The 139,911-nt window shown below is 44.2% G+C and overlaps 12 protein-coding genes and 2 non-coding genes across 21 annotated transcripts in view; 7 read left to right on the plus strand and 7 right to left on the minus strand.

The window, feature by feature from the left end:
• Positions 1–991: 991 nt before the first annotated feature.
• On the plus strand, positions 992–5,758 carry nol12 (nucleolar protein 12). Its single transcript, XM_061224185.1, has 6 exons — positions 992–1,193; positions 1,513–1,618; positions 1,769–1,817; positions 2,082–2,224; positions 2,346–2,437; positions 3,457–5,758. The coding sequence occupies exons 1-6, from the start codon at positions 1,099–1,101 to the stop codon at positions 3,665–3,667; spliced, it is 696 nt and encodes a 231-aa protein (XP_061080169.1). The 5' UTR covers positions 992–1,098; the 3' UTR covers positions 3,668–5,758.
• Positions 5,759–15,629: 9,871 nt separating this feature from the next.
• Positions 15,630–27,961, plus strand: triobpb (TRIO and F-actin binding protein b). Its single transcript, XM_061224511.1, has 13 exons — positions 15,630–16,031; positions 18,704–18,760; positions 19,545–19,613; positions 19,871–19,960; positions 20,423–20,532; positions 20,819–21,242; positions 22,187–22,418; positions 22,675–22,786; positions 23,845–24,004; positions 24,436–24,549; positions 25,468–25,554; positions 25,893–26,063; positions 26,798–27,961. The coding sequence occupies exons 1-12, from the start codon at positions 16,026–16,028 to the stop codon at positions 26,052–26,054; spliced, it is 1,623 nt and encodes a 540-aa protein (XP_061080495.1). The 5' UTR covers positions 15,630–16,025; the 3' UTR covers positions 26,055–26,063; positions 26,798–27,961.
• Positions 27,962–29,561: 1,600 nt separating this feature from the next.
• ndufa6 (NADH:ubiquinone oxidoreductase subunit A6) lies at positions 29,562–31,033 on the plus strand. The gene is made up of 3 exons (XM_061224512.1): positions 29,562–29,772; positions 30,503–30,618; positions 30,818–31,033. Exons 1-3 carry the CDS (start codon positions 29,634–29,636, stop codon positions 30,947–30,949), a joined length of 387 nt encoding a protein of 128 aa, XP_061080496.1. The 5' UTR covers positions 29,562–29,633; the 3' UTR covers positions 30,950–31,033.
• A 3,801-nt stretch (positions 31,034–34,834) lies between these two features.
• Positions 34,835–44,285, minus strand: fam234b (family with sequence similarity 234 member B). Of its 2 annotated transcripts, none has more exons than XM_061224280.1 (13): positions 44,164–44,285; positions 43,034–43,567; positions 42,634–42,756; positions 40,392–40,631; positions 39,880–39,995; positions 38,698–38,857; positions 38,028–38,166; positions 37,613–37,804; positions 37,405–37,486; positions 37,080–37,244; positions 36,742–36,874; positions 36,407–36,624; positions 34,835–35,684 (listed from the first exon to the last, which is right to left on the minus strand). In XM_061224280.1, exons 1-13 carry the CDS (start codon positions 44,198–44,200, stop codon positions 35,682–35,684), a joined length of 2,142 nt encoding a protein of 713 aa, XP_061080264.1. In that variant the 5' UTR covers positions 44,201–44,285; the 3' UTR covers positions 34,835–35,681. The 2 variants fall into 2 exon arrangements, with proteins under 2 accessions (XP_061080264.1, XP_061080263.1); XM_061224279.1 differs by having other exon boundaries at positions 37,613–37,807.
• Positions 44,286–46,180: 1,895 nt separating this feature from the next.
• LOC133115197 (putative RNA-binding protein Luc7-like 2) lies at positions 46,181–52,922 on the plus strand. Its single transcript, XM_061224985.1, has 10 exons — positions 46,181–46,797; positions 47,584–47,678; positions 48,551–48,649; positions 48,850–48,960; positions 49,512–49,655; positions 50,102–50,278; positions 50,624–50,814; positions 50,970–50,999; positions 51,562–51,714; positions 51,949–52,922. Exons 1-10 carry the CDS (start codon positions 46,737–46,739, stop codon positions 52,184–52,186), a joined length of 1,299 nt encoding a protein of 432 aa, XP_061080969.1. The 5' UTR covers positions 46,181–46,736; the 3' UTR covers positions 52,187–52,922.
• Positions 52,923–53,590: 668 nt separating this feature from the next.
• Positions 53,591–53,742, minus strand: LOC133115592 (U12 minor spliceosomal RNA). Its single transcript, XR_009705769.1, has one exon. It is a non-coding gene; the product is annotated as a U12 minor spliceosomal RNA (small nuclear RNA).
• Positions 53,743–54,323: 581 nt separating this feature from the next.
• LOC133115581 (U12 minor spliceosomal RNA) lies at positions 54,324–54,477 on the minus strand. The gene has a single exon (XR_009705758.1). It is a non-coding gene; the product is annotated as a U12 minor spliceosomal RNA (small nuclear RNA).
• Positions 54,478–55,020: 543 nt separating this feature from the next.
• On the plus strand, positions 55,021–64,388 carry poldip3 (polymerase (DNA-directed), delta interacting protein 3). Of its 2 annotated transcripts, XM_061225260.1 has the most exons (11): positions 55,021–55,120; positions 56,545–56,642; positions 56,935–57,116; positions 57,231–57,350; positions 57,692–57,751; positions 58,235–58,315; positions 59,724–59,951; positions 60,256–60,333; positions 60,574–60,703; positions 61,589–61,655; positions 62,867–64,388. In XM_061225260.1, the coding sequence occupies exons 1-11, from the start codon at positions 55,053–55,055 to the stop codon at positions 63,081–63,083; spliced, it is 1,329 nt and encodes a 442-aa protein (XP_061081244.1). In that variant the 5' UTR covers positions 55,021–55,052; the 3' UTR covers positions 63,084–64,388. The 2 variants fall into 2 exon arrangements, with proteins under 2 accessions (XP_061081244.1, XP_061081243.1); XM_061225259.1 differs by having other exon boundaries at positions 56,935–57,350.
• Positions 64,389–64,655: 267 nt separating this feature from the next.
• On the plus strand, positions 64,656–69,864 carry pane1 (proliferation associated nuclear element). Its single transcript, XM_061224754.1, has 6 exons — positions 64,656–65,004; positions 65,201–65,280; positions 66,276–66,374; positions 68,220–68,299; positions 68,392–68,483; positions 69,177–69,864. The coding sequence occupies exons 1-6, from the start codon at positions 64,951–64,953 to the stop codon at positions 69,345–69,347; spliced, it is 576 nt and encodes a 191-aa protein (XP_061080738.1). The 5' UTR covers positions 64,656–64,950; the 3' UTR covers positions 69,348–69,864.
• Positions 69,865–71,495: 1,631 nt separating this feature from the next.
• LOC133113945 (zona pellucida sperm-binding protein 1-like) lies at positions 71,496–77,670 on the minus strand. Of its 3 annotated transcripts, none has more exons than XM_061223107.1 (12): positions 77,245–77,670; positions 76,751–76,844; positions 76,472–76,580; positions 76,227–76,361; positions 75,458–75,630; positions 75,109–75,191; positions 74,504–74,631; positions 74,013–74,196; positions 73,243–73,381; positions 72,385–72,454; positions 71,815–71,958; positions 71,496–71,724 (listed from the first exon to the last, which is right to left on the minus strand). In XM_061223107.1, the coding sequence occupies exons 2-12, from the start codon at positions 76,802–76,804 to the stop codon at positions 71,555–71,557; spliced, it is 1,389 nt and encodes a 462-aa protein (XP_061079091.1). In that variant the 5' UTR covers positions 76,805–76,844; positions 77,245–77,670; the 3' UTR covers positions 71,496–71,554. The 3 variants fall into 3 exon arrangements, with proteins under 3 accessions (XP_061079091.1, XP_061079089.1, XP_061079090.1); XM_061223105.1 differs by having other exon boundaries at positions 76,723–76,844; positions 77,245–77,669; XM_061223106.1 differs by lacking the exon at positions 77,245–77,670 and adding an exon at positions 76,992–77,189 and having other exon boundaries at positions 76,723–76,844.
• A 1,102-nt stretch (positions 77,671–78,772) lies between these two features.
• Positions 78,773–89,110, minus strand: LOC133113944 (uncharacterized). Its single transcript, XM_061223104.1, has 15 exons — positions 88,445–89,110; positions 88,169–88,339; positions 87,393–87,508; positions 86,617–86,776; positions 85,820–85,938; positions 84,097–85,408; positions 83,671–83,798; positions 83,006–83,201; positions 82,636–82,757; positions 81,920–82,016; positions 81,725–81,835; positions 80,922–81,014; positions 80,630–80,807; positions 80,077–80,191; positions 78,773–79,422 (listed from the first exon to the last, which is right to left on the minus strand). The coding sequence occupies exons 1-15, from the start codon at positions 89,058–89,060 to the stop codon at positions 79,351–79,353; spliced, it is 3,606 nt and encodes a 1,201-aa protein (XP_061079088.1). The 5' UTR covers positions 89,061–89,110; the 3' UTR covers positions 78,773–79,350.
• A 5,580-nt stretch (positions 89,111–94,690) lies between these two features.
• On the plus strand, positions 94,691–101,617 carry LOC133115241 (epithelial membrane protein 2-like). 3 transcript variants are annotated; one of them, XM_061225050.1, is made up of 6 exons: positions 94,694–94,849; positions 95,072–95,116; positions 97,464–97,546; positions 97,938–98,040; positions 98,248–98,388; positions 99,337–101,617. In XM_061225050.1, the coding sequence occupies exons 3-6, from the start codon at positions 97,469–97,471 to the stop codon at positions 99,501–99,503; spliced, it is 489 nt and encodes a 162-aa protein (XP_061081034.1). In that variant the 5' UTR covers positions 94,694–94,849; positions 95,072–95,116; positions 97,464–97,468; the 3' UTR covers positions 99,504–101,617. The 3 variants fall into 3 exon arrangements, with proteins under 3 accessions (XP_061081035.1, XP_061081034.1, XP_061081033.1); XM_061225051.1 differs by lacking the exon at positions 95,072–95,116 and having other exon boundaries at positions 94,691–94,849; XM_061225049.1 differs by having other exon boundaries at positions 94,696–95,116.
• A 64-nt stretch (positions 101,618–101,681) lies between these two features.
• Positions 101,682–109,143, minus strand: LOC133115307 (germ cell-specific gene 1-like protein). The gene is made up of 6 exons (XM_061225150.1): positions 109,010–109,143; positions 106,427–106,737; positions 104,942–104,989; positions 103,830–103,982; positions 103,330–103,441; positions 101,682–102,401 (listed from the first exon to the last, which is right to left on the minus strand). The coding sequence occupies exons 2-6, from the start codon at positions 106,719–106,721 to the stop codon at positions 102,053–102,055; spliced, it is 957 nt and encodes a 318-aa protein (XP_061081134.1). The 5' UTR covers positions 106,722–106,737; positions 109,010–109,143; the 3' UTR covers positions 101,682–102,052.
• An 8,596-nt stretch (positions 109,144–117,739) lies between these two features.
• Positions 117,740–139,911, minus strand: part of tcf20 (transcription factor 20) — a 23,161-nt gene continuing 989 nt past the window's right edge. The window contains exons 2-6 of one of the 2 annotated variants that reach the window (XM_061224116.1): positions 119,292–128,229; positions 119,038–119,131; positions 118,700–118,749; positions 118,122–118,217; positions 117,740–117,876 (exon numbers count right to left, since the gene is read on the minus strand). In XM_061224116.1, the coding sequence (XP_061080100.1) occupies positions 118,158–118,217; positions 118,700–118,749; positions 119,038–119,131; positions 119,292–126,947 (7,860 nt within the window). In that variant the 5' untranslated portion in view covers positions 126,948–128,229 and the 3' untranslated portion in view covers positions 117,740–117,876; positions 118,122–118,157. Of the gene's footprint in view, positions 117,877–118,118; positions 118,218–118,699; positions 118,750–119,037; positions 119,155–119,291; positions 128,230–139,911 lie in introns of those variants that run through there. The other variant, XM_061224117.1, reaches the window with a different exon arrangement.

Genomic DNA, 139,911 nt, shown 5'->3' on the forward strand with positions numbered 1-139,911 from the left:
CGAAAGGTGATATGTTCTAAGTTGTTTAACAAATCTAGATAACCAATACCAAGAAATAATGTACATCTTTTGACCTTAAACTCAATTGCTTCTTGCTGTTCCAATACTTTTGGAGGGGCCTGTATATTGAAATGCATACAAGTATGCAATGTGAAATAGGCTATGTGTAATACATGGGAACTACATGTATTGTTTAATGTATCTCCATATCTTTTTTCCGTATGGGAATGACATAGATGCAAGTACAATAAAATGTGGTAGATTGTTCGTCCCCTGGTCTTTCTTATTCTGCTGAAGACATGTAGACATGCAAGAATGACATGGAAGCTGTACGTTATACGTCATGTTTGGTGTACGCGGTGTCTCAAAGATGTTTGAGAAGGGGCGACATGGCTCAGGCAGTAAGAGCAGTCGGAGGGTTGCCGGTTTGATTCCCCGCCCAGGCTGTGTCGAGGTGTCCCTGAGCAAGACACCTGACCCCCAAATGCTCCTGACGGGCTGGTAGGCGCTTTGCATGGCAGCCAATCGCCGTCGGTGTGTGAGTGTGAGTGTGTGTATGAATGGGTGAATGAATCGCCATCGGTGTGTGAGTGTGTGTATGAATGTTAAAAAATAAAATAAAAATAAAAAGATGTTTGACCACAACGCCAAAGGTTCAAAAGACCGCTGCGTTGACCGGTGAGATGCAGAATGCAGAAACGCAGTGTTGATGGCGCTGACCGCCACAGACCGCCACAGATCTCACTACTTCTCTAACTTTTTAAACTGACATTTTCTACAGGGAACGCCCTAGTCCAGCGCAAATGAAACACTGGTGAGCAACGTTAGCCTGTCATAGCGCTGACAAAAATTGTTTCGGACCTGGATCCCGGCAAGTCATATGTCTAAAACTGTTTTTTAATTTACCCTATTATTACTGTAATTCCTAGCCGACGTCATTAAAGTTTTAGAGCGGAACTGAACTTCTGGCGCTCAAAACATGTTTCCTAATCGGCCCACCATATGTGGTACATAGCTACACACAGGAAGTGAAGAGCCAGTATCTCGATGGTTTATTTGCACGTGTGTGTATACTAGTTGGTGCTACAACTGTACTCAATGGCAAAGAAGTCCAAATTAAAGCCAGGAGGCAAAAATATAAAAAGAAATAAGGCAACTAAGTGTATCGTCACATTTAATGAAACGGATCGACAGTAAGTGGATCCACCGGCCGTGTTAGAAATGTCTTGATTTTCGAGCTGGTAGTAGTGTTTATCTATGCTTGTGAATGCTGCTAGCTAAATTTAGCTAGCTAGCTAACGAACAGTTGCTCGTGTGTGCTGTGTGGATAGTTAGGATAGGTTTTCTATAAGGTTAGCGGACATGCGAGGTTTAAATGTGTAAAAAACATTTTAGATAAATGTCGTATTCAGAGATTGCTGGACACTGATCAATTGGAGAGACTGACGTACAGTATTTGCACACGGTGGTACAGCATGTACATAAGAATGAATGATTTTCGCCTCTTCGCAGAGAATACCTCACTGGCTTCCACAAGAGAAAGATAGAGAGGCGGAAAGCGGCAGTGGAGGAAATTAAGAACAAACTGAAGGAGGAGCAGAAGAGAGTGCGAGAAGAGGTGAGGGTGAAAGTGAAATTGGGCGATTGGAAAGAAGGGCATAGTGCGCATGTACAAACCCAGAGACTTGGTTGGTCTAAGCTGCGGTTGACGGGGTGCATTGAGCAGTGCTGGGGAAATGAATGAATGTTGTCATGTTCTGTCTTTCAGAGACACAGGGAGTATGTGAAGATGTTGAAGGAACGAAAGGAGGCTCTGGGTGAGTGGGGAAGAAATGGTGAAACTGAGGTGTAGCCAACGGCTTTGGGAAATGATTAACTGGCTGATTACACTTCCGTAATGCCGGCAGGTGTGAGGCACACAGGTGTCGGCCTTAAACCTGCCAGCTGTGGTTTCTTTGCTGTTGTCGCACTGTTGTCCTGTCTTATGCAAGCACAACTTTTAGTCGTGTCAGCGGCTTTAACCCCCAGCATGATGAACTTGTACTAATCAAACTTCAAACACGTATTTTCTCATGTTGAAGAAGAGGCAGATGAGCTGGAGAATATGATCACCGGCACGTCAGAGTCCCAACAGTATGATCATCCCAACCACACGGTCACCGTGACAACCATCAGTGACTTGGACCTGACTGGAGCTAGTCTCCTGGGACCAGTCACCAAACAGGTATAGCCCTACCCCCTCCAAGGAAAACATTTTTTGTCCCAGTAATGATCTTGCATTTCTGTCAGGTAGCTGGTAGGAGTTGGAAAATGTCTCTGAAGTGACTTTCTGGTGTTTTCTTTAGGCAGCAGAGGACAATGCGGATGAAACTGAGGAACGAGAGGAGAACGTGAGCACGCTTCCAAAGAAAGCTGGACAGCCCATCCTTTCCAAAAAGTATGTGCCTTTCCTTGTTAATTACATTACTGTTAGTCCAACCCAATTGACCTATGTGCAGTCTGCAGTGCATGTTATTCTTGTCGTAAAACATTGATTGTCTTGTTAGTTTGTTAAAAAAGCAATGTGCACTGTGAAATTGCATAGCATAAGAATGAGCAGTGTACATTTCTTGCTGCGCTCAGTAGCAATGTTTTAAAATCATTTGTTATTCACAGGTTATTTTTAACTGCAATCTGGATGTGTTGATCTTAATTACATAGATTGAATTTTAAACTTCACTTAATTTTTTTCATATTAAAATATTCCATAAGTGATGCGTTTTCATGATGGTAGTTTTGTAGCTGTATCGGTTCAATGTGTATGCATTCAGTAATACTTTTAATTCCGTAATAAATTGTTATAATTTTCCGATGGTGTTGTCTGGTGGGTACTCGGATATAAGACGCACACAGGAACTTGCATCCCGTATGTGAAAGAGCAAGCGCCGAAATATAAAAAGTGCCTTGAAAATGAGGTTGGTCAATATTACTGTCAGACAACATTGTTTGTCAAAGTTCACCATCAGATCATCTTCCAAGAAAAAGCAGCACTGAATGTGCTCATAGCTTTGTCTTGAATGGAACTCTGGGATTTGGAGTGTGAAAATGAACTTTTGTGAGCTCCACACCTTTTGTCACCACAGATAATTGCCAGAACCACCAAAACTGGAAAAAATAAGCAGACGCTTTAAGTAGCCTAATAGTACTTGCATTAAATATTTACAAGGCTAAAATTATTTCTGCATCCTGTACTTGCCACTCACAAGGCATGTGGGGCGTGGGGCTGAATCTCCACTGGAGAACTCGTCATCTGGCAGACAAACTTCCAGTTTTCATTATATACACAATAGAACAGCATAACCTTCTCCTCTGTCAGTTCCCAAAAACAAAGCTCTTCTCTTATCGTTGTGTGTCCCCCCCCCCCCCCCCCCCCCCCCCCCCGCCTTCCCCTGCTTGTTTGGCTTGTCTCTGTGCCAGGCTCTGCTCCCTGACGGCCTCCCTGCACGCCCGCACCAAACAGCGCAAGGGGAAAGGGAAGCAGCTCCGGGAGAAGCAGCAGGAAGGTCCGGGACGGGGCCGGCCGTCCGACAGGATGCCAGGTGGTACCGCCAGGAAGTCCAGGCTGGGGAGGACCAGCAAGAAGCAGAGACGCCGACAGACTGGCAGGAACAAACATCCCCGCGACTAGCAGGGGCGGCGGCATCGTGGGCGGGTCGCCCGGACTGTTTCGGCGGATTGGCGGAGGAGTGCCGGCCTGATTCAGAATGGGCCGATTGCTCCTGCGGATGGGGCCATTTACACCAAACTAGGCATTTTGAGGGATACTGGAAGAGTGGCAATCGTACTCTCTCTCTCTTACGCTAACTGCCGTGACCTCCCATACAGTCAGACGGAGCCGCCAGTTAAGTGAACCGCGGATCATATAAGACCGTCCGCTGCTGGGACAATGTCGTCACCATGCCAGTGTCTGGTATCCTGTGATGAGCTGCTGTTTGTGAATGTTTGTCACATAGCATTGTGTTGTGTTGTGTTTTGTAAATGTGTGCAATCTAATTAAAGGAAGTGCTGAATATACTCAAGCTGAATATGCATTCCCAATGAAATAACTTTTTCCTATAAAACTTGATTGTTTTCTATTTTTAAACCAAGTTCTACTCAAATATCAAAACAACCCTGTCATCAACTTAAGGATTTCTTCCTTACTATTTTGTCTGATTACAGGTTCAGAAAGATGACTGCTGTGTCTGAGACAAAAAAAAGTAGTTCTTCAAAAACCTTTTTTTTTCCTCTGATGTTGCCTAAATGATAAAATCCTCAATTACAAAAACACATTATTGCTTTATTTCATTTGCGGCACTCTGTCACATTCAGCTGCCTGAAATTGTCCTGGATCGCCAATTCCGTTATTATAGTCTGACTTATGACTAAGGTCGTGTTTTTCACGCATATACAAACGGAAGCAATCCGGACCCACTGATGAAGTTATTTTTTTCATAATTGATGATAATTGGCTCAAGCCCAGCATTTGTGAAAGAGTGAGTGCACCGACATCAGCTGATAGGACTTGGAGTAATTGGAGTTAAGACTTCATTTATTACCCTGGTTTTTCAAAAAAACATGGCAGTGCTTTTGTTTGTTCTGATTTAAGCATGCGTTTTTGCACTAGAGGGCTTTAATCTCTAAGCAGATGTTAAAGGCAGCTAAAAGGGTGCTATGGTCACCAACAGCCTCTTAACTCAAAGCAGAAAGTCATACCTTTATGCATAGACAAGATTTCTACTTAAATAATTATTGGAATTTAATTATGTGGCTAGTTGGCTAGCAAGCAACTTCAAGCTTCTGACTTCATCAAAGCTTGTAACGGGTAACTCGATAGTTGGCTTGCTAATAATGTCTTTCTTTTACTTTTTGCTGTTATTCAGACACAAGAGAATCACAAGCACTGTTTGCCACCAAGTGGAGTTCATATGGTTGTGTGCAAACTGGGCAAAAGAAAACATTTCAGTTACCAGTTACTGGTTACCAGCGGTCAGAGAATAGTTTGACTTTTGAAATTGTGGAACGTGTTCTTTCATTGGGAATGCACTGAATAAATAGTATGGGTTGTCTTTCTTCTATATGTGTTTAAAAAGTATTTTACAGCAATAGTGATACTGTGATATCATGATTGTTCACACATGTGCTCATGCTTTCCAGCGCTGGTTATTGGTGTTCTTTTGTCAGCATTTGTACACAGACAACTGCTATCGCGTTTCCGTGATGGACTTTGAAGTTGATCACATGCAGACTCCATAATGGGGGACACCCCCCCCCACCCCCCAGGCATCATTGTAGATTTAAGCTCAGGATAACACCACCCACATGGGCAAATATAAAGATAATTATATTGACATATATGTTAATTCCCTCTTACCGTATGTTTACAATATGATGACTTGGCCACAAGAAAGTTTGGTTTTGACGCTATTACAAATGCCTATACCCAGTATAACTTTGACTTGTGTAGTGCTAAATTCACTGATCACAGTGTCAACTTTTTCTTTTTTTATTTGTATTTTTTTATCCCTGGAACTTGATGATCTTGATATTACTGAAATACAGATCAACATTTTTATGGTTTTAGTTCTAAAATACCAAGTGTTTTTATAGAACATACTTAAAGCAAGGGGTGTGTACATTGTTTTCAAGAAACACCTCATGTTCATAGATAGTGTTGGTTTATATTTTTACTGTTCCTGTGCCAATGAACAATAAAATATACTTTGTATTTCAAAGAAAAGTTAGATTTTGCACTTTTGTTTCATTTACAGATAACCTTCTGTTGATAATTTTCATCAGCTGTGTTTATTTATTTAGTATAACTTGAGCTGATGTGTGCCATCTGTTTACTAGCACGAGCACCTCTTTTCCCTTTCTAAAGCAAATGACATTTAATACAGCCCTTGGTGATGGTACTGTCATGCAGCTGACGCCATGTTGGCTCTGGTGAATATAGAGGGACCTATTCTGTAGAATCTCAGATGGAGCCAACATGGCAGTTGCTGGAGCCCTAGTTTCAACCATTGTTCAAAGGACCAATGAGATCCTTGTAAGGTTACGTGGACCCCCCCCCCCCTTCAGGGGGATTTAGTAAGAGTCAAGAAGAGCCATGTCTCAGCTCTGATGGACAGTTTATTTCCTGTGCTCAAGTGACAAATGGAAGATGACGGTGGCTAACTCATATTTGAGGTATTGTTTAATATCTTCTACCTTTACTACCTTAACTTATTTTTGAATATGAGAAAGTTTCCTAATTTCCAAAGAAAAGTATACATCTTTTATACCAGATATATATAGACCTATTCCGTTAGTAGTGTGACTATGACTGGTAATCTATCACTTTTAAATTAGACTTCTTGAACTTTGTTTATTGTGGTTTTTAGTGTTCAGTGCTAGATGGTGTTTTAAAGGTGTCATATTAATACAGTATAGTGTTTCACTATCGTGTTGTGTCATTTAATTTCCCTGAGACAGATGATCTGCACTCTGCAGCCCTGTGCTGTGTTGAGCTGTGTAATTGTGAGCGCTTATGAGCGCATTGCTGTCCAGCTTACTGCGAGGGGCTGGAGTTACGGTACCGTAATCAGGACACAGGAGTAGCCACTGGATTGCTGTTGCTATGATCAATGGTGTTATGTGCAAACACAAGGCAGAGTTTCACAGTGGTGCTGGGAGATGGACTGCGTAGCTTAGCAGCGTCAACCATCGCATCCTGCTGCACTGTGCTGCTTGTGCTCCGTTCTATTGTGTTTCTGTGTTTTATTCATTTATTTTACATTTAAGAGGTTTCATGTGTTTATTACAAGGCAGCGGATTGTGCCTTTTCTCGATGTGTGCTGTGGTTGTTTGATGCAGTCCCTCCGTGAAACTGGACAGTGCTCACAGTGTGATGCGGTTTCACGTTTTTGCCCTTTCCCGCCCAGTGGCTCCAGAGTACGATGAGTGGGGCGTCGCTGCCCCGCCTGAGTAAGCCATGCCCCCCCCCAAAGAGGACCCCTGCTGCCAAAAGTTTCAGCCCAACATCTTCGACCCCTCCCGCTGCTTCTCCTGCCTGAGAACGAGAAAGCAGCACTCTGGTGTATGTGCACAGGTGAGCTGTCGAAAAAGAGCTGCTGAGGAAGTGGGCTGAGGGGCAAGGGGGGGGGGGGGGGGGTTCAACAGGAAGATTTGGCACTAGAGGCTTAATAAGCTGCAATACCCCCGGTAACCACTGGAGTTTGCAAGCTTCTGGGGGAATGTAAATCCCTGGTCCACTCGGGGTGGCCATAGATCAGATGCTTAGAAAGAGAGTGATGTTTAGGCAGAGCTTAACACAGACATTTAGGAGTGGAGGAGAGATGAGTGGACACGGAGGAAGATGACGGGTAAAAGTGTTCTGAAGGTGTTTACCTCAAAATGGGTTGAGGACCAGGAGTGAGGACCCCAGCAGACCCTGTGGCTCTCTAGGGCCAGGAGTGAGGACCACAGCACGCCCTGTGGCTCACGGACCACGAGTGAGGACTACTGGGTTTAGCCATCATGGGATATCAGTAGACTGCTACCAATCAATCAATACTTAACAATCAAAGTTCAAAGTTCATCAACAATCATTGTTTTTTTTTTTGCTGTGGAGAATTTGATTGGTTCAAACAAACCACTGCTCAAGCAACTTACGGTAGATTTAGCCCCACCCGTTCCAAGAGTCGCAGCTCACCTCCCCTCTCAGGAGCAGAAGGTGGATGTGGCAGGGTTCGGTACTGGGACAGTCAGGGAGAATGTGAACACGGTGTGTTAATACTACTCTGTATTTACCGTAAGGAGAGACCGTTGAACTGCGCAGCTCTGGGCAGTATTTATAAAGCAGATACTCGATCAGCACTGAATACAGGCCTTCCCAGCAATTTAGCCTTGTAACGGTTAGTATGATTGTTGCCTGTGTTTGTAATACAGTATGTGAACATCCTTCCTGGCCCTTTAACCCCCGTGGAAATATCAATGAGACTCTTCCCAAGAAAATAAATAATGTTAAATTCATGTAAAACATTTTTTACAGGGAAATAAAAATATGTGGAGAGCAGGGTGCGGAGAGGAGGGGGGAAGGTAGAGCCTGAAGACTTACTCATTACGAATGAATGAAGAGGGATCAGGTGCAGGTCTTTTTTGGTAACAGCCTGTAATGCAATATCAAGGCACAACATGCACCTCAGAAGCCTGAGGTACACTGAAACTCATAAGCACCTGGAAGACTCTACATTTCATCCACACGCTCTCTAACATCATGTCTTCAAACACTGACACTCATGTCTGCTCCCAGTGAGCTGAGCACTTTACTGAACACGCTAATGTTACGTTAAGCTGTGCTAAGAGGCTATGACCTTCTTAAAGCTGTACTAAATAGGCACTATTAGAAATGTGTAGGCTACTCTGAAGTTGGTGCGACTTGCTCACTGCCACAAAACTTTTACGTAGCGAGATTTTGGTCAGACAGGAAACGGGAGAGGTTGGGAAGATGAGGAATTGAGAATTCTTTAAATAAGGCCGGGAAGCGGTGTCATGACGGCCATAAAACAATGGTGAAGCCGATGAAATAATGATGAGGAGAGCCACGGTCCAGGTCGTGTTACGGTAGTGTAACCCTAATCCTGAGAGGCAGATGGAGAAGAGGGGAGGAGGGAGGGAAGGTGAGCGAGGGAGGGAGAGACGAGGTGAAACGGTGTCAGTCTTTCACACAGATCAAAGGATTAACAATGGATTTACAAAGGGGAACCTTGGGCGCTGACTGATGTTAAGTACGTCTGCTTGCAGGTGTATTCATTCACTATGCTGTTTAGTTTAATGTGATGTGTGTATTTATTCATTTGTTTTCCTCCAACTGTCAGTAAATAATTGATTGGATGTCTGGTACTCTTTTAAGTTAATACGCTCTGAAATGCTCTGTGTTTTATTTCGCTGCTTACAGAGGTCAACCTGATTCTCCCTTGTCCATTCTGTAATCATTACTTATCTGTATGTTATTAGCATCTGTGAAGTAAATTGAGACATTTGCTTTATCCCAACAAATCATCAGACAATTTGTTATAAATTGAGAACCAGCAACTTCTTGATCCCTCAGATCTTGCTACATTTTAAAATATAAACTAGCAAAATTTAATTTCAGGTAAAACAAAAACTAAAAACTAAACTTAAACTCTTGGGCCAGTCAGATTTCCTGTACTTGTTGTGATTGGCCGGTCGTTTCACATTCCACTTGTCAGGAGGATTCTGACGGCCTGTCACTGGTGAGTGGCTACTGTGATGTCACCAGGGATCGGCTGGGTTATGAAGACGGATCACTCTGCATCCTGAGCCCTGACTGTGCGCTGTACATTTGTGACGAGGAGGACAGCACCACCAGGTAAAATCAATGACGTGTGTTTGGATAGGGCAGAGTCTCAGCATTAACACTCTAGGGATTTGCGTAGCTTTTCCATTGCTAGTTCAGGTTTGGTGGTTCTTGCCATTTTTATGTTTCTTCTACCTCACTGTGGGGTTTGCCGCAATGCTCCCATGCGGGACTGTATAGTGTTTTTTGTTTTTTTTGTATCCATTTGCAACTTTCTTCCTTTCTTCATTCTTCTTTTGACCGTTCCCTTCCTTTTCCCATCAATCAATCTTTAATTTTTTCTGTAATATGCCCCTCTTCTTGTGGCCCTGTTGTTTGGCCCTGATTTTCAGATTTTTACTTCACTCCCTTGTCTCTCCCTGCTTTACCTGTGCTGCTGTCATCCCTTCTTCATCCTCCCCTACTCACTCATCTGCTCCCTTCCTTGTCTCTCACTGCTTTTCTTTTTCTTTTTTCTCTCTCCCTATCTTTCTGTTATTTTCTTTCTTATTGGCCCTCTCTCTCTCCCACTCCCCCTCACCCTCCCTCTCTCTCCCTCTCTCACACTCCCTCACCCTCTCTGTCTCCCTCTTTCCCACTCCCCTTTTCCCTCCCTCCCGCTCTCTCTCCCTCTCCCCCTCTCACACTGCCTCTCTCTCAGCACTCAGGATCGGAGTGATTACCCAGAGCTCAGTGGCTCCATTACCTCAGAGGAGGATTATCTGCACCTGCAGGACAGGGAGTGCCACCCCACCATGACCCGGCTAGATCCCCCTCCTCACAGACCCAACCCACGAGCCTGGATGGACGAGTCCAGGGGCAGGGAGGGCTTCAGCAGACAGTCTGGTGAGAATCACACCCTTCTTCATGTTCTGACATATAATCACTGATGACGTCTGTGGTTGCTTCTTATCTTGTGATAATCAGTTTGACGGACCTACTCCCAGTAATACGGTCTACTTCTAGATACTGAATGCTTTCTTATGCATGCATTTAGGAAGCAAATGAATACACCTGACTAAACAGAAACAGTTGAGAAGCCAACTGTCCAATTATTTTTGCTCCCCTAAAATGGGGGGTGGGTGACTCCCACAAGGCATGTCCCGCAAGGATCACCCGACGTGGATGTAAATACCCTCAAATCAAGGGTGGAAGTCTGTGCTTTATTTCATATTCATTGTTTCATTTCAAATCCAAAGTGCTAGAGTACAGAGCCAAAGGAACAGAAATTGTGCCAGTGTCCAAATACATATGGACTTCACTGCGAGTAATGAAGTATTTTGCACTTGCTCTGCAAAGTAACAATAATTATCTACTTATTTTGTGAATCTTCCTCAGCCATTCTCTTTGCGTCTCAGTATACTGACTTTTAAAATCACGGACACCCTTGGGCATGAGATCCCTTCGGGACAAGAGCCCGCCGACCCCTTTCCGGCACGCGGAGGCGGGGCGGGCCCTTCCCAGCACGCGCAGCCCGGAGCCCAAGGCTTCCATTCCCTTCCGGAACCCCGACCTCGGCGTTCCGTCTCACAGGCGGACCTCTGAGGAGCAGGGCCCCGACCCGCCTCCGGACGGCTCGCCCCCGTCCGCGCGGTGCCTCAGCCCCACCCCGTTCAAAGTGGCGGAGTCCCTCGGCTCCAGCGACAGAGGCCGCGTGGCCTCTCACTCCCTCTCCCAGCATCAGCGGACGGGACGCTCCGGCTCTCTCCAGAGGGGGGGCGGTCCTTCCCCGTCTCGGTCCTCATCTCCGTCTCGTAGCACCTCTCCGTTCAGACGGACGGAATCCTCAGGTTCCGCTCACAGGCAGACCTTTGATTCCACCACCTTTTCCCAGAGAAGCAGTCAGAGGTCCAGAAGCCCCTCCCAAAACTCCTTTGGACGCGATGTGGATTCCGGAGGCTTGCAGAGAAACCTGAGATCAGCAGTGAGCACCGTTAGCTCCAGAGTGCAGTCCAGCTCCTTTGAACACCTCAAGAACTCCATGAACATAACTGAGGCAAAAACCTTGACCATTAGACGTAAGCGCAGTGCCTCTCCTGTCAGGGAAGGCTATGGGACCCCCAATCAGACTCTTCAATGGAAAACTGAGACAGACACCTTCTCCAATAGTGTTTCCCGAGACAGTCGTAGCTCCTCCCCCTCAAGGAGAGGCTATGACCCACCCAGCCAATCCCTTCTGCGAAAAAATGAGACAAATGCCTCCTCCAGTAATCTTGGTCGTGATAGTCGTAGCTCCTCCCCCTCAAGGAGAGGCTATGACTCACCCAGCCAATCCCTTCTGCGCAAAACTGAGACAATTGGCTCCTCCAATAATCGTGGTTGTGACAGTCGTAGCTCCTCCCCCTCAAGGAGAGGCTGTGACCCACCCAGCCAATCCCTTCTGCGCAAAACTGAGACAAATAGCTCCTCCCATAATCGTGGTTGTGACAGTCGTAGCTCCTCCCCCTCAAGGAGAGGCTATGACTCACCCAGCCAATCCCTTCTGCGTAAAACTGAGACGAATGCCTCCTCGAATAATCGTGGTCGTGATAGTCGTAGCTCCTCCCCCTCAAGGAGAGGCTATGACCCACCCAGCCAATCCCTTCTGCGCAAAACTGAGACAAATGGCTCCTCCCATAATCATGGTCGTGATAGTCGTAGCTCCTCTCCCTCTAGGAGAGGCTATGACCCACCCAGCCAATCCCTTCTGCGTAAAACTGAGACGAATGCCTCCTCGAATAATCGTGGTCATGATAGTCGTAGCTCCTCCCCCTCAAGGAGAGGCTATGACCCACCCAGCCAATCCCTTCTGCGCAAAACTGAGACAAATGGCTCCTCCCATAATCGTGGTTGTGACAGTCATAGCTCCTCCCCCTCAAGGAGAGGCTATGACTCACCCAGCCAATCCCTTCTGCGTAAAACTGAGACGAATGCCTCCTCGAATAATCGTGGTCGTGATAGTCGTAGCTCCTCCCCCTCAAGGAGAGGCTATGACCCACCCAGCCAATCCCTTCTGCGCAAAACTGAGACAAATGGCTCCTCCCATAATCGTGGTCGTGATAGTCCTAGCTCCTCCCCCTCAAGGAGAGGCTACGACTCACCCAGCCAATCCCTTCTGCGCAAAACTGAGACAAATGGCTCCTCCCATAATCATGGTCGTGATAGTCGTAGCTCCTCTCCCTCTAGGAGAGGCTATGACCCACCCAGCCAATCCCTTCTGCGCAAAACTGAGACGAATACCTCCTCCAATAATCGCGGTTGTGATAGTCGTAGCTCTTCCACCTCAAGGAGAACCTTTGATGCACACAGCCAATCCCTTCAGCGCAAAACTGAGATGAACGCCTCCTCCCATAATCGTGGTCGTAACAGTCGTAGTTCCTCTCCCTCAGGGAGAGGCTATGACATCTCTCTTTTGAGGAAAACAACAAATAGTGAGGTCAGGTCAGACTCATCCTACATGAAGAACACCAGCAGTCAGGCTAGAGCTGACCCCAACCCATCGTATATGATTAAAGCCAATCACAAAGACACAAGATCAGATCCAAGCACTTCACCTGGCTCCTGGCGTGGTTCCAGCCTTTCCCTTCGTAGTCCTCCCACCTCCCGAAGCTCCTCCCCAACTAGACGCGACAAGGGGCCAAAAGTCCCCGCCGACTCCATGAAATCCAGCAGTCAGCTGACCAATCGAAGCAGCAGCAGGAGTAGAACCAACAGTAGGCAGGGCCCAGACGCTCGTAGCCCTTCGCCAGAGTGCAGAGGGTCGTCCAGTCGCAACAGGAGCCCCTCCGCTGACAGGAGGCGGCACACATCGTCCCAGAGTTCATTGTCTGAGTCCGAGTCCAGTCACGTCTCTGGAGGGTCTGGGGCTGCAGGGTTCAACAAGGAGGAGTACGCCATGATGGCCGACCTCCCCAGGGTGAAGACAATATTCCAGCGGGAGGGGTCAGGGCAGAGAGGGCAGAACCGCAGCCCAGAGAGGGAGGAGCGCTATAAACCAGCCAGGTAAAAGAAAAGGAACTAGTTTTGGGAGGGGGGGGGGGATTAATGTGTGGCCATTGTAAAATGACAGTGAGGGTAGTCTGTAATTTTCCAAAATGTTTGGCCGTGTCTCCTAATCCGCTCTGAGTTTGCATGCATGCGTGATATTCCTGCTTCTAACAGCCACTCTCGGGAGAAGCACAGCTACTCGGAACGGGATGAGTCCGGGGAGCAAGGGAGACGGAACGACAGAGCGAGAGACCGGCGGGACGGACAGGACGGAGTGGGCGGGCTCTCCCAGAGCCGCTCCCCCACCTCAGTGCACACGCAGGTACTCACTGAAGAGAGCTTGGAAATGTGGGAATGACGTGCGGTTCGGCTTGGGAAATTTGGTGCGCTGAACACAGATGTGCAGGTCAGATTTGGGAATGTGGAGCACTGTGGGGGTGGGGGTGCATCGATGTGGGGGCTCCAGGAACCCCCCCCCCTGCCCTATGTTCTGACCTCACTGGGTGAAGGCCTGCAGTGATGTCCACATTTAAAAATACAGCACACAGATTCTATCCACACTGGGCTGTTGCCAAGCAGCATGTAATGAAGGAGGGCATTATTACAGTATATGATACAGCACAGTACCCTGCAGTTAGACATTAGTGGTCTGACAGGGGAAGATATCATAGCAGGGAAGATATGATATGAACCCATACTGGTCTGTATCAATATACCAGTATCAATTATATGTGTGTGTGTGCGTGTGTGTGTGTGTGTGTGTGTGTTTGGCTGTCTGTCTGTCTGTCCGTCAGTCAGTCAGTCAGTCTGTCTGTTTGACAGACGGAGAGAGAGAGAGAAAGTACATTTTATGTTCTATTACTACCTGACAGTATATGTTGGTATTGTTTGAATACAGAGTTTCCCGGCTGACAGACTGGCTGGTAATTTCTCCAATCTTCAGATAGATGCAGCAGAGGGACTGCGCACGGGAAAGGCATGTAATCCCTGATCTGACATTAACACCAACCAAAACACTTCCAGTAATGAACACACAATGATTATTCCTGTATACACAATGATTATTACAATTATTATTATTATTATTATTATTATTAGAGGCAACTACAGTGTATGCATGCAGACCCTTGTGTTGTAGTAGCCCTGATGCGAGTGTATGTGGTACAGGGACACTAAATTAAAATGAAAATGAACAATATTCAATGTCAATAAATTCAATATTCAATAAATAACAATGTCACCATGTCTTACAGGTGCTCATTTACTGCTTCAGGTAACATTGTCAAGTCTGAGTCAGCTTGTTTTCCAGAGCCTGTGCTAATGCCAGTATAGATGGCTACTTCAGGACAGTACTTTGAGTATACAAAAAGTATTTCATCAAAGTATTAATATAAGGGAACTAACATGACATGGCCATTTTGCCTTCAAAATTATAACAGCATACTATTGGGGGTCGGTGAGATGGTGTACACACCCCCTCATCTGTCAGTCCCTCAGTATGTGTTTTTGTCTCAGAGTTCTTCAGTCTCCATACAGTTGTACTTATCATTAGCAGGGATCTACACTAACATTGTTTCCAAGGGGCCCCTCGTTTGAAAAATGTAGGAGCACATCCCACACAACTGCATCCCAATTAGTTGACATGCTAGAAGGTAGTTCACACCCATCTAATTCTTTGAAGTCCCAACGGCATACATTTCTAGCTATGCTGATGAGTAATATTGCACTCAGGTCTTTCTCTGATACTTTACATACCTAGAGCCTCAACAGGAACAGGTATGAATGGAATGCTGTTGAATGATCACATTCAAAATGCACCCACCGACACAATTGCTGTGTCCTGCTGTGTTCCATCACAACTGGTGTAAACTGTTTGATTTCTGCCAATATTTTCGAAACGTTTGTAAAAAATATATATATATATATATATATATATATATATATATATATATATATATATATATATATATATATAACATTTGGGAGCAGTAAAGAATAATGGAGGTTAAGACATCCTTCCTGAATCATCCGAAAAATTCGCTCTACGGAAAGGTGCAGGTGGGAATTTCGCACCATCAGCATGAAATGTAACGGCGTGAAGGACATTTCATGGCCTACAGTCTATGTTCATGGCACGTAACCGCGTCGGGTCTCAAAAGGGGCTGATCTGAGTGCAAAGTAGCCGTGTGCCTGGCTTTAGGTTGGTGTTAAATTCATTCATTTTATTCTAACTTGAGCCCTTTGATTGGTCAGTTTTAATTGTTTGCTTAAAGGTGATTGGTTGCGGACCCGCCCAGGAAGTAGCAGCTTGTGTAAGGGTGGCTGCTAACTTTTCTGAAGTTGTGGGAAGTCGGAAAAGAGTCAACTTCAGCTATTCTCTTTTTTTTTTTAAATCTGTTTTTGTGTATTCGTCTTAATTCTAAGCTGAGTAAATCAGATCTGTAGCGTTGAGTCCTGCAACATGTGTCTGTTTTAATTTCGACTAGCGGGTGGTTAGTCAGGTAGACATGCCGCGTTGCTATCCTGCCATCCAGTGCTCTCCATGTTAACTGGGGGCTAAAGTTATATTTTGCGTTAACAAGTGAAACCTAATTTACGGAGTTACAGTTGACTAATCTTTATTTGCGAATAAAATAAGGTTATAACTACCTAATAAATCTACGCTTCTCTTTTACAATCTACCTTTTTGGATTCAACAAACATGACGGTAAGTTCAACTTTCTTACGCTTTTTCCAAGTTGGAGAGCTAACGTTAAATTGTGCTGGCTAAGTTAGCTAGTACGCTAAGGAACTGGGTTAGTTTGGTTGGGGAGCGTGGCTAACCAGCTAACGATGATGTTGCATGTAAAGTGTTAACATAAAAAGTAACTAGCTTGAGACTGTTGTCAAACAGTTGTTGAGTTAAGCAGCTGGATATCTGCTATATAAACCAGCTGACGTTAGCTATCGCTTTTTTTTTCGTTTGAATAACGTTAGCTTGCTAGTTGGCTAACTTGGAGACATTAAATGGCTTAGCTGTTACGAAACTTTCCTCGCCGTCGATCTGCGTTTTTTCTAATTTGTCGTCCTCCTAATAAAAGGTTCGTTACATTGTTAACATGTTTTGGAGGTGGGTGTGTGTGCTTACTTTGTTGGTGGTACTGTAAGTGTGATTCATCTTAATGTTGTTCTAATGTTAGCTAGTTAAGACTAATCCTTCTACACTTTTGTTATGTTTAGGCTGGCAAGTAATGTACAACACGTGTAATATAGCTACATATTTACATTAATGGGGGCTGGAACTAGCTAACAGGACGTAAAACCTGTCTGTTTTGGTTTTGTTAAGTTATGTATAGCGTGCTAATGATTTATAATGGGTTTTTTTTTTATCGTCATCGAGCTTTCCATAAATTATGTTCCAAGATTAGCCGTCTGTTTCATTTATCTACCCCGAGCTTGCATATTCTGAAATATATTTACAGAAAGAAGTTTGTATCTTAATTTGCTCATAAGGATAAATTGAAACTGAAATGTGTTTTAGACTTCACTAATGTTGGGCAGGTAAAAAAATAATACATTCGTCCTTCAGTGACATGCACGTCCTTGAAATGAAATAAGTTTGAACTAAACGTGAAGTATCAAACGTTGCATCTGTTTGCTGTATGGGAGTGGGGAGTGGGGCAGCGACACGGCGCTTGTGTGTGCGCGCAGATACCGATCTGCTTTAAAGTGCTGCCGTTTTGATGTTTGCTTGTATTCTGAAAATGTAAAGCACGTACACACGTGACATCAAACTTTGCCGTTTCGTTTTCATCGTATTTCTTTATCCCCCTTTGCCCTTAGTGCCTGCTGGCATCACATTCTTTCATTATCTCCGTTGGAAGAATAGCAGGATTTTCTAACCTGCAGGCATTGGAACACTTTTTTTAAACAATGGCACAGGATGTTCATAAATCACAAAGGAATATCAGAATGAAAAAATATGTATGAAACTACTTTTCTTCAGCCTCATCAAAACATTTCAAATGTGAAAGCTGCTTCATGGCAAGTTTCAAAATATCCATAAATATGAGCAGATGCCCTGCAAGCTTATGTTTCAGACTAACCTGATCTCAACTCTTGCAATCAGTATGTACAGTCCTCTCAGATAGAGGGGGGAATGGTAGAGATCAAGATGAGGAATGTAAATAAGAAAGGTCAGTTGACTTCGACAGCCATCATGTCGACTCTTACATAGCAGTCATGTCGACTCTTAGGCAATAATCATGTTGATTAACAACCAGCTTCCATTTCAATGCCTTTTTCCTCCCCCTCTGCCGTTCCCCTCTATCCTGGTAGCTGTTTCTGTTTTGTAGCAATGATCTGTATTCAAAATTTTACAGCATTCTTGTGTTAGCCTCTCCTATACTGTAATGTCGAACAGGTTTTTTGTTGTCCTGTCTCCTCATTCACTTTGTAGGCCTTCTTGTGTCTCTCTCCTCTCCCTGGTTATCAGTATGTGATCTCCTCTGTGTTCCCCTGACTAACCCCCACAGTGCTTCTCTCTCTCTCTCGCTCTCTCTCTCTCTCTCTCTCTCTCTCTCTCTCTCTCTCTCTCTCTCTCTTTCTCTCTGCCTTTTATGAGGTTTTTGGTGTTTCCTGTTGCTTTTCACACTTCTCGAAATTATTGTCCCACAAGGGCTGTTCTCTCAAATACGTATGCAGTATGTACACACACATACATACATAAATGGTTGGCATTTATATAGCGCCTTTATCCAAAGCACTGTACAATTGATGCTTCTCATTCACACACTCACACACTGACGGCGATTGGCTGCCATGCAAGGCGCCGTCCAGCTCGTCAGGAGCATTTGGGGGTTAGATGTCTTGCTCAGGGACACTTCGACACAGCCCAGGCGGGGGATCGAACCGGCAACCCTCCGACTGCCAGACGACTGCTCTTACTGCCTGAGCCACGTCGCCCCCAATGCATGTATACCTTATACGCACATACATCTGCCATATGCATACACACGTAACCCAAATGCATGCACACACGCCATATGCACACACACACACACAGTCCAGATGCAGACACTGCTCTATTTTCCATGGTGCCCAGTGCTCATTTGGTCTGGCTTGTATTGCGTCAGCAGGGTGATGAATTGTTTTCTGCCGAAGAAAAGGTGTCAACTGTGCAGTATAAAACGCATGACTGTTTTTATATTTCTGCTTTTTTTTTGTTTGAATTCCAACCTGTTGTTTAAACCAGTTGTGGTTCTTTTTCTGCTTTAAGCAACTTGTTTCTGAGTGTGTTGGTTCTCCTTTCTTTACAGTCTCTGTGTTTGACGGGTAGTTCTGTCATTGAATATGGTTTAGAGTCCGTCATTAAAACAGTAATTTTCCCTTCATGAACAGCCTGACCTCCTTAACTTCAAGAAGGGATGGATGTCAAAACTGGACGAGAATGGAGAGGTAATGGAAATATGACTGTGTGTGTGAGTGTTTGTGTGTGAGTGTGTGTGTGTGAGTGTGTGTGTGAGTGTGTGTGTGAGTGTGTGTGTGAGTGTGTGTGTGAGTGTGTGTGTGAGTGTGTGTGTGAGTGAGTGTGTGTGTGTGTGTGAGTGTGTGTGTGAGTGTGTGTGTGAGTGTGTGTGTGAGTGTGTGTGTGAGTGTGTGTGTGAGTGTGTGTGTGAGTGTGTGTGTGAGTGTGTGTGTGAGTGTGAGTGTGAGTGTGAGTGTGAGTGTGAGTGTGAGTGTGAGTGTGAGTGTGAGTGTGAGTGTGAGAGAGTGAAGCGATAGTGTCCAAATGCGTGTATTGAAAGTGATAGATTCAAAGTATCTGTGTTTGTGTGTGTATGCAAAGATTCAAAGTCTGCGTGTGTCCGTGTGTGTATGAAGTGACAGTTTCTATTTCCAGCCTTGTGCACTCCTGAATGACAGTAGAGGTTTAGGGGTTTACCAGGAGGGTGTGTGTGGATGTCAATGTGTGGCTGTGTTTTTCCTTTGGTGTGGTCCATTAAGCGCTTTTTCACAAAACCCAAATAACATCCCTTAATCATAAAATGGTGCAATGACAACCCTGCATTATCTGCTACATTATCCTGCTCAGTGCCCTGTCTCTGAACGGATTGCATGCATGCAGTACATTTGGAAATGTGTGAAAATAGTGTTTGGTAATTATAGGCTGGTTAATAGGCAGTGTTGTGAAACTGGAGTAGGCTGAGTGGCATGTGTGTGCTGTCCTGTGTCTCTGCAGTGGAAAAAGCACTGGTTCGTGCTAACAGACGCTGGGCTGAGATACTACAGAGATTCTGGCGCGGAGGAGGTGAGCTTTTGCATACACACCATGCTGTTCCTGATGCGACACAGTGGTACAAACTGATAATTAGCCTAATGTTTGGATAGTTCCCATGCCAGTGTCAACAGGGCTGCATTATTGAGGAATGCTAAAGGTGAAGGTATTATTGGAATTTGTTGAAGCTTCTAGTCTTCCTTCAGAACTCCTGTAGTGGGTACAAACTAAAACTGTTGCCTTTAGACCCTGACTGTCCCATCACACATCTTTGTCTCTCCTCTTGACAGAAAGATGACCTGGATGGGGAGATCGACTTGAAGTCCTGCGTGAAGGTGTCCGAGTTCGATGTGGAGAAGAACTATGGCTTCCAGATACAGGTGTGTGAATCACAGTGGCTCTGTCTTCGCATGAAGTGGGTGTGGGTTAGTCTATGGCTTTGCGTGGTCAGATTGTTTTAGTTGTGTGTGTGTGTTGGCCTATCTCTTCTTCAGTAGTGTAATGTAGACACCCTCATACCCTGCGTGGCCTAAACTGGTCTTTTTTATTTTATTGTATCAGTAGATATGCCATTACAATAACGGCTTTTTAACATTCTTGTTCAGGCAAGTGGACCTGCAACTTCCAGGAAGTCAAACATTTATTATTCTTTTATTACATACTTTTATTACTTGTCTTGCAACTCTATAAGCACCCTCCCTTCAAGAGCACTTTGTTTTGCTTCTGCTACCACATTTATTTTTGAACGCTCTCCCTTTTCTCTGATTGAGTGTGATGTAGAGTTCTTCGTCAGTGTTTTCCCCGACGGTGGCCTTATTGGTGCGTTGTCTTCTCCCCCTCAGACCCGGGAGGCGGTGTTCACGCTCTCGGCCATGACGGCTGGCATCAGGCGGAACTGGATCGAGGTTCTGAGGAAGAGCGTGCGGCCCAGCAGCTCCCCGGACCTCACGCAGTGAGTGATGTGTATGAGAACACGGCAGAGCCCTGTGACTGCAGTGTCCATACTGTGTGTACTGTACTGTACTCTACACACACATGTTAAGACACGGCAGGATCGAGGCTGTACTCTACACACAAGTTAGGACTGTACTGTACTGTACACGCACGTTAAGACTTTCACAGTCAGTGCTGCTAGGCCTAGTACGCTGCCTTAATTGGTGCTCTCTCATTTCCTCCTCTCTCTATCTCCCTCTCTTCCTCTCCCTCTACCTCTCTCTTTCCCTCCTTTTCTCTCTCAGGCTGCCTGACAGCAGTAGCGATAAGGAGAATTCCCACTGCCTGTCCCGCCCGCTTTCATCTCGCTGGGGTTCAACCCGGCAAGCCCACAGCGACCCCAGGTCAGAGGTCACATCCTCTGCCACCGCGCCGCGCCGATTCGACTACGTAGAACTGGCTCCCGTGCCAACAGCCTCTCCCTCGCCAGCCGCCAATCAGAGGGAGGGGTCAGAGCAGGTCACCGGCAGGGAGACGGGCCACAGCCAATGGGAGGCCCTGCTGCACAGGAAGGAGGCGGGGTCTGGCTCAAATCAGTTGCTGCGCATCGAGGAGGAGATAGAGAAGAAGTGGGCGGAGTTTGAGAAGCTTCCTTTAAAGGAGATGAGATCGCTGCCGCTGATTGGCTCTCGTACTGGCCATCAAGCCAACGAGGCGCTGCAGAGGGAGGTAGTGAGTGGAGCTGTTTTTCAATTTGCAAAAAAGCAAATGAACAAAATTTATATAAATTTATATACGGATATAATTTATATACATTTTGTTGCTTCTGGGCTTTTGTTACTGTCAGGAGGGGTGAGCAATATGCACATAATGATGTCCTAATACTTACAAGTCTATAGTGCTATATCGTAATATATATCATGACATGCCCCCAATTACTTTTATTATTTTAATGTGGGGTGATGAAGCCACAAGCAAAGAGTAACGTTCATAAATATACCATGATTATGAGATATTTATTTATAGTGTCTGTATTAGTCACTTTATGCTCAGCACAGTTTACGGGTAATATATTGCTCACCATAGCTGTAATACAGGTTCTGTTGCTGACCTGTCCTTACAGTCTCCAGACAGTAGTGGGGTTTCCATCCAACTGTTTTATGCAAATTTAGAATTGGCCCCGAAAATACGTGGGTGTAAAAAAAAAAAAAAAAAAAAAGCCAGCAGAAATATTGCTAAAAGTTGTTACAGTAGTTATTCACATTCGCAGGAACACAACATTTGATTCAGATTTTGTTTTGGCTAATTTTAGGAAATTTATTTTCGGAAATTCGCTGAACGGTTTCGATGGAAACTTAGCTAGACAGAGCTTTCCTCTGGTCCTGAGGTTGGAACTGTAGTTTGAAAGTCTGCTCGCAGTGCTGAAGCGCTCAAAAGCAGATCTAAAAGAGCGCTGGATTCCCTGGCCTCATGTGGACGCCAGTATTGAGCTCATTTCAGTGCCGGTCTCAGGGAGCTGCTTTGCAGTGTGGAGGAAACGCTGTCAGGATGTTCGCAGAGAGCACGGCTGCTTTGCTGTGGTGTGTGTGCGGTATGCGGTGTGTGTGTGTGTGGTGTGCGGCGTGTGTGGGTGTGCGGCGTTCTTTAGCGTCCTCCCGGTTTCTCTCCCTCAGGTGGCGTCTCTGAAGCTGCAGCTGGAGAGGTTGAGGGGCGGGGGTGGGGGCGGGGGGCGGGGCGGGTGGGGCTGTGGGCCGGACGCTCCGTGCGGACGCAGTCTGGCGGCCATGGACAAGGCGCACACGCAGGCGCTGGACGAGACGCAGAGGCAGTACGAGCGCGAGGCCCGGAAGCTGGAGAGGGACAGGGACCGGCTGCTGTGGGAGGAAACGCAGGCCACCGCGCAAGGTCTGTACATCTGCGTGTCTGTACGTCTGTACGTCTGTACGTCTGTGTGTCTGTGTCTGTGTCTGTGTGTCTTTGTGTAAGTCTGTCTCTTTGTGTCTCTGTGTGCCTGTCTCTCCGTTTCTCCGTCTGTCTGTCTGTCTGTCTGTCTGTCTGTCTGTCTGTCTGTCTGTCTGTCTGTCTCTCTCTGTGTCTGTCTCTCTGTCTGTGTGTCTGTCAGCGTGTAAACCATAAAGTTGTTCTCCATCTGTTTCCGTAGCGATGGAGGTGCTAAAGAAGGCGCACAGGGAGGAGCTGCAGAGGGAGGTGGAGAGGGTCAGGAGGCTGTGTGGGGGAGTTGCTGATACAGAGACTCTAAACTCCCAGCATCAGTGAGTCCCTCCTCTCTGCACGGCTGTGCATGACTGCAGCTCATAGGCATTCTAACAAGAACTCACTCATAATCACTCTACCCAGTCCACACTCATAATCATTCTACCCATTCCACACTCATAATCATTCTACCCAGTCCACACTCATAATCATTCTACCCATTCCACACTCATAATCATTCTACCCAGTCCACACTCATAATCATTCTACCCAGTCCACACTCATAATCATTCTACCCAGTCCACACTCATAATCACTCTACCCAGTCCACACTCGTAATCATTCTACCCAGTCCACACTCGTAATCATTCTACCCAGTCCACACTCGTAATCATTCTACCCAGTCCACACTCGTAATCATTCTACCAAGTACGCAGTCATCATTCTTGTAACAAATACGCAGTCATCATCGTTCTACCAAGTACACTCTCACAATCATTGTAATAAGTATGCACTCTTCAGTCTGCACTGGCTCTCTGGCTCTCTGGCTCTCTGGCTCTCTGGCTCTCTGGCTCTCTGGCTCTCTGGCTCTCTGGCTCTCTGGCTCTCTGGCTCTCTGGCTCAGGGAATGCAGACTCATTTAGCCATGCATCGCTCAGCACTGTGGCAAATCTGACATGTTTGTCCTTGGCTGAAGGAATTCTTTCATATTTCATCCACGGTGGTAAAACCAGGCCTTTCATGGACAGCACCAGTGGACAGACAATACACACCCACACATGCACACACACTCTTTCTCAGACACACACACACCGTCTCGCACACACACACACACACACACACACGCACCTACGCACACGCACTCTTTCTCAGACACACACACACCGTCTCGCACACATGCACACACGCACACACGCACCTACGTACACGCACTCTTTCTCAGACACACACACACCGTCTCGCACACACACACACACACACGCACACACACTCTTTCTCAGACATGCGCACACCGTCTCGCACACACACACACACCTATGCACACGCACTCTTTCTCAGACACGCACACGCGCACGCACACACACTTCTCACACTCATGTTGTCTCCTGTCCCTCAGGTCGGAGATTCACTCCCTGCGCAGGGAGTTGGACAGCCTGTCGGAGAGATACTCCCAGAAGTGCCTGCAGCTGAACAGGGCCGAGCAGAGCAGTGGGGAGCGGGAGCGGGAGGTCAGCCGCAGGGAGAGAGAGATGGAGCAGCTGAAGAAGGAGAACCAGGTGGAGGAGAGCAGGAAGTGCGGGGGGGAGGCAGGGAGGGAGGGGGGTGTCATTTGTGCACGTGCAGAATACTGTGTAGCAGCCTGGGCTCTGATGTCCCAACCGGAGGGTCACGGGTTCGAGTCCTGCTGGGACACAGCTGTGTAAACCTGGGTGCTTTCCTGCAGACACTGCAGTAACGGCAGACTTACAAAGTAGCCTTTTGTAATGCTGAGTCTTTACAAGGGCAAATGCAATAGTCGGTGTGATTCCAGTACTGCACGTTTTTGCAAGTCCTGTATGTTCAGGCTGTCTGCGCTGCTCTCATTCTCAGTCCGAGCGCTCTGCATTGTGCCTTCACTTCCTGCCATTTCCTCTGTCACTATTTCTGTCTGTAATTCGCTCTCTCTCTCTCTCTCTCTCCCTCTCCCTCTCCCTCCTCTGTTCCTCAGGAGCTGCAGTCCCGTCTGATGGAGGAGATCAGCCGCATGAGCACCTTGGTCAAGGGTGAGGGGTCGGAGGGCGTCTCCCCTGACGACTGTGAACGGAACTCCTGTGAACTGGAGGTCAGTCATGGAGGATGATGATGATGAGGATGATGATATATGAGGATGCAGACTGGGTGGTGAATACCACGCCTCATTGTTAGTCTCACATACCACTGAATGGAGGTTTTGGTGAGGCCTTTGGCGTGGGGTTGAATGTTTTAGTGCATTATCCTGCACAGTGACATCTGGTGGTGGGTCACAGGTACTGATGCACACGCAGTCAGTTCTCGAAGCTCATGTTCTCTGTAAAGGTTGGAGCTGCCAGGTGGTTCTGTTTGTCATGGCATTGCACTGTGATTGTTCAAAGTCAGTGGGTGTGTCCCAATATTCTTTAAAAAAAAAAGAAAATGGATACTCCTTTCCTCCCTTTCGACCCCCCCCCCATCCACCCAGTGTGGGGGGAGGAAAGGAAGATACATTTTCCCTTTTTTTTTCTCCTTTTTTTTGTGTGTCTTGGGACACGCCCAGTGAGTCATCCATGGCACAGGGATTACTCCTGCTCAGGATTAATGATGCCTTGCAAAAATGATCGCTCTTGTGTGATTGGTTCTTAAGCTTATGGCTGTACCAGTGCTCTGTAATGCTCTCAACTCATTGGTTGTACCAGTGTTCGCTAATGCTGTCATCGCGTTGGCTGTATCTGTGTTCTCTAATGCTCTCATCTCATTGGCTGTACTATTGTTCTCTGATGCTGTGATCTCTGTAATCTCTGTTACATTACATTAATGGCATTTGGCAGGCGCTTTTATCCAGACTATGCAGGAGACAATCCTCCCCTAGTGCAATGCAGGGTTAAGGGCCTTGCTCAAGGGCCCAACAGCTGTGCGGATCTTATTGTGGCTACACCGGGGATCGAATCAACAACCTTGCTGGTCCCAGTCATGTACCTTAACCACTACAGACTTACCCCAAATGTTGATCTCATTTGTCTTGCAGGTGCTGTTGCGGGTGAAAGAGAGGGAGGCGCAGTACCTGTACCGGGAGATCACCTGCCTGAGGAACGAGCTCCAGTCTCTAAACACGGTAGTGATTCACTGCGTGTGCGTGCGTGTATGCCTCTGCGTTTCATAATTACATGACATTACATTACTGCCATTTGGCAGACGCTTTTATCCAGAGTGACGTACAGTTGATTAGACTAAGCAGGGGACAATCCTTCCCTGGAGCAATGCAGGGTTAAGGGCCTTGCTCAAGGGCCCAATGGCTGTGGGAATCGAACCGCCGACCTTGCGGATCCCGGTCATGTACCTTAACCACTACGCTAATGACCAATGACGGTCTAATTAAGTCTGTCCTGCTTTGTGGTTTGCCGGGGATTGGGCTTCTCTCACGCTCTCTGGCTGCCTTTCTGCCCGGTCCAGGAGAAGCAGACGGCTTGCGAGCGCTACAAGGAGGCCCACGCTGAGCTGGACCTGATGAAGAGCCGCAGCGAGCAGGAGATCGAGGCCCTGAAGGATCGTCTGAAGCTGGCCTTGGCTGCGCTGCATGAGAGACAACAGCTTGGGAACAGCCTGGACCACTGAGACTCACAGGTACACAGTCCTGGAGCACTGAGACTCACAGATACAGAATACCGGAGCACTGAGACTCACAGATACAGAATACTGGAGCACTGAGACTCACAGGTACACAATACTGGACCACTGAAACTCACAGGTACACAGTCCTGGAGCACTGAGACTCACAGATACAGAATACTGGAGCACTGAGACTCACAGGTACACAATACTGGAGCACTGAGACTCACAGGTACACAATACTGGAGCACTGAGACTCACAGCTGCACAATACTGAAGCACTGAGACTCACAGATACCCAGTACTGAAGCAGTGAGACTCACAGATACCCAGTACTGAAGCAGTGAGACTCACAGATACATAGTACTGAAGCAGTGAGACTCACATTGGGACACACCAAGCATTTCTATGGCTGACGTGTTTCACATCATTATATTTGAGCTGTCATTCTTCAGGGAGGCAAGTTGTGCTGGTACATTGATTTCTGTGCGTCACAGCTCTCTGGAACCAATTGGTAAGAAGTGACTGCTCATTAAAGCTTAACTCTATTATCATGAATGACATCCTGTTGGTCCAATGGTAACCGACTGCTTAATGCACTCTTAGTATGTGGAGCATGACATTGTAGGCACAGAATGCCATAGGAACACAGATGTGTCCAGAGAACTCTCATCCTCAGTTCATCCATATCATGAACCACTTCTCTCTTATTAATAATGCTCTTTCTGTCTCCTTTTGCATTCTATTAGTGACCTGGGCAATGCGGACATGGACCCTAAGGAACGAAAAAGGCCTTCCAGTGTATTGGAAGATGCAGATAGTGCCTTAGCTTTCAATCAATCAGCCAATGAGCAGTGAAGACTGGCCTCAGCTGATCAGTTACATACACTGGGTCGCCCAAATATGAATCTGCACTTTTTTATCTTTGGGTTTTTTATTGTGCGTGTGAGCGAGTGAGTGTCTGGGGGGGATGGGGTTATTTTTAAGAAGTACTTTTTTACGGAAGCATTGTGTCTGTCCCGTGGATAGGTGCAGTGCAATGCAATACAGTACCTAATTGGACTTTCGTTTTTGTTGTCTTATGAATCCATTGCAATTTCCACTACAATTGACACAGATCACAGATGTATTAATTCATACCATTCCCTGAACGATCAAACCTCCATAACAAGGGCTTCAATGTTCGATTAGTTCCGTAGCCATGGTTTATTTTAGGCTGACGGGGCGAAATGACGATTCTTATCAGCAAATCATATATTTTCTTGAAGGTTTATTTTATTTTTTTAACTTTTGGAAATGTAAAACGAGTAGCCTGATTCAGAAGTAGAGCTTCTGTACACGGGAAGGATGTCTTCCTGTCGGAGTGTTTTACAGCTCTCTCTGCACTTATTCAATGCTGAAATACATTTGACAACTTGTGACTATGAATATGAATAAATACTCATGAAACGGGTCACCGGGAAGGTCAGAGAACCTAAAATGAATGCTCAGTCGATGTAGAGAGGGAGAGCTACACCACTCATCTCATTTTGTGCCTGGCAGATTACAGTGCTTTACTGCGGCTTTCTTGCGCTTCTCAGCTACGATCCGTTTGGATGGTTGAAATAATTAGTTCACTGTTGACCCCCTTCCATTTAAAACTGAAAAAGAGATTGAGGCATCGCTTATGAAATGTCAAACCAGCTGGACCAGAGTGTGAGTGAGTGCGTGAGTGTGCCACAATGACCTGGTATTGCTTCAATGAGCCAATGTTTTTATGTGTTGTGTTAAGAGGTATGAGGAGGTGATCGACTGGATATCTGTCTTTTATAAGAATACTAAAAAATTGACAGAATTATTTTTTTCCATATTTAAAGTACACATGTCTATATGTAAAGTATTGTCATTTTACAGTCAATAAAATTAAATTTGAATGTGTTGTATTTTTGAGGATGCCTGTTGCCCCAACATTGGTGGAATTTCTAATTAAACGTTATAATAGTATAGTCATTCTTTGATCCATGTGCCCATAGGTTTAACAGCCTTTCCTTTCACTGCAGCCCAGTACCTAACTAAAGGTTGTAGCTATGTCAGTTGGATGATAATAGTGTATTAAACAAATATTACAGTGGGTTTCTTTTTTCCTTAGGAGTAAAATGTATGGATGATCATTTGGTTAACATGGTGACAGATGATGCGTGTTTACCTAAAATGAGAGTACAGTGTATAAAAAGGGCTCTTATTCCTACACTAATCACCCTATATGTACCCTCAAAATGAAACCTGACAGTCTGTCTTTTAACCTCATATTAATTGTTTTATTCCAAGTCCAAAGTGCAGGAATACAGAGCCAAAACAATAACTGCCACTGTCCCTTTGTTATTCATCTACACTCGGTGCACTATTTTGTGGGTAGACCTGTACACCAAATATTTAATCAGCCAATCATGCGGCAGCAACTAAAGTATTGAGTATTTCAGGGAACTGCTGATCTTCTGTGATTTTCAACAGTCTCTAGAATTAGCAGAAAATGGTGCTAAAAACTAAAATCATCCAGCGAGTAGCAGTTCTGCAGGCAAAATCGGGCTGTTAATGAGAGAGGTCAGAGGAGAATGGCCTGACTGGTTGAAGCTGACAAGAAGGTGACCGTAACGCAAATAACCATGCATTATAACAGTGGTATGCAGAAGAGCATCTCTGAACACACAATGCATCTATCCTCTTAAGTGGATACGCTACAGCAGCAGAAGACCTATTGAAGTGCTCGCTGAGTGTCTATAAATAGAAAAGTAGTTAAGACTACAGGAATAAACAATTACTGTGTAATTGCATAGATGTGGCTACCATGAGTTATAACTGGTTATTCACTCTGTAGCAATAACAATCAAATTGTATGTATATAGTGCATCTTACAAAGGATTTGTCAGGACACAATTTAGTCAAACCTGGCCTAAACCAGGGTATATTTAAGTGGTCGGCAGAATAATGCATGTATATAATTTATAGTTTAAATGTGAAGAAATGATGGACACATGAGTGATCAAATGCCCTATGGGACTTTCCTCTATACAATGGCCAAATTCTAAAGCCCAAGAACTAATCATACAAGAGCAATATAAAGTGGTGTGAGGCTTCATGTTTTGCACATATTTGTTGTCATGTCTGGTTAAACCAAGTATTGCCTATTTGTACACATGATGTGGTCTTCTTGGCAGCCCATTTTGTTAGATGTGAGAATGCTATTTGTAGGGATAAGGAATATTTTTCCCCATACGTAGTCGTGATGTCACGTGCCATGCATTACACAATGTACTTTGTATAATATAACAACAATTAAGAAAACATGGTCTGGTAAGTTTTTCTCTACAGAGATTAAATATAATGCCCAAATTATAATGCCCTTAATTTGATGTCCATGGTAAAGTATGGCCCCATTAAAGGCGTGCTAGATTGTTCTGTGACACAGAACTCTATAATAACCATTTAACTGTGTACTAAGTTAAATGATAACAGTTCAGTGGTCTGTGACCATCTGTTCACTATTTCCGGTTTGCTATGGGAACTGAGCATGTGTGAGACCGACGCGTAGAGGACGCAGCAACAAACATGGCGACACCAGCGGCAGCCCGCGGCGCAGCTGGAGCCGTCCGAGTTGTTAAACCTATTTTCAGTCGGGACCTGGATGAAGCCAAGCGTCGAGTTCGGGAGCTCTACAAGGCATGGTACCGAGAAGTGCCAAACGCAGGTAAAGCGTGTTGTAATATTTGAAGGCGACCAAACCAAACCAAACCAAACCTAGCTAGACGTCAAGGTCGCAGAGAGCTAATTTTTTAGCGTTAGCTAGGTTTCCCGGTTTGTTGTCCTTTCGGTTGACTGGATCATTAACGTAGCTAATGCTTTATATCAGCGTTGCTATGGGTTTTCTGCATAAATGACACACAATTATAAAATCATGTCATCCGCTTAGTTAGCTTATCTCGCTTGCGGGCTGATGGTGAGCAGTTCTGTTAGTTTGCAATGTGTCTTGTCAAAGGCGAAACGTTTTAGCTAGTTTAAGACGTAGTCAATACGCTATTTGCTTAACTCCAATTCTAAGCTTTGAACTGGTCTAGAATATGTAGTGTGATAATCCCTCCCCTGTTTGTATTTTGAATGGAATCCCTTATAACCAAACACTGCCCAGTCTAACCGTCTGTTTAATAGTTATTAACGACAATGAAATAACTCTTAACCCAAATGGGCCAGTGTGCAAACAGGTTTTTACTACCACATCTTACCACCACTTGTATAACACCAACACCGAATCACTGTTACTAGAACGCTGTTACTATACAGGCATAAGAACATTCACCAACTGCTTTTCATATCACCTAATGTGGGTAAAATGTCTCATGGTTGGACTAATTGGTCTGGAATCCAGAAACTGTCCCTCCTTGCCTATTCCTGACCTCATTGTTATGCTATCTTCTTTGTAGTGACAATGTTCCAGCTGGATATATCAGTTCAGCAGGGCAGAGACAAAGTGAGAGAGATGTTTCACAAGAACAAACACATCACTGACCCCAGAGTAATTGACATGCTTGTTATCAAGGTAAATTCTGTCTCTTGTGTGTCTTTTTAAAATGTTTTATTTTCTTTTATTATGATTAGTGCTAAATCAAAGTGGTAATCCGTATCAGAAGATACAGAAATTATTTATTCCAGTCGTGGTGAGTGCACCAACATAATGGGGTTTATATTTTAACTGCCTGCTATGTCAGTATTTTTGACAAACGTTTGCCTTCCATCAGGGTAAAATGGAGCTGCAGGAGACCATACATGTTTGGAAGCAGAAGACCCATATTATGCGGTACTTCCATGAGACCCAGAGCCCTCGCCCAACGGACTTCCTGTCCAAATTTTACTCTGGGCATGACCCTTGAACTGTCACCCCTCCCCCAATCCCATTTCCAGTGTAACAAGAAGTTTTCCATTGTTGATCTGTAAATACACACCATGATACCCAATTTCTTAATTGTCTCGTCTTCATTCTCTACACCTTCAATCTGTGTTGATATTTTGGCTATTTAATTCACCAAATATTTGCTGCATGGTGTCTGATTAAATGACTATCTTGGCCAGTTAAAGAATCCTGTTGTATGTTAGATAAAAACCTAGTGGTCACATTGGCCAATGGATAAATATGGTTAGTCTATGGTTTCCATGTGTCAGGAAGCACAGCACTTGCTTTAGGATACTGACCCACTTAAAAAAAAAAAACACCCAATAGCAAACATGACCAAATATTCAGCATTCATTCTCTTTCTTTTGAGTTGCCAATCTTGCTTGCAAGGGTAAAGTATGTTTGAGTAGATCCTAGTGTAGTCTGAGGTTTATTTACATGTGACAGGGGGCAAAACGTGGTGGATTTTGACTGAGAGGGGAAAAGGCTGTATGAAATTAGCCTGAAATTAGCCCTGATGTGGGAACTGAATGGTGTATTCTCGCTCACCACGCTGCCCTGTAGAGGATGTCCTTCCGGAAAATCTGTCTTAATGAGGGGAATCCCGATTGGAAATGTGAGGCTCAGATACTGGCTACATTGGTATTTTAAAAACAATTTTTTTCTGTAAATGGTTGATTCAAATTTTTTTTGTTTTTTACATTTTACAGTTACTCTTTGGTTTGTCCCCTTGCTCCTATGTAGAGAACAGAAAGTGACTTAAAGGGTTAAGAACAGGTGCTGTATGAAGGTACTGTCCTTTAAGGAGGTGGAATTCAAGAGCAATTGGAAAGCAGATGTGTAGGTGATGTTGGTTTGTTTCCTTGTTGGGTAGTTTGTAAGTGTAAAAGGAGCAATTTCATACTGCACACATTTTTGGGGGACTGCAGTCATACAGAGCTCACTTAAGAGACAATTGACCCCAGTGGGCTTGGTTTGAATGCTTTATTTTCAGACACTATTAGGATATCACATTCAGATGCTTCAGATATCTCAAAACCAAAGTTCACTTAATATAGGTTTGAAGACAACACTATGCCATAGTGTTTTATTGCTTTTCTTAGAAAAAGGCATTCCAGGAGGTAAAACAAAGTATCAAATGAATTTTCGACATGCATACGGTTCACTTTTATTCGTTCTTTTTTTTTTTTGCTTAAATTGTACACGTAAGAGGTTTGCACCCGTATTGCTGTTTCAAATAAACAGTGTTAGATCCGAGAGGTAAAGGGGAAATGAGGAAGGGAATCCTGCCATGTACTTGAAGAGTAACTGATGGCTGCCGAATTGTGGTCAGCAACTCCTCTTCCCGATTCTCTCTGGGCTCGGCCAACGTTGTGGGAACACTGCAGGGAGAACCAGGGAGAAGCCATTTCCTTGAGTCAGAAAGCTGCAGGTGTGTTGTAAGACTAATATGATTGTTCAGTAATAATCATACTTGAAAGACGGATATAACTTGGTGATGAAATACATTATTCCCTAACCTCTTTTAGCAATTAAAGCATTTGTACAAGAAAAACATTGCTAATGGGTGATCTGTGATGTAATCGGAGAACATAATCTAAAGTGTAAAATTAAAAAATGCCGCTTCTTGTGCTCACTTCCAATCTCAAATATTATATCTGTTCAATCTATGCACTGGCATATCAGGTGATGGTGCAATAGATGCAGCATATCACTTTGTAGATTTGTCCGGATTACCAACTGACTTTAAATAGTGAATGTAGGAAAAATGATCGTTTTATAATACTATTTTTGTAATTCACTTAAACCATCTAATTAAAAAAAAAACGGACATCAAGTATGAGGCAGGAAAGCAATGCAAGAGTTGCGTATTAACAGTTAAGAGTTAGTGTGTGGGTGTATTAGGTTATTGTATAGTGGTATGCATATTCATGTGCTGCACATCGCTGCTTACTGGTGCTAGTTCAGTCATCGTCGTCGTCATCATCTGGAACGAAGATATCGTGTTCCTCCAGTAAGGCGGCGAAACTTTTGCTGATCAATGTCCCCACGTAAAGAAAGGGCACCACCACCACGGTCATCCGGAAAAGACCGAAGGACGTCTGAATGACAGGAAGACCATTGTTAAATGAAGGCTCTTTTTTCTGTTGTTCATGGCTGTTTTTACAACTGGTCTGCACAATGTTTGGCTTGCATGCGCTAATCGGAGACTTTTAGGTCCCCGGCAGCTTGGCATACCCCGGCAGCCAAGGTATACCCTTGTACTTTAGTCCAGCCTACATTATAATATCAGCTGATTGTCTTGCGATAATTCATGAAGCACGGATATGCGTCCATTCAGTTGTCACTAATACTAGCTATTATCTGTGAAATCTGCAAACACGGTTGCCGTAACGTTGTTGTTCACAGTGATAACGTCCTGCCTTTCATTTTCAACTGACTCCTTAGCGTATGCCGATTCGCCTCTGCCATTGTCAATGAGAAAAATCGAGCTTCCATTCGTTTTACAGATCCTGACTAGTGCTATATAACATGCTGTGGTTATTTGTAATTGCATTACTGTATTGCCATTTTTAAGGGAAAACCTTAGCGTATGCCGATTCGCCTCTGCCATTGTCAATGAGAAAAATCGAGCTTCCATTCGTTTTACAGATCCTGACTAGTGCTATATAACATGCTGTGGTTATTTGTAATTGCATTACTGTATTGCCATTTTTAAGGGAAGACCTAACACGGCCAGAGAGTCCTTCCCGCATAGCACTGTTAACGCCCAAAATGGAAATATACTCTTATTTTTACACTTACTTTCATTGGTTGTGCTGGAATGCCCCCAGATGTTGTTGTGACAGTGTTTCGGTACTGTGTTAACCGCGTGACGGGACATCTTGTCCCAGTATTTAGTGTTAAAACGCCGGTGATTTTAGGGGCCGACAGCCGGGAAAGACGAAACACAGCCGACGCCATTTTTTACTGTCCGCAGTCTGCCAGAGAGGAGGATGGACGTTTATTTTGGGGCGGGCCCTTGCCTGTTTGAGTGTACGCCTTTCATCTGTTATGTACCCATGGCAATCTGCAATACAAATATCTCTTTACTGGGAGTTGGAGATCTTTTGAAGCCAAGTCACTCCTCCACACTCAACACAGCACAGGTAACCGGGATTACAATAAGAGGGAACGCCCTGGTAACAACTTGTGTTGTTACAACCGTCTCAATTGTGGGCACTAGGATTCCATCTTTTTGTTTGAAAAATAGTTGTTACCAGTTTTAATCCGACCTTTAAATATCCGCTCGGTTTTATATAATTTAATGCACTTGTTTTTTTCCCTGTGTTGCGTTGGTTAACTTGTTTGTTCACTTATGGACCCTTATGGACGGCGTTATATTCGTGGGTTGAGTAGGATGACCTATTCAGATGAATGGATCAATGAGTCCTTGCAGCATTGTAAAAAAAAAAAAAAGTTTGATTAGTATCAAACTGAATTAATATAGTAACCGTTTTTACATAATTGACACTTTCTGTGGAGAGTAGATTCTATAAAGTTTTATGAGTTACCTGTCATACGCGGTCAATTGAGGCATTACATATTCTGATTTGTAGTATCTTAATCCTCAAACAAGAAAATTAAATAAGTGAAAGGAGTGACATATTAAACGGATGGTTCCCTTTCTGGAGTTTAAAAAAAAAAAATTCACATTTATGTTTTCGATTGCACAAGAGTTTTTTATGCAACTCGCACAACACGCTGAATTGTAGCCATTGGGGCATTTGTGTGTTTGTAGTTTAAAACAAGAAAATAACATGAAGTAAAACAGGAGAAAAAAGAAGTGTATCACTGGGAATAATCACATTTATCTTCAGGTCAGTTTTAGCGTTTTAAAATATTCTTTATTGTTTTGTAATTTTGTAATACTGTGTAAGTTTACTCCAGCACTGTAATGTCCGTGTTATTTACAAGTACCTTCAGTCATATTTACAGAACATATCAACATACAATACAAACAGGCAATGCAATATTCTCTTAAATATTCCAGAAACTATTGTTATTTGCTAGTCCAAGGGAATAATAGCATTTTAAGTAAATCAGACAAATCAATGAATACTGTACAGCAATACAAATATCTAGACACCCCATCAGTTATCCTCCCATACCAAATAGCACAGGGGAGATGCCTACCACATAACTATTTGTAGGCTGTTAAGTGCAAGGCCAACTGGGGTAATGTGCCTTGACGGTCAGTAACTGCATGTTTCTAGTCTGAGAAAATGTGCCTAATATCAGGGCAAACTGGATGACACTATTTTACTGCAAATGGAACAGTGGGTTAGCTTATGCTTGCAGTTTGTTCTTGTGTGTACGTGTGTGCGTGCGTGCAGAATACTTTGCCCAGGGTTTGTGCAATAGTGCATTTCCTGCATAAAGTAAATCAATTTAGATGCAACAAATAAATTTAAAAAATACACCAACACAGGCATTTCGTAAAATAAAATGGAATTATTCTTTCCAGAATCCAGATTTCCCACAAAATATTACTACTAATTCAATTCAATCACATTTTATGGATAAAAATAAATAAATAAATAAATAGAATGGAAAGGTAACAGTCTCCTTTGCTGAACGGGACCGAATGTGGTTTACTATTTCTGGTGTTCCCATGGAGACGCTCTTCTCAAGTTTCCTTTGGCCAGCTAGTGTGGCGTAATGTTCTCTGCTCACTAGATACAAAACAGATAGCAAAATTATTGAATTTCAGCAGATTTACATTTACATCCTACATTTCCTCCTCTATCACCCAGGGCAATGGGATAAAAATCATTCCACTGAATTTACTGCTTATCTCCTCTTTCTTCCCCAGCCAAAGCGCTAGGTCAACCACAAAGCAGGATTGCTGAGTTACCCGGACAACTGCACAAACTAAAACCAGAAACAGCTCTTTTTACATCAGTTCATGTTCCAGATTTGGGCAGGGTACGGCTTTTACTCTGTAATCCGGCTTTGAGGAACAGGACGACCTGGCTGCCCCGGTGCATTGTTTGCATAGCCTGTCTCCTAATCCCAGAATCCAGTGACAGAGCATCGCTGCAACCAAGGACGTGTAGTAGATGTCGCTAGTCACAGTGCCATTTTCTTTATACTCTGGGCAACTGGAGTGCGTTTATACCTTTCACTAAGGACAACAACCAGTCTATATTGGGCGACAATAGAACGTTCATGAATGTTCCAGGTTTTCAATTCCGTGACACTCACTGGAGCATCAACTGGCCTTGAGAGGACCAGCCTCAGTAACGCCATCGGGCTGAACTGATAATAAGCTGAAACGGACTGTTACTGAAAGAACACAAAACCAGTCTGGTTGGAAAAGGAGTACGTCCCAGTTCCAGCTCTACAGTGGAACATTTCATTGGAACTGGGCATGTTATGTGTATATTCCTCTTACCTGCTGTCTAAAGGACAGATTTCTGAAGAACTTGTTGATCTCAAAGGCTCCAGGCCTGACCGATGCTCCAGATTGTTTGTCCTCACCCAGCCTCACAATGTTCGCCCCAGCAATGGAGGCCCTCAAGCTCTGGCTCCTGAGCACCTGAACCCCTGGCTTGGCAGGCCGAGCAGAGACGGTGATGTATGAAGCATCTTTCTGCTGCTCCTGGTAGCTGACTGTAAGGCAGAGATAAGTTCATTATTGCCCTCAGGACACCTGAGGATATTTATACATATAGGTCCCATACAGCAAGTATTTTTTTTAATGGACGCAAACACAGTCAATTCACAGACCTGCAGCAGAGAGCAGAGTGTCTGTGGTGGTTGTAAGCTCCATGAGGATTGTGGGATAGGCAGGGTGCAACAAGTACAGCCTTCGGAGGACTGGGCTAGCAGGATCCACAGTTGGAGCCACGCCTTGAGAAACCTTCAGAAGGAAACTAAGTTAAATAAATTCCTAATACATTTTTTCAAATAAAATAGGGGTATTGCGAGTTTACCTGAAAAACAATGTTTAAGTTTTATTCTAAGTTAAGTTGCCTTTAACTTAACTTAGAACAAATGCCTACAGCTTCAAATGAGCATATCTGAAGTTCAGGTAAATTGGGGAGGGGGATATGAATTCCACTCACAGGAGCTTTGGTGAGGTTCTTGAGTGTCTGCAGCTCTCCAGCCCAGAAGAGGAAAACTGAGATCCCAGTGGAAGTCGCCATGGAAGAGCCCTCTAAATCCAGCTGTGGGCAGACAAACTCCGCCTCCCACAGACCTCGCCCATTCGCACCATCAATCACCTGGACCTGCGGATGACATGATAGGCAGGCTTATGGCTGAACGAGGGCTCACACTTCCCACTGCGACTGCTGTGTCAAGAATATATTTCCCATTTTACTGCCACACTGCAGTCATATGCAGAAGATGTACTGTAAGTTGATGGGTTGAATGTGTGCTCATAATTACCTTTCTCACTCCGGGAGCGACAGATTGCTGGACGAGGAGGTCTGGAACACCATCTTCATTGAACTGACCTGGCGCAGGACGACTGAGCAACAGCAGAACAGAGAGGGGAAGATACTGGTCATGGGCGCATGGATTACTTCACATTCACAGTATTATCTCTGTCCCCTGTCAGTGCCTGGAAGATATTCCTTCTCTCCTTATGTCTCACCCATGTACGTCTGTAGAGTCTGCGGTCCACTCGGTATGTGTGTCGCTCTCCCTCAGCACCGACAGTTTACTCGACCCACACACCAGCGCCCAGTCACTGCGGCTGGAGTTCAGGTTGGAAACCAAGTCGAAGTTGTTGTGGTTGTTGCACAACCCAGCCACAAGAGGGAGCAAGAACTCAACTTGCTCACAGCTACTGAAACCGTGGGGGAAAGGAAGAAAACTATGTTGGTTGTAAATGATAAACGCACATCATTTATATCCAATGTAGATCTGTAATATCTACTAGTGTTCTAGGGAAGTAATATAAGCTACTTGTATCCAAGAGATGGAAATCTACACAAATGTATTAAGGCATTGAACCTTAAACAATAATTCAAAGTAAGTAATACTGATCAAATAGGACCTCTCTCTACCTGGAGATGTGTATGAGAGAAGAGTTTTTTCTCAGCTTTTCCCAGCTGGGGTCTTTCACTTTCAGGGCACCAATTTTAGTTGGTGCCCTGCCTGTCGCCTGAATGTAAATGTCTTTCAGAGAGGCTGCCTCCACAGTGCCTGAGGAAAAATATGAATAAAAAGATTTTTCAAACGGAACAATTCTGTTAAACCCAATTTCAGTTATATGGTTTCAGTAATGTAACATGAGAGAAACGCATTTGTCAAAAGTATGAATGTGTGTGTTCATTTAATGGTGTCCATGGTATTGACACTGGAATGCAGTTTGGAATACCTTCTGCCACATCAGTGATCCTCACAGCCTGTGACTAATAACGGCTGCTGTGTGCAGGAGCCTGTATCACAAAGCAGGATTACGGAGTTAGCTGGAGAACTGCACAAGTAAAACCCGGAACCCTCCCAAATCTGGAACATGGACTGAAGTTAAAAAAAAAAAAAAAAAAAATTAAAACCCCGTTCTGGGTTTTAATCAGTTCCCGTGATCCAGCTAACTCTGTAATCCTGCATCGTGGTACAGGACGCGGGTCTCTTCAGTGTACTTCACAAATCCAATGGCCGAGGCATGTTTTGTGGGATTTTGGCAGGGAACACAAAAAGAACACAATTTGGGAACACAAGAAGTAGCCTCACCAAGTCCAAAGAGAATATAGTACGCCCCCAAGCCGGTCACATGCAAATCTGGCCCGATCAGCTTCCCCCGAGCTGTGAGGTTAAAGGTTACAGAGTGTCCGATTTGATTGCCAAGCACTCCTGATAGCAGGAGCAGAGAAAGACCAAAGGAAGACGAGACCTGTTGGGGAAACAAGTCTGGTGTTAAAGAGCTTATACAGTGTGTGTACAATGTGCGTGTACCGTTTTGTGTCCTGACTGGACTTTGTCTGGGCCCTGGTCCTTATCTTTATTGTACGGGTAGCAATTGAAATTGTACTTCCCTCTAGGGTCTTTTAGCCCTGGTTATGGGTATGCACTTTGCTGTACGTCGCTCTGGATAAGAGCGTCTGCCAAATGCCAATAATGTTATGTAATGTAAAAAAACAACTTGGCGCTGGCCTCTCTTCGTCCAGCATTCCATTCATTACTTCCTATCAGCCAGGGAGCCTTTCCTCGCCCCTGCTGCCCTCGGTGTACTCTTTTGGGGCCGGTTGTCTGTAAAGCTGCTTTGAGACAAAGCCCCTTTGTTAAAAGCGCTATACAAATAAAAATGCATGAATTGATTGCTTGATTGATTACTCAACATTACATGGTTTCCAAGTATTATCGTAGGGGTGCAGTCTGTAGGGACAAATCTGAACTCATTAATGACTCCTGCCTGAGTACTTTCTAACCCATCCCAGGGCAGACTGTTCATTCTCCTTTTGAAACAGATATTGTATACTACACATCAATACCACCGGTTTACACTGAATTACATTTTAAACCTGTTATTTAAACGTATTTAAATCAGAAGTGTGTCTCTCCTGCAGCAGTAAAATGAGTTGTAGGGCCTGCAGCACTGTTGCCTGGTTGCAGTTACACCGGTCAGAACTGCCTGACATGTGAAGGAGATATCAGACAACAGAGAGAGCATTGTAGATGCTTATGTCATAGTATCTGAATGCAATAACGGAATATGTGCATACTCATTAATTGATGCATTTAAGGCACTCATCTGGGTGCCTGACTCATCCAGTTCCATTAACCCAGTACAGAAAAGCAAAAAGGAAAGTGCTGGGAAAGTCTTAATGTGCTTTTGTTGTGAACACCGTATTTAAATGATACTGGAATGACTGACAGTGTGCAGCTGACGGGAGTCTCCTGCTGTTGGGAGCGTACCTGGTCAACTGGCAGAGTGGCAATCAGGAAGTCTGGGACCTCATCCCCATCCAGGTCCAGTATTAATACTGCCTGGGACACTATCTTGCCTGGTGATGCTGACCACAGCTCCTTTCCTGAGGGTGAATATTCAAAATGTAAAATCCATTTGAACTGAGGAGCACTATAGCACAGAGCAACATCGGTGCTCCTATGAACACGAGGAAAAGTGACACAATATGAAGGATAGTCCCTGTCTGTGACCGATACAATCAAAATGGCTAGAGGTTAGAGTGCTAATCTTCAGTTCTGCTGTTTTTTTTAGCAATATCAGTGTCTCAAAGTTTACTATTAATTGATTATCATTATTGCCAAGACCATTATTATTTTACTATTATTGAGACAGATTTTTAGAGAGGATAAACTAACCGTTACGAAGGATCAGGGGCACAAAACATGTTTTTTTGTTTTTTTTTTCTGTCCAACATTTCTACAACAGTAGCCGAATAGCCTAGTTACGGCTCAGTTCTGACCAGTGGTTCCGCTGACCGCCATGAGGTGGGACGATCCGATGACGAGGCAAAGGGGCTTCTGGCTGTGGGCCGCAGACCCCCCCTCCGGGCCCAGCGAGCCCTCCAGGAAGGCCCGGGTTCCCCCCCGGACAGGGCGAGGCTGCGGCTGGTGCCCACACTGGATGGACTTCACTGGCTCCTTCACCACCGTCTTCCACAGCTGCTTCCCACTGGCCGCAGAGATGGCCACGACACTGTACTCTTGAGGGAAGGCAAGTTACATTCACATTACATTCACGTTCAGGGCAGTGGTCCTCACTTCTGGTCCTGGAGAGCCACAGGGCGCAACAAATCAGCAACAAATTCACACCCAGGTTCAGATCCAAGGAACCCAGGTGAAGTGAGTTATCTGCGTAATTAACGGCTTTAACTGATCAATTAAATGTGCCGCACACCTCCGCACACCTCGCGGCTCTCCAGGACCAGGAGCAAGAACCACCGATTTAGGTTCACTCTGCGCTCTGTGATCCAAACATCATTGAGTGTTAATTAAGAAGGGCAATGACCTCTTCAGCCATTTTGTAGATTGAAAGGGTCGGATGCTCAGATAAAACCTGTGTCTCCCGCAAGAGAGTCCAGTGAGCACTCTGAGCGCTCCCAGGGCGCTGTGTTCAGTATTTCTAAACGATAATGCTCTGGTCGCTCCGCACTTCTGAATGACCAGAGAGCACTCTGGCGCCCTGAGAGATAATAAACGTAAGCAACTTATACCACTTTTACATTTCTGTCTATATATTATGTATACACCATTTATATACCTGGACTTGGAGCCATATAGGAATGGTAAATGGTTGGCATTTATATAGCGCCTTTATCCAATGCTTCTCATTCACCCATTCATACACACACTCACACACCAACGGCGATTGGCTGCCATGCAAGGTGCATGGAGCATTTGGGGGTTAGGTGTCTTGCTCAGGGACACTTTGACACAGCCCGGGCGGGGGATCGAACCGGCAACCCTCCGACTGCTCCTACTGCCTGAGCCATGTCGCCCCACAGACAGACTGACAGAGAATCACAGATGTTTACAGAGAGAATCACAGGCAGACTTTACAAAGTGAATCATAGATGTTTAGAAAGAGAATTAGACTGACAGAAAGGATCACAGACAGACTGACAGAGAGGATCACACAGGCTTTTACAGAAAGGATCACAGACAGACTGACAGAGAGGATCACAGATGTTTACAGAGAGAATCACAGACTGACAGAGAGGATCACAGATGTTTACAGAGAGAATCACAGATTGACAGAGAGGATCACAGATGTTTACAGATCGAATCACAGACTGACAGAGAGGATCACAGATGTTCACAGAGAGAATCACAGATGTTCACAGAGAGAATCACAGAAGACTGTACACAGTATGATCTACTAATTACAAATAAATAATCAATCATAATTATGACTGATCTCTCTTAACTGAAGTAACCATAGCTTTATCCCAGCTAAAGATTTCATGAATATATTCTACAGTGACTGCCAACATGTAGTCGATTCAAATGCTTAAATATGAGACTGCAGGAAAGAAAGGGTCATAATTATAGCAGCTTGCATACTGCTTATTATAGCGCACTAATGCTGCACTAGAGAACGTACAATAACAGAGGGGGACAGTTTCTTTCCAAAGATTCCCAGGTGGAGCTGCACTGTTGTCCCTGTGACAGAGTTATTTTAATTGTGTCTAAGAAACGGGACATTTTGTGTGGGAACAGTATTTGGTAGGTAAGCAGTATTTGGATAGTTAAGTTTGGTCACTTTTGCTTTGTTGTTTGTTTATTTGTTGATTTAAAAAATAAAATAAAATAAAATAAAATAAATAAAAATAGGCCCTGGTCCTTATCTTTGTTGTACGGGTAGCAATTGAAATTGTACTTCCCTCAGCGCACTTTGTTGTACGTCGCTCTGGATAAGAGCGTCTGCCAAATGCCAAGAATGTAATGTAATGTAATGTAACACACGTATGTTGATGTTTATGTTTGTGTCATGCCCATCCGTCTCTTCAACACACAGACTCCACACAGCACTTTGGAATGACCTACACTCCTCTGAGCAAAGCACTTTATTAGGACTGCTGAGGTAAAAAGCTAAGTGTGGTATGTACAGGGTTTTGTACAGATTAACATTTTATATGAATGTATACATATATACAGAGAGCATCAGAGTATTTGGTAATTTTCACATGTTGCATCTGCCATTACCTTTGCTGTTGACCTGAAAACCTGCAGGCTGGCTTTCATTGGTCTGCTGAGTGACTCCAACTAGCACATCTTCAACGGCATCACCATCTACATCCCAAAGTGCTAGAGAGGGGAAGAACCCTCCTGGAGAGAAAGCAACACTACGATTAATTTATCTCTTAACTTTTCAATTTACAAGAGCACGTTCATGCTTGGCATTTTCTTGGCATTTTCATGCTTGGCATTTTCAAACAAATTAAAAAGACTGTCATTTAGCTTGCTTAGTTTACAGTCCCAACTGCGGACACCATATTACCAGTAAAGTTAATTTAGTCAGCTGGGCCTAATCTGAACAGACTTACTGTTCTTTACAACAGCAAATGCAGAAAATGCAACCGCCGTAAGCATACCCATGGCTTACCTCCGGCTTCACCGAGTTCTCTCTCCCACTGAGGACTTTTGTCCAGTTCACTTTGTTTGCAGGGCAATAGAAACGCACACAGGAGCACCAGCAACACGGCACAGCACAGCGGCACCAGGAAAAAGGCAGTACGGACAGTCCCCCTCAGCCTGGCTGCCTTCTCCTCCAGATCCGTACCAGAACCAAGACCGGAGCTCCCTGTAGACCCAGTACCCCCTCCACCATCGCTCCCTACATCCCTACTGCCCTCCCTCTGACTCCAGTACTGCCTGGTCTTCAGCTCCTCTCTCTCCTGTCTGTTTTTACTTGGGTACTGCTCCCTCCATTCCTCCTCATCCTCTTCCACTTCATCATCGTCTTCCACCAGCCTCCCTGCCCTACCGGTCCGCAGGTCTGATGCCCCTGCTCCTAAACAGCTACCCCTTCCCAGGCCGTTGCGAGGGTAATTGAGGACGAGGTCATCTTCCTCGCTCTCGTCCTCGCTATCTGCTTGGGTGAGCGGGTCATACTCTCCCAGTTCCGAACTCTTCTTTCCTGGAATGGAAGATAAAAGTTCACGAGCATTCAGTTAGTGTAACCATTTCGCTAACATTAACGCCGGTAGCATCCCACAGCTATTAAGATTGTAATATACCGTGAGCATAGGTTATTGCAGCGATGACTGTACAGTTAACTAGCCAGCTAAATCGTTTTATGGCGAAGAAAACGTTATCACGTACCAACTAATGTGGACAATTAAACGTGGATGTTATCCGGGCTAAAGAATGTTAGCATGTGCGTCATGGGTATTTGCAGGTAGTCGCGCAGTGCGCATAGCTGCATTACCAAGCCATCTGACTTAAAATCTGAAGCACAGCATAAACGATTGCAAAAACTTTTAAATATTTAATCTCACTTGAACAAGCTGAGAGCAAGTCTTCGCAAATACATCGCGTATAGACAAGCTGTTCGCTGGCTTCCTCGCTTTTCTCTAAAATGAATGGCCGTGAATGGCCTTGGTACCGTTGCTGCAAACAACACAAGCGCGGCAGTTTTATTATTGCAAATCCACCACACTGTAAATATATTTAGGGTTAACGCTAGTTATTTTAAATACCAACAATCATTCGCGATCGCAGTCCGTGTCTTACCAGGCAATTTCAGAGCTCGAGACAAAGCTGCTGCCATGTTATCCAGCTTCTATGAGGTGAGTCCCGTTGCAGAAATTCAAGGCAACGGTAATAATTTTTTTCATGCGCCCCCTTTCGCAAAGTCATTCTGGGATCCGTAGTTCTTCTTTCTACACTTCCGTTTGTCAGGTCATCATGAAAAAACAACATTACTCTGTGCCAACGATGAAATGCTGTCTTTTTTTTTTAATGACCACATTGTATAGTTATAACGCTGGTTAAACAATGTAACTAATAATTTAGTCCTAGTTATTTGTGCTAATTTATACACGTATACCTGGGAATACGAGAAAACTGAGAGATTTTCATAAAATTTTATTTTTTGAACATAACCTTTTAAAGCATGTGAAGGGAAAACTGAGAGCAGAAATTAGTGTCGTCAGAAATTGGATTTGTATTGGTGTCATGCAGGTTAGGCTAATTGCCTATGCATGTAAGTGACTGGTGGGTGCTCTGTCATCAATTGTGACTGGCAACCTGTCCAAGGTGTATCCCTACCTCTTGCCCAATGCATGCTTGGCAGCTCCAGCCACCCTAGGAGTAAGGAGGTTACCTACCCATAGGTGTGAGAGAATGGTGTGTCCTGTGATGGATAGTCGACAAGCCCAGGGTGCAGACAGGCTCCAGGATTGCGGTAAGATTATGGCATTATGGTTGAAGGCTGGGTTAGGGTATTTTCCATGATTCTATTCCCACACAGCCCATTCATGATAAGTGTATTCCGACAGAATATTTTCCATAAAATGTTCTAGTCCAACAAGGGATCATTCTATTCCTTTTTTAATCAAGATTCTATTCCGTAAATGGCTCTTTACCATGATTCTGCAACCCCACAGCTTGTTTACCACCACAGCATACATCTGCTGTGATTATGATGGATGACGATGCTTCACCATCACTATTTTCCTCACAGGATACATGCACAAAGTAACTTCAACAGAATGTGTAACACAATTATCTTCCCACATAGGGTATTTGTCATAATTATATATCAACAACATTATGAATACAGTTCCACACAGAAAATGTCCTATCATTACCTTCATCAACCATTATTCCCTACTTGCCTAATTCCGTTCCCACATTGAAAATTTTGCTGTGATTCTATCACCATATTTACCATACCTTTATTGTTGGATAATTGACTTAATTATAGGCTACCATTACACAGGATATTTCCTATGATTACCTAGGATTTAGCATGATTCTGTTTCATCACAGTGTATTTGGCATTAGCTTATTTTAACTCCGGGATATTCAGGTTTTACTCTGACAAGACATTATTTTTGGTGGAAAATGAAATATGGTAGACTTGAGGCAAATGATGACGATGATGATGAGTATTGTTTTGAATCCTGGATTATTACATTTTCCATCAAGGCTGTGTACCATTATTGACCGTTATTCAGTAATTAAGTTCCATTCTCAGATTTTAGGAGAAGCAACCATTGTAGAGCTGTAAACAAGAAGCTTATTGATGTGCAGTGCAGTATTTGATTAAAGACAACTCTGTTCCTGTTAGGGGGTTCAGTTGTACAGAGAAAGAGTACATTTGAATAATAATAATAATAATAATAATAATAATAATAATTTGACCACTTTACTCAAACAAAGCATTACACACAAATATAGTACATATGACCTCAATAAAACAGTACACAGCACAAGAAAAGCAAAGACTTACATGCAAAACAGCCACAACTAATATAATATGATCAAAGTTATTATAAAATACGTAATATAAAAACATTAAATATACCATGAAATATATTATATTAATGATTAGAAACATATATGCTAATTTCTTGACTACGTATTTTGTGCGCTTTCAGCTGGTTTTTAAAATTATGTATTTAGTGTTTCTAATACATAGCTTAATTTATGTACTGCAATATTGTATCATTCACTTTCCGTTTGAAGACCTTGGTGACTGTATGATGACGTCACTAATTTTAGCCAAGTGAGCGTGCACGGTGCTTCCTCGAGCCAGTGAGCTGAGGGAGCAGAGCGCGCTCTCGAGAGGGGAGAACCTCGAGACACAGGGCCAAAAAGAGAAATAAAGCAGAACAAAAAGCATAGATATTGTGCGAATTAAAGTGATTGATGAATGAAATATAGCCGTGTCGTCACAAATAATACTTATATTTTACTTGAAGAAATAAATATATCCTAACTTTTGATGCATAGCTAGCCTAGCTAGCTTTCCACAGCGCCTGTTTTAAGCCAACTCAACGCCGAGTTGAGATACCTAGCTAGCAACCCAGCTAGCCTAGTCGGATAGTGGAAATTAAGAATATATGGAGTGAAAAAGAGGCGTACACGAAGCGGATTTTTTTGCAAAGTATCTCGGTTGTTCGAGTCAGAAACTTGCACGACCCTAAAGAAGTTATTTTCTTTATTTTTTTATTCAAAAAGTTAGCTTCCGCTTGGCACGGGCCTAGAGTGTCGCGAGCTGTTAGTTACTTCGCGCGTGTACACTCGGCGCGTGGTGCGGCTGTCACGGAACCGTAAAGTGTGTGAAAATCTAAAGGAAGATGTCGGCTCAAGCACAAATGCGGGCAATGCTGGACCAGCTGATGGGCACGGGCAGAGATGGTGAGTACGAGCAGCTACTTTAACGTTAGCTAGCTAGCTAATATGAATACATGTTGAACTGTTTTTGAGTGTAACGTTAGCTAGCTAGTGCTAGCTTACCTAAACACAAGAACACGCCATCACTCTCATCAAGCTTGCCAGCTTAACAGTCGCACTAGCTAGCCAATTTGCAAACTACTTTTATTGCAGATTTCCTTGCTACCAGTCACTTTAGTATCAGAAGATGATGCATTCATATTGCAGCTTTTTTGGCGTCCACAAAATTCAGTTTTTCGTGATCTGACACCGATTGAAACTGGCAAGGCGGAGTATTGGATTGTGGCAGTCAGCCAATCAAAGCACGACTTTAGTGACGGCCACCTCCTCGGTCCATTCAACAAGTGAGGTCAAAAATGACTGACGGATGTAGAAGGCGGGACTTAGGACACAGGTGGTTCAATGGGGTAACTGTGCCATTTTAGTACCCAGGCGGAAGCTGATTATTTGAATATATAGGGGAATTTTCCTGTGACTATATATAGACGGAGTGTTTTACTATGCACACAGAGGAAACCTAAAAAATGGCCGTTGGCTTATTTATTTTGAAAGTGAGTTCGATCAATTTCCTGTACAGTGCAGCTGTGCTCCTCAGTTAAAGTGTCTGTCAGATTGTTAGGCTGTCTTGCCAAGTTGAATTAAAGTGATAATTACATCAGCGTGCTTTAAATGGTCTCTTGTGGTGGGTTGGGACTTCGTGGCAGAGTGTCCACACGACCGCATTACCACCTGTGCGGACTGTCGTTCCAGGTGACAGCATGCGACAGAGGATTAAGTTCACAGACGAGAGGGTGTGTAAGAGTCACCTCCTCGACTCCTGTCCACATGACATACTGTCAGGCACGGTCAGTACGCCGCGGGCATCCTGCTGTATCCCTACTTAAACCCAATAACCTGCGTCATCTACATGTACATTTCACTGTAAAGCTGCTTTCACGTGATCAGCGTCAAACTCTTAGGTCCGACGCCAAGCAAAGGCGTTGAGTACACATGAGAAGAATTTTTGAAACTTGTCGTCATCCATCCAGGAAGCCGCTAGTTTGTTAACTGCAAAAATATGTGATAGGTTGTCTGTGGTCATAAAAGGCTAAATTGTGTACTCGCTTTGTGGAAACGGTAATATTGAGTTTATCCCAAAAACGCCAAGAAAGTAAATGGTTGGCATTTATATAGCACCTTTATCCAAAGCGCTGTACAATTTATGCTTCTCATTCACCCATTCATACACACACTCACACACCAACGGTGATTGGCTGCCATGCAAGGCACCGACCAGCTCGTCAAGAGCGTTTAGGGGTCAGGTGTCTTGCTCAGGGACACTTCGACACTGCCCGGATGGGGGATCGAACCAGCAACCCTCCGACTGCCAGACGACTGCTCTTACTGCCTGAGCCATGTCGCCCCTAAAGTACCTGCTGAACTCAGTTAGTTAGAACTCAGCTTCAAGCAAGGTCAAAAGTTTTAAACAATTTAAACGCTGATGGCGCTCAACTTGGCTTTATGTTGAGCTCTGTGCTATGCCAGGCTTAGCGTCGCTTCAACACTGCCTCCATAGGAATCGAATGGCTTGACTCTGTGTCGAGCGCTTCGACGCGGATCATGAGAAAGCAGCTTTACATACTAATGTTTACTGGATTATTCTGCATGTCTGCGTCAGTGTTAAGGATTCTGAATATGCCATTTATTGTACTGACTGATGAATGTGTTGCTGTTGCAGCGCATGGACTTGGGGGAGTGTGTGAAAGTTCACGACCTGGCTCTCAGGGCAGACTTTGAGATTGCCTCCAAAAAGCAGGAGTACTTCTTTGAACTTGATGTGAGTTATAGATATTTTTTTTAGCTCTTTTTTTTTTTTTCATGTTGTTTTTTTTTTGTATACTTTGTATTTGTCCCCTCTTTCTGTCACCTGTGTTTTAAGGACGTGTGTGTGTGTGATTGCACGCATGTATACAAGAGTTTCGCCTGCTTTTCTGTGCTGGTGCGTGCTTATCTTCTCTCCCCGTCTTTGCCCCTCAGGCCACAGAGCACCTGCAGTCCTTTATCGCGGACTGCGACCGCAGGACAGAACTGGCGAAGAAGCGTTTGGCGGAGACGCAGGAGGAGATCAGCGCGGAGGTCGCTGCCAAGGTGCGTGTTCTTCCGTCCTCCGCCACGGCCTGCCTTCCCCATCACGCGGCTCTTATCCTGCGTTCAGCGTTTCCTTCGCCACATTTTCGGAATGCGTTCTTCGCCCCCTCCGCTTCCTCTGTGGGTCAGGGGGGTGGGCATACACATGGGGCAGGCTCCCGCCTCCCCGGTTTAATATGTCTGCTGTTCTTAAGATGAAATTTACATGCCTGAAATCAAGGACTAAAAAGGTGTGGGGGGAATCTGACGCGGTACTTTTGTGTACCGAGATACACTTTTTGTGTATAGGAAGCCGGGAGTCTGGGAGCAGAATCCATGTTCTACTCAAAATGGTTGGGGGTTTGGATCGGAGCTGAAAGCGCTCCAGTCATTTATGGTATTGAAGGCTTTTCTGACCTGCATCACTGCTGACGTACCGTGCAGTACAGGCTTCGCTGGTCCCTGAATTTTGAGGGAATTTGAGGGGATTTTGGAAACGATTTTTGGAGGAGAACTGGCGTGGTGGCAGCGTAGGAAAGCGCGGGGCCCTCTGACCGGCTGCTCTTCCGCAGGCGGAGCGGGTGCACGAGCTGAACGAGGAGATCGGGAAGCTGCTGGCGCGGGCGGAGCAGCTGGGGGGCGAGGGGAACGTGGACGAGGCGCAGCAGGTGCTGGAGAAGGTGGAGAAGACCCGCGCCATGAAGAGAGAGGCCGAGGTGAGTCATAACACCGATTCAACCGATCGGACATATTGAGCCTGTGTTTCAAAATCTCTGCAAATGTTATTTTGCCACATTGGCTCGGGCGGTACGGGCAGTCGTCTGGCAGTCGGAGGGTTGCCGGTTCGATCCCCCGCCCGGGCTGCGTCGAAGTGTCCCCGAGCAAGACACCTAACCTCCAAATGCTCCTGACGAGCTGATCGGTGCCTTGCATGGCAGCCAATCGCCGTCGGTGTGCGAGTGTGTGTATGAATGGGTGAATGAGAAGCATCAATTGTACAGCATAGAAATGCCAACCATTCTATAGAGAAAGTTGTGCATACCCAGGGTGCGTAATTAGAAAGTTTTTCAGTTGCCTGAGAGAGTCTCCATTTTGAAAGTGTGTGAACTTTTCTAGGGTTTTAGTTTTAATGTTGTCTCATGTCATGTTTTGCCCTTAAAAGGACGTGTACAGGAACTCGATGCCAGCCTCCAGTTTTCAGCAGCAGAAGCTCAGGGTCTGTGAGGTGTGCTCTGCGTACCTGGGTCTCCATGACAACGACCGTCGTCTGGCTGACCACTTTGGTGGGAAGCTACACCTGGGCTTCATTGAGATCCGCGAAAAGCTGGAGAAACTAAGGGTGAGGGAGAAACTAGAGATGAGATGACCTGGAACTATGTATGGAGGGACTGCTATGTAACATAAGCACTAAAATAACTGTCATAACATATGTTATCTAACTGGGCTGAACATAACCTGTCATAGTTGTGTTCTGGGAGAGATGGTAATTCACCACAGTATACCTCCACCAGCCATAGGAGATATTGAAAATTAGGCCTGGTAGATTTAACATATTGGTTGCATAGTCTTCACAGACTTGCATTTATTTATTAGATTTTACTGTAAACTGGTAAGCTGTCATGATAAAAGTTACTGAAATAACCTGGTCTGAAATTGCTTTCCCCCCCCCGCTCTGTTTCAAAAGAAAATGGTTACTGAAAAACAAGAGCTGATGCGGACCAGAAGACGGGAGGAACGAGACAAAGAGGAGGAGCGAGAGAGAGAGTGGGAACGAGAACGGGAGAAGGAAAGGGAGCGAGAGAGGGAGCGGGAGAGAGAAAGAGAGAGGGAACGAGAGCGTGAGCGGGAGAGAGAGCGGGAAAGGGATAGACGAAGGTGAGTAACTGCAATGCTAGCTTTTGTGACTTTCTCATCTGTGACGTGCGTTAATGTCTGCGACTTTTGATGAGTCATTAATGATAAAATAATAGTACAGAGTGATTTTGATATTAATTTATATTTTTGTAAATATTTCCCCTTTTTCTTTTCAGGACAAGATCAAGAAGCGGAGAACGTTACAGGTGTGTTATTAATTTTAAGCTATGTCCATCAGTTACCATTTATTTTAAAGTTTCTTGTGCAAATGGGGTCAAAGAAATCTTACATTCCTTTAAGTCTTCAAATCCTTTATTGAATTGTTTTGTGCAGGAAACTAATTGGAAACCAAGAAACCGCATGTTAATTTAGGTCAGTCTGGGGAGAACTTAAAGAACATGACACTTAATGATGAGAACAGGCCGTTTAGACCATTTCAACTTAACATTTACCTAGCAGTTGACTCGAGAGTTTCTTGCAATGCATCAAACCTTTTACTCATCAAGCCTATTCCATGCATTGACACTGTAAAAACTTTTTTAAATTTTTATCCTCTTGATATTTCTACCCTTTTATTTTTTATTTCCACTTATTGTCCAAGTAAGACCTCCCACTGTATTGTTTAGTGGTTACAAAACATTGTTCCCGTAAAACTTCTATTATGTCATGAACTACAAAGAAAAACATTTGAAAATCTATACCATACAAAAGTCTTCCCATCTCCTGAAGCTGTGGCTAGCGCTTGTCTAACCTCTCACTGCCCCACAGGGATGGTGGGAGCTCCTCCCATCACTCCAGAAGGCATCACTCCTCTCGCCCACGGGAAGAAGGAGGAGAGAGGGAGAAGGACAGGGAGAGGAGGCACAGACACAAGGACAGACACCGCTCCCGCTCACACTCTCATAGGAGCAAAAAGAAGAGGTATGTCCAAATAGGACTGTCTCCACGTCTTCCTGTTTCACAAAAAGATACTAACTGTTCAGCTGGGTATGAAAGGATATTTTACCTAAAAAGGTTTCCCTTGCTAATTTCCCTAAAGGGTTGTTTAGGAGTAGTTTCGGAATGTGTTGTTCCTACGATTTATAAACATGGACATCAGCTGCACTTAGGTGCATTCAAACACCTCCACCAAGTGCCCTGCTTCCTGTCCCTCAGGTCGTCCCGCGACAGAACCCCTCCCCCCAGAGAGAGGGAGCGGTCCCCATCGCCGGAGAGAGGGAACGAAGGGGGCAGAGGGGATTGGCAGAGGGAGGGCTGGCCGACGGAGAGGGAGGGGTCCCCTTCGGTGGAGATGCCCAGGAGAAGAGAGCCCAGCGAGGAGAGAGAGAGATCCTTGTCAGCGGAGAGGGACAGGCGCTCGAGTTCTGAGGAGAGGGAATCGGGGGAGCTATAATGGGATGGACGGGCATGGAGTGTATATACCGTATATATTCAGGTGGTTGGCAAGATTGAGTATGGTATGGTAGGATGGGATAAAGGTGAAGACTGAAGAGGAAAAACAAGAGGAAAAATGGGGAAATTGTCCTTCCTGATAAATGTCAGAGAAAGGGGTGAAGGAATGATGTTAGGAAGGAACGAACAGGGAGACAGATGACACCCAAAGGCTGTTTATTTTATTTTAGCATGGCTGTTGGGTTATTGTTTTTTTATTTTTATGATGATGATCCTTGTTGTTATCAATACAAAAAAAATAAGAAAAAAAGATACTCAATCACTTTTGGACTCTCCGATATAAGGTTTGAATAAAGATTTTAAAAAGGAAGAAAAGGTGTATGCTGCACATAAGTCCCAGTTACCCTGATGTACATGTGATGAGACAAAGGAGTTTAAATACAAAGGCATTCACACAGACCACACTCGTCCCCGTATGACTGCAACAAACACACACACACACACACACACACACACACACACACACACAGAACAACCTTTGTATGAAACTGATCAGGTACAATATATAGAGTCTGTACCCATCAGTAAAGATGTGGAAAGTCCTGAGAAATTGAGCACAAACACACACAAGAGAATGGCAACATAACTCCTAACTCCTGATTGTCAGAGGCCTGGGTGTCTGTGCCTTGATGTGCAATTTACACCGAAATTTAATAAAATGTAAGTTTCCATTGAAACCCAATGACTCCGCTTCACTTCATTACTTTATGCATGGAAATAGGGCAGGATATGTCCCATCTTATCCAGAAAGGGCTGGACTGGCTGTAGGTTTTTGTTTTAGCCCAGCGCTCAGAAATGTTATTCTACTTATCAATGTTTTGAATGAAGACCGTGATTTGTTAATCAATTGAATCAGGTGTTGCAGTTCTGGGCTAAAGAGAAAACCCTGCACCCATGCCAGCCAGTTTTAGATCAGATTGGACACCCCTGTAGTAGGGTATGCTGTAGGCTGGGGGTGACCATTCTGCACTTTAAGGGTGCAAGTCAGTTTTAACTATAGGGAGAGCTTACTCTTATGTTAGAACTGACTTATGCCAACATAACTGCCCAGTTCTGCTAGAAGATTGAAGGAATTTTTTTTTATTAAATAGAAAGCAGAAATCCAGGGTCCAAATTCAGTGGTGAATGCATACGACACTGTAAACCGGGTGAGTTCACAGATGTATTGAATTAATTGAATGGGATCCAGGAATATCAGTTATGTTCTCTTCCTAATGTGATTTTTGTTGACTACGTTAACCGATATTTTTGTGCAATTACACACGGTTGGAATTTGCAAGCTTCTCCACACGCACACAATATTCACAGGTTTTACAGAATACATTCTCTTTTAGACGATTAAGATAGGGCAGATCTACTACCTGTAAGGCATCTCACAAAGTAGGCGAGTCACCTAACAGACGGACCTGTGCCCTTTTAAAAATTGTTCTCGCAAGTTGGCGAGCACACAGGCGTTACCCCGCGTCGTTATTTTCCTTACTCATCAGTTTAAGGCATGCCCTTCTCTAGCTAACAGTGAACCCACCCACACGGAACCCAAGCACTTACTGTCAGGGTGGGCACAGACACAAATGTTAAAGTATACTGTGCCGCTTGATCCTTAAAGATAATACAACAATTATTCATTATTAATCCACCATACAACTCATTATTCATTTTGTAGGACGTTGAAGTCCATAAAAGTATAGTTTGAGCGGTGCTGTTAATGTTGAGGGGTGCTGCAAAGACTTCTGGGACAGCAGACTGAATCGCTCGTGGGTCAAACTTGTCCCCATAAATCTGCAACACACACATACCTTAAAACTGATCAGATATAATGTATAGAGTCAGTATCCCTCCGTAAAGGCGTTGGAAAATAATAATAAATTTAATCACACGCACAAATAATTAATGGCAGCATACTAACTCGAGATTGTCAGAGGACTAACTGCCTGTGGCTTGATGTGCAACTTACACCAAAATTGAATGAAATCTATTGAAACACATGGCCTTAAATTACTGGATACACATTGTTTACAATTCGCAACCATATGTTGCGAATTCTAGGGATATTGTATTTATCTTGCACCATTTGGGACAGGGCAGATCTACTACCTGCGAGGCATCTCACAAAGTAGGCGAGTCACCTAACAGACGGACCTGTGCCCTTTTAAAAATTGTTCTCGCAAATCTGGGCGAGGACACGGGCGTCACCCCGCGTCGTTATTTTCCTTACTCATCAGTTTAAGGCATACCTTCAATCTGCACACAGTGAACCCACCGATACTGAACCTATGTGCTTACTGTCAGGGTGGGAAGTAAAGTGTTGAAGTAAACTGTACCACTCGATTCTTACATATTAATCCAACTTTACAATTGATTACAATTGACTATTTATGTTGTAGTTGAAGTTGAAGTTGAAGTCCACATAAGTTTGACTAGCTTTGTTAATGTTGTGGAACCGCGCAAAGGCTTCTGGGACGACACACTGAATCTCTTCTGGGTCAATGTTTTTTCCTGTTAAAGTGAGACGGCTTCTACCACGTACTCCCTGCATTATTTTCTACATATGTCTTATGAATATACCATTTGAGTATTATGTACCTTCTATGTTATATAAAATTGACTCGTGATGCTATTAGAATTTCGGTACTCGAGTGCTGCTGTTCCGCTTGCTTTGAAACCATTACCAGATTGAGAGGAAGTGGTTAATCTCGTTTGGCCCAATGTGACCACCGTCGCCAGTCCCGTCCTCCAAGGTCCTCCCCTCCCCTCCCCTCCCCATTTTCCCCGTCACACGCGCTTCAGTCACTCAGATATTGAACAAGATGGCGGATCTTTCTCTGGACGAACTGATACGCCGACGAGGTTTAAACATTAGAGGGACCAACACCAGGTATTAAACCAAGTATTTACGTAGTTGACTTGACGAGCGCTGCGAAATTCGTAGCTTCTTGTTTGATGTACTGGTAACAGTCGCAATGGTTAGAAAGTATACTGCTCTATTTTGGCTGGCTAGCTAATGCTATATTGTTAAGCAGCACAAAGTGAGAGACCTGCCGTCACAATCTCACTCATTGGCTGGTAGGCGTCCTTTTTTACGTAAGGGGGCCCTACGATTGGTTCCGGATTCTGTTACTCAAGTAGCTGGTAGCTAGCAAATGACTAAACTGTCCTCCGTTTATGTTTGTCGTGAATTGTTTGTAGCTACATGTAATACATTTGAATGAGCAGTGAGTAAATCAAGAACACAAAAGTATGCTACGCCGACAATGCTTCCGTAGTTGGCTAGCTAGCTTGCTCCATAAGTTCCTGAGCTATTTCTATGTAAATGGTTGCTAACTGCAGTTGACATGCCCCGCTAGTCTACATAGCAGAACGTTAGCTAACATAAGTTAGCCATTAAAGCGAAGAAACCGGATGGCTATCGCATCATAATTGAATGAAAAAACAATACTGCTGTCTCATATAATTACGAAAATAAAGTTAACGTTAGCTGACATTGAGTACCATAGGAAATCCAGTCCAATCCTGGCATTTTGTAGTTGGCTAGTTTCGGGAAAACTGAAAATTGTGGAGTTCGGATCGATCGTAGAACAGCGGTACCTAGTTAACGTTATGCGTTTAAGTCGATGTGTTTTTGTAGACCACTCACAGCAACACCTTTTGCTATTACAGCCCATGCTCATGCGCTAAGTTTTTGTTTGAGTAAGTTCCCGGACTACGTTTACCGATAGACGATACGTGGCTAACGTTAATTAGATTGGTAGGCTATGTGGTTTAATGAACAATTGAGAAACTAATTCAGCTTCTATGCAGTGGTGTTTGGGCAGTAATACTAATAGCCCGTGCTCTACACGTTTTGTACTAGGCAACTTTATGTGGCAATATTGTATTAGTAGCAGACGAGGTAGGCGAAGTGGTGGAATTATGTATTTCTTAAACAGGAGGGTGAGACAAGAATCTGTAAAGAGAACTGGCTATCATAATTAAGATAACAGAAGGAAATTTATTTTTTTGACATGAGCATTTTCTGGCGATTTGGGTACTTGCCTCTGAATTCTTGCAGCATGGAATTGTAACGTGCAACCTATTTGGTGTAGCCTATCTGAGAGGCACCTGCAATTTTATTATTGGGAATCACTCTTGCATTTGTCCTTTGATGTAGAATACACACAATACTTCCTTTTACTACAATATTCTTTAGTAGTATTTTTTAGTCTGTTTCTACTTCATCATTGCCGCTCTCAGCCTTCTGTGTGGTCCTTTCAGGGCTGATGTGTGTCTGTGTTCATTGCCGATGTCCATCTCTGTTTTCAGGCCTGGGTTTCGTAGGGGCGGTGGAGTCCCGGGAAGGACGTTTGATGCACGGCAGAAGATTGGACCGGACGTCAGACAGAGACTCGGTGGTGGAGGAGGTGAGCATCCACATTTCTGTACAACTTTTAATCACAACCGACAGTACATTGCCTCCACTGGAGGTGTATTGTCATCCTGTCTTCATAAGGGCATTCTTATTATTGTATTGGTTTGAGCACAGTGTGTCAGTCTCTTCATGGATTCCTCCTTATTGTTGAGCTTGGGTTCTTTTATTGTACTGTGGCCTTAACCTTGCTGTTATGTGGTGGTGTGGACTGGAAGTTGCTTCAGAGCAGTGTGGCTGTAGCATCTCAGATTTTGTTCTGGCCTCGTTCACTTTCTGCCCTTCAGCCTTCCCGTTAAAAGATGCCAGAGAGAAACTTGGCCAGAAAGACGCCCGTTTTCGAATTCGAGGAGGTGGGGTTGGAGGAGGTGTCCAGGATGCCAGGCAGATGATCAACTCACGCAAACAACAACAAGGACACAAACCGCTACAGGGCACCCCACAGTCACAAACACACAGCCCCACACAGGTGCACTTCCAGACGCAAATGCAGCAGATACAAATACACAGTAACACCGGCAGCACAAATGCAGGTGTCTCCTTTTCTAAGGCCAATTCAACCCCATTCTCATCACACCTTCAGCAAGTGGTGGGGTCTCAGAAAGTTATCGACGCACGTGATAGGCTCAGCCTCAAGAGAAGCATTGGAGCCACAACCACTCTGGGGTCAGCAACACCTCTAAAGATCACCAAGACAATTCAGGTAGGAACAGATTAATGTCATTTACAGAGTGAAACTTTCCTGATATCAATTAGCACAGTCTTCATAACAGAAATCCTTCTGCCATTTCATTGTTTGAGGTTGTAAAATGTGTTCGATAGAAACTTGTAAAATGTGTGCAGCATAAACTATTTTGGCAGGTTTTTTTTTTTTTTGGGTTCACACTATTTTCTCTCACTAACAGCAGCGACAACAGAGAAGTGCTTTACAGGGACCCCATCTCCATCACATTACACATGTCTGTGCTGGTCATTTGTTCCTGTTCAGGTCCCCATGTTCGTGTTGTTTTCTCACCTCCTCCTTTGACACTTGTTTTCCATTAGCAAAAGCCAGTGGGAATGACCAGCGGGGTCCGCATGAGTGTTCCCGCCAGGACTGCCCAGGTGAGAGATGTAGGAATGGGAATGGCGCCTAAGAGTGGGAGCCGGGTGTGGGATCTGACTGCTGGGACTAAGAAAAATGCGTGGAGATGTGGAAGAGTGGGGGTGGAGGATAAGGAGACTTGATCGGCCCTTGCTGTGACCCACTGTTTCTTAAGGCAGCGACTGGGCCTCCCTGTGTCCGACAACATGCCATCTGGTTTCTAACCTCGGCATTTACTTTTGCACTTTTCGCTTAGGAGAATGATCACAGTCTAGGCCAGGCGACAATGGAACGTTCATAAACACTCAAGCAATTTTAGTCAAGTGACAATTTTGCAGTTTCCAGTTTCACAGATGCAGATTAAGCATAATCCTAGACTAAATTCAGTTTTGAATGGAAATTCCGTGTGAAATAAGATGAACATCTGTCTGTGAAACCAGGCCTTAGTCTTCTGACTCCTCCTTTCGGCCTGCTCTCTAACCACTCACCGCTCTCTCTCTCAGTCCCTGCCAGGTGAGGATGACTCCTCCATCCTCAGTAAACAGATGAAGATCACTACTGCCAACAGTTTTCTGCACACGCAGGTGAGCGACACACGCCACGCTACACCCGCGAGAGAATGTACAACACCATGGACACTAGGGGTGTGAACGGTTAAACGGTTAACCGGTTAACTGAAACTGATTTGTAACCAGTTACAAAAATTGATAACGTGTACATATATATGTGTTATCTCTATATATATATATATATTATGAAGGTGAAATTGTAAACTCAGTTTAAAATGAATGCACGTTCTTCACAAGACGTATTATCGGGCTTCTAAACTAGCAATCGACTTGCTTCAGTAGTTCTACCAAGCAATCAAGGGGTTTAAAATGCAAACACCATAGGGAACTGAATGCTACAGTATTAGAGTTATCAAATAATTTCTGTGTGTTTTAAATCTGTAGCTGTTAGTTCACTTATGGCTTATTCTATGGCGTTTCTTCATCCGTGTTTATTCATTGACACGCAAATTGACACCGAACTTTGCTTTCCATTATGCTCTATCTACATAAGAATAAATAAAGCAAAACATTATCATTAGGCTATTTATCCATTTGGATATTGAAAGCGAACATTCCCTGCTTTCAGCGCACAATGGACACGTTAATCCCAACACCACGATTGTCCCACTCCATATAAAATGCATTGGCATATAAAATGCAAGTTTGCCGTTACATAAGAATATATAAAATTGTACAGCGACCTGCATTGGCATGAAAGTAGAATCATTAGACCAGCTGCCTATGGTAAAACAGACAAATCTTGTGTGACCATGGAATTTTGTCTGTAACAAAGTTGTTACATAGCATATTCACAGCATATAAGCAGCATATTCACAGATTTCATGCCAATCAAGTCAAGCCGTAGAAGAGGGATGAAAACATGAAGAATTATCATTTTAACCGATACATTTTTTTTAAATGACACGCGATCAACCAACATTGCCTGGACGTAAACTACAGGGATTTTAACTACAGATTCCTTCAACTGTGAGGTTACACTGCTTAATGTAAATGTAGATATTTAATTTGGCAATTAGGCTGACTTACTATCATCTCATTTACAATGTTGACATTTAACTATTGAGATGGCCAAAAAAAAAAGTTACAGGACAATTACATTTCTCAGTAATCCAGTAAAAAAAAGAAAAGAAAAGAAAAATAGATACAACCCCTAGCGGTCATAAGCAGTATCGGTTAACTGGTTAACCGTTTAAAAGATGGGATGGTAACCGGTTGCTAAAGCTGATGATTTTTCACATCCCTAATAGACACATGCATCGTTGTGCCGTTGGCAACCAGCCTTTCTGATTTTTCTTGGAACCTGTGTGCGATTATGCCTGTGCTACACAGAGATTGCGCAGAGCCATAATAAGTCTTTCGTGGATGTACATGGAGTTACCAGCTTCAAAACCTATGCATTATTGGCTTCTTTCTCCCTCAGCCTGGCGCGTTCTCCGGCCCGATCACAAAAGTGGTCCAGAACGACAGTTACACGGCCCCGCCGCCTCTGCCGTCCCCCGTGGTCCCCAGGCCCCGGCCCGGCCCCGGCCCCGTGGCCCAGCGTCCCAGCCCGGCCCCCCTGCAGCCTGTGTGTCGGACTGTGGCGGGGAACCAGGCGCCGCTCGCCGGGACGGGCGGAGTGGCCAGCCCTCCGCTCGCTGCTCCACAGGTGAGCCCGCCTGCAGGTCCTCCTCTCCAGGTCTCTGTCTGACACGTCCAACCTTTCTTCACCGGGAATGGACATGCCGAAGGTGCTGGCATGCGTGAAGGGGAGTCTTGTAAGGCTAAAGCGGTGGACTTGATGTCAGGTTTTTGTTTTCAGATGTTTCGCATTTTGATTGTGAACGTGGCCAGTTGAGACCGTGATAGTTTGGGGTAGATCAGTTTGGTCTGTATCATCCTGTTTATCGAAGTGCTGAAGTGAGTTAATGTGCGAGCCGTATTAATGTTACCTGCCCCCGCCCCCATTCCAGCCCGTTTTCAGTCCACTGGAGGGGACGAAGATGACGGTGAACAACCTTCATCCTCGCGTCAGTGAGGAAGACATTGTGGTAAGCACTTTGATTTCTTTCTTAAATAACTGCATGCTGAAACCAAAAATGTTTTTTTTTTTTTATCAATTCCCTGGAATGAAAGTGCAGTGCAGCCATGTTCTTGATTCTAGAGCTATCAGCCTGCACACTTGAGTATACAGTACTTCAGTATAGTACACAAAACGACAGTGCCATAGCTTGTAGTGTACATGATTATCCAGTGGTCAGTGCTGACTGTGTGGGACTGTCTGCCCACAGGAGCTGTTCTGTGTGTGCGGTGCCTTGAAGCGAGCGCGGCTCCTTAAGGTGGGCGTGGCCGAGGTGGTGTTCGTCAGGAAGGAAGATGCTGTAACAGCCTACAGGAAGTACAATAACCGCTGTCTGGATGGTAAGGAGCTGTCATTGTCATGGGTGGATGAAATTGTATGGAATTTGGTCCTTTGTACAAGTTCAACTGTAGACACGACACAACTTGCAGTTCCAAAATTTAGGTCAATAGTAGTTTATTAACCGAGGGAAACAGTGTCTTTACAGTTTGAAACATCCTGGGTAAAAGTAAGGCGGTGCGTATTACAAAGTAGTGTTGTGTGCTTCCGGGCTTTTACACCCCAATCCTGAAATAAAATTGTGAAATACAGTGCAGGTTCCTGTCCCTGATTGGTGGACAGGCAAGCAAATTGTTACATTTGTATGTGGTTTGGAAGGAAATCAAATGCTCGTTACCGGGGTGTACCAATAGGCTCTCCTCTCACTCCCGTTAATCACTCCAGCCACTCCAGCCACCCTCCGGTACCGTCGTCGCCACCGTCGTTTCTAACCCCCTTGATAATTGAGTAAGGTTGATTGTATTGGGTGACTGTCCAAGAGCACTATAGCAGGCATTTAATGTTCCACCCAAACAAAAGTATAAATTCCAGATATTGCGACACCTTTATTTTTTGTTCAGCAGAACTTTTTTTTTTGAAAGTGTGGTGAGACAAAGCATAAATTAGTCTTTATACTGTAGAACCATTGTTATTAACATTGCTTTTGGTTTGCAGACTTAGTTGGGATTGAAAAAGATGACTGAAACTGGATTGAGTGACAGCCCTGCTTAAAAAAACAGCTAGGTTTTCAAACTGCTGGTAGCTGGTATTTCAAGCTGGTGATAGCTGGATTTTACACCTGGGAGCACATGAGATTCAAACCTGATGAAACCTGATCAGTTCAGTGGACCCTGAGTATGAGATGAAGTCTTTTTTTTTTTTCTTCTCTCTCAATGTTTCCCCCCCAGGCCAACCCATGAAGTGCAATCTTCACATACAAGGGAATGTCATCACCTCGGACCAGCCCATTCTACTGTGAGTTCCCTTTTCAGGCTTTTCAGGATCAGTCTGTGCTGCTGAATGTCTGTCTTTCTGCCTCTTACTGCTTCACCGCATGTTTTAAAGGCATACTATGCAGGGTATTTACAATCAAACAAGCCATCTCCTCAGTCCCCCACCCCACTCACTTAATGTTTTTTAAGTAAATAAAACATTTTCTTGAGCTGACACTTTTATCCTTTTATCCAGAGGTACTTGCTGTTCATTAGACTAAGAAGGGGACAATCCCCCCTTGAGCAATGTGGGGTTAAGGGCCTTGTTGAAGGGCCCAACAGCTGTGCAGATCTTATCATGGTTATGGGGACTTGAACCACCAACCTTCCCAGTCCCAGTCATGTACCTTGGCACTAGACTACAGGCTGCCCCAATTTTTTTTATTTAGATCTTTTTTAGATCTCTGTCTCTGTATTTTTTTTTCTTTTTTCTTTTTTTTTCTCCCCCGATAGCTGTCACCACCATATCAATGTGGCCACCATTTAGGGGCAGCCTGTAGCCTCGTGGTTAAGGTGCTTGACTGGGATCCAGAAGGTTGGGGGTATGACAAGATCTGCACAGCTGTTGGGCCCTTGAGCAAGGCCCCTAACCCCACATTGCTCCAGGGGGCATTGTCCCCGGATTAGTCTAGTCAACTTTAAGTCGTTTTGATAACGTCAGCTAAATAACATATTTGATTGTAGTTTATCAAGAAAAGAAAAAAATTCCGAAGGTTTTTGAAGGGTCATGTATCAATCAATCAATCAATTTTATTTATATAGCACTTTTCATACAATTGAATGCAGCACAAAGTGTTTCACATAACACACCTAATATGTACGCTTGTTTTCTTTGCTGTACATGTCCTTCTTCACCTCTTGACATTACAGAAGCAAGATTGCTACAAAACGCCCTGTGGAAAACGGATCCCTCCCCACAGGCAGAGTAGCATGGATTTAGCCAATGGTGTGCAAAGTGCATGATCAATATGACTGAGCATGCGATTTATTTTATAAAAATCTTGCATAATATGCCTTCAAAAACATAAGACTTACTGCACTCAGTCAATATCACGTGTGCTGTGTGCTTGCTGTATTTCTCCCTGATTTCTCTTTCCATCTCTTTCTCTTTGCTCTTGCAGTAGTGCAGTAGATTAGTGGAGATGAATTTCATGCGGTGAGTTTTCACAGCAACCCCTTTGTCTTCCCTCGCAGGCGTCTGAGTGACTCCCCAGGTGGAGGAGGTGGGGGGAGGAAAGATGGCCTCCCACCCTCCCTGTCCCGCCCTGGCGGTCGCCCTGCTTCCTCCCTGCCAACGCCGGAAGTGGACCCCCAGACCATTCTGAAAGCACTGTTTAAATCTTCCCCTCAGACCCCCTCCGCCACCGAGTCCCCCAACTCGCAGGCAACCGCTTTCCGCATCAAGATTTAACAGCGCGCGCGCGCACACACACACACACACACACACACACACACACACACACACACACACACACACACACACACTCACTCGCATGCGTCCAACATACACAAGTGTGACACACACACACACGGAATTGCGCACGTCCATCAAATATAACAATGCAACCATAATACTGATGTGCACAAATCCTCATAGCTTACATGCACACACACACACACACACACACACACACTCTCTTATACAATGATCAATAATAAACACACACACACACACACTTCCAATGTCCATTTCACCTATGATATGCATAGATTAGCTGGAACGGTTTTGAGCTACACAGACATACAGCGAGGCTGAAAACTGTACTACACTGCAGCCTGGGGTGAACCTGACACAGCACAGGGCTGAAGTATTTCATTCATCCACACCTCACTATTCAGCCTGCAAGTGTCCCATACATTTGTGGTCATAAGAATAGTACAGAGTATGCTCCTGAGTGTTTGAGTAGTTCAACAGAAGGGTCAGTGTTGTTAGTCTTCAAAAGAAAAATGAAATAAGTTTATAACTGAAAATTGTAGTGGTGTCTCAGCACCACTCAACAGAATTTTCCCTCTGCATTGATACCCTGGTGAGAAGCTAAAGCCCTCAGGCACACTGGTGTAGTCCAGACAGACAGATGTGTAAAGATACTTTGCATACTGTAGATACGCAAACGCATGTTGAGTTTCTTAGAAAGGACCAATTGCTCATTTAATGTCAAGAATTTGTTTTTAGTAGACTCTAAATGATGTGCATTAATTATATTGACATTTTAGTTTGTGGCTAAAGACTTTGTATCACATGATTCATTCAGCATATGTTCAAATTGTTCACATTGAACCCTATCTTTTTGTGAATCATGTGATATTTATTTGTTGTGCTCCCAGTAACGGGTGACATTCGGCCCTGGTGAGTGTGTGTTGTACTCTGACCGTAAGAAAGAGCTTGGAATACACTGTCATAATTTTATACCAACATGCTGAAAAAAGCAGTTTGGCAGATCTAAGAATTCCCCTCGATCTGCTGTTTCTGTTAATATGGTTTGCCCCCCCACCCCCTCCATTTCATTCTGGTTGTTCTGTAGTTTTTGTGGCTGTTATTTACTTTGCAGTCTGTGAACTGGATGATGACTTGCTTGTTTTTGATTTATTTTTTCTTATTTCTTACAAGCAGTCTGTTAAAAGACTTGGTTGTTACAACAACGTCTTACACACCAAGTAGTGTGTTCAAAGCTCTGTACCTGTGAAACTTCTCCAATAAATATGTTGCTTTATAAAATGTTTCAGTGCTTTTGTTTTGCATTCCTGTTTGTAAAATTTGTTGACATTGTAAATTCAGAATGTACTTCAACTGACATGCGTTTGTGTTCTCCAAAGAACAACTGTTCTGTGCTTTAATAACGATCAATGCATATTGTTGAATAAGTAATTATAATCAATTAAGGCAGCATTAATCGTATTTTCCAGAATACAAACGGCCCAACAAGCCTACTATTAGAATCCGCAATCGTTCACGTCATTACGTTTTCACGTGATTTCACGCGTATTTCAATGTTGCCGCGCGGGATTTAGCTCTGTTCCTGTTACATTATATTTGCATCAGTCTGTTGAAATATTTTTCCATTTCCATTCCATTTTCTCCATTTATTACTTGTAAAGGCATCACAATTCATTTATTGTATGTACGTGCAAACGATAGTCTAGCTGCTTACAAGTTTCGTATTGTTTGGCTAATATTTGCTAGGAGCTAGCTCTGCTGTGTTGAGGGAAGTAACTTACGTTACAGCTAAGCAATTGGCTAACGTGACAAATATAAAGTAGATAGCTAGCTAGCTAGCGAAATGTCTTTAAAACCATTTAACAAATTGCCCGAATTAAATACCGCCAACGTACTGGTAAGTAGAGAATGAGCTAGCTAGCTATAATTAGCCTAGACATTATTCGACTAACAAGTTAGCGTAAAATGTTTTAATATTGTTATTGGTGTCATGACACATGGCTTGCCTTAGCTAGCTATTTGTTTACAGTACTTCATGTAGCATAGCTAGAAATAATTTCCAACAAACTGATATCGGATATTGGATATTCTAGCTTGTGGAGAATGAAGCGCTGTTTCAAGAGAAGTTGGCAGACGCCATCGTCCTTCTAGAAAACAATGTAAACGTAAAAGTGTAAGTAATGCCATCAGAAATTAATGTATTTTTCTAAGGAAATCTTAGAAACCGCGGTTATACATTTTCTCATCTCCATAATATTTAGCTAGCTATTTAGCGTGAGCTTGCAACTGAATTGAAAATCCATCTGTTGAATTTCCTTAGCTAGCTAACTTCATTTACTAGCTACCTAAATAAATGATGGGTTGTCCATAATAACACGCGTCTGTAAAATAGATATGCATCGCATGTTGACTAAATCAGATTTGAAAGACTACTGCTCTTAGCCGAGATTAGGCGTCAAATGCTAATGGTTTTGCTGCAATTGTGCTGCTATGGCGCTGGTAATGGGAGCGTGTCTATGTTCCCACAGCTCTATGTTCCCACAGCCCTATGTTCCCACAGCTCTATGTTCAGTTGACTTCACACTCAGCAGGCTGCTTGCATGGGACCTGAAGAAATCCAGTGTATGTTTGTGCAATTTAGACACAGTACACGTTCAATTATCTATAAGTTTTTAATGAACAAGCAAACAAGCGAAATAAGAAAAAAAAAAAAACACTATTTATGCAGTTCACTTAAAACTGGAAAGGGCTCTACATCAGTACTTTTCAACCTTTTATGTGCCAGGAACAGGCATCTGCAAGTGCTGTCCTTTGAGGACTATTTTGACATCTAAATATATAAAGTTCAGTTTACACGATCAATAATAAACATTTAATTTGGAAAAAAAATTAAATCTTAGAAATGTGAGAACATAGGGCTGTGGGAACATAGGGATGACCCCCTGGTAATGGCTATGCTGTTGTCAACATAGCCAGCCCAGTCTAGTTGTTACAAACATACTACAACATGTGCAGTTTCATATCACGGGTGAGATGAGAAATATAAATTTTGATTTCTCTGTGTTTGCAATGCATGAGCTAAATTCAACGGACTGTTGGAAAAAAGTTACCTTAGTTTACCCAGTAAGAGTGAACCTTGGTACCAAATCATATTTTTATCTCTGTCAGGCGTTTGGCCAGGAGTCTTCCACTGCCATTGGAAAATGCCGAGAATCGGCCACGAATCGATTTGGTGGCTTTTATCGTGCACCTCAACTCTGAACAAAGGTATCTATGTAAATAATGTACAACGGGCATTTTACAGATTTAGTTTCTGCAGTCAAGTGCTTGATGTTACTGTGGTCGCGTAATTCACCTCTTGGGAAAAGCAAGGTCAAACTAACTGCAAGTGCAATACTAATACGCATTTACACGTACAGTGATCACCATAATTCATTGGACATTTGTTATTTTGGTTCAGTACTCTAGCACTTTGAGCTTGAAAGAATACAATGACAATGAGGTTACGTAAACATAATTCCCTAGTAATCTGTATCAATAATAGCATTTTTGGACATAAGTCTTTCCCATTTTCAGCTGAAATGCATTATTCATTATAAATGTCTTTATAAAAAAACATTTTTGATTAAACTCACCATGGTTATGTAAACATCGTTCCCTATTAATATGTATAAAAATGGCATAGTGAAATGTAAAACATTTTTGTACGTAAGACTATATAGTCTTATGTATTTTCCCATTTTCCACTTAAATGCATTTTTCAAAGTAAATTGATGAAAAAATTGTTTTATTCATTTATTTCTCCGTCGTTGGTATATGATTTCCTACTCATTTTGCATCAAAAAAAGACATTTCAAATTTTTGGCCTTTTTTTTCACGTTTTGGACATATATGGAAAAAAGTCTTATGTATTTTTCCGGTTTCCACTGAAATGCATTTAACAAAATTAATTTATGGGGAAAAAAATGCATTAATTTCCTCATGGCTAGAATATAAACATCATTCCCTATTAATCTCTATCAAAAATGGCATAGTAAAATTTTCATGTTTTTTGGACATAAGACTAGTCTTATGTATTTTCCCATTTTCTGCTGAAATGCATTTTTCATTATGATTGTCTTTATAAAAAAACATTTTTTATTAATCTCACCATGGTTATGTAAACATTGTTCCCTATTAATATGTATAAAATGCCATCGTGGAATGTAAAACATTTCTGGACATAAGACTATAATCTTATGTATTTTCCCATTTTCACAAAAAAAAAACATTTTTCATCATAAGTGTCTTCATAAAAAAACATTTTGTATTATTTGCACCATGGTTATGTAAATATTGTTCCCTATAAATATATATAAAAATGGCATAGTAAAAATTTCACAATTTTTGGACATAAGACTATAGTCTTATGCATCTTCCCATTTTCCACTGAAATGCATTTTTCAAAATAAATTCATGAAAGAAAATTTTTATTCATTTATTTCTCCGTGGTTGGTATATACATATGATTTCCTACTCATTTGCATCAAAAAGCATTGCATTACATTTCAAATTTTTGGCCTTTTTTTTTTTTCACATTTTGGACATATGTGGAAAAAAGTCTTATGTATTTTTCCGGTTTCCACTGAAATGCATTTAACAAAATTTATGAAATTCTTTTTTTATTAATCTGACCATGGTTATGTAAACATCGTTCCCTATTAATATGTATAAAATGCCATTGTGAAATGTAAAACATTTTTGGACATAAGACTATAATCTTACGTATTTTCCCATTTTCACAAAAAAACATTTTTCATCATGTGTCTTCATAAAAAAACCTTTTGTATTATTTGCACCATGGTTATGTAAATATTGTTCCCTATAAATATATATAAAATGGCATAGTAAAAATTTCTATAGGACTATAGTCTTATGTATCTTCCCATTTTCTGCTAAACACATATTTATTAATTTCCTCATGGCTGGAATATAAACATCATTCCCTATTAATCTGTATTTTCACAATTTTTGGACATAAGACTAGAGTGTCTGCCAAATGCCTATTTAAAAAGAAAAAATAAATCTATGTCCTGACAGTAATTTCTTCTTTTAAAATGATCTCTCTTCCAGTCTTTTGTCAGCAGAGGCATCACTTAAGCATTTGGATTCAGGTTACTTCCTGGGCAAAGTCTGTTTCCTGGTTACCGGTGGTAAGAACAAACCTCCAACTATGTTAAGTGTTGGACTTATCCGACTTGATAAAATGCAACATTTGTGGGTTCTCGTGCATTTTCGTCCTCAGCTCGATGTGGAACACTTCCTTACGAGCGCCTGACCTCACTCAAGAAGATGGCTGCAACCCTAAACTCGCCCTTGCTGATGACAGAAGATAAGGTGCGACTAAAGCGACTCCGCCACAGTCAAAAATGGGACAAGTTGTAATCTATATATCAATTACAAGTAGGAGAGGCTAATGTCTTTCTCTTGATCTGAAATTTTTTGTAGTAAATAGGAAATGCTCATTTGATTTCCCTCCAAATTATGTGACAACTTAGCAGTATGCGCTTTGGCACTACAAACCCAACAAGTGTCACTTTAATTATGAAAGTGAATAGTCATGTTCATGGCGGCGGCACGGATGGTGCAGTGGGTAGCACTGCCGCCTCACAGCAAGGAGGTCCTGGGTTCGAATCCCCGTCGGACTCTCTGTGCGGAGTTTGCATGTTCTACCCGTGTCTGTGGGTTTCCTCCCACAGTCCAAAGACTGATTGGAGAGTCTAAATTGCCCATAGGTATGAGTGTGTGAGTGTGTGAGTGGTGTGGAATGGTGTGTGTGCCCTGCGATGGACTGGCGACCTGTCCAGGGTGTATTCCTGCCTTTCGCCCAATGTATGCTGGGATAGGCTCCGGCCCCCCTGCATAAAACAAAATGTAATAGAAACATTTCTATTAACATAGAATAACATTTCATGCACAATAATAGTTATACCATTAGGATATTACAGCAGAATTGGGCAATAATATCACCTGAAATTGAGTTAAAACACAAGTTTCAAAGCGTCCTCACTGGCTCTCACTCTCCTGCAGACGGCAGAGGGCGTGAACGCGGCTGCCCAGCGGGTCCTGGCCGTGCTGAGGGTGGCAGCGGGCCTGGTTCCCACGGCGACTGGCCTCTCCCTCTCCTCTCTCACCCGCTGCACCGTGGCCAAGGACCCAGACTGGCAAAACGAGGACCGATCTCACCTTAACCAGCCTTGAAACGGTGACCCATTTTCAACTTGACGTTATTTCTAACACGACCTACTGGAAGCTAATTTCACCTGGATTGCTTTAAAGAAAAACTGCCAACGGCCACTTAGTTTCCAGATTTCCTTGTGAGACCAGTCCCACATCTTGCGGATAACCTGCCATTACTATGAGAGGATGAGTGTTTGATGCAGAATGGTTTGCGCACATTGGCACCATTTCAGTTAACCTTACTGTACACTCAAACCAGCCGTCGACCAAGTCAGGCTCCTGCACTAGACTCCATTGCATCAATATATTGTTGTTACGCTGTTGGTGTTCAGTTATGTACCCCCCCTTGTCAATCCTGATTCTGCTAATCCTGTTTGCATATAGTTCCAAAATTAAATACAATTTGTATATTCTCAAACTTAATAAATTGCTGATTCAGTTTGATTACCACAGTGAAAGTGAATCCGGGATGACAAGGGGCGTGTTCCACTGAGACTCCGATAACAGTACAAAATAAAATGCAGAATAGCTCTTTTTTTACTTCAGTCCTTGTTCCAGATTTGAGGGTCTGGGCATCAGGAGGGATAGGCTTCATAACATGCACATAAATAGTTTTTTCTGTGATTATTCTGCAATAAAATACACTGCAGATTGTATTAAAATGTAATAATTTACTTTAATGAATACAAACTTTTGAGTAATCCAGCATCCTGACAGTCGCCAACTCCACTGATAATGCTCCACATCCTGGGAGAGTTGCAGGACCGCCACCTGAATATAAATTATATCTTCTTGCTGATGAACATTTGTTCGTTTCATAAACTATAACCAATGTGGCTTATGAATAAATAGTTAAATATAAATAATATAACACGGAAACCAGTGCCTTCTTGGCGAGCCCGGGATTTTACATTTCACAGTACGATTTCTTTACATTTTATTTTTTGTTTCAACCTCTTCAACCAACATCACAGTTTCCTCCCCAGTCCAAGTGTTTTTTACATCAAAAGAACAGATGTCCCAAAAGCTGATTGGTCCTTCCTCTTTTAAATTTAGATGACATCGTAATCTTTTAGTTTGAGGCACCTGTGATTTTTCACAAAAACACTTATTCTCAATAGTAATTCTTAAGAGGTTTATTATTAAAAGATTTATCTAAGAGAAAATGTAAGCTGCTTGATAAATATACTATCCACTTTAAACTCGGAGTGATTGCACTCCCAAGTAAGCTCTTAATGTAATTCTCGATGCATATGACCCCAGGTAGCCACACATTCAGCAAGTAAGCCACCCAACAACTGAAAAATTTTACCTCTAAAAGGAATCATTTGCCAAGCAGTACATTACAGAAAATTAAAGCATAAGATGTGGCAAAACAACACCTTAGAATTAAAAGTAAAATCATATGTTGCTTATAGGACATGTGTGTGAAGTTTTAAACAAAAGTGCTGTTCAAAAGTATGAGAAAATGCACAATCTGCTTGGAACCCATTCACTTTGGAATCTTTGAAGCTCAATATCTCATAATACACAGAATGCAGATAGAACCTTGTAATTCCAAGGACACTAAAAGTCCCTGGCATGTGAATATGGCAAACTTTATTATTCAGCGCGTATCACTATTTGACAATGTGCCCATAAGGCAAATCCTACTACACACTCAGAACAGTTAACGGATATTTACAACTCAGAGATTCCAAGTGACTGGAACTAAAACCAGCATAAAAAGGGCCCTAGTATAACGCTTGAAAACCCTGGCTCTAGACTACCGCACCGGGAGAACAATGTCTCCCCCCTGTGGCCAGGCAGGTGTAGTACACACAGGGCCCATCAGAAGAGATTGGCCTGCAGCAGCTTAACGCCACAGACTGAGGCGCTTCGCACAGAACAGCCAACACTTTCATCCCATACCACCCGTTCTGCTGCTGCGTCAAAGGTTCGAGACGCCGTCAGTTGAGACGGCAACGCAACGACAGGGCTGATCAACAGTTTGGCCCTGATAAACTATCGAATGGGTCCGATTTATCTTCAATTTATCTAAACGTGCACGTTCACAACAGACCACCGATGAATACATTACCCCGACAAAGAAGCAAGATTCAAAGTCAAGATGGCCGAATGACTACGGCTTCCTTTCCGTCGCGTCTTACAAAATGGAAAAAGGCGAAGTTCAGTGTTCCGATAACCTTTATTCCTATTTTTTTTTTTATGCAAACTGTGTCCCATCTTCAGCCAGCCACAGAGCCTGCCACTTCCATCTCCATGGCGACGCCCTGCACCCCGTTTGGGTGGCGACTTTGGCGCCTTTTCCCGACGTTCGTCCACACAGAAGAGAACAGGAAGAGAAGAGCAGCGCCACAGACCACAGACAGGGCATATACTGACAACATCTGATACACTGAGGGAGAGAGAGGCACAGACACCACACGCGTTAGCTCCACTTGTTACACCAAACCCATGGGGCAAGAAAAGCTCGATGTTAGCGAACCTGTAGCCCCAGGAACTGCAGTCGCGGCCCCATGAATCCCCTCCCATCTGCTCCCGTTCTGGCCCAACAGAACCGGGCCGAAGAACACGAGTTGTGAGACTTGATCGGATTTGGACTCCCTCCTCATCCTACCACTGCCATAAGCTGAAAGAAAAAGAAAAGGAAAAAAATACACGGTTCACCATTTTCCTCCACAGTGAGACAACGATGTTGGTGAACAGGTAACGATAAGAGAATGGAATGGAATTCTTAAACTCTGGACCACCTCGGTCTTAAATGACATCAGGAGGAGAAATATTATCCAAAACAGACTGGTGTAGAAGCAGGTTTCTGTCCATCAACTCCTGATTCGACTAAATCGGTTTTTCATTATGGACCTTGTTGAATAGATTTGGGTGTCTCAGCGCAGGGCCTTTGGTGGAAGAGGTGGAATAGTGAGAGGGAAAGAGAGAGTTAGGGCTAGCCTAATATTTAGACTAAGAGAGACAGAATGGTGAGGAGAGGTAGAGAATAGTAAGAAGGAGACAACGAGAATGGAGAGCGGGAGATTAGAGAGGGAGAGACACTCACACAGGAAGGGGCACTGCTGTTCACAATCCTCTTGCCCTGTACAGATCTCCACCCAGCAGAAGAAATACAACTGGAAAAACGCATTAAATTACCAGGGGTTGCTGGACTGCATTTAAATATACACTAACCGAGGTGTTTTAGGTTTTTAGACTTATTTTTTAGACTTCCGCTGCTGTAGCCTATCCACTGAGAGTTATGATGCGTTGTCTGTTCAGACATGCTCTTCTGCATACCACTGTTGTAATGGGTGGTTATTTGTGTTACTGTCAGCTTTGATCAGTCTGGCCATTCTCCTCTGATGTCTCATTAACAAGGCGCCTCTGTCTGCAGAACTGCTGCTCACTGGATTTTTAAAAGTTTTTTGCACCATTCTTTGCAAACAGTGTGAAGATCCCAGGAGATCAGCAGTTTCTGTGATACTCACACCACCATGTCTGCTACCAACAATCATTCAACAGTCAAGTCACTTAGATCACATTTATTTCCTCATTCTGATGGTTGAGACGAACATTAACCGAAGCTCCTGACCTGTAACTACATGATTGTATGCACTGCACTGCTGCCAAACAATAGGCTGATCAGATAATAGCATGAATAAGTAGGTGTAATAAAGTAAAAATGTTCCTAATAAAGTGCTCGGTGAGTGTACAAACTCCCTGAAAGCAAATTTGCATTCTGATCAGATCATTCTAATACATGCCCCCAAACAGCCAAGTCAATACTGCTCATGTTTCCCAAGTTCTGAAAAACATACGTCATGCAGTCAAACCCACAGTTCGTATTAAACCCACATTGTGCAAACGGTGTTAAACCCACAGTATACAGACAGCAGTGTGCACTGTGCAAGAAATCCTTCACCTCTTCCATACTTATTTCTCCAGTCTTGGGGTCGATGAAGGTGAATGTCTTCACGTCAAACCTCCTGACCTGAGGCAGTGACTGCCCCAAGCTACCGAGCAGCACGGCGCTCCTCTCCCTGTCCAGAGGGTTGGGGCAGCTGGGAAAAGCACAACCAGCAAGCTTATCCCACTCATCTGTACATGAGGGGTGTCAGACTACATCTGGGGGGCTGCAGTGTCTGCAGATATTTAGAATATTTTACTTTCGATCACCAGCCATATCAGGCCTTGAGAACAAGGTGCGGAGACTTTTGTCAATCAATGACTTATATCAGCGTCACTGAACTCTGTGCGTCTGAGTGTCTGCAGGTGCTTGCTCCCACCGTGCGCGACAGAACCAGATTTCACAAATTATTTTACCTGCTTGGTTCAGATCAGCCAATTAGTGAAATCAGGTGGTCTAGCGTGCGGTTGAAGCAAATGCCTGCAGACAGAGAATCTCGTTTACTGAAACGTATCGAAAACCAGCCAACACTGCCAGAGTTTGAGATCCCTGCCTTGCACACATGCACACTTCCTCCAATCCCTCCTCACATCAGTCAACCCCCCACTCCCTGCATACTTGACACATTGTACACCTCCCTTAGCACCACAAACCACCCCCTACTAAAATACCCACTAACTTACCCCCCGCCCCCACAATCCAATACATACCGTCTACAATACAAATACTTACCCCCCCCCAGCAATGCTAGATCCCCGTCTACCCCACCTCTCCCATCCACTCACCCATCGTGCAGCAGAGTCCATAGCGAGTGTCGGGACACGGGGAAGGCGAAGCAGTCACGCAGGCGCAGAGCGAGACCCGAATTCAGGGAGGGCTCGGCGAAAGACACTTCCACGTGCACAGGGCTCCGCAGGGGCAGCTCCAGGGGCAGCTCGTCCTCAGGCACGAAAAGGGAGAAGGACTCATCTGAGGAGCAGCGGGATGCCAATCACCTTCAACGACCAATCAGTGACCTGCGACTCGCTGCAGAATTCAATCCTGTCCGCATGAGCGCGAGCAGAATGAGTCAGAAATCATCCTTTACTGAAATAATTAACAGGGTGATATTCCAGGATGGAAGACTTCACATTTTTCTCACTCTCTCCAGCAAATTATTGAATAACCTCAAACTTGTAAGAAACTTGAAAAGGACAACAAAAAGCACAAATAAAAACAGGAATCGTCTGCCCCCCCCCCTCACGTGCCTCCCCCACACCGTTCCTGTCAGCAGTACCTCTCGCTATTCTCATCCTCAGTTTGGGGATTGCCACTGCAGAGACGACAGGGGGCTTAGTGGGGTCCTTGGACAGCATGCTGGTCCGCAGCCTGACTGACCCAGCATACAGACACTGCACCCGCAGTCTACGGGACAGGGAGAAGCCAGTCTGTCGTCTCTTACACGCACGGTCAAAGCCAGCTAGATCTGGGTCAAATGCGCATTTCTTTTGGATTCAAATATTTTGGTCTGCTCACCTGACCTTGCCTGGTGCAATTGGGCCGACCAAGATGACCATAAGACGGGGGTTTGCACTTTTTGAGAGCATTTCATAGGCTCCAATACAACAAGACAAGTGCAGTAAAGCGTAGAAAAGTTTATGAATCCAAAACAATTACACCCGCATTCCCTTATGCAAGTACAGAAAGTGTAAAGCATACATTTCAGTAGATAGAGGTCAGTACAAGTATTTGGATGGGTAAATATAAAAGAACTGACTTCACATGCCGCAGTTATAATTAATACCTTGGTCATATTCCAGCAGTTTTTGCATTTACCAGATACATTTTTTTTTTTTTTAAAGGTAAGCTTGAAAAATAGTAATAAATAAAATGCAAACGTACCTGTAAGGTGAAACTCTGGCTACAGTCTGCACCCGTGGCAGTGCCTCTACCTCCACTTCATAGCTCACCACCTTGCTGAATATCTGTATGGGCACGTTAGCAGGAAGAGGACCAGCTGACACACAAGCAGACTCCCAGAAGGCGTTATATTGGACATGCCTTGAATAAGCAACCTCGACAGGGCCCCAGATGAAATGCAATTCCACTGTGAAATGTACTTACAAATATTTGAGGTTTTACTGTGGTTACTGAAAATCTGAAAAATGTTGGTCTGAAAGACATCTTGGTACCAAAAGGTAGACAGGAAGAGACATTCGGCGGTGTGACCCCAAAATGGAGTCCGACTCACCACTCTCTTCGCGCCACACTCCGTCACCCCAAATTTGAAGACTGCCATGTCTGTGCTGGCAGTTGCCGGGGTACACTGGGGTTGCCCTTTGACCCTGAGACTGCCAAGGGAAACCGGAAGTAGAAAGTCTGAAGCATTCACTGAGAACACAAAGTTTCCATCCAAGGAGCAGGCTGCCAAAACAACGGGAGAACACATAATTATTCCTCCTGGGGGACAGTACATTCACCAACTCCACCACCATGATTATGGGCCTCTAACCTTAAACAGATGACGCCATTCACTGTACATCCATATCTGGGAAATGTGTAATTGAGACCAAAAATGCTTAAAGGTACAATAGGTAAGCTTTTTGTTTTAAAATATTGTTACAAGACCATTGTAAATCCCTTCCTATCATTGAAAAAGGCTCACTGACATGTTGACTCACCCTCTGCCTGTGTTTATAGTCCTTAAATTCGGGTTTCAAAACATGCAGTTGACGACCCAGCACTCTACCAAAACATCTATAGCTGCACAATAATTCAAGCTCATTGGTTGAAAATTGGTTCCAATTGCCACAGCCAATGGCGTTTCAACTTCAGCGCGTTCACAGAGAAGGGAGAGGGATAAACAGTGTAGTGGTTTGAGCGTATTTGCTGCTGCAATTCCTCTCTTGACCGTTAGAAGTCCGAAATTACCTATTTTACCTTTAAGGCCCGTTCTACTGCTTCAACCCATGCAACACACAAGCACGTACTCGGCCACCGCGCGAACAGACAGCCATTACCATCAATTCTGTAATAACACACGGGTCTAGAACGGCAGAAGCAGCATCCAAGTTTCAGACAGGCATCCCGAGAGACGCCCTGGGGTCCACAGGACACCCTCAAAGACTTCTGCATTCTGCAAGTTCCTGGAGTTACTGAAATGCGAACAAGGGTACATTGGAAGGTCCAGTTGTTTTTAATACCTTCAAGTAACAATCATAAAGCTATCCAGTTGAAATCGAAGGCGGGAAAACAAAATACGTACATTTAGGGTCAGGACCTTCGTATTGACTGAGAGGGCAACTGATGTTCACCTGGTACCATGGACCTTCTATCCCCACCTGTACCTCCAGAGCCACTACTACTGAGTCACCCTAGAGATGGAGGTTTTTTGTGTTTATTTATTATCTATTCATATTTTCTTTTCTTTCTGAATCATCATTAGTATTGAGAGAGAGAGAGTCTATCTAAAAATTCTAGGCCCCAGCAGAGCACTGGACTGTAACCATTTTTCACCTTAATATCAGAGTAGCAGCTTTCATACCGACTGTAGAAGGACAGTCGTCCGTCTTCCTCTTGCACTGATTTCACCCCGCATTTTTCCTTAGTCTCGGGTACTGGTATCCTGGATCCTTGGTCTGGGAGAGAGATGGATTGCAACGGATTATTGTAAATGGCCGACTGCCCAAGAGCAAAACGTTCGGGCAGAAATAAAGTGTAAATACACACTATGCATATATTATTTACGTATAGACATTATCTACTTGCACATAAACCTAAAATACCATTATATGTCGTACTAGTTCTTTTTGGCTTCGCGCAACTGACGTTATCAGCCAACTTTACAACTGCACGATGAACGCAAGTGACGAATGCTACCATTAGCTGGGGAAACAAACTGAAGGTAGGCCCAATCAAAGGATTGCGGCGCCAAAATAACACTATAAAATAAGAAATGAAGAGCTTAACCTAAAGATCTTAGTTGCATAAAATATTGTGATTCAATTATGAAAAGACCAGATGTACCGACGAACTCACCCTTGACCTGCAGATTGTTTTGTACAGCTGGGCCAAACCGAGCGTGCATATGGCTGCTGGTGCAGGAGACGGATGGCTTGGCGTCCTGGGACCGGAGAACAGAGTTTTGGACACACCGAGTTAGGAAAACCACCATTGCATACACTACCAGTCTCATCTCAGTTTTAGAATGGTTAATATGTTCAATTTTAATATAAAGTCCGCAGGCTACCAAAGGATAAGCCGATGGTAGGACTACTTTTCCGACACTAATAATGACGATCTATTTTCGGTATCTTTGGTTTGTTCCTCTGAATTTACAGAACTAGAACGAGTGATTGCATACAATAGATTTTTTTAAAAATGAGTTTCATAAGCATACGATGCTTTTTTCCCCCCCCTCCTATCTCATCAGATTAGAATGTGACAAAGTATGGACGCGTCAAACAATTTGATTGAGCTCAGGTGGTATTCAGCGTCCCGTCCTGATCATGGCGCCCTCAGGTGGTCGGAGGAAATATTTCCACTTGGGTGTAATGATGTCCACTGGGTGGCGCTGCAGCCGTCAGTCTGATAAATTAGCCGTTAAAGGGTTTCTCTCGTGTCAATGATTGGTTAAATCAGTGATCGATAACAAATGTTGGCTGAACCCATTTTTGGTTTCAAACTGGCCCATTCCCCCCATCATCAATTCCTTTCTCTCAAACCCATGAGTTAAATTACTTACAGTAAAGCTTACCAGCAATAGTCACATATTCTGTTCCAACCATTACAAAGTGCTTGGGGCAAAAAAGTGACATACACGCAAGAAAAATGATGAAACTCGTCAGAGCAATAAAACACTGCCCTAAGACTAAACCTGGAATAAAATGTGGTGTGATTTATACTTGTACTCTTCATGCCTATAAATCACCTCCACACTAAAGTGCCGATGAAAATCTCCTCCCCCACCCAGCTCCTCCCCCCTCCTCTGCATGCATGTCACTTTGGCTCTCATTTTGCAGCGAGTACAACAGACATAACTTTCACTGATTGTTTTTCCTTGATGTGCCTCTGGCCCTGTGGAGATGGTTGAAAGACTGCCAACAGTTGCAGCGCTGGTCCCTGTGAGCCAGAGCTGGGCTGAGTGCCATTCCTGTGGCCTGCATCAATCCAAAACAAACCCCATGGAGCTTTCCCCACCTCCCACCCCCGTGCCTGAACAGCACATGATCATTTGGGGGGGGGGGGGGGGGTTGGCAGTCTTTAAAAACACATGACCTCTATTCCATGGTAGAAGCAGCCATCACTGTGAATACTGCTTAGGGAAGGGACTTCAGCTCCACTCCCCACATACATTCACTCTGTTTGTTCGTGGGGATGGAGTTTGTATAACGAGAGCAAATAAAATGTTAAAGTCAACCCATGAATAATATGTATGCGCAAATCTAATTATCGGAGACCTCAGCTCATCCAGATTACAGCGGATGGATGTTAGGGGAGATCCAAAGAGAAACACCCCCCTTCTCCCCATCCACAGCGAACCGAGCCCTGCTCCCTGCTCTCCCCCCTCCCCTCCCCTCCCTCCACAGAGCCAGTAGTGTTTGTCCCAAATCAGCTGAGCCACCACACCCTGCTGAGAGGTCTGTGCAAAACTGTACTTAATGTGAGACATTCAATTTTGGTCACTGCCCAGAGTTGTTGTTCTGGTCTCTGCAGAGGCCAGCCAAGGTTTCTTGGATTATTTTCTTTCAGAATACCAAAACACCAGGAGGTCCTAGAACCTCACATGCTTTTAGCTACTTTAATACAAGTGTTTTGGTACACTTTTCTTTTTTTTCTTTTTTTTTTTTACATTTACACTTGGTTGGTTGACAGATTTTTCTGATGTTGAAGTTATCAATGGTCTCAACATACAATCCTTGAGGGGGGTAAAGAAAAAAAAAAAAAAAGTAAAAAATAAAAGACACCTTCTGGTTTTGGAACAGAAAGGCTACATGCAAGAACAGGGTCCTCTTTCCACAAACACTCAGTGTTCAGAACCACAGGCTTTCACAGTCCACATGGGTCCCCTTCCCCTTTCTCCGCGCCAGCTCGCATGCTGGCGTCCCGGTCTTCACAGGCCGAACTGAGCGCGTCGCGGTTTTCTCAGGTGAAGCAGCTCTCCGTGCAACGTCCCTCAGACTGCGAGCAGACCTCTGTGGAACACCAAAAGCTGATCTGTTGGAAAGGGAGAGACCGACAAACAGGCCCGATATCATGGCAGTGTGCGATACTGTTGAGGGGAGGTGATATAATGACAAAAACATTTATTGGTCATTAGGTCACAGAATTTTTGATGTCATCAAGGACCCTGAACTAATAGCTTAGAGCTCCACTCATTTAATCCCCACATTAGAATAGATGAAAATGTTTAGACCGATAGAAGTCGATATTGCATGCATTTGATCTCTCATTTTGCTGACGCTCAATGTGTACCAAAACCCCGTACAATGCATTCTGAATCCATTCCCGGATTCTCATTTTAAGATATGATCCCTTAAGTGTACATGTACGGGGCGACATTGGCTCAGGTGGCAAGAGCTGTCGTCTGGCAGTTGGAGGGCTCCTGGCTCGATCCCGCCTTGGGTGTGTCGAAGTGTCCCTGAGCAAGACACCTAACCCCCTAAGCTCCTGACGAGCTGGTCAGTGCCTTGCATAGCAGCCAATCGCCGTTGGTGTGCGAGTATGTGTATGAACAGGTGAATGAGAATCATCATCAATTGTACAGAGCTTTGGATAAAGGTGCTATATAAATGCCAACCATTTGCAGTCTCCCACAATACTTGCACGCTCACAGTACAGGTGACATGGTCATTGCACACAGGGTCCCACCTCTTGATCAGGGGAGAACTGAACCCCTGGGGGGAGGTGCTGGAACGTGGTAACGGTGAACCTCCGGACCGGACTTGGGGGTACAGGAAGAGGAGGTTGCTGGGGGTATGGGCAGCTGAAAGCAGAAGGCGTTATAGACTGTGTGCTGCAGAGCAACAACGTCCAACCCAATGATAATACACCAGGGATATGAAGTTGTTGGTTGTCGCCATTGAAAGCATAAAGGAGTTTCACCCATGATAAACTGAACAATGCCATTGGGACAATGGACAAACCTTCTGGCTGTACTCAGGTGGGTACAGTCAGGAACCCTAGACGCATAGCCAGACAACGTCCAATCACTGGCTGTCATTTGGTTTTATTGCCAACGTATTCCATGAATGGTAGAGCTCCTCAATTTTTATGAATTAATAGTGAGGACCACAACTTGATCTCCATTTTATTGTTCTTGAAGTTGCCGCTTATTACTTTAAGCAAACAGCAAATCGTCTGTTTGCATTTGTCTGCGTGTTTGGGGGGGTTGGATGTTTGGTAAGCTGGACACCACACTCACCGGTGGTAGATGAGCAGCCTGGGGGTCTGTGTGGAGGTGGAGTAGGCCTGGCAGTAGTGCACCAGCAGCACTAGACTGGAGTCAGGGGCGTTCACGAGACGCAGCTCCAGGAAGAGTGGCCGTCCCAGAAGGCTCCGGAATTTCCGGCTCTTGTGGTAATAGCTGGTATAGTTCTGGTCTGGAGGGGGGGGGGGGGGGATTGGTGAGGATAGATTCAGTTTTGAGGTTCCCAGAGGAGAATACACAAAACGGACAGCAAGACCGTCTGTAGCCTCACTGTAGGTGTACACACCTGTGCCAATCCTCAACTGAACACCCATTGGTCCAGCAGGCTGAAAGGAGGGGCTTTTCTCTGACTGGGCCACACCCTCATCTGCCATGTAACCTATAGGAACAGGAGGATTATATAAACAAAATGCACTGAAATAGTACAACCTTTATTTAAAAACTACACAAAAATAAATATCTCACCTGGGGGCAAGCAATAAACCATCATTGAGGGCAGGAAACAGTCAGCATTAATAAACATGAGACCAAACCAGTTTCTCCTGCTTCATGCTCCTAAATGCATCAGCCATGGACAAGGTGGTGTTGAAGTGCACCAGTTCACATCTGGAGGGGTATTTCACACAGCAGGATTACAAAGCGCACTGAATAACTGCACCAAGAAAGCCTTACCAAATCTGGAACATGGACAGAAGTAAAGAGCCGTTCTGGGTTTTACTCAGCGCAGTTATCCAGCCAACTCAGTAATCCTGCTTTGTGAAACACCCCCCAGCCCGTCACACCCCTGCTGATCTGAAGTCCTGCCTGGAGCAGGGGTGCACAACTCCGGTCCTGGAGGGCTGATCTACGTGCTGGTTTTTGTTCCTACCTTCATTTTAGTTTTTCGGACTATAAACTACACCGGTTCCCTCCTGTACTGGATCAGTAAAACCTTTACGATACACCTGCAGTATGACTGTAGCTGGTGCTTATACACATCAGATTTAGAGAAAGATTGAGCTAATTAAATAATTAAGAGCAGAAGTTGTCACAAAATCCTAAAACAGATGGGGGCCCCTTGCTGTGCACCCCTGGTCTGGAGTCACTGGCCTCGTGTTGGGGGGAAGCACGGCCCAGGTTGGGGGTCAGGGCGGGGCCCACGGCCAACCGGTGCGCATCCAGGTCCACAGGACGGCTGAGCGTCACCACGGAAACCGCAGCCTGAAAGGGTTTTTCATCACGGATTGAGTGCGGGGCATGGCGTTCTGGTCATTTGAAAACGCCCTTTTGCGGCTCACAGCTCACCTTCTTTTGGGATGGTTGCCGCAACAGGACAAGACAGCCGTTCTACTTGCGACCCACGTTCACGCAGGATTTTAACGCCAATGGTGCGTTTCTGACCCTGTTGGCAATAACTTCAATTGTCAAATGACCATGACTTTCTCTTCAAATCACACAACTGAGCCAGAAATGTGTTGCAGCATGTGTGAAATGGATAGTGTATAGAAAATATTAATGTGAATACACCACAGTACCTAGAATAAAGACTTCTGAATCGGGTTCAAGAAATCAAACAGTCCGTGCCTGACATTAGTCTCCACATTTACCCTTTCTTTTTTTCTGCGTTAGGCTCAATGTCTCATGGATGTGGTTCAAACAGGTTAGTCAGGAGTGCCCAATATACACCTGGTACACTCATGAGTCTGCGAGTACACCAACATATTCCAGGTGAACAACTGCAGAAGCGTGCACATGCCCTCTACCCTTTCCTGCTAAAAAGGCGGAATTAACCATGTGGCACATTCATGGATTTTTAAAGGGTGAAACAATGGATGGTGTACGTTTATATTTTTTGTTATAACGTTTGTTTTATTGTAATGAAATGCCTCATCCTCACCACCAATTCCATATCTATCATACATGCTTTTTTCCTGACAAAATTACATGCACCTGGTATTATATTAGGTTTATAAATGGAATAAGGAGAAAAAAGCAGCAGTAACCCAAGGCAAATTACTGACCTCGTGAGCAATGTGACATGTGAAGGGGAGGGTCAGAACAGTGCCATCACCATCATGCTTCCTCACTCCATACCCACAATCCCCTGGGGCATCCAGCAGCCTGATCTCATTCCCCTTACGGTCTGTGGAGTTTCACAGGACACCAAGCCCATTACCAGCCTTCACTCACTCTGAACTGCACTTCCCCCACATCAGCCCACAAAAATTAATCTACCAAATACATGGATTAACTATATTACAACAATTATTATGATGCACAAAATAATCATATCGACACATGCACAGTTCAGGGAAACTTGCCAGTCACAAAAGCGCATGAGGAGCATTTCGACCCGTGCACATTCAGGTAAGATGGCAATCACACACTTACCCTGAACAAAGACATCCCACACTCCAGGTGGCAGTCTTACGCTCATGTGATCAGGGGTACAGTAGACCTGAGGATGTTCTATGGTCGGAGACTGCATGGAGGAGCCCGGCGAATACAGACACTTTAAACCCAAAATCTGCAACTGCTCCAGTGCCATGTCCCAGTACCTCACATGTAGAGATATGATAGAGGGGGACTAGTGGGGGCAGGAGACAGGGGGGTTAATGTACGTCACGGGCAGACCCAACAGCTACAATCTCACTTCCTGTCCCTGACATTAGACCCAGGGCCAGTTTAACCAAGTTCACCCTGACCTACATCAAAGAAGTGAAAGGAATACTTGCTGCAGGACCAGCAGTCATGGACATGCTGTTCAAACAGACTGGGATAGTCGCCAAACTGCTTATCAGTCTGTTTTTCGGAATGTTTTTCAAATATAAATTTTTTTTCTTCAAAATTCTAAGTCAGTGTTCTGTTGCCAGTAGTGATTGTTACAACAGCATTAGAATCCTCAGTTGAGATCACAAATATGTCATTAGAATGATCCCACACCATAAAAGGGTCAACGGCCCGAACAAGGAAATCCAGGACAAGCTTACCCAACCTCAGCTTATCGGATACAAACACCAGAACCAGGACCAGGGCTTGGCGGCGGGGACACTTACCAAGCTGCAGCTATAGCAGGCAGGGAGAGGTGAGGAGAGAGTCAGGACTCCCTGTTCCCCAAAGTACAGCATGTAGGAACACTGCGGATCAGCGCTCCCGATGGGAATCCAGTCTCCCACCGCCCAATCTGCCAGAGGATTCGTGCATCAGCACTTTACTCTAGTTATAGTACAGATGGTTGCATAAACGTTCAGGCTATTTTAACCTTAAGCACACAGAATGTGAAATGTATGATTAGCAACTCAATGTAGCAGCAGTCGGCCCCGTGTCCAATGAGGCTACTTGTTAAATCGGCTCATGAATCTTGTGTAACGTCTCAGCTTCGCACTCACACCCGGCAGTTAGAGATCAGTTGGTGAAATTGGGTAATGTGTTACGCTAAACGGCACAGGTGGCCTCATCGAACCGCTCAACCCCACACTCACCTTTGACTGCGATGGAGGCCGGGTGAGCAGAAGGTAAAGTGACGGCCATTTTGTTTGGTTCACAGCTGAGGAATGGCAGGGGGAAGAAGGGAGAGCCAGGCGGCAGAGGAGTGAGAGGAACAGGGGACACAGACGTTTTCAGACGAGACGCTGCTGGGCAGGGAGGCACTGGATGAGGAGGCGTTGCTAGGTTAAAGGAAGGGTTTCCGTGGGGATGAGGAGGCGTTGCTAGGTTAAAGGAAGGGTTGCCATGGTGATGTACTGGATAAGGAGGCCTTGCTTGGTTAAAGGAAGGGTTGCCATGGTGGTGTGATGGCTGAAGAGCCGTTGCTAGGTTAAAGGAAGGGTTACCATGGTGGTGTGCTGGATTAGGCATTGCTTGGTTAAAGGAGTTGCCAAGGTGATGTACTGGATGAGGAGCCTTTGCTTGGTTAATGAAAGGGTTGCCATGGTGATGTGCAGGATCAGGATGCTTTGCTTGGTTATAGGAAGGATTGACATGGTGATTTGTAGAGTATGGGGGAGATTTAATTGGACCATGAGGCTGATGGGAAGAGTCTTTAGATGGGGGCAGCTGCTGCTGGTTCAGGTGGCTGTGTGAATGAGAGTGAGGAAGAGGAGGATGATGAGGAGGAGAGTGATGGGTCTGAGTCACAGGTGGCATGTGAGCACTGAAGGGGCTGTGTGGACTTTGGGAGTTGTGAGGACGAAGCTGGGACATTAGATCATAATAAGAGGGGACAGGGAGGGGGTCCTGAGGAGCAGCAGGGGGAGGCAGGCCCACGGCCGGACGCAAGGGGGAATCACGGCTCGCACAGTCGTCAGGAACCAGGGTTCCAGCTCCATTTGGGGGTTGGTGTGGAGGCAGGGCGGGAATTGCATACGGGGCATCAATGGGAATTTGAGGCGCACGGGAGGCATGAGTGGGGTTCAGGGAGTATGCCAGGAGATGGGGGGGAGAGGGGCCCAGCGGGTGTGCGAGGGGAGGTGGGGGGCGTTGGGGGTAGAGAATGGGCAGCCTGTGGTGGAAGTGCGGAGAGTCAACAGGGGGAGGATCACGGGCGTTTTGACCCGGGGGGGTGGCACCAGGGTGGTGCGGCTGATGCCAGGAAAACGTGGGGGATTGGGCGGGGTGCTCACGGATGGCTGGGGGACCGGTGGGTGGACTGGGAGTGGGAGCGGGGGGTGGCGTTAGCAGACTGGGTGTGGGATGGGAGTATGCGGAGGGAAGAGGAGGTGGAGAAAATTGAGAAGGACAGGAGAAGGTGCTCTCCTTATCTCCCGTGCGAAGGGACAGGGTGTACTTCCCATCCTAAGAGGAGAGAAATGCAACAACCACTTACAAAAAGATTTTGCATTTTCACTTTCCTTTATTTATATTCAGAGACACTGAGAGCAGGTGCCCTCTTTTAAAAGTGTGGCATTTTTCCTTTTTAAATATAACAATTAGAAAGGAAAATAAGTTGTACAATGTAAAATAAGATTAAAAAACAATTGTCAAATAATTCTATAGTATAAAATAAAATGAATTCAAAATTACTTAAAACATTTCCAACCAATGATCTCACACCTCAGACACATGCACACCTGCACTCTGACATGCATCCTTTCAATTAATGGTTTACCATAAACCAATATCCACTTGAGATTGCCAATTCATCTCTAGTGTAGAATTTTGTCATTTACAATGATAATGTAGAGCTTCACATTGACCATAGCCCACCTTCAATGTGACTCCGCAGGTTTTAAAGGGGACAGCGATGACCAGCTTCCCGGAGTTCACCTCCACAATGTACCCACACAGATTAGCCACTGAGGCCAAGGACCTCCACTCCTGGCCCACTGCAAGAGGGAATCACAGAACGCTAAACTCCATAGTGGAGGGTTACAGTCTAGAGCAGGGGTGTCAAACTCCAGTCCTGGAGGGCCACAGGTATTTGTGGTTTCCTTTCAATCAGCAGCCAATTAAGGCCTTGACAACAAGGTGTGTGTGGAATCTTTATATTATATTACATTACATTACATTACTGGCATTTGGCAGACGCTCTTATCCAGAGCAACGTACAGTTCATTAGACTAAGCAGGAGGTTAAGGGCCTTGCTCAAGGGCCCAGGGCCCTGGGGTTATGGGCCGTGCTCAAGGGCCCCAACGGCTGTGCGGATCTTATTGTGGCTACACCGGGATTAGAACCGCCGACCTTGCGGGTCCCAGTCATTTACCTGAACCACTACGCTACAGGCCGCCCTTCAGCCAATGAAAGACTAAGAAATGTATCTCTCGTTATGAAACACCAAAAACCAGCAGACACTGCGGCCCCTCCAGGACCGGAGTTTGACACCCCTGGTCTAGAGAGACAGAGACAGAGACAGAGACAGAGACAGAGACAGAGACAGAGACAGAGACAGAGACAGAGACAGAGACAGAGACAGAGACAGAGACAGAGACAGAGACAGAGACAGAGACCCCAATTCCAGAAAGGAGTCAAAAACAAAAGCAAGAACACAATCTGCACAAACTTACTGTCGACTTCGACGTCGACTGCAGGGTGGCCCACCTCGACCGTCACCGTGAAGCCGAAGGGGTTGCAGCAGAGGGAGAGTGGTGCAGGGGCTGGCGGGACGGGGCAGGACATCTTCACCGGGGTCCCCCGCCAAATCAACGACAAGACGTGCCTTCCATCCTGAGGGAGGAAAGAGGGGGTGACGAGTGAAGAGATGACGGGTTCTCTGTAAACACGTGATGTCCGGCGCGTTTTCATTTCCGCACGCTCGATATTAACGCATGGCTCTGCTGGAACGGGCTACTGCCACCGTGAAAACACAGCAAGCTGACGCACTCCATAGATTTTAAAGATGAATGATAAGCCGCCCAGCATAAAACATTTAATAATGGACCATATTAATATATTACCATAATATATACTATATTAATTTACTAATACAAGCAACCAAGGGAAATATGTCTTGCATTATACATTTTCCTAGGGGTTTTAGGAGTGGGTGTCATCTAACATACAGAGATTTATAACTATAGGTGGTATAGGGGCATAGTTTTTAAGAGGTTGAGGGTCCCAGACCTGGGTCAAATACTTGTTTTGGATTCAACTACTTGTCTACACTTACCTGAGCTAGTCTGGTGTATTGGCGTTTGGCCCAGTTGCACCAAGCAAGATCAGTCGAGCACAGAAGTCTTTTAGTCCAAAACAACGGCTTATTTGACCCAGGTCCAGTGTGTAACTAGTGGACGCATACTAATGAATGGTATCGGGGCAGGGTTTTAGGGAGTTGTGCCTGTACCTCTCGTCTGACGTGGCAGCCATCGTAGAGAGCCGTGAAGACCAGGTCCCTCCATGTGGTCTCCACAGAGTAGCCACAGAGGGGCAGCTGGGACAAAGACAGCGGGTGCGTCTGCCCTGTGAGAGAGAACGTAAACGGGACGTCAGAGTACGGCACAAAGCGTCCTTGTGAAGGTTAAACAGGTTGACTCAATCAAAACTACGGATAAGAAGTCAAGGGAGACTAGCTTAGCAGCACTGAATCGAGTGGTCCTTCCTCCTCTCCACCCGCTACGGAGCCGCCGTGGAAAGACATTGGCTGGCCCGGCAGTGAAAGAGGCCGAGAGAAAAAAAATAAAAAATAAAAAATAAACCATACATAATGAAAGTAATCCATCTTTGCAGGCTTACAGTTCCAACACCACAGCTATGTCCATCTGAAATAATGACTCTGTGCGGCTAGGCTAACGCTATAAAATGTGCACTCGTTCAATACGTCATTGTTGCCCATAAGCAGAATTCAATGCCAACTGCAGTTTGGTCCATTGTTCCTCTCAGTTAAAAAATCTGTGGTAATCGAACCACGGATAACACCAAGAGTCAAAACAGACCTCAGAAGGGAAGGGTCAGCGATGACACTAAAGACAAGGAAATCACAATGCTGTTTTTTCAAACAGAAGCATGCCACTTGTTCACATAGTCTAGTGCTTTTGTCTCCAAGCACCCGCCTGCATAAGGCTCCTACATTACACACATTTTGGGAAAACTCGGTATATACATCGCCCTCTGATATCTTACCTTGATCTATCATAAGGTGCGTAGATTCACTTTTTCTGACCGTGAGACTCATGTTGTTGTGCCCACACTGCACCAAGGCCATCGTCCGCAGCCAGCCCTCTGTTACCGGAGAGCCAGGACCAGGCAAAAAGCCTGTGACCTCCCTCAGCGACAATCTTCCTTCCTCTATACCTGAAAGAGCATGCAGTAACTGCAGGGTTCAGTATACCTCCGTCACAATTTGCCATTAACAAAGACCAACACAGACAGACAACTCGAAGGTCCCTGCTCGTTCACCTGGAAGTGCTGAATCAGATTGATATCCAGCCTGGTAATTTATTGACCCAGAAGACTTGAGGTCATCCGTGCTCCTTGAGTACATTTCCCCAAGAGTGCAGCCGTTTGAGTGAGAGGACCAGCCCTTCGCACTGACATTGTCGCTTTGATTTGTGGTCCTTCCTTGGGCTGCATTCCCGGGCGATTCCGTTTTTGCTGCTGAATTTCTCAAGGTTCGACTCGGGTCCTGAGGCTGAGATATCTGCTGATAAGACTGACGAGATGCGTTAGTTGAATCTGAACCGGTCTGTTTGCTGTTCTCTATTAGTTCTTCGTATTCGCTATAACCGCTGAATTTCTTGTTCAACAGGCCATGTTTTCCAGTAGCATCCAGGCCGACTCCATCGCGGTAGTTTAGTGCTGCGCGACCGAGCACGAGTCTCCCGAACCTTGGGCTTAACTTACCGTCCCTTTCAGTATAATTGTGGTCGCCTCCACTTAAGTGACCACTTGCTTTGAAATCACCTGCTGTGGCTAATGTCCTAATGCCTGCCGACCGGAGGCACGTACTTAAAGTAACCAGTTGGTGTGTAATAAAAATAAAGAAAATACATTTCCCCGTTTGTTTCCAAAACATCTTAAAGTTTTGCTGCTGCTTATTTTACGATCACTCTTTACGCGGATCGCGCGGGCCGAAATGCACTATCTTGAAATTGACACTGACAGACCAATAGAATCAGTTTTCTCTCGTCACATTTTCACGCGTTTCAACGCCAGTGGCTTTGCTCAGATACCTATTAGCAATTCTTCACTATTGTTTAAAGCCAACTTGGAGATCAATTAGGTTGTAATGGCTTGATAATGGACAGAAAAAATAGATCTGTTCTTTTAAAGAATCGTGTTCAATCTTAAACTTCGAAGGTTACGCAGCAGTGTGTAGACATTGTTTAGACTTTGCACGCGTGTAGTCGACTACAAATCTGCAGACAAGCTAAGCAGAAACGTCTCTGTCATTGGGGTAGTAGAGCATTTTAAGGGGTCAAATTCCTTAAAGTTAATTATCCGCACGGCTGCTGTTTTTTAATTTCCCCCTAAACCTGCTCTGGTAATTATGCTATTCCCCGCTTATGGCATAGGACCTATATAGCCTATGCGCTTTAAATCCATTTTTCTCCATTGTAGGTTTTGTTGTGTGTGTGAAACTGGTGTGTAGCCAAGCCAGAGGTAGGTCAGGGGTGCACAGGTGCGATCCTTCAGGGCAGGTATGCGTGCTTGTTTTTGTTCCAACTAATTGCATTAGTTTTAACCGCTCTGTAAACTACGCTGGTTCACTCCTGTACGTGTAAAATCATGATGCAGTAAACTCATTAAGATACAACTGCAGTCTGTGTCTGTAGCTGGTGCTTCGGTTAATACGAATGTCTGATAATTATTGAATTAGTTCAATCACACTTAAGAGCAGAAGTTGGGACGAAATCCTGAAACGGATCGGCCTTAATTCTTGTTGATGCCCGATTCAAATGATTTGGATGTCTTGTAATTGCCTTCCAAAACGTGTAGGGAAGGAATTGTGTATTTTGCCTCAGGTTAATCCAAAAACGAAACCTTTAACGAGCTTTCCATCTTTTAGACTTTTTTTTTTTAATACGACCGTCTGGATAAACGCATTGTTTTCGCATGATTCCAAGTGAGATGCGTGAATACAATGTGTAATACAACTATCTCTCCTCTAGAGGTCAGCCGTGCATCACATCTGGTTGGTTTTTCCCCCTCTTCCCCACTCGGTGCCCCTGTCCTGTCACACTGAACTCCTGTCTTCACGGGTATAAGAAATCAAAGCTCCCAAATGGCGTAGGAAAGCATTCTGCGTGCTGGTACCTGCATGGGACTTAAGCTTTTTCTTTTTTCGCATGACAGTTTACTTTAAGGAATTAAAGAATAGCGTTGGACAACACAGAATCTATTTTATTAACCGTTCTTTGAGATATAAATTCATGAATTCAAATCGACTATTGCCATGTTTTCAGGTTAATTACACATGTAGCCTGTTGATTAAGTAGTGTAAAATGGACGAATGCATCCCAACATGCTACTAAAGTAAAAAAGTATATGGTAATCATTTGGAAAACAATCCAATGGATTGGTGTGAGATTTTTTTTTTCTTCCAGATAGCCAAAATGATTACGCCTCAAACAGAAACTAGGCCTAAGCAACATAAATATTCTGACGGACCTACTACAATTACGCCAGTACCATTACTGCTGCCACGACTGCAACACATTTAGCCGCGCTGCAATGCATGAGCCAAGTTAAGTATACCCAGCAAACTACACTAAATTACATAATATCTATCATTCCCTCTCACTGTTCGACATCTGCTTTTGAGAGGGTTGTGGGGTGGGGGGCGGCTACTAAGCAGAATCTATGTTAAACAGAACAGTATGTACACCGACCGACTGCTCTGCCACTACAATAGCTACGAGCAATGTGTGAAAAAAAGAGAAGTCGGAGCAGAAGCGGGGAAGAGATGGGTGCGGCTCCGCGATGACTCATATTTTGGGTTGCCTAGCAACGGAAAGAAGTTGTTTTCTTTTCAAACGTTTCAAAGCAAAATATGTGTCTGGATTTCATTGAGAGATTGAGAGAGAGGACAGAGGGAGGAAGGGAAGGGGTGGCAGAGTTCTGCTAAAGAATAAGAGATGATGTTCAAGTTAAAAAGTTAAATGTAGCCCTAATACATAAATAAAGGGAGAGAGGAACCTCAATATCAGTTCAATGACGATTGCAGGGTTTTTAACTACACTTAAATGATTAAATAAAACAAATAGTTTTCTTAAAGTAATAACACTGAATACGTATGACAGTTCCTACAGTACCCCATTGGTCATTGTCATTTGCTCAGTGAAAGTCCTGGCAGATGCATTTGGTCACAATGTTTAACATAATGTTTACATTAATGTTTAAATGATGTCACTGTGCAGACTCTGGAGAGTAGTTTGCCAGTTACCCTGGGATTTGCATATTAGACATGGCTGCCTACAAATTAATCTTCAATCTGAAACTAATTTCTTCAACTGTAAGTGTAAATGACAGTCTGCCCCCCCCCCCCCCCCCCCCCCCACACACACACACACACACACACACACTACAGGTAAGTTCACCTCACTTGCCACAATTCTCTACATGTTCCAGCATTCCTCAGAGTAAGCGGCAGATGCCAGTTTCACAAATTTTTTTGGCCAACCGAACGTGGGAAAACTTGTATGAACCCAGAAGGAGAGGAGGCTCTATTGACCGCAGATCATGGGCCATCGGGGGGGTTGGAGAGCACTGGGGGTTCTGTGAGGACATGAGATAATGGCTTCTGTCCTGGAACAGAAGCGAACGGGACCACAGCACGCGCAATTAACAAGGCTGTCGGTGAAGTTCGCAGCAGCTAACGAACTGACGAACGAAGGTACACTCCCTTCAGGAAAGGTGGCTTTCAGGCGTACACGGTGTTGGCCCTGCCTATGTGTGTGTCTGTGTGCCACGACCTGATAGACAGCAGGCAGGAGCCGTGTGACCGAGGAACGAGGAGAGGGGGAAGGGGCGGGGTATGCGTTTCCCAGTATGAGAACAGAAGCTGAGACTAAGGGTTTGCAACACAGGTTCAGGTGCGCATGGGAGGGTGGGGGTTACTCGCGGCACGTTACCTTTGGTCATATCTAAACCGGTATCTCGAACATCTTTTGCAATTATCCCATCCCTCCTGTGAAGAATAAGTAAGTACGGTAAGTTAAGGGATAATTGTGTCAGACAGGGATAACCCCCCACTGAGACAGGCGAGCTGAGTGGCCGCAGACAGATTATTTTTATCGTTGTGAGAAATACAGTGGTTATCGTCAAGTTTGCGCTTGGTGTGTGGGCACGTGCGTTGTGTCATAGACGCATGTGGAAATTCTGTGTCACACACACAACACACACACAAATCTGTGTTGAGTCACTAGAGTAATCAGTCTTTCCCAAGACTCATGCTTTCAGATTAACCCCCTCATTGCCCAAAATCCTTTATACCAAAATGCATTATTACACCGTCTGGAAATGCCCAACTCGGAAACGAGGGCTGAAAAGTTGTGCTACTTTGTGACCGCAGCTTAAATTATGAGGTTAACTCCATGGCCTTTTATTGCCGTCACATAATATGTTGCGCCGAAGTGTGATTTTATTTGCGAGGTGATTCACCAGGGGCACCACATTACTTGACCGGCCTCACAGGCCCGTCTGATAGAAGGTAAGGCTGATAGAAACTGTGCCTTCATCTTGTGGGCAGTGTCTGCATGCCAGATTCCTGACTCAATCAGGCTTAACAGCATTACCCCCCCCACCCCCCACCCCCCCGCTCCCTCTTACTCTGTTCTCTCCCTCTCAAAGAACACGTGCTAAACAGTGCAGATAAAGGCAATTATCTAATCACCAGGAAGTGTCAGGCAGCTGTTTGAGCCTGGCTGGAGGTCAGGCCGGTGCAGTGGCCCAGTGTCGGGGCCAGTGTCCGAGGACGGGCCCCAGGGCCTCAGACCCGTATCCCAGCGTGTCATGAGTATCCCTGGCTTAGAGACGGGGTGAGGCTGGTCGGCAGCTGCTGGGCGGGGTGCTCATCCTGCAACCGGTGGAATTACGACTTCTAGAAATGATTTCCCGTCAAAAGAAAACGGCCCGAAAAAAAAGAAAAAGAAAAAAAAAGGGGGTTAACGTTACAATTTCCCGAGGCTAATCTTGATCTCCATTTTAGAGGAAATTGAATAGGCAGTGTAATCTGGTTTCTGTACGACGATGAGCCGCGTGTGCGGTGCACACACTTAACTGCACATTCAGACGTTTTCATTTGAATTGAAGAGGCTCTAATGAGGGAAATACTTTACAATCACTGGAGAATGTGGTGATGTCACTGCTGTGACATGAGTTGGGTCTCGTTTATTGCCCCACCCCGGGGCAAAAGAAGTGCAGTGTGCAAGACTCCGTGGAGGTCAGATGCAGTGGTGTTGCAGGGGCACCCCCTAACTGCAGTAACAGGGTGTGGCCAAGCACCTGCTGATGCACAGGTCCCAGTGAAGAATATCTGGTTCCAATATCTGGGAATCCCACCCCCCCACCCACCAGTCCTGCCCCCACCCCTCCACCCCCCACCCCCCCCACCCACAGGCAGCGCTGCTAAAAAGCACAACAACTCCTGGGCTTCAGTGCTCTGCCTATACGAGTGCTACGTTTGAATCTACATTTCTCTTTTTTCATTCTCTTGCTCTCTCTGTCTTTCTCTCTTTCTCTCAGGCTGCGACATGCCCTTGTCCTCTCTCTCCTACTTCCCAACCGACTGCATTCTTTCACTCTGACTCTCCTCCCAAAGAGAAGGATGGGGCAGAAAGAGGGTGGAGGACAGAGTAAACACTGAGGGCCAAATTTGTATACCAACAGCCATGCTACAACAGCCATTTTGAGAACTGAGGGGGAGACAAAGAGAGAGATATAGAGAGAGAAAGAGAGAGAGAAGAGGGAGGGGGTGAGAGCTCAGATGGCCTATTGCCATGACACCACATACTGGATTGATGATAATATTTTGGGAGTTCCTCAAACTTGAATGAGTCACTGCGCCCAGACGCAGTAACTTGAAGAAAGGGAAAGAGAATGGAAAAGGCAAAACATTCAGAAAAACAAACGCCTTACCACAGAGTTTGTGAAATCGAGAGAGAGAGAGAGAGCAAGTGTGTGTGTGTGAGAGAGAGAGAGAGAGAGAGGGAGAGAGAGAGAGAGAGAGAGAGAGAGAGAGAGAGAGAGAGAGAGAGAGAGAGAGAGAGAGAGAGTATAGGGAGTGGCGGGTGTGTATTTGGAGGCATGAAATACAGGTATTACAGGAAACAAATACAGCGTTCCTAACAATATTATATATGAACCTTTTTTTTTAATAGAATAGTTACTATGGAAAATATGTTTTACTTGTTCAAAGTGGGCTTACACACTTACCATAACACCCTTCCCTCTAAACATTCCTTCGCTAATGCAATCCACAGCTAATAAATAAGACGATAGTGAGAGGTAACGCTATAAAATACTGCATTTCTCTGTGAACGCGTAGGACTGAAGGAGAGGGATATGCGGGTGTGGTGGGGTGGGGTAGCGGCAGTGGGAGGAGAAACAGATGTCAGACTATATGCTCACACTCTCAACTGGGCGGGTCGGGCCTCCGTTTGAGTTTACAGATTTTGGAACAGAATTAACCGAAAGAAAAGGGGCGTCAAGAAAGAAGCTGTCCTCGAAGATAAACAGAAAACTCCCCATAACTCTCTGGCGGCACTATAACTTAGCTCGTTCTAGCTCACATCTCTCTTCACTTCGCCGGTCTATCTGTTGTGTGTTTTTATTAAATTTTCCTTTTCTAACCTTCATTGAAAGGTACGGACTATTTCGTTTACATTTATTAATATAGCCTATGCTTTTTTTAACATATTTAGTTGGACGCTGCATTACATTTGGTCTTATACCAAACTTTCCTCAAACTGAGTGTTCATTGAAAAGGGCAGACGCAGAAATATTTGGTTGTGGTCTAGACTACACATAAAATATTGGAACATTTTTGCCCGCACTGATCAGCACCGCGTGCTACTTTTTAAACAGCAATATCTGAAGGACCTCGAGTGAACCAAGCGCATTTCTCAACAGGTAAGAACTGCAGCGCCAGCTGCTGCGTGTGAATAGGACTGACCGCTGTAGCTATAACTGTGCTGTTGTGAAGGCTCGTGCTTGCTCGAGTTATTTTATTATTTTATATTTAAGCAGTAGTTTTAAAGGGGGAAAACTAACACAACGGTAGAATATGCTCCAGACATACTCCCTCATTACAATGAACGCCGTAGATTATTTCACTATTTATTGCGACTAATGTGCAATTTCTGTAAACGCAGAAGGGGCGTATCCAGATGCATTTAACTTAAATATAGGCTATGCTATATTATCGAGTCAAATATGCACTATAGCTATATCAGTGTTACACTTGTTTAAAAGTATCCTCATATCCTGTGGTGTATAGAGTGGGCTAAAATAGCCCGTTCAGGTGAACGCGGTGTTTACGTGGCTTGCGTAACCTTGTCGTGTGTAAGCTGTGTCGTCTGTCTGCCGCTCTTTTTCCAGTGAAGTGATTCACTGCTTCTCCAAATGTGCACATGACTGCGAGATTAACTCGCCACTATGTTCTCATATTTCCGCATATTTCTGACAGATGTGCACATGTATTAATCAAGGTTGTGTTGGATATTTTCACATTGCATGTTTAAAATGTTAGTTGAACTCTTTAAGAGTGTTCAATTTGGGATCAAATATAGCTACTCTATCCGATTTGACACTGATAGTTTTACTATATGCTAGGCAATCTCGCTATCCCAGTTGTGAGTTCAGAGAAAGCAGAGGGCGAAAAGTCTGCAGAAATAGTTCTGCTGTTGATCACTAGAGCGAACCCTTCCCCCTACCGGAACATGGCAGAACCGCTGGCGCCCTCCCTCCCCTTCAGCTATGATGGGGTTTTGTTCGGGGGCGCGCCCGTGTAGTGCAAACGCACTGATTTTCCGGCGTGTTTGGCTCTGATCTCAGATCAGCGTTTCTGGTGGGGAAGGAGGGAGCGGTCTGGAATGCAACCCTTTAAAACACCTGTGTGTTGAATTCGAATAGGGTTCGCGTGCGTGCTTTCATATCGGCGCGCGTCTTCTGCTACAATTAAGTCAGTGTAGACTTAAATAGACCAGTATATCAACGATTGGCACAGGCCCCGGCTATTTACATAGCATTTACGGAGATAATGCCATAGGCCTATTACATTAAAAAAAAAAAAAAAAAAACCCGAATGATCTCGCCTGTTAAATCAAACCCTCCCACTCCTCGTCATGTGTGGGTGTAGCGCAGGGTGTTAAAAAAGATTAAGAAATAGTTTTAGTAGCCCCGGTACTTTTGGTGTACTGTGCAAAAATATCCCACATGGTCCGCCCTAATGTGTTACATTAATTTTATTAGTGAATATCGTAGCGTGTAAAATAACCGCTGTGCCACACCTGGAATTCACACCTGTCGCTTTGTGCTTAAGTCTAGCCTTTAACCACCATATACACTGCTATATGCGCTTTGCCACAAAACACTGTCATTTATCACGTACACCAGACATTTAAAAACACACTCACTCACCCCCCCCCTACGGAAAACATTCACGCACATAGGCTAATACATTTTTTTTTACTCAGACAAGGGCGTCCGTTGAACAGATCAACGGTTTGGTCAACCCACTTTATGACTAACGTTCCAAATTAACCGCAAACCACAATGACCTATACTCCGACAAACTATGTTTATTTTCAATAAGTTAATACTTATTGCAACTACGGTCCGCTCGATTGTGGCGCGTGTTTGTGCGTGTTGGATACAGGAGCCGCGGTGGTATGGGGCGGCTGGGAGTAAAGTATTCGGTGCAGTTATTTTTAAGGAGTGGTGTCTAGTGAAGACAGCGACAAGTTACAACTCATCGCCCGCCAGCACCTCTCGATTTCCGTGTTTCATGCACAGAAGTATCCAATGCGACTAATCTCAGTGTGTTTGTGTGTGTATGCACAGCATTTTGCCAGTCGCTCAATGAGTTTGACCGTTTTGTACGTCTGCGGGATAAGTAGTATGGGTTAGGCGATGAGTAATGAAATCTTACGTCCTACCCCAAGGGGATCAAGCCGAAGGCCCTTCAAATGAATTAAAGCTAGGTGTTCTAGCCCTTCACTGCGCTAAACCGATTCTGAACGTCGGTCCCGTTTCCAGTTTTGTTCTGAATCCCGCCTCTGAAATTTAGAGGTTTTATTCCATCAGTCAGGTTGTGAGCTTGGCCCACGTGCAGAAATATCCTGTCAATAAAAGCACATTGATCTCTCTCTCTCTCTCTCTCTCTCTCTCTCTCTCTCTCTCTCTCTCTCTCTCTCTCTCTCTCTCTCTCTCTCTCTCTCTCTCTCTCTCTCTCTCTCTCTCTCTCTCTCTCTCTCAGTCACCATGTTGGCTCTACTTGGCGGAATCTTTGTTCTCCACATCACCACCATCATCATTCTCCTTGTTGCCACCATTGACAATGTGAGTATGGCCACTCCAGTCTCCCCTTGAGCACTGTCACGCATAGAGTGAGTGTGAGAGAGAGAGAGAGAACCGGCACCTTTGTGTCCCGTTCTTCTTACCTGACACCTACAGAGGAAGACAGGTTTGCCAACGTTGCAGGACAGTACCGCTGTAATTATGTGTGTATGTGTGTGTGTGTGTCCACTCGTCTTGACTCAGTGGTATGCTTAATCTCCTGTCTTTTAAAAACAGCACAAGCCTGTGTCCACCTGTGATATTAAAAAGTTGACTAACTTGTCTACGGTTCGCCGAGGAGCATGTCAGCTGGAGAGACAGTTTGTGACAGTTTGTGACAGTTTGTGACAGTTTTGGAATGCCTGGATTGTGAATGCTCGTCTCTCTCCCTCAGGCATGGTGGTTCACAGACACAGTGTCCACCGACATCTGGGGTAGATGGGATTTGATCAACAGTGTCTGGAACTACACCAGCTTGCCCACAGATTACCCTCAAGGTAAACACACTAACGTGCCTTTGGCATGTTCGCCTTGAATTCTGAGCATTTTGGTCCATTATACTTTTTGGATAAATAAAATAATAATAATAATAATAATAATAATAATAATAATAATAATAATAATAAGACTAAGGTGGCTTGGTGAGCACTATTGTATCTGGTGTGCCAGCACTGGATAAACTGTCTCTCTGTCTCCCCCTACAGATTATCTGCAGGCAGTGCAGGCCACCTCGGTGCTGGCCTGTATATTTTCCATCCTGGGGCTGTTTGTGTTTGTGGCTCAGCTGTTCACCTTGCCGAAAGGGCAGCGGTTCACCTTCTCTGGCATCTTCATGTTCCTTGCCTGTGAGTCCTTCTTCTCCAATCCAGAGATGTGTCTCTGTTTTTTTCTGGCACTTTCTACAGTGTGGTCAACTGCTCACGGCAAAAAAAGAAAGAAAAAAAAAAGGCATTTTCAGTCATTTTACACCACAGAAACGTAAGATGTATGCCATGTAGAGAAGATGAGATGTGACAAAGCAATTCTTCAAATCAGGGTGTGTCTGAAATCAAAGTGGGCGTAACTGTATTTGTTCAGATAATCTCACTGGTGTGAACCACTCTATTTCCATTTAATATGTATGTGCTCCTCTGTGCAATCAGTTATGCATTGTACTGCGTAGAGCAGCAACTAAAGCGTTAAGTATATAATCGGTAGGCAGCCATTTTTGTGGAGAACTGAAACAAATATTTATTTTTTAAAAAGTCATTTATAAAAATGAAAAGAATGTGACTGCAGTTCAGCATAACAGCATTCAGTCACAGGACAGAAGCTCTCTCTGTGAATCTGAATCACGTCACTGGAGCTGGATCAGATACAGTCACGTTGTGCTTATAATTTTTTAACATGCATGATTAATCTGCATTTGGGCGTGCCCAGTGTGAGCAGCACAGGAGCAGTTTGATGAATGGACAGGAACCACTAGATAAATAGCTGCATTCTCTCTTACTCAAAGTGCTCTACAGTGATCTGGGGGAAATTTGCCTCAATGTGTAGCACTCACCTGGGTGATGCACGGCAGCCATTTTGTGCCAGAATGCTCACCCCACATCAGCACACATCAAGGTGGAGAGGGAGATTTTTTTCAGGGGACGATTAGGTGGCAGGTTGAAATAGCCAGGGTTGGGAATTTAGCCAGGACACCAGGGAACCCCATTACCCGCTAGTCGACCATGGTCTTGCTGTGGGATAGAATCCATTCCCTTACCTCTCTCTCTCTCTCTCTCTCTCTCTCTCTCTTCCCCTCACGTCAGGTCTCTGTATAATGATCGCTGCCTCAATCTACACCGACATATTCCACAGGGAAGCCAAGGATAGCGACGGATGGTACGGCCACTCCTACGTCCTGGCCTGGATTGCCTTCGTCTTCACCTTCATCTCCAGCATCATCTATTTTGTCCTACGCAAGAAGACGGCGTAAGGCAGGGGACAGCGTTCAAGGAAGAGACACACTATTGAGAAAAAGGCAAAAAGGCAAAAAAAAAGTTGAAATTGGGAGGAGGAGAGGTGGGAAGAGAGAAGGAGACAAAAATGGGTGGGGAGGGGGGTAGGTGGGGGGAATGTGGCTGTACTTTTCTATTTTCTTTACTTTTTTAGTGGCTTATTATTTTAATTGAAACAATAACAGGGAGGAACACCCAAGACGAATAAACAATTATGGCACTCTAACAAAAATTATATGCATAAAGATGAACTATTTCTTATGGAACAAAGCTTAAAACCCATACATGCGCTATATCTGAATACTGGAATGGAATATTAATACTAACCAAAATTCTAACTGGGCAGCTTTCTGCATTGGGAAATGCGATCCCACTGTGTGCTTGTGAATTCCTGTGTTTTATCTGATCATACTTCCTGTGTTTTATCTGACCATAAAGGTTTCATACCTCCTCGAGTTCAGCCGAATACAACTGGAGAGGCCTAATGTGTTTTAGTCTCAAGCTTAATTGTCAAGGCGCAAAGCCTTGTCACTGTTGCAGTTCGATAACATTTTTTAAAATTCTCGCCTGTAAAAGGTGAAAATAGCAATGGCTTTGGGCACACAACCAGATCATCTCCCAGTCATTGGGCCCTGTTGTGGAACGGATGCTTCTGTCAGTTGGATAGGACATATTTGTTGACTGTATGCTTGTGTTGCTGTATGTGTAAAATATTTGACAGTTAAGCCTCATATGTGATATGGTTTTTAATTAACATTTTTCTCATGATTATAAATATTATTCTTAGTACAAATTCATTATTTTTTGTGGCTCTTGGATTTGATTTAATGTTGTTAAATTAAACGGAGATTTGCTGTTACACTAAATTTGTGGAGTTCGAAGGATGGGATAGACAGAAGGGTTTAGAGAAACTGAACTTTGGCCTACAAGTACATCATCTAGAATGTGGTGAATATTATCTTGTACTGCAAATAAATAATTACCAAAAAAAAAGTTTGTAAGATAACGTAAGATGTGAAGTAACTAATAACTTGATGAAATTGTCACACCAGGTAATCTCAAAATAAGAAATAAGCTTTAAATCGTATGTAAATTTGGAAAGAGTTTGATTTGCAGGTGCGCTCAGATGGGGCACTGTATGATTCTCCCCCTTGCTTCACACAGCTCACCTGGCACAGGTGACGCGTTTCGGCCTTAGCCACTCAAAGGTAACACCCTGCTCTGCACCGGCAGGCCCCCCTTCTCCCCACGACATCGCCAGATCCTTCTCCAGTCACAGATGTTATTCTAGCATGAATTCCAGACGGCCAGCTCCACATTCCTTAATGGAGGAGCGTTCCTTCTCCCGTCTGTCGATGGCGAAACTTTCCAAACCGACCGCCACTTCCGAAAGGTCCGCTCAGGGGCGTGTCCCGAGAGCGGTGCGGTTTCGGCGGAAGCACCAGACCAGGACTCAAGAGTAAGGGAAGACGGGGCCCCCCGAGTCGTGAAGAGTCTCGTTCGCAGGGGAAGCATGAGCCCCGCTGGGTGTTCACTTCCCAGTCACACTATTGCTATGGTCGGAGGTCTTCATTGGCCAGGCAACAATTGGCTCATTCGTGCCCGTTCGTGGCCAGTGTGTGATTGGTGGTAAATACAAATAGCAAAGATAGGCGTGTCTGCCGTCTCCTCCCGACCAACTGACTGGAGATCAATACGTTTGGCAGGGGGTTTGGGGGTTGGGAAAATGGGAAAACATCTGGGAACAAAATATATATTAAACGTAAGGGAAGATGGTAGGAATATTGTAGCTGGACTTCTGGTTAATCAATAATATCGCGAGTTTGAACTCAGTATGGAGGTACTAGCTCAGACTGATGGTATTGATTCTGATGCTTTGTCAGGGCTTTCTGGTCTGATGGTGTAGTGTGGTGCACATGTGGCACCACGAGGCTCCCCTACACCACCCCTCAGGGGGCCGGGTTTTGTGTTTTGTGGCCAAGCTGGGAAGGATTCCCAGAACATAATTCCTTGTGACTTTGGGCTGTAAAAGGCAAACAATGAAATAGCATTCCAATAATTTTCTTTTTTTAAATAAAGATTTAAAATGTGACACTTTTGAGTTTTGTGTGTTTGCTGCTTGGGTCAGGTGATAGGGAAATGAAACAGATCTGCACTCACAAGTTCAATTCTCTTTATTCTGCACATGTCCTGTGTTGTACAAACCTCAAGAAAAGTACATTGCTGTATTTCACATACGCTGGAGATATCACATACAGTAGTTTTAATGTAAGTAGTAATCTGTATTGCTCAGGTGTAATCAAAGGAGCTCTAGGTCTCCTTGCTCAAAAACCCTGCCGGAAACACAGTAGCATCAGCTGCATGAACACCATTGCCTTGTCCTCCTTCATTTAATCTAAAGCAATAGCATCCCACTTATAAGCTACAGTGATGTCATTGTGTTCAGTTAAAAAACCAGTCAAACAGAAGACAAACAAACGTCCCCGGTAGTTCAGGGTAGCAACGGTCATTTAAGGAAGTGACATCATCAGAGAGGGCCGCTGGAATCCTCTTGGCAGAAGCGGGGTATGTAGCCGCAGACTGGGCGAGACGAGGACAGAGATAAAGTGGGGGCGGAGGGAGAAAAACAGGGAGAGAGAGAAGGAAGGAGAGGTGGTGGAGGAGGCGGGGAGGGAGGTGAGTGGGGAGGGGATTCGGGACTGCAGTAGGGGGATAAAGGGGACAGGGGTGGGGGATAGTAGGAGGGGGCAGGGCGTGGCTGGAGAGGGTAGGCCCAGGCCTTGAGTTTCAGCCTCCCCATCAGGGTGTCTCTGGTGTAGCTGTTTAGGGTGGAGACGCCGGAAGACATGCAGACAGAGAAAGCAGCCCAGGCCACGCTGAGGGAGAGAGGGAGGGGGAGGGAGGGAGAGAGGAGAGAAAGAGGAGGAAAGAGGATTGCAAAGAGAAGAGATAAAATGCTAAGAGAAAATATCAATCACACGTGTTGGACTGTTCACTAATTCTAGTATGCGACAAGCTTCACAGTGATGAATGACCGCGGAGAAAATGGGCAAATGACACTGAAGGAAAATGCAAACATAAGAGCTGACTGCAAAAAAACTAAATTAAGCAATGGGTATGAGTACAACAATAACACTACAGTAAAGTATGAGTAAAGATAACATGATATGAGTAGGAATGTAACATTAACATTGTAAAGTATGTGTTGTGAAATATAACACTAGCACAAGTATGAGTAAAGATAGCATGATAGTAAATTATTAGTAAATATTAGTAAAGCACTGTAATAAAATAAAAGTAAAGATAATACTCTAGCAAAGCATGAGTATCAGGTTATATCAGGAAGGTCATTTTTGTAAAGATAAGACTATTAAAGGTAATAACACCATGGTAACGCATGTGTGAAGTTAATAACACTAGAAGTTACACTATAAAGTATGAGTGAAGTTACACTCACTCATACTTTATGATCATGTTATTACCTAAAGTCCAAGGAAAGGTAATAACATGATCGTAAAGTATGAGTGAGTGCAACTTCATAGTAAGGTATGAGAAAAGATATGAACATTCTAGTAAAGAGAGAGTAAAGGTAATAACGGTATAGTTGTGTGCGTAAAGAACGCAATATTAAAGAATAAGATAACACTCAAGCAAAGTAAAAGGCAAGGCAATACCGTGACTGTAAAGTGTGAGCAATAGCACAATGGTAATGTATGAGTACAGGTATTAACACTATGGTAACAAATAAAAGATCACAGAACATTACTATAGTGCTATTGCCGTAAAGTATGTGCAGCTACTCACTAGAAGGCCCAGGAGTAGCCATAGCTGTGGGGATTAAAGTCCTCTGGCCCCATAGAAGCTGTCACCTGGAACACCTGCATAAACATCATATGAGCTACCATCCCCAGCAGACCTGAGAGAGAGTGAGAGAGAGAGAGGGGGGAGGGAGAGAGAGAGAGAGAGAGAGAGAGGAGGGGGGAAGAGAGGAAGGAGAAAGAGGGGAGGGAGAGGGGGGGTCAAAAGAGATGGATGGAATGAGAGTAATAGAGTATGAAAGAAGATAAGAGAAGGGAAAAGTGAGAGAGACCCACACCCACACACACACACACACACACACACTCACACACTCACGCACACACACACACACACACACACGTGTGCACACACACGCACACACAAACACACACACACTCACACACACTCACACACACACACTTGCGCACACACGCACACTCACACACACACACGTGCGCACACACACGCACACACAAACACACACAAACACACACACACACACACACCTCCGAGCACGGTGAAGACTGCAGAGAAAGCGTTGAGCAGCATCCCGCAGCGCAGCCGCCTGCGCAGACCCAGCTGCAGCAGCAGCAGCATGCAGCTGATACTCAACAGCCCCACATTCATCAGCTCCATGCTGATGGACAGCCACAGAATACCTGCACCAAGGAGCGGGGACACACAGAGAGAGAGGGAGGCAGGGAGGGGAGAGAGGGAGGGAGGGAGGGAGGGGAGAGAGGGAGGGAGGGAAGAGAGCGGGGACACAGAGAGGGAGGGAGGGAGGGAGGGAGAGAGAGGGAGAAAGGGAGGGAGGGAGAGAGAGGGAGGGAGGGAGAGAGAGGGAGGGTGAGAGAGAGAGGGATGAAAGGAGAGAGGGAGACAGAGGGGGTTGTAGGCAGGGAGAGGGAGAGAGGGGGAGAGAGAGAGGGAAGGAGAGACAGAGGGGGGTATAGGCAGGGAGGGGGAGAGAGGGAGACAGAGAGGGAGGGTAGGAGAGAGAGAGGGATGAAGGGAGAGAGGGAGACAGAGGGGGATGTAGGCAGAGAGGGGGAGGGGGAGAGAAGGAGGCAGGGAGTGTGGGAGAACAAGAGGGAGAAGGCAGGGAGGGGAAGAGACGGAGGGTGGGAGAAAGAGGGAGGGTGGGTGAGAGAGAGGGATGAAGGGAGAGAGGGAGACAGAATGAGAGATAGAGGCAGGGAGGGGGTGCGAGGAAGGGAGAGAGAAAGGGAGAGTGGGAGAAAGAGAAGGAGGGTGGGTGAGAGAGAAAGGGATGAAGGAAGAGAGGGATGGAGCGGAGAGGGAGAGAGGGGAGAGAGAGGTAGGGAGGGAAAGAGAGGGAGGTGGGAGAAAGAGAGAAAGAGAGGGAGGGTGAGAGAGAAGGAAGGAGGGAGGGAGCGAGCGAGGGACGGTCAAAGGGAGGGAGGAAGAGAGGTAGGGAGGGAAGGCGGGAGAGAGAGGAAGGGAGAGAGAGAAGGTAGGAGGGGGAGAGAGACAGAGAAAGCGACACATAATGCCACTACCACATGAAGACAGAAAGGCAAGACCCCTGCTGCATTCAGCCCGCCCGCCCAGAATCAACACCTCCACACCTCCCAAGGGCCCCAGAGCGAGAGCTCACCTTTCTCCGATCGCGGAGTCAGGTCCATGAAATAGCGACACTTCTCCTCTGAAATACGGAAGAGCATTAGAGAGGACAGCTGAATGAGCGCCAGCAGCTTCACTCAGCACAACACATCGGCCTTGAAATTACATCCCAAACCTACCGAAACGGGCAGATCGGAGACCTAGTCATTTCACAATATTCAATTTAACGTCTATTCAGACATGAACAGTCCATTGCGTTTAAGTGGGGAAGGAATCTATATCCTGTCACTGCCCTTTCAAGCCATCAACTCTCATGTCAAATCTCACTCCTATAGAGACTGGTTCATCAGCTGCGAGCAGGGTAAACATCAAGAATATCTATCTTTTGAGATTAGACATGAGAGGATTTGCTGGGATCTTCACAGAAAACAGGAGGGGGGTGTCTTACCATTCCCCAAAGAGTCTTTATCCTCTTCAATCACAATTCAAAAATGTGTGTGCCTTAACCTTCTCAACTTTCTTTCCTGAATATTATACAACAACTCCAACAGTGCTGTTAACTCCCATGCCTCAGAGTAGTGTTAATATCCATATGTGAGCGTGTTCAGTCTGCTTGGTCAATGTGTTTGTGCTGTGTTGACCTTTCTCTCTCTCCCTCTATAATCCTTAATTCAATCAGCCTGCGGAAGCAGGAATCCCTGTGAACAGAGGCCAGATAATCCTCTTTTGGGGAGGGTTTAGCACTGCTCTGGCACTACCCAGGCTTAGTTACCTCTACCTGCCTCTGCCTCTATCCTGCTCTCTGCACTCCTCTTTCATATCAAAACTTCCTCCTTCGCCATTCCAGGCTTCCTCTCATCTTCTCACCTCATCTCTCTCCTCCTCTTCTAAACCCAACCAAAACTGAAACTCAGAAATAAACATACAGTATATGCACGCAACGCCCTACTCCTGCGAAAGGCAGGAATACACCCTGGACAGATCGCCAGTCCATCACAGGGCACACACACCATTCACTCACACACTCATACCCACGGGCAATTAAGACTTAAGGGGTGGGTGTTATTACATTACATTACATTACATTATTGGCATTTTGGCAGACGCTCTTATCCAGAGCGACGTACAGTTGATTAGACTAAGCAGGAGACAATCCTCCCCTGGAGCAATGCAGGGTTAAGGGCCTTGCTCAAGGGCCCAATGGCTGTGCGGATCTTATTGTGGCTACACCGGGAATCGAACCACCGACCTTGCGTGTCCCAGTCATTTACCTTAACCACTATGCTACAGGCCGCCCCTTATTAGGGCGGCCTGTAGCGTAGTGGTTAAGGTAAATGACTGGGACACGCAAGGTTGGTGGTTCTAACCCCGGTGTAGCCATAATAAGGTCCATACAGCTGTTGGGCCCTTGAACAAGCTTAGTCTAATCAACTGTACGTCGCACTGGATAAGGGCGTCTGCCAAATGCCATTAATGTAATGTAATGTAATGTAATGTTATTCCCCACTCCCACACTAACCCCACTCATCACTGTAGATGTTCTCCTCGCAGTTGATCCACAGCCCCGCGTGGAAGGCGGGGAAGACGAAGCGGTCGTCGCCGGTCTCCCAGGAGAACTGTATGGCGGCGGAGTTGGAGACGCCGGGCACCGGGATGCACCGCGTGTGCTTGGTGCGCGTGCACAGCGGCTTGGGCACCTTCTGCCGCCCCTCGCACCAGTACGGAGACAGCAGGGCCACCGCCGACAGCAGCAGGGACACCAGCGTCTGGAGGAACGTGAGGGGCGGCGAGCGCACCACCGCCAACAGAGCCATGGCCACCGCACCCAGCCTGGGATGGAGGGAGAGAGATAGGAAGTGAGAGAGAGAGAGAGCAAAAAGGGTCTAAAGCAGGGGTGTACAAACATCTCCGTAAAGGGCAGGTGTGGAAGCAAGTTTTTGTTTCAGCCCAGCACTAAGGCACCTGCTTCTGCTCATCAAGGTCTTGACGCTTTTATCCAGAGCGATGTACAGTTGATTAGACTAAGCAGGAGACAATCCTCCCCTGGAGCAATGCAGGGTTAAGGGTCTTGCTCAAGGGCACAACAGCTGTGTGGATCTTATTCTGGCTACACCGGGGATCGAACCTCTGATCTTGCCGGTCCCAGTCATGCACCTTAACCACTACGCTACAGGCCGTCTTGACTGAGGGCCAAGATGAGTTAATTAGTTGAAACCAGTATCTTAGTGCTGGGCTAAAACAAATCTTTTTTAAGTTGCTGTGTGCTTTGGATTAAGAGATCTAACTTTGATTATTGTGTCATCTGCCCATGTACAACTTTCTTACCCTTCTCCCTGGAATAAGAAAAAAATTTGTTACAAGAAAGAGATGGATAGTAAGCTAGTTAGAACCCTACTCCCAAAACACAGCAGGTTCTGGTAGACCAGCACGCATGGACACGACTTTGCGAGCAGCACAGCTGCACCGTTAATTTAGGAAATTTAGTAGACAGGTGTTAGCTTCTATTTAAGCCTCTCCCATAGGGGGTGGCTTATACCAGTTGTTGGGTTTCTATCTACATTGATTTTCGCGCAGGAATTATATGCGTCTTCAGACTCCATGTCCAGCCACTAGTCCAAAACCACTCAAAATCTTTATTTTTTATTTTCTTTCTTGTGGCCAGTTAATTTTGTGGTTGTGGAATCTCAGAAACCACGAGGTTACTCCAACTAGTCCTTGTACATCAGATATGTATGTCTAGTTAAGTTGTGCAACATCTATTTGTTTTTTTAGCTTAACCTAGTTTTTCTCCGATAGGGCAGCCATCTTAGAAAACAGGTTTTTGCTGATAACTTGAGAACTATATATCAGATTGGGATAAACAAAGTATCAACTTGAAGCTTGACACAGGGCACAATTTTCAAACGACAACTATATAGGTCAGAGGTCAAGGTCATATGGATACATTCAAAATGTGCAACAAAACATGGCACTTTTTGGGGTAAAATCAAAATATACTCATGGTACATTGAATGTATGCCATAGTGTAAATAGGTGAAATGCATATAGTCCGGTTATTCAATCTAGACATGAATATACTTTCAAGATGGATTTCAACTCAACAGCCTTGCATAATTTACCCATCTCAGTGTTCCAACATATCTACATATTTACAAGGCATAGTTCTCCTATGGTGAGTCATGGGCTGCAATATAAAACAGACTTCTATTGAAATTGGAATTGCAGTGCATTGGGAAGAAAAAACAAACCAAGGTAGTGGAAGGACAGGCAGGGAAAGTTTTTCTCATGATCACTCATGATCATTTTTTTTACACAAAAGGCTGGATAAAGGAGAGCAGTAAGTGCTGGTTTCAAGGAGGCAATTCCATTCATGACATTGTAAAAGAGAGTGGTTAACCCTTTCCATTCAAATCTCATCAGAGTACAGGTTACGGTGTATGCAGTGGAGTGCACACAAACATCTTCCAGAGAGGAGGGGAGATGACCATACCCCAATTCCAGTCAACCCCACAACAGTAGCATGTATTAAAGTCAAGAGTTTGTAGCAGCAGTAGCAGTCTCTTTATTCAATACCAGAGATATTCGACGCTAGACATTAAATATTTTAAAGACGTTTTTTTTTCCACAGATGACCAGCAATTTGTAAATACCATTTCAATTAATTCAGGAAATTAAAATGCAAACTAAAATGATACAAAATTTAAAAAAGAAAGCAGTTTCCCACTAACTAATTAATTTGCTGCACTGACTGAATTAAAATGGATTTCACCCCAAATCTGATGGACGTTACAATAGTTGAGCCGGGAGACAGAGTTAAGTACAGCAGCTGTCAGAGTAAGATGGAGAGTTTAGATGTGAACAACAGCAGAGGGAAATGGGGGAAGGAAGGGGGTGAGTTAGTAGAGGAGAGGCGGTCAAAGATGCAGAAGGACAGACAGCAAGGAATTCATCAAAGCATTAAAATATTCACTCATAATATGACTAACCACCGCATGAACAACGTAGCTCAACTTTACACCACAGCGCTTTTATAGCACATATTAAGCATTTTTTTCATTTTTAAAAAAACAATTACATTAAAATCGTAGAGGCAATGACTCACCTTTTCTCCAGTACGCCTTGTTCCTTCCTCTCGTCCTCGTAGAACGGATTAGATCGAGGTAATCTCTTTTTTCAACCAATTTCGACGTCAAAATGTTATCGTCCAATGATGCCCCTGGTTCTCAGCTGAGAACTGATATTGCAGTGGCTGGGCCAGTAAGTGTGTGTAAGTGTGTGTGTGTGTATGTGTGTGTGTGTGTGAGTGTGTGTGAGTGTATGTGTATGTGTGAGTGTGTGTGAGTGTATGTGTGTGTGTGCGTGTGTGTGAGTGAGTGTGTGTGTGTGTGTCTATTATATTTCCCCCTCTAGTCCACTCTTAATCCATCAACCGCACACCTAATCCAGAGGACAAACCTGTTCAATCTGTTTTTCATTTAATCTGTTTTTATTAGTTTCTTCTGCCTGTACACCAATCTCCCAATATTAATCTTTTTTTAATTTATTTTTTATTTTTTTTACATTTCCTTCACGTTGAGCATCACAAACCGAGTTACCTATAACAGACACGGACACCTTCCTCTGCCCATACTTCAGTCCCATCTCCGTCCCTCACATATGTAAACAGTAGCACTTCTTTCCTCTGTACCGTCTTTTAAAAATTTTGTATAACTAACTAATTATTAATATTACCTTAGCAATATTTCAGAAAGTTAAGATGAATTACATCATATCTGCACTGAATGGGGAGAACCTTCACCATGATTTGGCATCTTGAGTACGATTCTGCGTCCTTGGTGTCTCTCAATCTACAACATTATTCTCACTTCTACATTTTTAGTCTATGTCAATTCCCCGATTAGACCAATATACACTATTCAATTCATGGCACGTTTACTTATTTAAAAAAAATGTGTTTATTTAAATACTCCCTTTTTTTGTTCTTGAAGAGTTTATTGCATCGAGAAAATTCTGCAACTGAAAACACAGATTAACTACTTAAAATGAGGCCATCTTGCTGCACTGACATGCCATACCAACCGCTTCTATTCCCACAATCAATCATTCACTCCAGCTGAAGAAAGCCAGGTGAAACTGAAGGAGCAGATTGCTCAGTACGACACTAACAGACTGTTTGTATGACGGCGGACACTGATCGCCATGGCGCTGTGATCCCGTCTCTGTCCGTAGCCCTCTCTTCTTTGCCTGTCTGAATGAGCACAATAATGCGGGAGCAGCATAGACCGTCTGCGAAATGCTCCGGAGACACACTAATCAAATCAAATCAAATTAATCAAACTTTATCCAGGGATTTGCATCCATCGCTGGCATGCAAATCAAAGAGACTGCCTTGGAAACACTGTGCCTGATACATATAAAAACGTCATCGTTTGATTAATAAATATTATAAACTTAGAGCCGCGGTGGCACATGGTTAAAGTAACGGACCTTGGTACAGGCATCAGTTTGTTGCAGTTGCGCACCGAGGACTGGGGTTCCATTCCAAAGCTGGGTTTGGCCGGTTCACACGGAGTGGCATGATTGGCTTGCCGCTCCGAGGGCGGGGGGAAGACCCAGAAAGGGGGGGGGGGGGGGGGGGTTAGTGAGATCAACGCATACAACAGCATCTCGGGCGCCTCGGACACATGGTTCTCACTTGGAGAAGGGTGTAGGTGGTGTATCCATCCATCCATCCATCCATCCATTATCTGAGCCCGCTTATCCTGAACAGGGTCGCAGGGGGGCTGGAGCCTATCCCAGCATATATTGGGCCAAAGGCAGGAATACACCCTGGACGGGTCGCCAGTCCATCGCAGGGCACACACACCATTCACTCACACACTCATACCAATGGGCAATTTAGACTCTCCAATCAGCCTAACATGCATGTCTTTGGACTGTGGGAGGAAACCGGAGTACCCAGAGGAAACCCACGCAGACACAGGGAGAACATGCAAACTCCTAGGTGGTGTATCCCTAGGTAACATATAGCAATTGGAATAGATGGGGTACAATTGGCTATTAATGGGAGAAAACAGGAAGAAAAAAAGGATACTGTACTGTGCAAAGGTTTTAGGCAGGTGTGAAAAAATGCTATAAAAAAAAAATTATAAATTATAAATTAACAAAATGCATGAACAGATGAAGTGAATGAACAGAAGAAAAATCTAAATCAAATCAATATTTGGTCTGACCACCCTTCAAAACAGCATCAATTCTTCTAGGTATACTTGCAGACAGTATTTGAAGTTAGGTAGGTTGTTCCAAACGTCTTGGAGAACTAGCCACAGTTCTTCTGTGGATTTAGGCAGCTTCAAATGCTTCGGTCTCTTCAGGTAATCCCAGACAGACTCGATGTTGAGATCAGGGCTCTGTGGGGGGCCATACCACCACTTCCAGGACTCCTTGTTCTTCTTTATGCTGAAGACAGTTCTTAATGACATTGGCTGTGTGTTTGGGGTTGTTGTCCTGCTGCAGAATACATTTGGGGCCAATCAGATGCCTCCCTGATGGTACTGCATGATGGATAAGTATCTGCCTGTACTTCTCAGCATTGAGGAGACCATTCATTCTGAGCAAATCCCAAACTCAATTTGCAGAAATGCAGCCCCAAACTTGCAAGGAACCTCCACCATGCTTCACTGTTGCCTGCAGTCACTCATTCTTGTCCCACTGTCCAGCCATTCGGCGAACAAACTGCCTTCTGTTACAGCCAAATAATTCAAATTTTGACTCACCAGTCCAGAGAACCTGCTGCCATTTTTATGCACCCCAGTTCCTGTGTTTTCGTGCATAGTTGAGTTGCTCGGCCTTGTTTCCACATTGGAGGTATGGCTTTTTGGCTGCAATTCTTCCATGAAAACCCACTTCTGACCAGACTTCTCCGCACAGTAGATGGGTGTACCTGGGTCCCACTGGTTTCTGCCAATTCTGAGCTGATGGCACTGCTGGACATCTTCTGATAGTGAAGGGAAGTAAGCATGATGTGCCTTTCATTTGCTGCACTAAGTTTCCTTGGCCGACCACTGCGTCTACGGTCCTCAACGTTGCCTGTTTCTTTGTGCTTCTTCAACAGAGCTTGGACAGCACATCTGGAAACCCCTGTCTGCCTTGAAATTTCTGCCTGGGAGAGACCTTGCTGATGCAGTATAACTACCTTGTGTCTTGTTGCTGTGCTCAGTCTTGCCATGGTGTATGACTTCTGACATTAAACTGACTTCAGCAACCTCACCTTGGAAGGTGAGTTTGTCAGTTAGTCTATTCCTCACCCAGTTTAACCCTCCTACACAGCCGTTTCTGTTTCAGTTAATGATTGTGTTTCAACCTAAATATTAAATTGATGATCAGCTCCTGTTTGGTATAATTGGTTAATCACCTACCTGACTATATGCCTACAAAATCCCTGACTTTGTGCAAGTGTACCTATAAGAACTGATGCTGGTTTGAAGGCAAAGGGTGGTCACACCAAATGTTGATTTGAATTAGATTTGATTCTTCTGTTCACTCACTCTGCATTTTGTTAATTGATAAAAATCAACTATTAAAATTTATATTTTTCACAGCATTTTTCACACCTGCCTAAAACTTTTGCACAGCATTGTATATACAGTGCATCCGAAAAGTATTCACAGCGCTTCACCTTTCCCCACATTTTGTTATGTTACAGCCTTATTCCAAAATGGAATAAATTGATTTTTTTCCAAAAAATTCTGCACACAACACCCCATAATCACAACATGAAATAAGTATTTTTGAAATTTTTGCAAATTTCTTAAAAATAAAACACTAAGAAATCACATGTACATAAGTATTCACAGCCTTTGCTCAATATTTTGTTGATGCACCTTTGGCAGCAATTACAGCCTCAAGTCTTTTTGAATATGATGCCACAAGCTTGGCACACCTATCTTTGGGCAGTTTCGCCCATTCCTCTTTGCAGCACCTCTCAAGCTCCATCAGGTTGGATGGGGAGCGTCGGTGCACAGCCATTTTCAGATCTCTCCAGAGATGTTCAATCGGATTCAAGTCTGGGCTCTGGCTGGGCCACTCAAGGATATTCACAGAGTTGTCCTGAAGCCACTCCTTTGATATCTTGGTTGTGTGCTTAGGGTCGTTGTCCTGCTGAAAGATGAACCGTCACCCCAGTCTGAGGTCAAGAGCGCTCTGGAGCAGGTTTTCATCCAGGATGTCTCTGTACATTGCTGCATTCATCTTTCCCTCAATCCTGACTAGTCTCCCAGTTCCTGCCGCTGAAAAACATCCCCACAGCATGATGCTGCCACCACCATGCTTCACTGTAGGGATGGTATTGGCCAGGTGATGAGCGGTGCCTGGTTTCCTCCAAACATGACGCCTGGCATTCACGCCAAAGAGTTCAATCTTTGTCTCATCAGACCAGAGAATTTTGTTTCTCATGGTCTGAGAGTCCTTCAGGTGGCTTTTTGGCAAACTCCAGGCGGGCTGCCATGTGCCTTTTACTAAGGAGTGGCTTCCGTCTGGCCACTCTACCATACAGGCCTGATTGGTGGATTGCTGCAGAGATGGTTGTCCTTCTGGAAGGTTCTCCTCTCTCCACAGAGGAACGCTGGAGCTCTGACAGAGTGACCATCGGGTTCTTGGTCACCTCCCTGACTAAGGCCCTTCTCCCCCGATTGCTCAGTTTAGACGGGCGGCCAGCTCTAGGAAGAGTCCTGGTGGTTCCAAACTTCTTCCATTTACGGATGATGGAGGCCACTGTGCTCATTGGGACCTTCAAAGCAGCAGAATTTTTTCTGTACCCTTCCCCAGATTTGTGCTTCGACACAATCCTGTCTCGGATACAGACAATCCCTTTGACTTCATGCTTGATTTGTGCTCTGACATGCACTGTCAACTGTGGGACCTTATATAGACAGGTGTGTACCTTTCCAAATCATATCCAATCAACTGAATTTACCACAGGTGGACTCCAATTAAGCTGTAGAAACATCTCAAGGTTGATCAGTGGAAACAGGATGCACCTGAGCTCAATTTTGAGCTTCATGGCAAAGGCTGTGAATACTTATGTACATGTGATTTCTTAGTTTTTTTATTTTTTATAAATTTGCAAAAAAAAAAAAAAAAAAACTTCTTTCATGTTGTCATTATGGGGTGTTGTGTGTAGAATTTTGAGGAAAAAAATGAATAAGGGGCAGCTTATACAGGGCAGACAGAATAATAGGTAGTGTGGTGGTATTTTATTGTCTAAGTGACGCCATGTTTTTCCTTTGCTGGTTCTACCCTGGCGGCACTGTGCCTGCCAAGAGGCGCTGAGCTTTGAAAATGGACACGGCCCATGATTTTTGAGGGCTGCAGTGACCCATGTTTGTGGGCCAGGCATTCATGGTGCTGCAATGCAGTATGTCTCAGTATGACTGCAAGTCTAGCAGAGTTAATGAAGCCATTTTGAGCTTTAGTATCTCAAAAGAATGGGGGGGGGGGCTGCAATTCATTCCACTGCTAAAGCCATTCTGATTGGTCGGGGAGTGGAAAAGACTATGGGTTTGAAGGACAGATAGTTGGGGTGGGAGTTTTATTAAAACATAAAAACACTGACAGGCAAGACTGGACATAACAGGCGATACAGTGACCACAGACTGACTGTCAGGACAGAACAGTAATACCACAAACTACTGAGGGGGGGATGGGGGGGGGGGGGGTAGAGGGGTCATAGTTTGCAAACAATATACCACAAAACAAATCTTTTAACACTCCACCGACGCTCCAAGCGTTGAAAAACTACCAAAACTGCAATTAATGACAGCAATATAACCAATCATTCACACATCACTGGATATGAAACTTAATCATCAGAAAATGAAGAGGGAAAACAAAACAACAAAAAAACAACAACCAAAAAAAGCCAGGCTTAATAGCGGTTAATAGCTTAATTGCCACTACCCCATGAAATCCGTCCATGAATTTTACACTAAAAGTTCGTAAAATAGTGAAGGTACGAAATTGTAAACAGCTGAACTGTAAATTATTGTATTACTTATGGTGCAATACATTTAACATTAGATATGCAACCTGCTACTGTATGCCTAACATACTGTTACTGTTATTTAAATGGTAAAGTTCTAGCAACCGAGTTACCAGTATTTTACTGTAAAAATAACTTCTTTTTTTTTTGCGTGCTGTAGGAACTCCTGTTCAGAGTCTGGCAGGTGACATTGAATGAGATTTCAGAAAAAATTGTGCTCACAAGATGTACAATGTACTCAGAACTGAAATAACGTTAATTGTGCACAGGAAGGGCAGCATGGATGGTGCAGTGGGTAGCACTGCCGCCTCACAGCAAGGAGGTCCTGGGTTTGGAGTTTGCATGTTCTCCCCGTGTCTGCGTGGGTTTCCTCCAGGTACTCCGGTTTCCTCCCACAGTCCAAAGACACACAGGTTAGGCTGATTGGAGAGTCTAAATTGCCCGTGGGTATGACTGTGTGAGTGAATGGTGTGTGTGCCCTGTGATGGACTGGCGACTTTTCCAGGGTGTATTCCTGCCTTTCACCCAATGTATGCTGCGATAGGCTCCAGCCCCCCTGCGACCCTGTTCAGGATAAGCGGGTTCAGATAATGGATGGATGGATGGATGGATGTGTGCAGGAAATATAAATCATGCTCGTCACTTATAGGCTAATGTATGCATAGCCATAAGAATGATTTATCTCATGCTCACAATTTTCATTCATTCATTTTTGAGAACAATTCATATCAAGTTACGCATAAATGTCATTTGTGAGCACAGATTTGCACAGACATAAAAAATAAATCTCATTCAATGTCACCTGATGGCCTCCATACTCCTGCATGTGTTTTGCGTGTATATAAGGCCTGCCCCCTCTCGGTTTGTACTGCAGGTAGCACGTGGGACCGTGAACTAGGGACATTAGAGTGAACTACACAGCTAGACAGATATTAAACAGACAGAAAGGACAGATAAAAAAATCCAAATGAATATTTAGAAACAAGATAATGTTCACGGTGTACTGCCTCGATAGACTGAATTACCATGAACGAGAGAGATTTTAAAGAAAAGGCAGAATTCGTGACATCGCTTTTGTTCAATTTTGTAATTATATTTATAATTCATGGTCATAATACGGAATACAACATTTTCAATATTGTCATTTTGTTTTCATTTTTCTTACCAGAATAATAAAAAATGATAGAAATAATAAAGACAATAATACGAATAATTGTACATTTTCATGGATGTTAGCAATGCTTCTTTTGAATGAATAAATGAATCTGTCCATCCACATCCCTTAGCAAAGGTTCTGTCTACACTTGAACCTTTTAAAAGCACTAAAAACACTGACAATTCATTCTAGGTGAACCCTTCTTCTCACATGTACATCAAATACATTGGGCTCATTCCAATCTTTTATTTTTCTCCTTTTATCTTTTACTTGCTCCTGGAAATCAATCACGGTCCGCCATCTTTAAGGGCATTGCAACCTAAATATTTCTTCTACAAGCTAGAAATAGAAGTTCCTAAAGTTTACTTTCTTGTGAGGAAACGCAAACACATTCCTCTGCGGAAGCATTTCTTTTCTAAAGTGTGACGTATAGCAACCTGTGGGTCGACCTCTCCCCATCTGCCACGTCTGTAACTGACGTGGTTTCGAACTGACATTTGAAGGAGCGAGGACATTCCATCTCCGTAATTTAAATTCTCTCGTTTTGCCCATCTTTACTTCTTTTTCTTTCATCTTTTCCTAGCCTCTCACGATGGGTGGAGCTAGGGGCAACAAAAGGAGAAAAGGAAAGAGGAGAAAAAAATAAGGGATTGGAATGAGCCCAGTGTGTCATTCACTAGTGAAAGATGGCAGCCATCTTTTCTGTAAATGAGATCCATCCCTCATTCATGGGTTCAAACTTCCTGGCACCTCATATTGTCACTTCACAAAAATAAGATGATATCCGTGTCATCCTATGTATACCATCGCATTTGTAGAAACCCAAAGATGGAAAAATAAGAACACTTATTCAAAGACAAAAAACCAACATACACACCATGCACTCATACTTACTCTCTCTCCCTCACACACGGATGCGCGCGCGCGCACGCGCACGCACACGCACACACACACACACACGTTCACAAACGCAACAACCATCCAAACCCCCAGTCAATAATGTCTCTGTGGCAACACAACCCTGACATTCCAAAACGATGTCATCATATTTCTTCCCTTGCTCAGGTATTATGTGGTGTCAAAATTGAATCTTTTAACCGACATTCACTTATGACTTTAAGTCTTCTCTTTGATAAATTGAAAATTATATTGAGTGGAAAATACTGATGTTGATATAAATGAAAATAATGATGATAAATAATGATAATGATATTACTACGATGACTACTAATAATAACACTAGTAATAGATGCAGATACACTGTCCCTCACTCTTTCTATACTGAAAACATTTTTGCTCTGACATTCTCTGGCTGTCCTTCCATGCACTCCTCAATTCCCTCCTTTAAGGTTTTTGGACTTTTAAAAATATAACAAATAAAGTCATTTTAATGATACAAGAAAAGTGAAACAGTTCAAAATGTCCACACATTCAAAGTTTGAGAGGAAATCACGTCTTTCTTCTGTATGTCCCAATTCTCCCATTTGTAGTGTTTACTTTTTCTGTCCAGCTTTTCTCCTTCCATCGCTCCTTCCCATGTGCCGCTCTGCAATTTCTTCAGCATGTCCTTTCAAATTTTTTTTCTCTCAAAGTGAGGTCAGAAATGTTCTTTCTTCTTTACCAAAATTTTTTTTTTCTCCCCCCCCCCCCCCCCAAAGTGTTTTTTTTTTTTCCCCCAAACTCTTCACTCGTTACTCTTCTTTCATGGTCATCTGTTCTTGTCTTTCGACGTTTCCACAAAAGGACTGTTCTGCCGTTGCTGTCCCCCACTCACCTGAGACAGATGAAAAACGGTCCTTAAAATCTTTTCAGCTGAAGCCTCGTCTTATTTAACAATAAAAGCGATTTTAAATTGCTACAATTATGCAATATATTGCCGATTGCTTGAAGATGAATGAAAAATGAAATGCGAACAGGAAAATACTAAACACCAAATGCACACTAGAGACTTCACAAAATGCAAGGCCATTTAAGTACCGGGCATGCCGCCCACCACCGCCTCCTCATCATCATTCTCACCAGTCTCAGCCATCAATGTCTCTCCTCCTTCCTAAATCATCCTCTCTCAGACTGCTCAGGACACACCGGCTTCACTGCTGAACTGTTCAGAGGGAACTGGAGAATAAGATAGTGAGGGGAAAAAAGAAAAGTACAGTGGCAGTGAACAAAGTGGAGAGGGAGAGAGAGAGAGTGTGTGTGTGCGTACGTATGAATGTATGGCCTCTTTTGAGGTCCCCCAAACGGAAGAATTACTCAGCTTCAGTTCAGACATTTTTGCTCAAATAGATTCAATCTTAACTATCGCAGCAAAAATGAGAATTTCGATGACCATTAGGACGAGGAAAGAGGGACATGGTACATGTTCATTAGTTTGTTTGTGCATGACCAATGATGCATTTTGACTGGATGCACATGCATTAAACTGATGATAATATCATGACTTATAACTACAAAGAATTTGGTCTGGAATGTGTTCTGCACTTCTACAGAGAGGAAGTGTGATGTGCTGCAAAGATAACAAGGTGTCAAAAGGTGCAACTAGAACTAAAGAGCAACATTTTTCTGCAAATTCCCGAAGGAACAGCAGCTGTCTCTACCTTGTGCTTCAGACATCGCAGTGAAAAATTGTCTTCGTTTAGAGAGCAGTCTGGCAAGAGAAACATAAAAACACATATGGAGACAACAGTAACACATGCTATTTAGCAGAGGCTAACAATTGTACATTCACAAGTGTACACATGCTAAAACTTATTTAATATATAAAGAAAATTAAAATTGCCCAACTATTCATAGGAACAATGCCAGTGTCTTCTTCACTCGGTAGGAACAACAAATACAAATAGTATTTGCAGATTGTAGGAAGAAGGACGCATCTAGGTATGATGCTGGTTATTTACAGCATGATTGCAGGGATGGGGGGGGGGGGGGGTCTTACCTGCTTCAAGGGCACACAGGTAATGATATCGCAGTGTGCAGCCTTTACTGTAGCAGCCGAGGGTGGAGCCCACAGCCTCACACCGTGAGCAGCGCTGCAACACACACACAGTGACGACTGTCACACAACATGAACACACCAACTGTAAAGCACCAAAACCCATAATGAACGCAGGTGCAGCACGACATGTACAAATAGACATTTACACTAAAAACACACCAAAACACGTTTTCTCAATTGAATAGGAAACTCACTGTGTCACTGGCACCATCCAGGGCCTCCTTTAGGCCATAGAGCCGTCCGTTGACCAGGTAAACCCCACTGGCCCAGACTATACAACTCTCATGCACCCACAACTCCTCTGGGTCAAGAGGAACCTGAGGAAGCTGGGCTAATTGAGAGAGAGGCTCAGAGGCGTCTTGGTTAAGTGGCTGTGGTGGGGGCTGAAAAGGCAGCAACGCTTTGTTGTTTGTGGGTGTGGATTTGGGTAAATCCTCACTGGATTTGTGTCGTCGTTTGAACCGTGGATGGGAAGTCAGTTTTCTGTGCTGTGGCCTTTGGTGAATTTCTTCTGTGGGCCACTGCTGGTTCTGCAATTGTGATTCTGGTTTTTCCTCAAGCTCACTTTGTTGTTGAGATTGTTGCAAAAGCCCATCATTAGTCATAACGTCTTGGCCCAGGTCCTGCTGTTGTGGTTCTTCACTGTCAGCATCAACACTGCTGAAACGGTCTGGGAGAGCATGCATGTCCCTGCTAACCACTGGACATACTGTGTCTATAGACACGGATACTGGGTCTACATCTTGATATCCTATATGCTGAGTTTCCATCACAGACTTGGCAGTTTGGGCTTCTATTGTTTGAATGTTCGGTTTCATTGACTCTGTTGACGCTGTTCCTACAGATACTCCTATGCTACCGGCTCTGCAGGTCAAAAGACTCTGTCGAGTCTGGGGGTGACTCTTAGGAAGCTTAGAAGCGTACTCAGGAGGGTAGTAGGGTCCATAGAGGTCTCCAAGATTTTTGTAGTTGGCCCACTTCTTGCACAGACAGCAGAGAAGTTGGCCAAATTGGCCCAATTCGGTAGACACTGCTCCTGACAGAACATACCCAGACGAGGGAAGAGCTTTACCTGTTGTGCAAGACTCAAGAAGTACAGAACTTACTGGTTCTGGTTCTTTCTTCTCTCTCATGTTTTCGATTTCTCGGTCTCCTTGAGATGAAGAAATTGGAGTTAAAATCACATCAATCCCTCCTTCACCACCATTTTCTCCTTTCATCAGTTCATCTTCAGCATTCACAATAGTACAAACAGCTCCCATTTCCACTTCCTTTCTCTCCACATGAATGTAAGGAGCAAATGCAGACGACCTGTAATCTGTGAAACTTCCACCCGCGACAAATTTCCCTCCAACTTGAGTCCCAGCTTGCAGTTCCTCTTTCCCCACCATTGCTACTACTCCTCTCCTTCTCCTTCGTCTCTGTCTGTTGCCTACCCAAACCTTATCACCTTCTTCACCTTCTCCCGTTCTTTGATCGTGCCCAACGGAATTCAATTTTATCTCCGGCTGCAAATCCTCACTCTCTGCATCGGTTTTAACCGTCTGAGACGCAGCAGGAGAAACTGATGCAGAGGAAATTTTGTTATCATTTGGCAGAAAAGTTTCAGAAGTTTCAGCAGAGGAACTGGCACTAGATACAATCTGTGATGTTGCACTGTAGGCAGGTGTATGCGTAGGTGTAAGTGGAGGTGCTTCATTAACATTAACAGTGGGCGTATTAAGTGACGCATTGTGGGCTTGGGCCTGGGCACGCTTTTGCTTATTTACACTACCGACAGGCCGTCCCTTCTTCTTCCCTGATGGGAAGTATCCTTTAGGCACTGCACTCTCTGGAGGCTTTGGTTCGGGTAATTGGGATAAGCCTGCCATTGAGGAAGCAGTCCGAGCAGAAGGAATTAGATGTTGCTGATATACATGTGGGGCCCTGTTTAGCAGGCAGGCACCTATATCTGGGTTATGGTGAGCTGGCTGGGTCCCAAAATAGTCATTGCCTGTAAAGTCATCCATTCCCAAGCCCATGCCAGTTTCTTGCAGTTTTTGCCTGAGCAGGTTAGCTGCAGAATGTTCTCCTTTCCGAGTCTCCAGTTGCTGATATGTATTTGTGAAATGCTGAATGTCAGACAAAGCAGAGGAAGAAGGAGGAGGGGAGGCTTGCACAGGACAAGGTAATGGAGGAGGAGGTGGTAAGGGGCCTAAAAGGGGGAAGTCAGAATCTATCTGAAGTTCATCTTTAGCCCTCTCTACCACACCATCCCGTTCAGTCATTGGAGATACTGTTGTGTTTATTCCAAAATCTGGTTCTAAATCCCCAACAGGATTCCTTGTCATGTTTCCTGTTGCATCCCTTTTGAGCATTTGCGGATCTTGATGGGGGTCACATGGATAGGCAGTAGGAGGAAGGGGCCCAGTTTCCTCAACCCCTCTGTAGTACATAATTTCATCCAAGGAAAGACCCTCACCCAAGTAAGGTAAGCAACTCCCGGTCACAGTACCAACTCTTGAGAAATTGCTCTCAACACAAGCGTCTTGCTCCTGTGTTTCTGAGTTACAATCAGTAACCTGTGAATGAGGCAATCCAGAAAGATGGTTTGATGCAGAATTAGTGTGACTGTTATTGTTTGTGGTCTTTTTAACATTGGGGGTAATTTTCTGCACTATTGCTTCCAGCTTAAGGCCTCTGCCTTTCCGGGGTGGCAAAATTTTAGTTTTACCATGAGTGGGTGAAGGAGCATTAGGAATAGCCATTTTAGATTGGGACGGATCTGGACTCAATGATGCATCATTTTGGTGCTTGGATTCAGAGTTAGGTAAGGGGGCAGGGTACTGACTAGAAGAACCTCTTTGATGCTGAGATATATCTTGATGCTGCCTCTTTGCAGGAATTGGCGAGATAAAAGAACGGACCCTTCTTCTCATCATTAGAGGGTTGGTGTCCCCAGAACCAACTGTTCTGTTTTGCCCATGACCCTGTTGCACCCCCAAGTTAACATTTGTACTGTTACTGCTGCTGCTATTACTACAAACAGACTGATTATGGGAACTGGATGTCGGCATTTGATGCAATGATTTGACCAGCTCTTCCCTTGGGGTGTTTGACTGAACACATCGTGCCCCAGATGCTGGAGTTGCAGGCAGAGCTACTGCCCCAGAAGCAGCTGCAGATACCTGGTTTCTTCGGGAATTGCCACCTTCCATTGTCCCTATACCATCTCTTTCAGACAATCCCCACATTTTGACAGGGTCATAATAGTTCCCCTGAAGATGAGGTTGAGGGGCAGGCAAGCTGTCAAGAGATCTCCGCCCCGGTGGGCTTTGGTGTCGAGGCCTGCCTGATCTAGGAGACATCATGGTATTTTCTGTGGATCTGTTACTGTTTGAAGCTGTCCAGTCACATCTCTCATCTAGTACATGTGACTGATTAAGAGGATGAGGGTGGGGATACATTTGTAATTTCAGAGATTTAGAATTTTCTAGTTGAGCCTGGGATGGTACATTATGGTGGGGATGCAAAGGGTACTGTGGTTGATAGGAAATTGCTTTTGGGGTCCCCACTCTCATTTCTCCAAGACCATACCTTCCCAATCCAGTAGAATGACCACTAACTTCATCTAAGCCTTGAAAGTAGGGCTGACATCTTGATGGTGGTGAAGACAGTGGACTAGGATTGGATGAAGGGTGTTGGGTAGCTTGCTTGGGATGACATGTGGGACTACTGATTGAATTACTTTCCCCCTTCCTTGCACTTGAGAATTGCTGAGTATCAGAGCTTGTGTCAACAGATGGGCGTGGAGAACGGTTCTGGTTCTGAACAGAAGGTTCTTTAGCTGGAATATGCACTGCACTGGACGTGAGGTTTTGGGCCTCCTTGGAAATTGGTTTAAAATCCACTGCCTTGTTCTCACTTTTTTCTGCCTTACTGTTTTCTGATTCTTGTATTGCAGAGGGAGTAGAATGAGACTGCTGAATCACAGAGGCGACAGAAGACCCGGTCTGTGGATGGCTTCTCCCATGATCAACTTCTCCATCCCTCTCCCTTTCTGGTGTAGTTCGGCGAGATGGGGAGATGTCACAAATTACAGAACGGCGCTCTGAGGATAACAAAGATGATGATGCATGAGGCTGAGTTTGACTTTTAGGTACTCCAATTCCAGCCATTGTTTCAGTGTCCTGAAGTAGTATTTGCTGCACAGCAGAGTTGTGAGCGGAGAGATTTGAAGAGGGTCTCCTGTGAGGTAGGGAATAATCAGCTAAGTTAATGTGTTTTGGAGGAGGCCTTGGTGAAGATTCTGTAGATTGCTCCATGCTTGGAGTGGAATGACTGCGAGTTGTTCCAGTCTGGTGCTTGTCTGCACTGCAATGTTCTTCTTTTGCTCCTAATCCCCCAGACCCCAAGGAATGTGTAGAAGAATCCTGTCCCACAACATGCTCGCTCCCCTGGCCCTGGTTTGGAGGGTGACGCTTCCCAGAGGCTGCTGTGTGTGTATGCGATTGGTGGTCCCCATGAATCCCAGTTTCGGGGACTAGAACATGGGGTCTTACATTTTCTGGCATGACATAAGGATGCCTAGGGTGGGACTGGTGAGCTGTATTTTGAGATTGGGAATAGGCCTTTGAGATCTTCTGTGCTGAGTTCTCAGTGCGTCCATAACGTCTGTCCAAGTGATACCCTTGCAGAACTTCTTGTAAAAGACTTGGCTGTTGCAATTGTTGCTGTAGTTGAGAATTGTATTCCTGTCCCCTACCTGCATCAAATCCATTCCCTCTCCTACTTAGTTCATCAACCCCTGCACCCTTCCTGGGCCCAGAATTGTAACTGGGTTGAGGTTGATGATACCCATGATATTTCACATTTGTTCCCATTCCTCCTCTCCCTCTGTTTTTCAACCCAATTTCAGACCCATGGTGTAGCTCTGAGGATCCAAATGGGACTTTTCGTGTATCAGAACTTGGGGGAGGAGGTGACAAGGAATGCTCACTGCCTAGTTTATGGGGAACCTTGGTTCCATGATTTGAAGAGTAAGTACACAACCTGTCATCATCTTCTCCATTGAGATCGTTGGAATCTCCAGCAGAACTACGTGAGAGAACCTCTTCAGAATAATTCCTAAGATTGTGGGACTGACGAAGACTATGTGGAGCCGCACAGGTGGCAGTTTGTGGTTCTGTTATTGTTGCAGATTGAAGAATCTCAGAACGTGTAGAGACAATGACACCTACACCTGTATTGTAAGTCTCCTCAGTATTCAGGTTTTTACTTGGATCATCCAAATATTTTGCCTTCTCTTGTTTTTCCTGTTCTTCCGGTTTTCTTTTGGAAGGATGTGTATGCACTACTATTTCTTCTTTTACCCCCTGTTTGTCTCTGTCTTTTTCTTCCTTTGAGTTCACCTTAGTCTCTTTGCTGCTTTTCCATTCTTCACTTCTTTCTTCATTTTCCTCTTTCTTACCTTTACCCTCCCCTTCTTCCTTTACCCTCTCTCTACCAGATTTTTGAGAATCAACAACAGCCTTCTTAACATGACTGGGGTGAAAAGAGGAAATGAGGGATGAGGAGGGAGAGGAGAAGGTTGGAACCAAAGATACAGGTGGGCAGGAAGAAGTTTGGTTAGGGCTGGGTTGTGCAGAGGGAGGATGGGAAGAAGGGGATGAAGATAAAGGAGATTTAGGAAAAGTACCACATGCTTCATTTTTTCTAGGTTGAGAGACACTCAGAGAAGTCAAAGCCTGGTTCTTTTGTGTCACTGCTCCTATTTCTACTTGCAAAGGCAAACTCTGAGCACCCTGCTCAGTTTGTGATTGGATTTGGTTCCTGCGATTCTGAGACAGAGCATAGTAGCCAGTCGGCTCAGAGCTACTGCTGGCACCACTCATTTGCCTCACTCTTTCACCTTCCCCTCCAGAAAACTGTTCTTCTCCTTCCCTTCCACTTACAGGGCTCTCTGGCACTATGGAAGGAGCATCTTCAGAGTTAGCAGTTTCACTACTGAATGTTCCAATTCCTTCCCGGGCTGCCTTAGCAATAAAAGTATCACTAATACCTCTATTCCTTTGCTGACTAGTTGGCAAGGCATGTGATGACTGCTGCATTAGATGTTCTCGCATATGATCCTGGAATCCTCCATCTTTCCCAGTCTTCTGTGACACCAATGAATCAGAGAGTAGCATATGTTGCACAGTATTGGGCAAATTAGCCACTTGTGAAGTCAAAGCATTTAGACTGTTGATTGCAGATTCTGGCATTAGTTTGTCAAGAGGGGAAGAAGGATATAAGGTAGAGGAGTTTTCTTCCCGTACACCAACTACTCCCATGGCCATACAAGTTCGAACTGATACAGAATTTGAATTTAGACCAGCAGTGTTCACATTACCACTGCCACTCCCACAGCTGCTGATGCTACTGTTAGAGTTAGGTGCTGGGCTAAGCTGAGACACAGTCTGTAATAGCCGACTCTGACTATGACTGGTACGTGTTTTTTGGAGAGTGGCGGGCCCTGTGGAGTTTCCCGTTTCAGAAATGCCCATCAGTGGAGAGGGAGAGGAGCTACAACTGGGTGACTGGACTGTAGAGGCAGCAGGAGATGGATTAGATATTGGGCTGAAGTTCTGATGCACTTGGGGCTGGTGGGATTGAGAGTGCATCGGAGATTTGGATATTTCTTGGGAAGAGAAGTGCGGCATAGAGGGATTAGTGGAGGGGACAGTTGAGGATGTTGCACGGTTTTCAGGGTCAGTCAGACCTGGAGCAGGGGATTGGTGTAGCAGACTAGAGGAATGAATTTTGTGAGCGGCATCATAACCCAGAGATAAATTATGATGGGACCCACGATGTGGTTGGGCAGGGTGTTTGTGAAGGGAATGAGATGGCTGGGAATGATATGGAGAGTAACCAGAAGAGGGGTAACTTTGCCCTGCACCATCTATTGGCCCTATATTGTTTGAATTTGCTGAACTAACAGAGCTAGGATTCGTGTTAGCAGTAGATGAACTGTTCACTTTACATTCAAAACCACCACTGTTGCTTCCCCCATGGTATCTCAGCGGGGGTGAGTTATACATCCCTGGTGTCCCAGTAGGCGCATTTGGAGAGGAGTAGAGGGGAAATTGAAGAGGCAGCCGGTGTCCAGAGGTGGGATAACCTCGGTGCTGTTGCCCTTGGTGCAAAGCTTGTTGGGAAGAGTAATTCTGGGCTTGTTGACGTGAGTGTATTGGAGGTCCCACTGCTGTTTGGATTGGGGTGTTTTGACTCAAACTGTACTGGTGGGAAGGAGAAAAGGCTCCAGTGCCACTACTGCTACCGCTGTTGCTAGTACCACCAGAACCAGCTGCAGCACTGTAGTCCAACTGATAGTGAGCCATCATTCCAGAAGATCCTGCTCCGGCATGGCGGTACTGATGAGGAATGTGCCCATCCATATTTGGGTATCCAAAACCCAGCCCATATCCCAATGCTTGGCCACCTCTCCGATGTCGGTCTTTTCCACTCATTGAAAAATAATGATCCATCATTTCTTTTCGGTAAGGGTTGTTACTGATGCTACTACCACCGCTGTTCGCATGACTGTGTAATGCTTCCCCAGTCCCAGTTGCTCTATTTCTACCTGCGTAACCCAGAATGTGGGATGCATGAGTTGGGTGGTGGGTCACTAGCTGGTGTGGGTGCTGGTTTGGTCTCTGAGGATTTTGTTGGGCTTGCTGTTGTACCACTGCATATTCCTCTGCCATCCTTGGTGAGCACTGAGGCCCAGAGGACTGGGACAGGTAGGAGGCATTTCCCCCACCTACAGCACTCCCGCCAGAAAACCCTGGAGGAAGAGCAGGGGGAACGGAGTTGTTTCGAAAATTCTGCATTTCTTTTTAGGTTTTTCAGTTTCCGATAGTTTTATCTTTCAATGTTCTTCCTTCAACCTCTGTTCAAAAATGAGTCTTTGAAGGAAAAAGTAATCCACTGTTACCGCTGGACAGTAAAAGTTTGCAATAGTGGCCAACGCCGTACAAAGTTATAGCCATGAGTTGCAGTCACAAGAGGAACATTAAAGTCAACACCATCACGGGAGCTGCTGAAGCAGGTGCAATTTACACAAATGTAACTGCAAGAGGTGCAATCATAACAAGAGAAGGAATGCACATTGGCAATGGAAATTCAATATCTGAAGGCTGGAATTTCAAATCATATCTAGCAAATTGGATGGTAGCATTAAAAGCTGCAATTTCCACATTTACAATAAATCTTAAAGCCTTTTTCAAGCCTGATGTTTGATGTTTACACACTGACTGAAAATGCTAAATTACAGTGAATTCAAATGAAAAAAGGCTCTGGGTGCTGCAACAGGAACAATTAGAGTACAGTAAGGATATTACAATCACCACAATGCACCTGCAGCAGTTTGGCACTAGACGTTTGGGCAATGTGAATCAGGGTTACTATAGAAACTAGAGGAACTAAAGGTCAAACAGTTGTAACAGTGGCTGGGGAAACAGAATTTACATAAATCGTAACAAAACTCCATATCATTCCAATATTGGAAAGTAGTTAGTCTCTGCACCCTTGAATTGGGAATTGACTGCTCTCACGAGTTCACCGAAAATAACATGATTCAATTTCTTCCTATGGCAGTTATTTTCTGCGTAGACTTAGCAGCAGTACTGTACAATATGTTTTACAATTAATACCAATATTTTCTACAATTAATACTTCAGAACCTAATAAGGTACTTTGTTTTGACCCAGCAGTAAGTATATTAAACAAGGTCTGATTTCCGTGTTTGCTCGTTTTTCAGAGGTAAACACTGCATATGCTTTGCGTTTTCTTTTTAAATGCTGTCAGTTTAATTTATTCGTCTTTTTTTCCCATTGTTAAGGTCTCTGGTCTTTTTTCATTTGTTTTTCTTGTTTTTTTTTTTCTGGTCCTGTATGATTGAATTACTTTGTTACTTTTTATGCTGGTGGTCTCTGAATTCCTGTACTAGATTCTTCCATTTCCTTTCCTTTTTCTTCCATCTTTTTTTCTTGCCATTATAACATCCATAGATGACTGTCATCCAAAGAACCGAGGATATCTTTCTCACATTCCACTTTTATTGTATTGTACCATTTAATCCTTCTCATTTGCTAGCAGGAGGGGGGCCAATATCTGAAAAAAAAAACAAAAAAAAAAACATACAGTACATAAGTAAAATAAGTAAATGCCCATTTAATTTTATCACAGCATATCGACATATTCATTTTTTCAGCAAAAATAGATATTAATTATAGTGACCACGGTAGCTGGTGTTAGTTGCCACTTTTGAACCTCGATATCTCACTTGCTTCATGAGCAGTCTCAAAGCCAGGTCTACTACAATGGCAACGGGCTCGTCAACTACCGATTTTGGTATTGCTACATTCCACCATTTCTGTGTTATGGATACCCTTAAAAACATTCAGACTTATTTTTTATGCAAAAATAACTCCATTTACATCCAATTCAATGCAATCCAAGATCCCGACACAAGTCGACACGTCCGTAATTTAGGAACATGCATGCCTTTTCTAAGTTCATGACTGGACATTTTATGTAAAAAAAATTCTGGTTTAATAGTCATAAACACCAGCAAAGTGAGTTTCCTAGGCTAACCAGCTAGTGACAGGCACAGTGTTAATGCCAGCTAGTTAACAAGCTAATTAAGCCTTTAAAAGTAGTTATACTTTGCTAGCTAGCTGATATGGAATATTTCTCATTACATGAGAAGAAACATGAGAACATGCAATCTCACAAGCAAAACAGAACTTAATATGCAAATACTGTGTTGATGGCATACAGTTAGCGCCTCCTGAAGATGAGTGAAGGCATGTGCCTCAGACAGCGGAATTATCGTTGAAATGGAAAAGAATGACGCTAACTAGCTATACTTTAAAATCATGCATCGTTATGCATGTTAGGTAGAAAAACAAAACCTTTGATTGAGTTCAATGAGCGCAAAATACCACTTTTTGCCAGTAGATGCAAATCGCACATAAGAAGTCGGGAGGAAAGGCTTGCAAGACAAGATTTGGTTTCTCTCATTCCCTTTGGCCCATTTCATTCATACTGCACAACTTTATGGTTCACCTCCAAAAGCGCATATCTCACTCAAAATCTTTAACTCACGTTTCAAAATTATTGTTTCAATGAATTAGCCAGTGTCATCTAAATCGAAAGTCCCTGTTTGAAATCAAGAGTCAAAATGGTTAGACATATTGTTAGACACAAGGGGCGACATGGCTCAGGCAGTAAGAGCAGTCGGCTGGCAGTCGGAGTGTTGCCGGTTCGATCCCCCGCCCGGGCTGTGTCCCTGAGCAAGACACCTAACCCTTAAATGCTCCGGATGAGCTGGTTGGTGCCTTGCATGGCAGCCAATCGCCGTTGGTGTGTGAGTGTGTGTATGAATGGGTGAATGAGAAGCATCAATTGTACAGCGCTTTGGATAAAGGCGCTATATAAATGCCAACCATTTACATATTGTCATTAGGACAGCTCTGAAAGAAAGTTTGTTACAAATTGATCTCCTGCAAAATTGTTGAGAATCGATTTTATTGATAGTGTGACACCGTACAATGCAGTAAATAGAAAACACAACAATGCAAGGCAATCAGTTGGAAATCACCAACACATCACAGTTCATGTATTCTTTATGAACTTCAAAAACGCATTTACAGTAAACTGAAATAGCATGAAGAATTACAATATTGCAAAATTGCGCACCTGTTTTCCCTTCGGAATGTTTATACGATTGATGACACCGTGGACTGGCCCACATTTGGTTGTAACTCAACCAGGCTCTGCCATTGTAAGACAATGTTTGATTACATGGCCCACAATGGTGCCCCTCACCTCACTGGAGACAACCATGTGCATCTGTCCTCTTCTGCATCTTCCTCTGTTTTGTGGTCTTCTCCTAACCACACCACCATGCATCCTTACTCCTCTTCCTCTTGGGAGAGCAGGCACTTGCCGAAGCAGGTTTCTCCAAGATCAGAATGTGTCATACTGTAACTGCGTTGCACCTGTGCCCTACAGTAATCTGACAGTAATTTGTGACTGGGTGATCTCAGATGTGGGGAAACTCTCCTTCATAAATAAAATCCAAGATTCACCTGACAAGCAATTTATCAATTTAGCTGACATTACATCAATACCATGTCACAAAAATTTTATGATGGTTGGATGGACCATTTTGCACATGATGAAATGCACAAAGAGTAGATTCACAGATATGGCGATTGGTTCTCAACCAACAATTTTATTGCAATAAACAATGGATATTTACAATTACATTTCAAGTATTCATTGAACCTCCCAGTGTAAAAACTAAGGAAATGAATAACAAACTAACTAACTAACACTATCATGAGCCTGCACTCCCATCAAGGTATCAGTACAGATATTTGACAACATGCTACATCCCTGTAGTTTATTTTCAGTTGGTGCAGAACAAGATTTTTTAATTTATACCCAATTATTTGCATAGCATTAACATGGCAGCATATTATTATTTTGATAAATTCAATATACAAAATTAATTGTATATATTACATACAACATTATAACATTAATTCCTACAGTGACAATAAAAGTGATTTGTGGGTGACACTATCATTGAGTGATTGTGACTGTATAGTAGTTAGCCATGACTTATATTAATAATTATGTATAGGCCCATATACATACATACTGTAGGCTATATAAACTCATTGAGCACTTTATTAGACACATTTTTAGACTTATGGGTCTTCTGCTGCTGTAGCCAATCTGCATTCTTACAGATCTGCTGTTTGACGCATTGTGTGTTCAGAGATTCTCTTCTGCATACCATTGTTGTAATGTGTGGTCATTTGCATTACTGTCACCTTCCTGACAACTTTGACCAGTCTGGCCCTTCTCCTCTGACCTTTCTCATTAACAAGGCATTTCTGCCCACAGAACTGTGGCTCACTGGATGTTTTTTCTTCTTTTTCTCGCATTATTCTCTGCAAACTCTAGAGACCATTCTGCATGAAAATCCCAGAAGGAATTTCTGAGATACCAAAACCACCCTGCACCAACAATCATTCCACAGCCAAAGTCACATCTCTTCCTCATTCTGACATTTGGCCTGAAAAACAGCTAAACCTCTTGACCATGTCTGCATGCCTGTATGCATTTAGTTGCTGCCACATGATTGGCTGATTAAATATTTGTAATAACAAGCTGGTGTACAGGTCTACCTAATAAAGTGGTCACTGAGTGCATCTGCTACGCTTTTATCCAGAACAACATACAGTAGGCCTACATGAATGAGATCATAGCATTATACACTTGATAATCTACAATATACACTTTAATGTGGGATCTATCAAATAATCACAAAAATGGTATGCTACTGTATTTACCAACGCAGTTTGTGGGCAAGCTATGTTAAAAATGGGCATGTTGGAAATAAAGCAAGCTTTAGAAAAGAAAAATAAGTATATTGCCTCCTACTTTAATATGCAGAATTGCCAATACACTTTATAGAGCACTACTCTAAGACTGTGAATTCTTTGAGAGGTTTAAATCTTAAACAATCTGCCCAGTGGAGGGCACACATTTTTTTGACATACAGTAGGCATTATACATGGCTGTAGCAGTTGTAAGAGATCTGTGCTGATACCTTGGGAGACCAGGATGATGTTAGCGTTAGGGCTGATCAATATAACGTCCTGTCTTTTCAGGCTTTCAGCAAATGCAAGTATTTAAATTAAAACAGTTTTCTGTGATTAATATATATAGGCCTACCATGTAACTAGCTTAGTCTGCAAGCGGGCAAAAGTAAGAAACAAATATGTCCGTGATTTGCTAACATTACCGAAGAACTGATTGCAAGGAATATTAGACTGCTAGAGGACACTATTGGTTTACCCTCCTTTAGGTGGCTAGGTAACATTAAGGAACATAAAGCAGAATGCTTGAGATAAGAAACTTGGCTACATATTGTCTGGTCAACCAAAGGGGTGTGAAATGGGAAGTAGTATACACAATTATGCCTTATCAAGCTTCTTATTATTGCTTAAGTAAAAAGGTAAGCATTATAACAATTCACACAATATCATTAGGCAATTTGCCATTAGATAAGGTGTGTCTTAGCACTACTACGAATGAATACATTGTGAAAGTCAAGAGTGTTTGACGTAAAGGGGCAGAACAAAATAAAGCTGTTTACAAATGGGGACGGTGAACAGAAGTATTCCAAATGCAGATGTTGAAAAAAAAAAATAAACTGTTGTCATGACAACATCCTGATTACTGCTGGTTTGCTCATTGGTCACCCTGTCCCCTGTTGTGCTGAAGCATTACAGTCACTGAAATTAACACTTTAATATGGTGACAAATGCACTCAGAGTCTAGAATTACAAACAGACCTTCCTAGGTGATGGGTGATCGAAACCACAAGAACACTACTGCACCGTCCATTCACACCAACCCACACCATTAAATAAGTTACCAGGCCTCTGTTATTCCCACTCATCCTTAGGCAGAAAAATCACGGATGAAAGTAGGAACCTTAAAGCCATTGTCACGTTCTGCCCACAAACAGGGAAGGCATGTGTAAAATCGCCACATACTGGCTAGAAACAGGACATTACATTACATTAATGGCATTTGGCAGATGCTCTTATCCAGAGCGACATTCAGTTGATTAGACTAAACAGGAGACAATCCTACCCTGGAGCAATGCAGGGTTAAGGGCCCAACGGCTGTGCGGATCTTATTGTGGCTACACCGGGGATTGAACCACTGACCTTGTGGGTCCCAGTCATGTACATGCATTGCTCCAGGGGAGGATTGTCTCCTGCTTAGTCTAATCAACTGTATGTTGCTCTGGATAAGACCTCTGCCAAATGCCATTAACGTAATGTAATTAACGTAATGTAATGACTTGCTGGCAGACAAAGCTGAAGCAATTGCCAAACACTTTGCTCGCCTTGGTCATACATGCCATGAATTCATAAGGGAAATCCAACACATTCATTCCATAATGCAACCACAATATCAATTCCACGAGTAAAGACAAAACTGTTTAACAGCGGCCAAATTTGAGCCCCTCTTAACTGCATGATAGTTAGCGGCTACCATTGCGCAGTTAGAAAAAAGACCACGCAGTAGAACAGGCGTTACATTTCACTGACCAAATGCAAAAAGTAATACACAAGCTAGCAGCAGCAACTCTGGACATGAATGAAAAAGCGCTTCCCTACTGCTGAAACAGTTGAACGGCTACCTTCTCAAGTAATTTGAGACAAATAATTTATTTGTCCTTGCAAAACTACATGCTCTCTGCTCCCATTCTTGTCCAAAACTCTGGAACAAACAGTCTCTAATTAACTCTACTTTCTTCTCAGATGATAACTTGCTGGACCCACATCAGTAGGGCCCCATACGTGGCCACACAGAGACAGCGCTCCTTTCCATCAATGAGACATTTCACTCTACTTGAGCGGTCACTCTCTCCTTTGTACTCATCCTCCTTGACCTCACGGCAGGTTTGGACACTTGATCATCTGATCCTCCTGTCTTTCCTCCCCAAAATGGGCATGCACGCCTGGATTGGTTTTGTCCTAGCTCACCAGTCGTACCATTCAGGCCTGGGGTGGTGCCATTTCAACACCCCGCAATATATCCACAGGGGTCCCCCAAGGGCATGTTCTCGGTCCCATTCCCTACTCAACACCAGATCTCTCAGCTCTGTCATCTCTGCCATTGGATTATCATATCACTCAACTCTATCTTCCCTGTTCCACATCCGACCCACGTCGCCAGGTGGATATCGGCTTGCGTGAATGACAGCTGGAGCTGGATGAAAGCGCACAATCCTGAAAAGATCCTCGACCTCCCAGATCCACCATTTCCTCACCATCTAGTCTACCCAGCTTTTGGTCCAAGTGTTAGTTCTCTCCTAATTGGACGACTGCCCTGGAACCCCCTGCTTCCACCATCATTCCCACCCAGGTCATCTAAAATTCACCCCTCCCCTTCGCACTTCACTACACTGGCTACCTTGTTTGACCTTGTTTGCCATACATAATATTCAAAACCCTGGTGCTACCTTACCAGATTGGTTAGGACTGCTCTGGCCAACCTTCACAAGATCATTAAGACTTACAGACCAGCTAGACCAGGGATTATCAAAACACGGTCCTCAAGGTCTGAGAACCTCCGTTTACCTGGGAGTCAGGTGTGAAGACAGTCTGGCCAATCAGGAGCACTAATTGTTCAGCTAATTACCTGGGCATAAAGAAAACCAGGGCCAGATTTGGATTCGATCCAGATTTGATGATGGCTTAGCTAGACTCTTCTTTTCTGCAACCACAGCATGCCTGGCTCCTCGCCCTCTGCATACTTGCACTTCCAGGGCATGCTGGCCCCCTGTCCGGGGCCCCTGGAGGTGGAATGACATCCCAACATCAATCAGAACAGCAGAGACACCTCTCATCTCTCGCCACAGACAGAAGACTCACCACTTCAAATCATACCTTGGCTCCACCCCCTCCCCGAACCCTCTCTAGCAACTCTCCCAAAAGATTGACTACCGCTTGATTAATTACTATAGATTGCACTTCCATTTTATCAATATATTGGTTCGTTATATTTTTTATATTTTTCTTATTTAGCCAAATTTGTATTTATTCTGTTTTGATAATGTGTAATCCTTATGCATTATGCGACCAAGCTTATCAATTTTATAGTCGATCGTTATTTGAGGTTTACATTTGAGGTTTTGGAGTACCTTTAAGGTTACGGTTAGTCTTAACACTGATTTAAACACTTGTGTTCTTTTAAATCACTCTGGAGAACAGTGTCTACCAAATTCCAGTAATGTAATGTAAGGTTATCCACCACTTAAGTTCCCAATAAAATGTTAGCATCATGATCGCCCCTTGCTTAAATTGAATACGTTTAAATGTAATTGCCTCTGGGACTATGTGTGCCATGTTACCTGCCAAACAAAGGGATACTGACTAACTGCTTCCCTTTTGGGGTCATCTTACCTTTTGCCAGGATCAGTATACGGGACTGAACTTAAAACACACTAGCGTGCATAACCTGAGCTGTGACCTGAGTTGAGCACCACCTCATATAGTGTGTCCACGTGCTAGTCCATTGCAGGGGCTACATCAGCTTGAGATGGGCACAGCCCTACCAATGGACACCCTCCCCCCCTCGGGTGAGGCAATGGCCATTGGCTTCCAGGGTCAAGATCTGACACTGAATTCTGAAATTAAGAGCAAGTTGACAGCCGATACAAGACATTATCGGCCTGCCGATTATTTCTGTCATGACGACGTCCAGTACAGGGCAACAGATAGCCGCCTGAATGTCCACATCTTCACCTGATATTTTACAAAACTGAAACACTTTCTGAATGTTCACATGACATAAAATATTGGAGTAACGTATTTATTTCTACCATTCGCACAATGAGATTTCATTTAAATATCAGTCACAACGCGTGAAAGATTGAGACTTCTGAGACATTGAATTGACAGTGTGTCAGTGTGCGTATGAATGGGTGAATGAGAAGCATCAATTGTACAGCGCTTTGGATAAAGGCGCTGTATAAATAAATGGCAACCATGTCACACGGAACGCTAAATAATAATTCTTCCCCCCCCCGACCACTGAACAGTTACAGCCACACAGGCTGAGGACACAAATGCAGCTTAATGACTAAAAGGCTTTCTTAATGTTAATAATCTAAAAGGGATTTCAAGTACTTACAAAAAGACAACCGGTAATCACTTAACATTAACCATATAATGATTCTCATTCTTTTTCATGGTGTAATATGTTATTGTCTTCAAAGTCTGTACTTCATTTTCCGGTTGTTTCTGAATAGGGGAGAACCAGAACACAATGCAGCATCACAGAAAAACCTGCTCATCATTGTTTTCCCATTTTCGGCAGAAAGTAATTTCGTGCAAATCGCACAGTTTATTATAGTTGATTTCATGTGCAGTTTTCCCAATACCTACACACAGAGGGTGCACACTATTACCAGGTGGAAGATGAAAAGGGACACTCCAAATGTGACTCATACACATGACCCCATAATTAGAAAGATGTTCGTATTTTATAAGTAGCTGAAACATGAAACATCATACTGTATATTTGGTTGCAATATGTAATCTAATGAGATAAAAACTAGTAAAGCATCATAGATTTACATTAGTAATACAGAATTTCCTCAGGGTTCAGTACAGCACACCTCAGTGATAAGTATATCAAGCATTCCCGCGGGAAATGGACACCGTGCATTACTTGAGGTTGAGGTACTGCACACCTCAGCTCAGGTTTAAGCACAGCTGGCTTTTCCTTGCTGTAAGTACTACACGCATTACCCCAGGGATAAGTACGGCACATCTTTTTTTTAAGGAGGGAGGTACAGTCTGCCCTCCTTTCCCTTGTTTTGCTTTAGTTATACAGGTAGAAAGCAGAGAGGGAAACAGACAGAGAAGGCTTTGCAGGTGATGAAGTGTTGCGCCCTACACGGGGGGTGGCACATGGCTCCAGGGTCGGCCGCCCCTACAGACTGCTCCACGCGCCTCGCCCTTACCTCAGGGTTAAGTCTAATGAGGCACACATCAGCCGCCTGAGTGGAGCTGGACTGCACAATTCACAATCCCGATATTACGAAAAACAAACAAAAAAAATCTGCAACTGTATCCACAATGCTAAACACTTACTGCAGTGATTAGAAACCAGTAAATTTAATCACTGCTGAATCACCTGATCACTGCGGTACAGTACAGTATGTGCCAATAATAACATCTCCTCCGAGCAAGTCTAATCAATTCTAAGGTGCACAATAATTATTACAATAATTATCATTACAACAACCCTGCCAGTTTTATCATGTATTTCTATTTATTGTGAAGTACTTGGAGCTGCAATTAATTAATATATGAAAATGTGCTATGCAACTAAATGTATTATTATCATTAACACTACAATAACAACAACAACAAGCTGTCCATAAAGGGTTCATATGTTTTGGCTTCCTGAGGTAGTAGACATAGGCCTAGCATTCATGCCTCCCAATGTTTTTTTGGGGAAAAAATGTAGACATGGAATGCTTAATAAAATCCCTGAGGTATCGATAAGTGGAAGCAGCCCACGCTAAACTGGACTGCGGTGTGTGGCTTTTCCCTCTTCGCACACAACACACACTGGTCTGTGGTCAAGGCAAAAAAAAGTCAAAGACAGTATTCTATCTACACAAGACCAGCTGAAGCAAAGTTTGCACTGTGTACAAAGTGAAATTGAGCAACAGCTGCATTAACAAGTTTCACTACGCGCTCTGTCAATTATTTAACTCCTATGAAATATTGAAGGCAATGCCACTGCACGACCTGATTCGCCAGTCAGAAGACACGCCCCTGTCCTTACAAACTCCATTTTCAGAACATTTTCTCTTCTCCCATTCTTGACTCACTTCGATCTCTGTACCACAAAAAAATAAACAACTTCTGTCGAGTAGGCCTTCTTTTGATTAGTGTTACTGTGCGTATTTGATGTTTGCATTTGCTGTTCCAAAATATTTTTGTGATTACCAAAGGAAAAAAAATGGAAAGGAAATGCATGTTTCAGAAGAGTACAATGTGTACGAACGTGCTCCTTTTTCCAAATCAGTGAGTTTTCTCTGCCTTACCAATAGTATCATGGCAGAACACTGCTCTTCAATGGAAACAACTCCACATGCAAAAATGGTTCATGCTTTAACTCAAGGAGAATCTACAGGCATCCTGCAAAGTTTTACCAGCAGTTTACATTCCTTGCTATTAACTTGTGTATGTTATTAAAGCTTGAAATTAACTTGAAATAAACGCATTGCAAAGTTTAATGAAACCCAGCTGGTAAGCATGCACATAAACCTGCAACACACAAAACAGGCATTATAATTCGCCTTCATGAGTGCCGAAAAAAACAATGGGCTCTGATTTAACACTAAGCTTTCAAGGAAGATCTAATCTGAAACATATTAGCTACATGGCAATAGCTATAAAATGTGAAATGTTAAGCTCCACAAAGAGGCACTTTTGGGGGGTGTGGAGCAGTGCCCCGCAGGCTAAACAGAACCCAGACACGGCCAGCGCCGACTGCTTTGGGAAGTGCATGCGTTTCTGCAGACACACACACTTACATGCAGCCTGCATGCAGAAGGCACCGCAGCAGAGGGGCAGCTATCCAGAACAGCTGCAACTGGTTGTTCCAAATTAGGGCGGAAAAGGGAAAACGAAGGGGGTCACTCGCATATTATTGGTGACTTTCTGAGATTTCAGACTACATGGACTTTTTCCTCTACTGAACAGATTTCAATAAATGGGATTTCAAAACTCACTTTTCATTTTTCAGGAATGTACATTGCAGATATACACTATTTTGGGAAACTAAGACAAGTGAACCACATTTAATTTGTGTATTTCAAATGCTACATAAACATAACCTGTTCATGTGAATGCTTGAGGAAAAGGCATACAGTTTTTACCTGTGCATGAATCTTCCCATACACTGCTTACTTTGAGATAGAATGACACAAACGTGATCAGCTTTAATTGGGATATCTACTTCAATATGCAGCTGGATCACAATGAGATCACAATGGGTTCGGCACAACTTGAAGCGGCTGGCTTAAAAACACTTGTTGGCTACATCAGGAGAATTTGCTCCTCAAAATGAATGTGTGCAAACTGATAAAATAATTTAGGAGTGCATCTACTAATTGGGTTATTGTGCTTCTTAAAAATAAATGTCACAGCGTAGATGTCTGAAATGTTTTTCCAACCCCTTTCTGCTATATCCACAACTTTAGGCAGAGTTATATAGCATTGACAAAAATAGCACATTGTATTAAATGCCATCGCATGTTATGGTAAGTTTTCCGCAAAAATAACAGGATGTTTGAGAAACGCAGGGTGACCTTAGATCGTACACAGTTCTTTCCACGGCTAATTATGATTTAACAGGAAAAAGAAGGTTCAAGTTGGCGCACTTGGATAATTACCCTGAGCTACACACTGGATTTTGGCACTTTAAAATATATCGTGGTAAGTACAGTAATTAGACGGGGGACCAACTTTAACATTGTCAACAGAGTAAAATATACAAACTTTCTGCGACAAAAGTCTATGCATATGTAAATTACAGACAATGGCTATACAAAACTTGTGTTCACTTCAAAGACATCTTGCAACTAACTTTCTCAAATGCACGTTCGTTTCTGGAATAACTATCAGAGACTGGCCAAGCTCCGTTTGAGTCTATGTTCTACATTGGCTCCGTAATAGGGACCAGTCCTTCTAATCATATGTGTAACTATGTACGGGCTGTGAGATGCATGCACAGCGTTGCAGTATGCGAAATTCTGCCGCACAAATGGTGTACAACCCTATCAGCACTGTAGCTTTTCTGCAACACAGCACTGCTGCACAATACAATTGAGACATGTATGACCAAGACTGGCATAAGTACAGACTAGTGTCTCCTCATAGTACCGTGGGTTAGGGTCACGCAAGTCCTGGCCATAGCACCACACGGGTCGGCGTAGGTCTGAGAGAATCAATTATTCCGTGAGCAGTCTAGCTATAGCCTAGCTAACGATGCTGCAGTCAACACTGGGAGTGTCATCTTTAATTACTCGGTTCTTAAATCATAAACTAGTAACGTTCATGTAAGCTTACGTTTGGAGGGACTGACGTTAAGGTTAGCCATATAGTTATTCAATTAATGTGGAAAAAAACGTGCAATCGAGTAAACGTTTGGAAACTAGCTAGCTTGCCA

The sequence above is a fragment of the Conger conger genome, chromosome 16 (genome assembly GCF_963514075.1).
Source record: "Conger conger chromosome 16, fConCon1.1, whole genome shotgun sequence".
Lineage (NCBI taxonomy): Eukaryota > Metazoa > Chordata > Actinopteri > Anguilliformes > Congridae > Conger > Conger conger.

Coding starts and splice junctions, on each gene's coding strand:
- nol12 (XM_061224185.1), top strand. CDS start 1,099: ATGGCAAAGAAGTCCAAATTAAAGCCAGGAGGCAAAAATATAAAAAGA. Junction 1,818..2,081: donor GGAACGAAAGGAGGCTCTGG/GTGAGTGGGGAA, acceptor CTCATGTTGAAG/AAGAGGCAGATGAGCTGGAG. Junction 2,438..3,456: donor CAGCCCATCCTTTCCAAAAA/GTATGTGCCTTT, acceptor TCTCTGTGCCAG/GCTCTGCTCCCTGACGGCCT.
- triobpb (XM_061224511.1), top strand. Junction 19,961..20,422: donor ACTATGGCTTCCAGATACAG/GTGTGTGAATCA, acceptor TCTCCCCCTCAG/ACCCGGGAGGCGGTGTTCAC. Junction 22,419..22,674: donor AACGCAGGCCACCGCGCAAG/GTCTGTACATCT, acceptor CTGTTTCCGTAG/CGATGGAGGTGCTAAAGAAG.
- ndufa6 (XM_061224512.1), top strand. CDS start 29,634: ATGGCGACACCAGCGGCAGCCCGCGGCGCAGCTGGAGCCGTCCGAGTT. Junction 29,773..30,502: donor CCGAGAAGTGCCAAACGCAG/GTAAAGCGTGTT, acceptor TCTTCTTTGTAG/TGACAATGTTCCAGCTGGAT. Junction 30,619..30,817: donor TTGACATGCTTGTTATCAAG/GTAAATTCTGTC, acceptor GCCTTCCATCAG/GGTAAAATGGAGCTGCAGGA.
- fam234b (XM_061224279.1), bottom strand. CDS start 44,200: ATGGCAGCAGCTTTGTCTCGAGCTCTGAAATTGCCTG. Junction 40,632..42,633: donor TTTTCAGGTCAACAGCAAAG/GTAATGGCAGAT, acceptor CCTTCCCTCAAG/AGTACAGTGTCGTGGCCATC. Junction 37,487..37,612: donor GACTCTACAGACGTACATGG/GTGAGACATAAG, acceptor GCTGTTGCTCAG/TCGTCCTGCGCCAGGTCAGT.
- LOC133115197 (XM_061224985.1), top strand. CDS start 46,737: ATGTCGGCTCAAGCACAAATGCGGGCAATGCTGGACCAGCTGATGGGC. Junction 48,961..49,511: donor GCGCGGAGGTCGCTGCCAAG/GTGCGTGTTCTT, acceptor GCTCTTCCGCAG/GCGGAGCGGGTGCACGAGCT. Junction 51,000..51,561: donor AGAAGCGGAGAACGTTACAG/GTGTGTTATTAA, acceptor ACTGCCCCACAG/GGATGGTGGGAGCTCCTCCC.
- poldip3 (XM_061225259.1), top strand. CDS start 55,053: ATGGCGGATCTTTCTCTGGACGAACTGATACGCCGACGAGGTTTAAAC. Junction 56,643..56,934: donor GAGACTCGGTGGTGGAGGAG/GTGAGCATCCAC, acceptor TCTGCCCTTCAG/CCTTCCCGTTAAAAGATGCC. Junction 60,704..61,588: donor CAATAACCGCTGTCTGGATG/GTAAGGAGCTGT, acceptor TTTCCCCCCCAG/GCCAACCCATGAAGTGCAAT.
- pane1 (XM_061224754.1), top strand. CDS start 64,951: ATGTCTTTAAAACCATTTAACAAATTGCCCGAATTAAATACCGCCAAC. Junction 65,005..65,200: donor TAAATACCGCCAACGTACTG/GTAAGTAGAGAA, acceptor TGGATATTCTAG/CTTGTGGAGAATGAAGCGCT. Junction 68,484..69,176: donor TGCTGATGACAGAAGATAAG/GTGCGACTAAAG, acceptor ACTCTCCTGCAG/ACGGCAGAGGGCGTGAACGC.
- LOC133113945 (XM_061223105.1), bottom strand. CDS start 77,401: ATGAGACTGGTAGTGTATGCAATGGTGGTTTTCCTAACTCGGTGTGTC. Junction 76,581..76,722: donor GCTGCTACTCTGATATTAAG/GTGAAAAATGGT, acceptor CTCCATCTCTAG/GGTGACTCAGTAGTAGTGGC. Junction 71,725..71,814: donor TGCAGTTCCTGGGGCTACAG/GTTCGCTAACAT, acceptor TCTCTCCCTCAG/TGTATCAGATGTTGTCAGTA.
- LOC133113944 (XM_061223104.1), bottom strand. CDS start 89,060: ATGTTTTGGAAACAAACGGGGAAATGTATTTTCTTTATTTTTATTACA. Junction 86,777..87,392: donor GCTGCCACGTCAGACGAGAG/GTACAGGCACAA, acceptor TTCCTCCCTCAG/GATGGAAGGCACGTCTTGTC. Junction 85,939..86,616: donor AGTCGACGTCGAAGTCGACA/GTAAGTTTGTGC, acceptor TCCCTCTTGCAG/TGGGCCAGGAGTGGAGGTCC.
- LOC133115241 (XM_061225051.1), top strand. CDS start 97,469: ATGTTGGCTCTACTTGGCGGAATCTTTGTTCTCCACATCACCACCATC. Junction 97,547..97,937: donor TTGTTGCCACCATTGACAAT/GTGAGTATGGCC, acceptor TCTCTCCCTCAG/GCATGGTGGTTCACAGACAC. Junction 98,389..99,336: donor CATCTTCATGTTCCTTGCCT/GTGAGTCCTTCT, acceptor CCCTCACGTCAG/GTCTCTGTATAATGATCGCT.
- LOC133115307 (XM_061225150.1), bottom strand. CDS start 106,721: ATGGCTCTGTTGGCGGTGGTGCGCTCGCCGCCCCTCACGTTCCTCCAG. Junction 103,983..104,941: donor GACTCCGCGATCGGAGAAAG/GTGAGCTCTCGC, acceptor TCCTTGGTGCAG/GTATTCTGTGGCTGTCCATC. Junction 103,442..103,829: donor AGTCTTCACCGTGCTCGGAG/GTGTGTGTGTGT, acceptor ACTCTCTCTCAG/GTCTGCTGGGGATGGTAGCT.